This window comes from Schistocerca americana, chromosome 1, assembly GCF_021461395.2.
Source record: "Schistocerca americana isolate TAMUIC-IGC-003095 chromosome 1, iqSchAmer2.1, whole genome shotgun sequence".
NCBI classification, from domain to species: Eukaryota; Metazoa; Arthropoda; class Insecta; order Orthoptera; family Acrididae; genus Schistocerca; species Schistocerca americana.
Genome location: NC_060119.1, coordinates 350,148,897 through 350,293,075, shown reverse-complemented (window position 1 = coordinate 350,293,075; position 144,179 = coordinate 350,148,897). Strand labels below are relative to the sequence as shown.

At 42.8% G+C, this 144,179-nt stretch overlaps 1 protein-coding gene across 1 annotated transcript; it reads right to left on the bottom strand.

Annotated features, from left to right (window-relative positions):
* Positions 1 to 26,675: 26,675 nt before the first annotated feature.
* On the bottom strand, positions 26,676 to 88,391 carry LOC124622558. Its single transcript, XM_047148297.1, has 2 exons — positions 88,121 to 88,391; positions 26,676 to 27,056 (listed from the first exon to the last, which is right to left on the bottom strand). The coding sequence occupies exons 1-2, from the start codon at positions 88,334 to 88,336 to the stop codon at positions 26,871 to 26,873; spliced, it is 402 nt and encodes a 133-aa protein (XP_047004253.1). The 5' UTR covers positions 88,337 to 88,391; the 3' UTR covers positions 26,676 to 26,870.
* Positions 88,392 to 144,179: the final 55,788 nt, after the last annotated feature.

Genomic DNA, 144,179 nt, shown 5'->3' with positions numbered 1-144,179 from the left:
CCCAATTTAGTCTCAGGCACAAACGATTCAGTGTTGTGTATCACCGTTTATGTTACTCCACTTTAGCAACAACGGTGGGTACAATAGGCACCTAGAGTCCGTTCCCAAACTTTAGTTTGTTTTCAGAATCAGAAAAGGTTCACCATCAACGGCGAACTGTTCTCGCAAACACGCATTATCGTTCGACGTATCGAGAGTTCTGCAAATCACACTGCCTCACATGGTTGTGAAAGAGATACTGGTTGAATGACGGGTGACGTGTTTACCGCGTCATTATTAGCGTATTTCAGTATTATTTTTCGCTCTAATCTCAACGATATTCACACTAAAAAAAAAAAAAAAAAAGAATGAATTCACATCTTGATACCTGAGTCATGTAGTCGCTCTCTCACACATCAAAAGAATTATGTTTTAATAATAACTAACTGTAGATATCAAAAGTCATGCACATATACAGATGGTGGTGGTATCACGTGCACAAAGAATAAAAGGGCAGTGCACTGGCGGGGTTGTCATTTGTACATAGGTGCTTGATGCAAAATGGTTTCCGACCTGATAATGGCCGCACGACAGAATTAAACACACTTTTAACGCGGAATCGTAGCGAGAGTTAGACATCTGGAACATTTCCAGAATGAGATTTTCACTCTGCAGCGGAGTGTGCGCTGATATGAAACTTCCTGGCAGATTAAAACTGTGTGCCAGACCGAGACTCGAACTCGGGACCTTTGCCTTTCGGGGGCAAGAGCTCTTGCCCGTGAAAGGCAAAGGTCCCAAGTTCGAGTCTCGGTCCGGCACACAGTTTTAATCTGCCAGGAAGTTTCATTTGGAACATATGATTAGGAAAATCATTAGGGAATTCAATATTGTGAAATCCACAGTGTCAAGAGTGTGTCAAGAATACCGAATTTCAGACATTACCTTTCACCAAGGACAACGCAGTGGCCGACGGCCTTAATTTAACGGTCGAGAGCAGCGGTGTAGGGGTACAACTGTCAGTGCTGGCAGCGTGAAAGAACCGTAGAAATCAATGCGGCACATGCGACGAACGTATCCGTTAGGACAGTGCGGCGAAATTTGGCGTTTATGGACTATGACAGCAGATGAGTGACGCGAGGGTCTTTGCTAACAGCACGACATCGCCTGCAGTACTTCTTTCGGGCTTGTGACCATATCGGTTGGACTCTAGACGACTGGAAAACCGTGGCCTGCTCAGATCAGTCCCGATTTCAGTTTGTAAGCCGGCCGCTGTGGCCGAACGGTTCTAGGCGTTTCAGTCTGGAACCGCGCGACCGCTACGGACCCAGGTTTGAATCCTGCCTTGGGCATGGATGTGTGTGATATCCTTAGGTTAGTTAGGTTTAAGTAGTTCTAGGGGACTGATGACCTCAGATGCCAAGTCCCATAGTGCTCAGAGCCACTTGAACATCTGAATCAGTTTGTAAGAGCTGATGCTACTGTTCTAGTGTGACGCAGACCCCATGAAGCCATGGACCCAAGTTGTCAACAAATCATTGTGCAAGCTGGTGGTAGCTCCATAATGGTGTGGGCTGTGTTCACATTGAATGGACTGGGCCATCTGGTCCAACTGAACCGATAATTGACTGGAAATGGGTATCTTCCGCTACATGTAGACCATTTGCAGTCATTCATGGACCTCATGTTCCCAAACAACAATGGAATTCGCCATGTCACCGGGCTAAAATTGTTCGCAATTGGTTAGAAGGACAGTCTGGACAATTCGAGCGAATGATTTGGTCACCCAGATCGCTCGACATGAATGCCATAGACCATTTATGGAACATAATCGGGAGGTCAGTTCGTGCACAAAATCCTACTCCCACTACACTTTTGGAATTACCGACAGCTATATAGGCAGCGTGACTCAATACTTCTGCAGGGAACTTGTAACGAGTTTTTGAGCCCACGGCACAGAGAGTTGTTTCACTACGGCAAAAGTTGGCCTGACACAATATTAGCAGGGATCCCACAACCTTTGCCACCTCATTGTAGTATATTAATATATGCAATCTTGGTTTATTCCACTAATTTGGCATCGTAAGTCGTCTCTAGTGCTAACCGCAAAGAAAGGAAACTGATGATGTACTATTATTGCTTAAAAATAATTTGTGAGGCAACCATTAGAACTAGTGTGGCTTTCGACAGAACAGTACTCAAATTTTATGGCGTCGTGACTGTATTTTGATATAAGCTGTGAAAAAACTCAAACGACCCGGAGAGCTGTAAGGAGTCTCGGTTTTGAAAATTAAGAAAGGACACTAAATTCCGCCGTTCTGTCTCAAATATTTTTGTTTTGTGCAATAAGATAGGAAGCAAGAGTCATACAAAGAATTTTCTCTTCGGTTTCTACTGGCGTTTCAGACACCAACGTATTGATAATCTCATGGCAGACAAAGCACCCAGGACACGTCTCAGACGGTTACGTGCTGCTTTATGAACATCGCTGCAGAAGCGCATCTCCCACACACTTTCCTTGCGCTCCGACGACCGGTACATCGTCTGATGACGTCCCAGTGAAGATCCACTCAGCTGCGATGTATATATATTGGTGACAGTAGCGCTCTCTTTCCAACACGGGAGTTATCTCTCACTGAATTGCTCATGAGTGCATATATACTACAAACGGAGACTGTATACAAAAAGAGAAATGTGCTCTTTTATTATGACGCCCATTTTGTTTGGCGATATTTCTACGTCGAATACTAGACGCTTCGACATAACATAGCAAATAAAAAATAAGTATACACTAAAAAATAGGGAAACTGCGATATTTATTCTTATTTGTGTTTATATATAAATTAAATTGTTCAGTCACCCTCTTCGGCTGCTTTCAGAGTATAAAAACGTCTTCCTTGCAGTACACAGTCAAGTTCTTCTAGCGTCCATCTATCCTGGTAGTTACTCACAAAGACGTTTCATTGTTCCCAACTGTCCTTTGCTTATACTGTCTCTTATATACTTCACCTTACTGTCAGTAGTTAATATGTTGATAACACTATTATACCATTAGACGCTGAGCAACTGCAAATTACTACATTTCCTAACGTACACTTTGTTGGATGCATCAGAGATATCGTGTCCGAAATGAACACCGTTTTGGGTATGCAATCCTCCTTCGGGTGCGGCGAAATCTATGTTAATTACGCCAGTTAGAAGAAAAGACATATTTCTCCTGTCCTTTTAGACCTGGTCATCTCCTCTGTCTTTAAAGTTTCAAAATTTTTGCGAATAATCTTAACCCACTCCCACATTTGGCACTCTTCGGTTAACTGCAGTAACTCTCTAACGATTGCAAAAAGTAACATACCTGAAAAATTAGAAACATATCTCTACACTAGTATGCGTGTCGTCCAATGAGGCGGTTTGATCTTTCAAATATTGTTTTGTAAATAAAACCGCCTTTTCCTGCTGCCACTTGATTTATTTATCCCAGACGCATTTCGCCTTTTTCGCGAATCATCCCACTGATGATGCCTTAGAACAAGAAAAAGGCGAAAGGTGTCTGGGGTAAATAAATTAAGTGGTAGCAGGAAAAGGCGGTTTTATTAAACAAACTTGTTATTCCAAACAGTGATTTGTAGAAAACGTTAAAATGAGTGTTTTCTTATGTGTCACATCTGTCTGTTGTCGAAGTTATAAGAGCATCAGACCAGTTCAATAATAAGAAATAATGTCTATTTACTAATATGCTAATGTGTTGGATAAGGATTCCAAAGTCCGCAAGGCTTCTTTCAGTGGTAGAGAACCATTCATGGAGTAAAAATATATTTACTGCCTTTTAAATGCAGTCATTATTTTAATAGAGAAAAATAAATGTATTTCGGGATGTACTTCTGAATATTGGTTTTACGGGCTCGATGTCATCGTTACATTACTGGACACTCGGCGATACTCTCTTGTGGTGGTCGGGTATGGCCGACCGGAACCTCAACAGTGGGTATTCCTGCCCTCATGTTCCAATGCAGTCCAACATAGCGCCGCTGTCACATCCAAGTACCCCACAAATCTGGATATCACACGATTCGACCAGCCATCTAAATGGGGCCCACGATGAGCTCCCTTTCAAACTCTGTCAGGTAATGATTACCGTATCATCTCCATTGCCTTCACAATGATCACTTCAACATCTGATGCTGTTCAGCCCCCTTCTAGAACTTACCGGTAATGGTAACAATGCTAATCTCTAACAACTCTAATGCACTGTGGTGCCGTTCTGCCTGTCACAGACAACTGCAACCGTGCATATCCGCCGATGGTGAACACATTGACATCTGACTGTCTTTCGAGTGCTTCCTTTTTTTGCCAGGCAGTGTACATTTCTGTAATATTACAAAGAATAGTCATTAATTTACTCCATTCCTCAACAACCAAACTGTGGTCGGTTGTTTTCGGTGTTGAAAAAAGCAGCCTAATTAAATTTTGCCACCGTAATAATAGACATAGCTGAAGCTGTGACAAGAAAAATGGTTCAAATGGCTCTGAGCACTATGGGACTTAACAGCTGTGGTCATCAGTCCCCTAGAACGTAGAACTACTTAAACCTAACTAACCTAAGGACATCACACACATCCATGCCCGAGGCAGGATTCGAACCTGCGACCGTAGCAGTCGCACGGTTCCGGACTGCGCGCCTAGAACCGCGAGACCACCGCAGCCGGCGCTGTGACAAGAGGCAGCGTAATTATATTGTGGCAAATTTATGAAACACCACTACTCAATTTACTGCGATTACTTAATTAGTAGCATCTTAGGTATCGGAAAGTGTTTTCAGAGAATGACGGAGTTCTATAGACATATGGCGAAGTATGTGGGAATTGAGTGGGAGATTATCAAGGGAATTGACTGGGAGATTATCAATTTATTCACGTAAGAATTAAAAAATGTTGCTCTTAGACACATTCGTGTGATTTATGGTGCAATTGTTTTGTTACCATTTGGTGATTAAAGCACTGCGAAGTTCCTGAAGTTGTTTCACCCATTCCTCTGACTATGGTAGCGCATGAGTAAGACCTAACTTGTATATGCTATTATTAATACTCCACTGACGAGTTACAAGTTCCCGGAATTTCATTATATCCTCATGAAATAGTTTAGCTACCTTTCTAAGTAGGTCGACGTCACACATGCTGTAACTGGGATTACCGCGCACTGCTTATCCAACACGCGTAACGCTTGTGTTTGTTAACGCAGAAGGCGCTTCCTTATTCCAGCGAAAGTTTCAAGACGTCACACATGCCACCCAGTAGACCACTTTTTATCTTGACGACGTCTATATCAGTGAAGCTACGTCATACTAAGATCTTGACGCAACAGTGTAAGAGCTGGGGGATATGATTCACACGTGTATCACAGAAGAAGCTTTCGAATTTACTTGTGCTGAAAGGTTCTCGCTTAATTTCGCTCTTCTATGAGTCAGAAATTAGACCAATCGTGCTAACGTAAAAACTCAATCACGCAGCTGGTTCTCACTTGTCGATATCGATTATCAAAGCCCTGGCGCCATAAATGACTCTCCGTAAGTGAAGAACGGGCACTTCGGTGTGTTATCGCATATTTACCGATCATTCAGATAAATTTCCAAAACCTTTTAAAAGGTGCGTTATACGTATTATAGAGTTAGTCGCAGAACATATTACGAGGTTAGTCGCTAAACACTGCAAGTGGCGTCACATTAAAGAAGAAAGTTATCCAAAATATCCAGATTCCGGTGTGTGGAAGAGCGTCGGAATTGAAAGAAGATACAGTGTTCTCCGCCATTCTTCGATGAATTACCGTTCCCCACTCTCCTTCCGCTGTCAGAAAACACTATGCCGTCACGTGAATGTGTGGCTATGTCCCTCTGGAGGAGAGTTAGGGGCGTCAGCGTACTTAGAGGGACCACATCTTCTTCCATAGGCAGTGGCATTACGATCCCTTCAGCGGTTTTCATTTTGAAGTCCCCGATTCGTTTATTTCTGACTGCATCTTATACAAACAAATGTAGCTGTTGTGAATACTCTAAGGTGGAATTTTGGTCCCGTAAAAATCATCTGCCTTAAGAACAAGTAGATCACAGACAACATCCTCTTGCTGCGTTTTTCATTTGGCTTGCAGGTGCTCGTGGCCTTATAATAACGTCCGTAGGTAGTGCCGTGGTTCCTCAGCAGACAACTCTGGGAACAAAAGTTATTTACTGTTTATGAAATATGACATTCTGGATCTACAAGTACAGTACCGTGATGTTGGAATATATGCCCAGGAGTGTTCTAAAAGAGTGCTCTAAAAATCTGCTTTACAGTCGTAGGATGTACAATAGCCAGGACTGCGACAATATGAAAAAAACGGCTGTCATTCATCTTATTGAGCCTCAACACAACAGTCATCTAATGACTCTGTGGTCAACATTGTAAAAGTGGTGTCCCATTTTTTTTTAAGTCTTAGAGTCGAACACTTATTCACCGTCTGCATAGAACACGTTTTAGGGCGCTGTTCTAGCCATCTCAAAGGACCCATTTTGCGTCGATATATAGGGTGAGAGAAAAGTCCCTGTGTCTGTGTGTGTGTTTATCAGAGCTATTGACAAGGTGCTAGGTGAGATACTAACCAATGAAATCACGGTCTATGTAGATGATATACTAGTAGCGAGTGCAGAATGGTCCAAGCACTGTGAGATTCTGAATGAAGTACTGTAAGTATGAAGCTAAAATTAAGTGAATTTGTAAAGAAGGAAATTTCATTTTGGGTCACAGGATTAAAGAGGAAGGTATACAACCTGGTCCAGAAAAGCTTGCTGCTATTGCGGATTTCCCACCCCCAAAGAACAAGAAGGATCTTAAAGCTATGTTTGGCTTGTTTACCTTCTACCGAAAGGTCGTATCAGATCAGTCATTTAACCGCCCTTGCCTTGGTAATTTGGTGAAAAGAATGTTGTGAGGAATTCGACAGAGGAGTGTGGAGAGGCATTTCAGAGTTTGAAAAAAGAATTAGTAAGTAATAAGAAGTTAGGACATCCAAATTTTTCACTGCCTTTCTGTATGAGTACTGATGCAAGTTTTTGTGGTTTGGGGGCAAAAATTTTCCAATTCGTACCTATTGAGATGGGGGTTGAACGCAAAACTATTGCTTTTGCTAGTAGAACATTACAGTCACATGAAACGAACTATTACATATCAGAATTAGAGGCTTTGGAAATTATTTTTGGATTTCAAAAGTTTGAGTACGATTTGCTTGGACATAAGACCATAGTGTATACAGATCATGAGGCTTTAAAGCTACCTTCAGAAGTGCAGGCTGAAGCACGTTGGTTTAGCTAGGTGGGCTGTGTGTTTGCAACAATTTGATTTGGAGGTAAGGTAAACTGAAAACGAAGAGTGTCAGCATATGTGGAGGATAATCAGCTCAAAACTCTACCATCTGGTGAGCAAGATGTATGAAACAGGCGAAATACTGTCAGACTTCAAGAAGAATATAATAATTCCAATCCCAAAGAAAGCAGGTGTTGACAGATGTGAAAATTACCGAACTATCAGTTTAATAAGTCACAGCTGCAAAATACTAACACGAATTCTTTACAGACGAATGGAAAAACTAGTAGAAGCCGACCTCGGGGAAGATCAGTTTGGATTCCGTAGAAACACTGGAACACGGGAGGCAATACTGACCTTACGACTTATCTTAGAAGAAAAATTAAGGAAAGGCAAACTTACGTTTCTAGCATTTGTAGACTTAGAGAAAGCTTTTGACAATGTTGACTGGAATACTCTCTTTCAAATTCTAAAGGTGGCAGGGGTAAAATACAGGGAGCGAAAGGCTATTTACAATTTGTACAGAAACCAAATGGCAGTTATAAGAGTCGAGGGACATGAAAGGGAAGCAGTGGTTGGGAAGGGAGTAAGACAGGGTTGCACCCTCTCCCCGATGTTATTCAATCTGTATATTGAGAGAGCAGTAAAGGAAACAAAGGAAAAATTCGGAGTAGGTATTAAAATCCATGGAGAAGAAATAAAAACTTCGCCGATGACATTGTAATTCTGTCAGAGACAGCAAAGGACTTGGAAGAGCAGTTGAATGGAATGGACAGTGTCTTGAAAGGAGGATATAAGATGAACATCAACAAAAGCAAAACGAAGATAATGGAATGTAGTCGAATTAAGTCGGGTGATGCTGAGGGAATTAGATTCGGAAATGAGACACTTAAAGTAGTAAAGGAGTTTTGCTATTTGGGGAGCAAAATAACTGATGATGGTCGAAGTAGAGAGGATATAAAATGTAGACTGGCAATGGCAAGGAAAGCGTTTCTGAAGAAGAGAAATTTGTTAACATCGAGTACAGATTTAATTGTCAGGAAGTCATTTCTGAAAGTATTTGTATGGAGTGTAGCCATGTATGGAAGTGGAACATGGACGATAAATAGTTTGGACAAGAAGAGAATAGAAGCTTTCGAAATGTGGTGCTACAGAAGAATGCTGAAGATTAGATGGGTAGATCACATAACTAATGAGGAAGTATTGAATAGAATTGGGGAGAAGAGAAGTTTGTGGCACAACTTGACCAGAAGAAGGGATCGGTTGGTAGGACTTGTTCTGAGGCATCAAGGGATCACCAATTTAGTATTGGAGGCTAGCGTGGAGGGTAAAAATCGTAGAGGGAGACCAAGAGATGAATACACTAAGCAGATTCAGAAGGATGTAGGTTGAAGTAGGTACTGGGAGATGAAGAAGCTTGCACAGCATAGAGTAGTATGGAGAGCTGCATCAAACCAGTCTCAGGACTGAAGACCACAACAACAATCAGTTCATGAGTGCAGCAGCAGCGGCAATATGAAGTAAAAAAACATCTCAAATATGAGATCTTAATATTAATTGGGGTATAATAGAAGTGTTTGTGTTCAATGCAGTCAGTATATGGAGATAACTATCTATCTATAGTAGTGTCATGGTACAGCCTCTTCTAACATTAAGGAATTATAGCTTTAAACATAGTTGCCTGGAGTAATGGATGTGGAAAGAATAAGCAAGGTTTGTATGTATATCGCCCTTCAGGCTATAATATCAAGCAATTTAATGGAATGTCAAGCAAATAATAGTTTTTCTAAGCGATAATTTTGACTAATAGGTAGTGAGAGTTAAGATTTCCTTATCATAAGGATCTGTTACTGTGGAGTCTTTTTCTGTAAAGTCAATTTTGCATTAAATAAGCAGAGCAAGTGTTTGTTTATTAGTTAATGAAGCAATAATGAAATAATAAAATAGTGGATAATATTAGGTTCTTAATGGTTAGGGGGTCTGTCTCTGTAGTAGCGACATTTTTTGAGAATGCACTTCACTAGCTAACAAGGTAAGAAGAGTAAGTGTAATAATGGTGCTGACAGACATGATTAATGAAAAAGATAAATGCATACAAACAAATGTGGTGTAACTGTAATGATGATCTATTTTTGAACTAGGCAACATAGGGTACTGTTTATATTGTGAAATTCATGACAATGCTGCAGAGAATGAGAGTTTAACAGAAAGAGAAATGTTTTAGTGAGGTACAAGACATATAATGCTGCATCATTGGACTATACATTATCTGAAGAACTTCTATTTGTGCTCTGAGGAATTATGAGCTTAAAGTGGTAATACTGGGATGATGAAAAGAAATTTTGCTGATTAACTGATAAATGTGGTGCTAGACTGACGTGAATATTCTGACAGATCAACCGATTGGAAACATTTTGTGATTTTGTGAGGATTTAATTTTCTATTTGAATGAGAGTAGCACTCAGAGTGAAGAAATAGGGCAATGATTTGGTACAACTACGATCCCCTTAAATTTGATTTGAATTGCAACTAAGGGGACCACACCCTGCCTATCTAACCCATGTTAATTTAGGCAAGTATGTGACCCATTTCTGAAAAAACTATTTGATGCAGGACTTTAACATTTTTACTGTATGTTACATGATGCTAATAGAGTCAACTGCACTAAAATCTACTTTATCCATTTTATAGTTTTTAAGAAAAACTTTTCTAAATTTATTAACAAAAAATATTAACTATTTTCTGCAGAAAATATTTTTTTAACTTCCTAATGGGGGAATATTAATGAATGTAGTACCGGAGGTGGATGTTTTTGTTATGCTGAGTCTCTGAAAATTCCATTCATTTATCTATGATAGTTTCTGATATAATGGGGCATATGTACTGAAAATTTTAGTTTGTGGGAAATTGACTTTAAAGAAAAAACTTTTGAAATTTGTTACTTACAGTTAATTAAAACTGTCCTGCTGCATATGATGGCCCTTCTTTGGCATCTAGCAGGTCTTCCAGCTTCTTCTTCACCTTCTGGGATGTTTGTCTTGCTTTCTTGGCCACATTAGATGCAGATCTTGAAACGTCTCTGTGGAGTCGTTTCATAGACGCTTGTCTCACTGGATTCTGTGCATCCTATTCTCTCAACCGCCTGATTGCGGTTTAATTTATTAACTCTCCCAGAAAGACTGAGCAATCAAACTAAGGCTTATTAAACGATACCATGTTTGATTTTTTTGTGTTCCATAGGAAATCATGGCATGTATTTATTACGTTCTTCTCTTCACGCTACCCTATGTGTGAGTGAATGTGACTGAATGAGTGTTTTTACGAGTGGTTTCTGGTTTTTTATGTGGGGAACGCTGAGTTGGTTGTCGTCTGCTAGGAGCAGCTGATGTTTGCTTCTCGTTTGGAGGGTAGTACAGGATGACCAACTTAGGATCCCAATACCTGGACAGAGAGGTTTACGCCTTTTAGTCTGAGATTGGTTTGTCTGTCAGGTAGGTGGCGGAAGCCGACCCCTCTGGTAGCTTCTGTTGCACTGGTAGTTAGGTGATGCTTGGTAGAGAAAGGACATTCTGCAGCTAGCGGTTGGTGAGTATAGTTGGTAGCTCTTAGAGAGGATTTCTGCTGATAGGAAGTAAGTGGAATTAGAACTTCCCTGTGTTAAGTTCATGGCGTATTTAAGTACTTCAGCTTAACTGAAACGTGAGTAGTTACGTATGTTCGGAATGTGGCATAATTATTTTGTTAAAAATCGATGATGTGGAAGTTGCTTTGTTCCTTTCGGACAGTTGTGGGAATGTAAATGGAATGATTGAATTATTGTGTTCCACTTCCCTTTTGAGTGTTTTTCCATTTTAACTGCGCGATTCTACAAACTTTTGCGAATTATTTAGTTAAACATTTTTATTCAGGCACCAGTCATGTGTATTCATAGAATGTGCATCAAATTCAGTAATGAAATAAATGTGCTACGTAAGAGATAAACTCTGCGTCTTTTATCTTTCTCATTAATGCCAGTTTTCAAATAAGCTTGCTTGTGATGAACAAAAATGCAAGGAAAAAATCAATGGGAACGGTGTAGTGCCTCAAAATTAAAAATTTATCACATTTAATTAAACAAGCTCATTGATATACAACATACAATGCTGTTCGTCTAGTTAGTTTCTTTAAAAAAATTGCATTCTTATATTTAAATTCTTTATTCAATTAAACTGATAACTTCCAGTTCGGTCTTTTCTTAAATGTTGGGAAGGGCTTGGGCTGGTGGCGACCCCGAAATTTTTAAGTTTATGATTGTCCTTATGAGATGGCTTAACCAGAAATTGCGCACAAGGACTACATCTCCATTATTCTTGGTACATAACGTATGTCGAGCCTTGGCTAGGATCCGTTTACAGTTCTACGTACATACTTTACAACCTGTCTGTATCGGCTATCCTCATTTTATCGCAATGTAGCAGTCCAGTGATCATATTTTCACCAGGATTAATTCCCAGCTTTTTCAGTACCCAACACTTTCCAATATTACCACAACTGAATGTAATAACAGCATCATGAACTTCTAGTTTCATTGTACGCATGCCTACAAATACAGTTTAAGGAAGGCAGTTCCAAGCTATGTTGTTGAAACATTGATTTGGCTTCTGTGTCTGCCCATGCAGACATTTCCTTAGAAGGTCAGGATGAGCCAGGTCTCTGAAAATAGGTTTAATTGCTGTAATAACAGCAGCAGGAATAGAATGCTGGTGAGAATAAGATTCCCCAGTTGCCTGAGGCGTATTGTATTTGCACGATGAATTTTCTCCTTATGGGCACAATCCATGGCATGACTTATCATCAGTAGAGGACTTATGGAAGAATATGGCCCAAACATCTCTCTTCATTGCCTCCAGATTTTCTTTATTTCTCCTAATTGCCTGCCCATAGTATACCTGCAAGTTTTCTATTTCAGTTTTAGTTAACTGAGCCTGTCTAGTGAAAAATTTTCCATCTTCTAATTTTTTTCCTCTGTTATCAACAGTCAGTTTTCTCAGCCTTGTTACAAAACGTTTTTGACATGGCCTACACATTCTATTTTGCTAGTAATGGCATCTCCATATGGCTAAGAGTTCACCACATCGTTGTATGCCTTACTGTCACCATCGCCCAAATATTTGGTGTACCGTCCGCCTCTTGTTTATATGGAGCGATGAAATATTTGTTGTACTCCATGAACTTCCATACCACCACTTGTTCCTCTAAAATTAGCCACATAGATGTGTTCTTTATGTACATTGACATTACAACATCTGCAATATTTAGACACTATCTCCACATCTAACACTTCACTGGTCTCTACACTCGTGGCAGTCACTACTCCATTCAGAGAAGTATGTCCTCTTTTCTGCCAACTTCCATCAAGTGCAACTGCAATATCCAACATCCATCATTTTCTACCTCTGCTTCCCTAGCAGCCAGTTTCATGCTTTCCTCACTGACCTCGCATACAGCTTTCTCTAATATTGCAGTCAGTTTTTCAAATTTATTTGGTGGTTGATAGAAGTTCATCACTGAACAAAATGTTCTCCATGCAGCCACGCCCTTGTCAGCGGATCGTAAGGCATAAACTAATCTAGTATTGATTTCATAAGGGCCACTTGCATCTGGTTTTGAAGAACTCATAAATGAAATCACAGCTGAGCATTTAGTGCAAATTAAATTCAAAGCAATTGCTAGGCCTTTTCTCCCACTGGCACTCTCACAAATTTTCACACCCTGTGACTCACCACATTGTCTACTTTGTACAAATTTATATTAATGTTACTGCATCCCTTGTCAATTACAGTATATTCGTTGTAACTCTCTTGAAATGGTGAGAGCTTCTTTGATGATGAACTTGTTGGAGAATTACAATTAGAAACATCGTTGCCAGGCGACATAACCTCCTGCACAGAAAGCTTTCTAAACTTGTTCCCTTTAAGTTGTCGTTTCTTGAAAATGCATTTACGTTTCGTCATCTTCAATAAACACAACAATACACACGGAAACAAGCACTGCAAACGTAAGTATAACAACTACTTGCAATCACACTTGAACAAAACTAACCACGTGTTTGAAAGCGTGTTGTTTACAAACAGCAGAAACAAAAGAATACCGACCATTGCATTCAAAGGATATCCAACACACTCGGAAGTAAAAAAAAGAAAAAATCTCTAACGTGTAATGTAGGGGATATAAAGATCTAAAGTATATGCAGAAAAGTGGGTGACAGAAAAGTGGACGTGGCACTTAAACAGACGTGATAGGAAAATGCTCTTTAAATGCTCGAAAAAAAATTTTTTCAGCAAAATCCTTTTCAGAGTACTTAAATAAAACCTTAATCTATAGAAATATGATGAAAAGACGAAAATCGATCTTTTTTCGACCTGAACCACGGTGTGGTCCCCTTAAGTAACACGATGGTGACTCTTCTTTTTTCATAAAGTAATGATTAGTAAATCTATGCTATTGCCCATCTTGAGTTTTTGCTATTTTGCAAATGGGAAATAAACAAAACGTCTTTCAAGTTTAACCAGTTTCAGACAGTTATGACTTAGAGTAATGTTTTGTAGTGTAACGTGCACTTGATCTTAAAATTTTTTCTGGTCACCACCTTCTGTATTATAGTCAGTTTTGGTGCTAATTATTGTAATGTTGTGAGAACTATTTAATGTGTCTATTTATGATGTAGTGACTATCACTTGCCATTAGTGAAACTTTTTTTTAGACTTAAGTTAGAAGTAAAAGTAAGTGTACTAAAGTAGGATATTTTGTATCATTTTTTCATGTACTGTGGCGGGAGAGAACCAGCTCCAAGGGAACTGATAACAGTGCATTTCCTTGCTAACTGCCACTTGGACGTGTTGAAGGCGTGGACAATTTGGTGAGAAAATGTGAAAAAGCTCATTAAAAGTGTGAAAGTGCTTGTGAAAAATACTAAATATTGAGCAAATGAAATATTCTGCGAAAAAGAAAAAAAGAGAGAACTGCAATGCACAGTGTAATTTAACTTTTTTGCTACCCATGAGGATTAAATTTTTTTAAGCATGACAGGACTTGCTAATTATTGTAATGTTGTGAGAACTATGTAATGTGTCTATTTATGATGTAGTGACTATCACTTGCCATTAGTGAAACTTTTTTTTAGACTTAAGTTAGAAGTAAAAGTAAGTGTACTAAAGTAGGATATCTATCTTTAAATGTAATCTTCGCTTACTCAAAAAGGACGTCACTTATGATGAAGATGCCTAATTTTCTGTTAAAAGTATAACTTGTGGATATTTTGTGCAAATGTACAATGCACTGTATGTAAATATTTTAGATAGGGATTTTCATATGGCCAGCTCATGTAAGTATAAATTTGAAAAAAGCATCTGTACTGTAGTTTTGATAAGATTTCTTATGTAATATTTTTTGTGTGTAGAATTTTAACCTACTGTCTGCGGTAACTTGTGGTCACTGAATTGCCGAGTTAGCTATTTGCAATATCTACCTGTTCAAGCCAATGGGGGGAGGGGGGGGCGGGGGTGATGTGATGAAGCAATTTGGGACTTTTTACTTCCCCTCCTCTTTGGCCATCTGCCTACTTAAACTCGTTTTCTTTCAGTTTTCAAATAACTACCATTAACGTACGTGAGTACAATCTGCATTTTCATAAAAAGGAAAGGTTGGCCCTCAGTTTTAAAGAATATAACACCACATCTAATTTTGTACCTAGTTTTATGTATGCAACTGACTTTATAATTTATTTTGACTATTAATAGTTAGTATATTTCATTATAGGGTGAAATCGGGAATTGTTTCGTGACTTAAATTCTATTGTTAACATATAAACAAACATAAATTGTGTACTAATTATAAACATTTCGAAGACGGAATGCTAGTAATCTTATGTGTTTGGCTCTCTTCGAAAACATGTTAGCTTAATTAATTCCAATGTAATTAACAGTTCTGTCTAAAGTATTGTTTGCGTAACGATATATGTTAATTTCATCATTTAAACAAATAATTCGGCATAAACCATGTAGTAGAAGAAATTGTTAAAAAGAAACATTTTTTCGATGTATTCAGTTAATTTGGCGAGTTAAGTTTTAATTGTAATGTATGGAAATTTATCTTCGAACAATGTGTAGTTTCAACACTTATTATTGGAAGGATATATAAAGGCCCAATTTTGGTCCTGGGACAGTCAGTCCAAGACCGAGTTTCAGACGGGAAACCTGTGTTGGTTAGAACAACAACAATGTTTCAACCTAACTGTGAAATAAGTGTTACACAATTGGGCCGTGCGTTAAAACAATGACAGTGTCTGCTCCGTACGTACCTTTCTATTCTTCAAAAACTGTGAAATTTGTGGTTAGGTTTTTACTGCTCGTAGATATTCAATAGTAAACTATTGTAGCAGTATATGGAGGTTTTTGTTTTCCTGCAAACTATTAATGAGGCTTATCGAAAGTTAAACAATAGTGCACTGGCCATATAACTGTGTATTATAGTGGGGTTGTGAACAGTGAAATTAAAGTACTGTGACATGCAACTTTGCACCTGTCGGCTACATTATTTACAGTAGGCAGTGTCGGAATTACAAATCCCCTTTTTCAGCCAGCGTAGCAACGCAGTACGTCGACACCGAGAACAATCAACGAAAAAATAGAGCAGGGAACGTCGTCACACCCTTAGTCCTTAGTATCGACTGCCAATTGATTCGATTGGTTTTACACAAGTACTTACTTACATATTTTAGGCTCCAATAAATCGGTATGTTCCCCATCATGCTGTAAACGTCTTTTCGTACATTGCCATGTTCTTCTTTAGATATTTTTTGGCATGTCCGGTGTTATAGTGCGTAATGCATCCTCAACAGCATTGCACCTTTCTTCGTTTGTAGCATAACAACATGCAGATACATGCGCCCTAATGACTCCCCATAACGACTTGGCAGAAATGGTGAGGTCAGGATTTCTTGGTGATAATTTCAAGGAATTTGTGTTGCTGATGAGTCACAACTTATCCACTGTCGTGGGAAGCACTCATTTATGAACTCGTGCACTGCAAGAGCGTAGTGAGAATGCGCTCCGTCTTGCTGCAACCATATGCGTTCTGTGAAGTCCCTTTCCTCAAGCTCAGGTGTTAACAAAGTTTGTAATATCTGTAATCTGCGACATTCACAGTTGCTTCAAGAAAGTGGGAAACAAACAGCTCTTATGACGTCATCGCTGCCCATATCATTACATGAGGCGGTTTCGTCTCTAACTTGGCTGTGAAATGAGGATTCTCTTTGGCGGACAAGGCAAAATTTCTAGCACGTGAGCTGCGGTAAATGGCGCATTCATCTGAAAACATAACCTTGGCACGATTCACTGCATTTGGAAGTTCAGTTACCAAAACACTGCTTGCTAAAACGCACTCATTTCAGTCAGGGTCCGAAATCTCTTTACGAACTTCGGTCGACAAGGCGTGGCGTTAACGTCTTTTTCCGGGTGATTTCACGTAGTTGTTCTCGGCATACCGAATTCCGATGCATGGTTTACGTGTCTACATCGTAATACATTGTTCAGTCGAAGCAGAGACTCCGGCACATGTTTTTTCTCGTGTCTTCTTCCTTCCACAACCGGCCGGTGTGGACGTGCGGTTCTAGGCGCTACAGTTTGGAAACGCGTGACCGCTACGGTCGCAGGTTCGAATCCTGCCTCGGGCATGGATGTGTGTGATGTCCTTAGGTTAGTTAGGTTTAAGTAGTTCTAAGTTCTAGTGGACTGATGACCACAGATGTTAAGTCCCATAGTGCTCAGAGCCATTTGAACCATTTGAACCTTCCTTCCACTCCGCGGCCTGTTTTTATCACTGCCGAAAGCAAAACCTGTCTTTCCCAATCCAGGAGAGTTGCCTTTCGAGGTGGAGCCCTATGAAATCTTTCCTGGAGCGCTCCCATAACCTGTCTCATTGTCTGCCCTGTGTGTTGTTGTTCGTGCGCCGACACATTCTCCACTAAGCGCTCCTCAGTAGCGTAACTATGACCACCCACGTACTCCACGGCTACAAACTGAAACTCGACAGCAGTTGCAAATGCCGGAACACGTAACGATAAATTCCAACAATTGATAATAAGTAACAGAGCTACTAACCTGCATAATAAACAGTGGTGGCACGGTAACGGGAACTTCTCGCCCACCCTGTTCAGGGTATATCAAAACGGTACCGACAAAGTTTAAGGGGCCGGCCGCTGTAGCCGAGCGGTTCTAGGCGGTACAGTCTGGAAACGCGTGACCGCTACGGTCGCAGGTTCGAATCCTGCCTCGGGCATGGATGTGTGTGATGTCCTTAGGTTAGTTAGGTTTAAGTAGTTCTAAGTCTAGGGGACTGATGACCGCAGATGTCAAGTCCCATAGTGCTCAGAGCCATTTGAACCATTTCATTTTGAACAAACTGTAAGGGGCTGCTGCGAGTGCCTTGAGAAACAAATTGGGATAAAAACCTATGTCCGGGAAGGGCATCCAGCGACGCTACTGATTGTCGAAGATAACAATGGAAACGACTTCCGCTACGCCATCGCTTCTACAGGAAACGTGATATTCCACATTGACGGACTGCCAACAGTGGTGTGGCAGTCGTGGTCACGTTCTACTCCGCTAACGTGAATGCAGGAGGAGGAGGGGGAGATTAGTGTTTAACGTTCCGTCGACAACGAGATCATTAGAGCTGGAGAACAGGCTTGGATTGGGGGAGGATAGTGAAGGAAATCGTCAGTGCCCTTTCGAAAGAACTCTTCCGGATTTGCCTTAATCGATTTAGGGAAATCACGGAAAACCGAAATCAGGATGGCAAGACGAGGGGTTGAATTGCCATCCACCTGAGTGCGAGCCCAGTGTGCTAACCACAGCGCTACATCCCTCGGTAAACGGGAATGCAGTCAAGTTCAGGATCAGAATACCTCCACTGGTAAAATATTGTCAGGGAAGAAGTTTCTGAAAGTGTACATTTGGATTACGGCACTGTGAGGGCATTGGGAACGGTAGAAACAATAAAACTGGAGAGATTCTGTTTTACTGCAGAATTATTCTAATATTTAAGTGGAAAAATAAAACAAATAATCGGTGCGTATGCGACAGCATGCGCTACCTAATATGATCCAAAACGTTGCGCATAAAAACCGGAGTTTTCCTGGGCTCTTACTTCGAGTTCTATTTGTGATAGAAAGATAGGTCAAGTGTTCTGGATAACCTTAGGCTAGGGGCTATATGCGTACCCAAGAGAAGGATGGTCTTCCGCTAAGTATCCCACATTACAGGGTCAAAGGTTGAATATTACACACTTCCTCCTGCTTAGGTAATTGGAGCCAATTGGTTGTTTCTTTTTGCATTAGATTGGGTCCACGGAGAGCCTTAAAGGGCTTCTTTAAAGTCAGTATAGCCATTGGGCCATTTATAACACTTGTAAGTGAACATTACATATATGGATTGTTATACGGTTATAGCACTTGTTATGTTTATCACTGTTATTCCCAAACCTGCTTTCAGAAAACACTTCATAATGGCACTTTGAAGCCGAAATCACGATTGTATAAGTCTAAATATAATACTGTAAATAAACAACAGTCTAGTGGCGGTACTGACTTTAAAGAAATATATTATATCTGTGGCCCCGCGTTATGAAAAATTCTTAAAGGCCTTGTTTAGTTCATGGGTGGTTCCTGAGAAAACCTGAAAAAAGCGTTTTTCATCATTTTTTCTCCGTCACAACGGATATGTAAATAGGTAAATTGCTCATATTTTAGCTGTGTTTTCTGTAGGAGTTTATCTAGAAGTGACATCTTCCCGTCTTCAAAAATCTTTATTAGTTATCGAGAAACAGCCCAAAAATTTGTTTTTGGTGTCAAAACAGCCGCGATTTCCAAGAGGGCTATGCAATTTATCTCATTCTGTTTAGTTTCAACAGGATGAGACAAAGTGAACACAATAGTTACGACTGTAAAGCACATTTTTCTGCAAAATATCTACAACTAGTGACAGAAGACTAATAGTGCCCCACAGCAATTAGCGCAAACAATACCAAAACAGTGAAGAGAAAAGTTCATAACATGAAAATTTGCTAACGGATCGTAAGTGAAATTATAGTGCGAACTTCAACATGTGACCAGATGAGAGGAAACGCAAATGCCAACCAAAAACGTGAAAAACTGTTCCACTGACGATGCCGTAAAGCAAAAGGCGAAACTCGTCTGGAAGAAATACTGCGGCAAGAAAAAGTGGTTTTTATTTACAAAACGAATCTTATTGATATCTTCATCTGTTTCGGACATACAGAGGTTCGAAGTAACACTACTTGTACACGTAAAATACTCATGTAAAATCCTGTGTCAGTTGACAATGCAGATTATAAAGTGGCACAGCACAGAAAATTTTTCTATAAAGCGTCTCCGTTATCATCAGAACAATTGTTTGAACGACCTATTGTAGTACTGAAACACATGCAAAGTTATTGTACACATAAAATCCGGTCTGAGATGTAAAACCAATTTCGCGTTATTTCAGTTTCTAATAAGTAAGCTATCAAAATTGCACTGATCTATAAATCTCTTTTCATATGAATGACATGCCCTGCTTCAGCAGGAAAAAAAAGCGAACGAGCAGGGAAAAGCTCCTATCGGAGCACAGAAAGGGCGGATATACTCCTATTAAAGTACTCTCACTGAAAAGTTGGGTACAGCTGCCTCATTCTACTTTCCCCGGCACCTTTAAAAATTTGTCCAAAATTTTGATACGCGAACATATTCGGACTTTTTATCCTCAGAGAGAAGGAGACAGCGGCTGTGCGGAATAGGGGGCAACGTTATAAAAACTGGAAGATAGTAGACACTAGTTGCGGCATAGAAAGAGCGAAGGAGACAATGGTAGTGTAAGGGAAAGAAATGGACACAGTGGCAGCGACAGAGCAGTGCTAGGAAAAGAGTGAATGAGACAGCGCTAGTGGGAGAGGAATAAAGACAAGAACAAAATGGAAGTGGGTGAGAGACGAGTCTATGGCAGTGACTAAGAGGGAGGTAGAATAAGGCAGCCGGCACACCACTTTTCAGGCACTGTCTTAAACAGGAGCATGTTCGCTTGTTCGTGCTCAAATAGGACCATTCTGACGTTGGCGAAAAGTGATAAAAATGTCTATGGACTACCCTCATAAGAAGAAAAATCAGTACATGTTTTATCGTTTGGAATTAGTTAACTTAGTGGAGGAAGGGTCAAAGAGTTTCCTAAACAAAAAGTTTTTCTAACGGGCAGTGTACAAGATAATTCTAATTTGTGAAGTCACGTGTTGCCAGTTCTCTTTGCCCATTCATAAAAGATGTTGAGATAGTTACTACATTTACATTCAACTGCACGTGAGGAAGAGGTGGGAGATGTAATGCTGAGAGAAGATTGAAACACATCTCTGAACTAGGTTTATATAAGTCTTCTGGAGTATATAACATTTCGTCGGGAATGATTTTTCGGAGAACTGAACTTCAGAAAACTGCTGCGCAGAATATATGAGACAAACGAAATACCATGACTTCAAAAAGAATATAGTAATCCCATTTTCAAAGGGTGCTGACTTGTGAATATTACAGATCCATCAATATAATAAGTCATGGTTGAAAAATACAAACCAGAATCATTTACAAAATAATGGAATAACTCATAGAAGCCGATTTGGGGGAAGACTAAGTCATGGTTGAAAAATACAAACCAGAATCATTTACAAAATAGTGGAATAACTCATAGAAGCCGATTTGGGGGAAGAGCACTTTGGGTTCCAGAGAATTGTAGGAACACGCGAGGCAGTACTGACCCCAAGACTTACCTTAGAAGGAAGACTGAAGAAAGGAAACCTACGGTTACAGCATTTGTAGATTTGGAGAAAGCTTTAGACAGTGTTGACTGGAATAAATTTTTCGAAATTTTGAAGGCAGCGGCTAGTGAAAAGTTATACACAACCTGTACAGAAAGCAGACTGCAGTTATAACTCGAACGACATGATAGGGAAGCAGTAGTTGATAAGGGAGTGAGACACGGTTGTAGCCCATGCTCCATGTTATTCAATCGGTACACTGAGCAAGCTGTAAATAAAATCAGTGAAAAGTTTGGAAAGGGAATTTAAGTTCATGGAGATGAAAACGTAAAACTTTATTTAAAATTTTCTAGAAAGGCCGCACCATGATACACTTCAATTTCGTCTACATTTGACGTTTCTACCCCTCTACTGGGACCTGCTTCACGATCTACTGACTTTCACAGCTGGACATTGTCAAGGACCAGCGTCGCGTTCACTTTTAAAAGGGAGCTTTCCGGTGCTTATGCTAAAGAAGCGGAGTCACTGAACAGACGACATTTGTCAAACTATTATTGACATGCCAGAAGGTGACTTCCTGGTCGTTGTTTGTATTGCTCGCATAACCTGGGTGCATATTTACTTACTTTGTGGCGAGAAGCCACGAAGTTGAAAGCCCATATCTGTCTTCTCGATTGAAGCTACATTCACTATTGAAAATCTCAGTCGCTGTTTTCTGACTTTCTGCGTATAAATGTTGGTTTCCTTGGCCAGCGTACGGACGCTGTTGAAATAAACGACTTCGCTGCAGTTCTCCGTAATGGTCGAAACGTCGATCGTGGAGAGGATATTAAAGAGGAACATAAGGCTGTCTAACATTCTAGAAGATTTTACCTAACTTTCTGAAATATTTTTCCTTCAATGACCACGGCCATGTTAGCCTGCAGACTTCCATGCAGATTTAAGGTTTGCGGATGGCATTATAATTCTGCGAAAGACTGCAAAGGACTTGAAAGAAAACAGCTAATAAGATGGACGTCAACCAAATTAAGATAAAGGTAAATAAAATGTAGTCGAATCATATCTGCTGATTCTGACGGAATTACATTAGGAACTGAGAGAATTTAAGTAGCAGACAAGTTTGTTTTTTTTTTTTTAATTGGAGAAACATAGCAACTAACGATGGCAGACAAAAAGACAATATAAAGTGCTCACTCACAAAAAAACTTTTCTGAAAAAGAGAGCTGGCCACTGTGGCCGAGCGGTTCTAGACGCTTCAGTCCGGAACCGCTTTGCTACTACGGTCGCAGTTTCGAATCCTGCCTTGGACGTGGATGTGTGTGATGTCCTTAGGTTGGTTAGGTTTAAGTAGTTCTAAGTTCTAGGGGACTGATGACCTCAGATGTTAAGTCCCCTAGTGCTTAGAACCATTTGAACCATTTGTAAAAGAGAAATATTTAGTATCAGACATAAATTTTGCTGTTAGGAAGCTTGTTCTGAAAGTATTTGACTGCTTTGTAGTTTTAGTTGGAAGTGAAACATGGACGATAAACGCCACAGACGATTGAGAATAGAAGATTTTGAAATGTGGTGCCACAGAAGAATGATAAGACTGTTTCTGCGCCAACAAGGTATAGCTATGGAAAACGAGGACATAGGCTAAATGATAGGAAGCAGGTTAAAATCGATGTAGCATATAGTAGTTAAATACAGATAAAGAGTCTTGCACAGCATAGACTAGCAACGAAGGTTACATGAAACCAGTCTTCGGACTGAAGACCACAAGAATAAATAATTCAATTTCATATAATGCCAACTCAAGTCGCGCTATTTTTCTTGCCTGGAACGCTCGTAAGTAACCTCTAATCTTCCTAGAAATTCAGATTCTCCACCATGTATTTCATCTAAAGATCTTTTTAAGAATTCAATGTTCACTCCCATAAAGAAAGGCTGAAAAACGGTATTTTATAAAATTTTACCATACCTTCTGGTCCTATCTTATTTTTTAACTTGATGCTGATTGTGCCACAAATACCACGAAATGTATCAAGTTTAAAGTTCAGTTCCTTGTTACAGTCTAGCCCTACTTGTCATCCCTAGAATATTAATCGGATGTTTGTTCCAAATACCCTTGCTTCACCTTGTGCAACGTCTACAAGAACTCAGTGATAGTGATCTGCTCGTGAGTTGTGACGTACTGTCCCTTTTCACCGACGTACGATTGCATAGAATTGATAAGCGAGAAATCCGAGCCCATCCTAGCGAGACTCTTCGACTTAGTTCTCACTTCAACTTACTTTCTGTTCGATAGACATTATTACGACCAGACGGACGGCCTCGCAGTGGGGTATCCTCTGTCACTAGGTTGTGACGCATTTGTTCATGAAAGATTTCTAAGAGAAGCCTCTGAAGCAAGCCCAACCAAAACCAACTTGTTCCCACCGTTACGTGGATGATACGCTCGACCTTTGACCACGAGGACGGGACGCCTTAGGTAAACTTCTCTATCACCTCAACTCGCTTTAACCCAACATACAGTTTATTATGCATGTAGAACAGGATGGCGACCTCCCGTTTCTTCACGTCCTGGTGAAACAGAAACCATATTCCAATATGGGACACAGTACATACAGGAAGCCTACACACACTAATCTGTGTCTACAGTAATCTGTATCTTCAGTAATAACTCCCAGCGTGAAGCAGTTTCACGTACATTTGTCCACACTGCGAAATCCATCTGTCACCAAAACAGCCTTCCAGCTGAGTTTGAAACTCCTGGATATAACATTCCGAATAAATGGTTACAGCGACAATCAGAAAAGCGTACGTCTAGACAGGTTGTCCGTAGAGAACAGCCGGGAGAAAAAGAGGACAATAAATCATTTGTGTGCACACTGTTTGTGCCCGCAATAAACCAAGAAAAGTTGACAGAATCTTGTAGTGGAACAAAGTAAAATGAATGTGTGATATGTGTTTCGCGTTCGCCGCCCCCCGCCCCCCCCCCCCGCCCCCTCCCCGCGCGAGACCTTGAAACTACTGGGCTTAGTAAAGCATTATCTAGGCCTTCGCAAACCAGGGGTCCGCCAAATTCTCTGCCATTGGGGAAAAGTATATATTGGGGAAATTGTAAGCACGGTAGAACAGATGTGGCGTAAGCATAGACGCCACACTGAATTACGCCAGAGCACCAGATCAGCCATGGTCGATCATACTACAAAATCACGCCATACTATACATTACAAGAAAACCGAGACGCTTATGCATTCTTCCTCCTTCTGGGATTGCGTGAATAAAGAGGCAACTGAAACTAGGGTCCAAGACGATCTAATTGACCTAGACAGCCGCCCGCAACTGTCCGGCTTGGAGCCCTATACTGAGCCGAGAAAAAATAGGCGTTGCCATACAGTGAGGTCCGTACCAGATGACGATTGCACGGAGACCGGAGACCACAGTTCGCAAACGGATTTCGCCACACCCGCCACCACCACCACAATCACCACCACCACCCACAGCGGCGACAGCTCGTACAGCGACAAGAGTGGAATTATGGCTGGGTATCGGCCAATGTATATAGAAAAAGTGTAAAGCAGCGGTCATCAGGAATCACCTGAAGATGGCAATGAGTCTGTTTGAGTAAATATCATGGACAACTTATGACGTGACCCAGGTGCCTGAAAACAGCGAATCACATGTCTTCAAATGGAACTTGGCGAACAATGGTTTTATTTTGGGTTCTTCTTTAGATTTACCGTCAAGAATAAAGAGTACCACCAATTTCGGGCACTCCTCAACGGAGATATAGACGTCTAAAATATCCTTTTCTGTCACCAGACACAAGGCACTTTATTCCACTGAGTCAATACCAGACAAGGTACATATACTTGTTATGTCTTCTTCATAACACGAATTGTATTTTTTTAATCGTCATTTAATTTACCAAGAGCGTCTTAGACAATGTCAAGCTACTGGTCCTTCTGCATCTACCAAAATGGTCTCCCCCTTCAGTAAGTATCAACAAATTGTGCTCTTTGACCGAAGCCATTTACAAGCATTACCTCATAAAAGAAGGTGAATTTGATGGCATTTAACTTCCTGAAATGTTATCTCAGAGCTTGTTTAAGAACCCGGATCCGAAAGGATTTCTTTGTCCGACAACACGCCTTCGTCAAATCAGAGTATTTGTACCTTAGCTGAAAATGTTTGGTGTAGATGACTGCGAGGAGTACATCAATAGTGTACTGGCAGGTTTGGATTGCTGATGAAGACAGATAACGTCAAACATATCATACAACAGAATAGTAATAAATGGGCTGCTGAGAGTTTATCTAACTCCATGAAACCGAGAAGAAGGCTGGAAATCATCACAAGTCACTGAAAGTATTTCGTTGTGACGAAGGAATGTACTGTATTTCCACTGCTAAGAAAATATTGATGGAAAGAAATCGTAAACTCTCATGTTGCAGTATAACTGTCCTGTAACATTTAGTGTTGGTTGTAAGAATTTGAATCACCTAACGCGTAGTTTAACCATTTTGAATCTTTTACATGGGCGGGAGATTTAACCGTGAAACACTTACGGAAACTCTAATTTTTGCCGGTATTAATGGGTGATTACTTCGTTGATGATAGCGTAATATCGAATAGTATATGATCTGATTAAAATGCCTAATTTCTCCATTTTTCTATCCTTTGCTAATTTACTGACAGATTTCAGGTGGCATAGTCTGACCAACTGTTCTACTAAATGCGTGATTGTAGGTGCTCCTATTTTATGAGCATAATGACAGTTTTGGACATCCCTCCAACTTTCTTTTGACAATGTGCCACCAGAAGTTGTTCACTGTTGTCCTTCTCGGACTTTCCGATGATTGGCTACATTCATATCTGTATCGTATGTATGACTGAGGTGAGTGCATTGTCGTACTGTATTTGAAATGTTGCTACCAACAGTGTCATATGTTGCCACTCGAGACATAATATGGAAACATTTCCAGCTTTTCTCAGAGATACTGAACAGTCTCTGCTGATCAAAAATTGAACGTATCACTCCTTCTCCCATCGACGATTAAATTTCGGTGATGAAAAGTTCTTGCACCACCGAGATTTGAACCCGTTACGTATGGATCGAATGGTAACGCACTTACTCCCATTAGCGAATTGATACTTGTTAAATTTCAACAAAATTGTAAATTTCAACAATATGAAACAATCTGAATTTCATCTTTAATTTTTCCTAACGTTCGCCAAAGGTATTCTTCTGTTCCGTCAAAAAAATAATAAAAAGAAGATGCTCTAATTATAAAGTGTGCGTACTCAAATACCCTGTTTGCATCAGTACTGGAGTTTCCGCTCATGTGCGTGGTGCTAAAGAGAGTATTCCTTCTTCCCTGAGTCTTTCTGGAAAATGAACAATCAGCCTTACCTACTCTTATCAGTACAGAAACCTTCTGGAAAATAAATGGAGCGAAGAGAAAAAAATTGTGTTTTTAGATCTGTTCGGACACTTGGAAGCTTTGTCTTTACCTGGTGTAAAATCACTAACAATAATTTTATGTGTATTGTGCACAAACGAAATTTATTAAGTTCCGTTAAGGAACATGTCATGTATCAGAGCTAGAAAGACAACAAAATTTACAGTGGTCATCAAGAGAAGGGGAACAGTTTCCAGGCCTATTGTTCCTTGTCAGTCAATTTTAGGCCGCCTTGTACGCCTGCAGCCCATATGACACTGCTGCTGGGCAGGTAGCCTGACTACCAGGCTTCCCTGCAGATGCCTTGCGCGTCGCGGTACTGGCCGTCGGGACAAGGCCTGTCCGGTGCGTTGATGAAGCTGTATACCACCAGCTGCATGTCGTCTTCTACATCCGTCGCCGACTCTGCCTCCTCTGCATCTTCCGCTGCTGCTTGCTCTGCGTCAGCTGGTATTTCCACCGTCTCCTGCACAAAGAATGGTCCACATACTTAAGGCATAACGGCCATAATGTAGTATTGAATGACACATTATTGAAGTATACAGACATATTTTATGCGGTAAATGCAACAGTGATTGTTTTAATACTGTGGGAAACCGGAGTTAGGTAGCCGGTACTTCAGAACGTTGTCATCACAGAGATCACGAAATCAGAAGTATTGTAATGAAGTAAAAGGAAAATAAGCAGTAATCTCTTCACACATCTTCTAGGTGAATATAATTTTCTATAATTCATGTAAATAGAACTCAAGCTCTAAACCTGCATTGTTAGAAGATTTTTAGGTTGAAGTGCCAAAGAAACTGTTACAGACATGCGTATTCAAATGCAGAGATATGGCCGGCCGCGGTGGCCGAGCGGTTCTAGGCGCTTCAGTCCGGAACCGCGTGACTGCTACGGTCGCAGGTTCAAATCCTGTCTCGGGTAAGGATGTGTGTGATGTCCTTAGGTTAGTTAGGTTTAAGTAGTTCTAACTTCTAGGGGACTGATGACCTCAGATGTTAAGTCCCATAGTGGTCAGAGCCATTTGAACCAACAGAGATATGTAAACAGGCAGAACACGAAGCTGACGTCAGAAACTGCCTGGCGCAGTTGTTAGATCGGCTACTGCTGGTACAATGACAGGTTATCAAGATTTAAGTGAGTTTGAACGTGGTGTTATAATAGACCCACGAGCGATGGGACACAGCATCTCCGAAGTAGCGATGAAGTGAGGAATTTTCCGTACGACCATTTCATGAGTGTACCGTGAATATTAGGAAACCGGTAAAACATCAAATCTTTGAGATCGCAGCGGCCGGAAAAAGATCCGGTACCAACGACGACAGAAGAGAGTCGTTTAACATGACAGAAATACAACGCAACTTGCAGCAAAATTCAACGCTGGGCCATCAACAAGTGTCAGCGTGCGAAACATTCAACGAAACACATCGATATAGGATTTCGGAGCCGAAGGCCAACTCGTGTACCCTTGATGGCTGCACGACAGAAAGCTTTACGCCTCGCATGGGCCCCGTCAACACCGACATTGGACTGTTGATGACTGGAAACATGTTGCCTGGTCGGACACATTCAGCAGGGAACTGTTCAAGACGGGGGAGGCGTGTGCTATTGGAGTGATATGGGGCCCTGGTAAGTCTAAATACGACTCTGACAGGTGACACGTACGTAAGCATCCTGTCGGATAACCTGCACCTATTCATGTCCACTGTGCATTCCGACACATTTGGCCAATTCCAGCAGAACAGTGCGACACCCCACACGTCCAGAAATGCTTCAGAGTGCTTCCAAGAACACTCTTCTGAGTTTAAACACTTCGGCTGGCCACCAAACTCCCCAGACATGAACATTATTGAGCATATCTGGGATGCTTTGCAACGTGTTGTTCAGAAGAGTTCACCACCCTCTCGCAGTCTTACGGATTTATGGACAGCCCTGCAGCATTCATGGTGTCAGATCCCTCCAGCACTACTTCAGAACATTATTCGAGCCCATGACACGTCGTGTTGCGGCACTTCCGCGCGCTCTCGGGGGATCTACATGATATTAGGTAGGAGTACCAGCTTCTTTGGCTCTTCAGTGTATTTTCTTAGTTTATCATCAGAGAGGTGACAATACGTGGCTGCTAGCAAGGTAACTTGAACACAACGTAAAGAAACACGCCAAAAACAAGCTTAAGAGGCCGGTCGAAGTGGTCGAGCGGTTAAAGGCGCTACAGTCTGGAACCGCACGACCGCTACGGTCGCAGGTTCGAATCCTGCCTCGGGCATGGATGTGTGTGATGTCCTTAGGTTAGTTAGGTTTAAGTAGTTCTAAGTTCTAGGGGACTTATGACCACAGCAGTTGAGTTCCATAGAGCTCAGAGCCAGCCAAGCTTAAGACAATGATGCTCTAATTAAATTCTGCAGAGGAAATGGCAGATCGCGAATGTAGTGTGCACTAAATATAAGGTGGTAGAGTTCCACGGCTAGGTCAATACGAATACCGTAAAACCTTTCGGGTACTAGGCCGATCATTATGAAATACTAAAATGCCGACGATTCGACCGACATTCAGCCATACTTGTACATTTAAAAAGCAAATATCTACTGAGTGAAGTCTGTGGCGCTCTACACATGAACGGGCTTCTGGTCTGACAGCAGGTAGAGTGCAGTCTTCTGTTCGTCGTGACACTAGAAGGGTGGGGGTAGAAAGTCCATCGTTGTGGTAGTGGGATAAGTGGAACTGGAGGGACTGGAACGAGTAAGAATCCTGCTCGAAACCCGGAGTCTAGTACTCTACACGCTAGACCACAACGGGCTAAATATTTACTGAAAGTAACTAACTAAAGGTCAGAAACGTAGTCAAATGTCGTGTTCTCACACTTGCTAGTACATGTAACAATCATTTCCGTAAAATGATATAAGAAAATATAGTGCAACTTTTGTACGAAAAGAGTGTGAATTAATTGCACATATAATGAACTGGTATTTTAAAAGTAGTCATAGTAATGTAAAAATATTTCTTAAAGAACAAATGGGAAGAATATATGAAAAGAAATGTAAGTATGTGTCGGTGCCTTGTAATTTAATAAACTTATTTGTCTTTGCTTCAATATGGAACAGGTTCATCTACACGATTCACAAATTCTGAAATACCTTTATTTTTATCTTCCTCTCATAGATCTGAGGCCAAACAGGTTACGTGATCGGAAAGAATAAACTGGTGCCAAAACCGTGAATTCTACGGTTTATATGGATATCAATTTCTTATATTTTCTTCCAAGAAAGTGAGCTCGTTTTATGTCCATTTCTCACATAATATAGAATTGATCGGATGGGATTATGAAGTCGTGTCCAAGTATTAAATCTGCGAGCTCTTGTTTTATCTTATGGTTTCACTGGATATTCTGGTCATCAAAATTCCTATCATGCACAGTAAAATGGGGAGAGAGAGAGAGAGAGAGAGAGAGTAAGGAAATTGTTTATTACTTCAAAAGTCACAGCCGTTAACATATTTATCTCAACGTGAGAGAAGCTGCTCAACGCCTTCATGGAAAAATGTTTGCAGTTGCCTACGGAACCATATTTGTGTCCAGGCGTGCACCTCCTCGACTGAAACAAATCCACGGCCAGGAATCTCTTTCTTGAGGGCTCCAAAAATATGGAAATCGCGTAGGGAGAGATTGGAATTGTATGGAAGAAGAGTAAGGGCTCCGCACAGTAGTCGAAACAACCTTGACCACACGTGGGCGGGCAATTTGTTTCGACTACGCTGTAGAAATTTCGCTGGAAAGTCCTTACGCTTCTTCCATACAATCCCGACATTTCCCCATGCGATTTCTAATATTTGGAGCCCTGAAGAAGGACATTCCTGGCCGTGGATTTTCTTCGGACGAAGCGATGCACACTGGGTACAAAAATGGTTCTACAGGCACCTTTTTTCCAAGAAGGCACTGACCGTCTTGTCTCCCAGTGGAACAAATTTGACAGTTATGGCGTTTAAGTTTGAAATAATAAACAGTTTACTTACTTTTTTCCATCCATCCAGTTCGCATTTGTCTATTTCTTATAAATTTAATTTCGATTTCTGGTTTCTCATCTAGTTTGTTCCAGATTACAAAATCGTGTTTCTCAGACTTACTATTTATACAATTGAGTTATAGAGGAAATAGTCTAAATTCTCTAACAGAGTCCCATTTTATTTATAAGAAGTATGACTTAAGACATATGGTGTAGCGTTTGGTGTACGTAGGCGAGTTTTTCGGCCACGCAGAATTGATGCAAGGTGAGGTGAATTTGTTTGTGCAGCTGAAAGCTAGCCGGCCGCCCCAGCACCCAGGGTGCGCCGCGACCGGTCCAGCAAGACGGCCACACGGCCAAACCCGGGTACTAAGTGAGCCGTGTCGCCATGGAGTTTGTAGACTGTTCTGTCTGGCGCCACTGGCTCTGGTCTAGTATCGACTATCCCTCTTGCGACCCCATTGCCAATATCTATGAGGAAGAGTTGGTATCTGTGGGTTGTGTCGATAGAAGGTCTTTGCTGCCGATATATATACGGGATTCGCTGGCCCGAGAAGGAGGCATGAAGTTTGGGAATTGGCGGTAGCGTCGCGACAAGAGGTGGTCACGAGGTCCGAGCGGCCGAAGCCACGAGCTGCCCTGCGCAGAGCGAAGATACCGGAGTACTTCACCGGGGTCAGCGTCGACTAAAAGCAGCAGGCCGACGTCCCGTGGATTGGTTGGCAACATTTGTGTCGGACGACCGCTCGTGGCCTGGCTGCCCTCTTCTACCTGACTTTCATCGGCACCACTCAGTAACCGATGCGACGCGCCGTGGATTCAAGGAACTGGTTACTGATAAAGGGGAATAATAGTCTGTAATCCTCGTGGTGATTTGTTTCATTGTTTACCTGCCCTCCTTATTATTTTCTGCTTTGTACCCGACCCTCAGAGTTTTACTGGGTCGGCTCTTTGGTCGTAAATACGGGCAGTAGTAGTGTACTAAGACATTAGTTGTTGTTTGCAAATTTGTCCCGCTATTATATTGCCTTTTCTTTCTGGTTTCTAATTAATCAGCTCTTGGTCGTAAATATAGCCGGAACAATTGTGCTTAGGCACAGGTTGCCGTTAAACAAAAGATGGACCTTTTGGTTAGATTTAGCTGTTAACCGGTTGAATTCTTTGATTTTAATTGCATTTATCAGTTATTAGTTATAATCTGAACAACCTGTTGTACTAAGCTGTTCGTTTCTGTGTTTGAAAGACCGAGTCACTATTGGTGTATTTTAGCTGGATCTTGTGGTTCGGCAGGCCGGTGTGGCCGAGCGGTTCTAGGCGCTTCAGTCTGGAACCGCGCGACCGCTACGGTCGCAGCTTCGAATCCTGCCTCGGGCATGGATGTGTGTGATGTCTTTTGTTAGGTTTAAGTAGTTCTAAGTTCTAGGGGACCCATGACCCTAGATGTTACATCCCATAGTGCTCAGAGCCATCTGAACCATTTATTTTCTTGTGGTTCCATCGAATGAGTTCTCTTGTAATAAGTGTTCACAAGTGATGTTTTAAGACGTTCCTTCAGAGCATTCTTAATAACTGACATTTTGTCTAATCTTCAAAATATTAACAGCCAACTGTCAACAGGGATTTAGTCAATTGTCGGAAGGGACGGGTTGGGATCCAGTCGCACCACGGTTGCCGATTGAAATTAAAAGGTTGGCTGCTTTCAGGTATTGTCATACTTCAACTTACTAATCTGTTTAACCTTTAAGCACAGTTGCACATCTTAACCCCGAACCTTTCGACATAAAGCTTTCAACTTCAAAATTAAGTCATTTCTTTTGAGTAATTGAATCACTCTTGTCAACAGTGGTGCTTATATAGTTTTCATGTGTTGCAGAAGGGCATTTAATAAGCAGACTGTGTGGTGGGCGGTAGTAAACTCCACTGTTTGACCCGATAACTGGCGGGCTGCAGGTCCGGCCGTTCTGTAATCACTGTCATAATGTTTGCTGTTTTTCAATACAGCTCTTCAAATTTCTTTTGCAAAGATTAAAAGCTCAGTTAACTTCAGGCTGAAGGTCAAAAGAAATCTGCAAATTTGTTCATTTTGTTAAAGATAATTTTATGGTTAAATGCTTCGATTACCTGTAAAACACAGCTTATATATTGTTAAATAAAGAAGTATTATGGAAAGAAAGTTATATTGGTGGGTCCTCCCTTCCAGGTTTTCCTTAATTCCAGTAAGTACCACGTCTCACGAAGGCACTGAACGTGGCGGGAAATGAAAAAGTCCAAAGCAGAGAGAATCTCGACGGCAGCTGCTCGCTTAGCTGAAGAACAGACAACACGCCAAAAATGGAGGAGCGCCACACAGTCTGATGGCTGCTTACAGCTCTTAGATATTCCATAATAAAGCACAGTTACACAATGAAACGCATCTAATACACCAGCAATCTCAGAAAAGTCACAATAACATTTTTCAAAACCTTAAAAATTAAAGGAGGTCATACACTGAAGAGCCAAAGAAACTGTACACCTGCCTAACATCGAGTAAGGCCCCCGCGAGCCCGCAGAAGCACCGCAACACGACGTGGCGTGGACTCGACTAATGTCTGAAGTAGTGCTGGAGAGAACTGACACCATGAATCCTGCAGGGCTGTCCATAAGGCTACTAGGGGGTCGAGATCTCCTCTGAACAGCACGTTGATACTGCATCCCAGATATGCTCAATAATGTTCATGTCTGGAAACTTTGGTGGCCAGCGGAAGTATTTAAGCTCAGAAGATTGTTCCTGGAGTCACTCTGTAGCAATTCTGGGCATGATGGGTGTCGCTTTGTCCAACTGGAATTGCCCAAGTCCGTAGGAATGCACAATGGACATGAATTAATGCAGGTTCAAAAACGGTTCAAATGGCTCTGAGCACTATGGGACTCAACTGCTGAGGTCATTAGTCCCCTAGAACTTAGAACTAGTTAAACCTAACTAACCTAAGGACATCACACACATCCATGCCCGAGGCAGGATTCGAACCTGCGACCGTAGCGGTCTCGCGGTTCCAGACTGCAGCGCCAGAACCGCGCGGCCACTTCGGCCGGCATTAATGCAGGTGATCAGACAGGATGCTTACTACGTTCGTGTGACCTGTCACAGCCGTACCTATACATACCAGGGGTATGCACACACCCGACACCGTTACTGAGCCACCACCATCTTGAACAGTCCCCTGCAGACATGCAGGGTCCATGGATTCATGAAATTGTCCCCATACAAGTATACGCCCCTCCGCTCGATGCAGTTTGAAACTCGTCCGACCAGGCAACGTGTTTCCAGTCATCAACGGTCCAATGTCGGTGTTGGCGGGCTCAGGCGAGGCGTAAAGCTTTGTGCCGTGGAGTCATTAAGGGTACACGATTGGGCTTTCGCCTCCGAAAGCCCATCTCGATGGTGTTTCAGATGTTACCGCAAGTTTGCGGAAGGATTGCATTTGTGTCACGCTGAACGATTCTCTTCAGTCGACGTTGGTACCGTTCTTGCACGATCTTTTTCCAGCCACAGCGATGTCGGAGAGCTGGCCGTTGTGGGCGAGCGGTTCCAGGCGCTTCAGTCTGGAACCGCGCGACCGCTACGATCGCAGGTTCGAATCATGGCTCGGGCATGGATGTATGCGATGTCCTTAGGTTAGTTAGGTTTAAGTAGTTCTAAGTCCTAGGGGACTGCTGACCTCAGATCTCGGAGCTCAGAGCCATTTAAACCATTTGATGTCGGAGAATTGATGTTTTACCGGATTCCTGATATTCACGATTCATTCGTGAAATGGTTGTACGGGAAAATTCCCACTTCATCGCTACCTCGGAGATGCTCTGTCCCATCGCTCGTGCGCCGAATATAACACCACTTCAAACTCACTTAAATCTTCATAACCGGCCCATGTAGCAGCAGTAACAGACCTAACAGCTGCGCCAAACACGTTTTGTGTCATATAGGCGTATCCGAGGGCAGCGCCGTTTTCTGCCTGTATACATATGTCTGTATTTGAATACGCATTGCTATACCAGTTTCTTTGGCGCTTCGGTGTAATTTACGACTATTGTCGCAATGAACCTTAGAATTCACAACTTTTAGACACTTCAGGCAGTTTCACCAAATTATATCTCAGATGATAGCACTGCACTATAACTATCATCCCTAAAATCTATGTTTGTGAATATATGTTATTTATTAATGTATGACTTTTTACATTCTTTTCATTATGCAAACTATTATCAGAACATCGTATGCTCCTCAACAGAACAACTGTATGCAGCATGGATACCTCACACCATGTCATCCTTGGTTAATGTTTTAATAAATATTTTCCTATTTTATTTAAATGTTGATTATAACTGGGATTAAAAACCATGGCAACTTAAAAGTAGTCAATTCCATGTGTTAGGTGACACTGACATTGAAAAAGCAGCAAAATATGCTTCTATCAGACAGCCATAAATAATTGTTTAAACAATATTTAACGACAATTTGCTGTCAGTTAACATGATCGCACTTGCACATGAATGCTGGCTCGTTTATTTATGAGTAAACCTTTATATGTATTTATTGTGAATAGTCTGAGTGTAACCGACTGTTTATAACTTTTATTTTGTTATTATTATAATAAATTACTTTAACATAGAAAGCGGTCAAGTTGAGTGAAATCATTTGGTGGGGATGGTCTTCAGCCAACGAGAATCAGGCAGTGGCGGAAAGATGCAGGAGTCAAGTGGAGACATACTTTTTGAGCGGTGTGCTGCAAGGAGCGATTCTGGATTTCTACGCGAGTTCTTGAAGAATGCAGACCTGCCCGTGGTATAGTGAGATATTAGGTCGTGAATGTGATTGATTCTGTGTGGTGAACAGCCGCTAGAAAACATTAACTTTTGAAGTTACGCTAATTTTGTGAGGTCTGAATGTGCTCTAGTGCAGAACTCTTAACTTATCCGCTTGCATTCCGGAACTGAGAACAGAAAGAGTATGAGTTTCTAATAGTTATCTCCCGTGTGCTACTGTGCAAACTGTCATACTTAGCTTTTAATTATTTTGAGCTGGCGAATATTGGGTGTACTGGGATCACGAAACGGACTTAGTTGTTTGCGTGTCTTTCATGAATGTTTGGGGATTCTCATAACGCTCTCAACGCAACTTTACTGCATTTAATAAGGTTATTTTATGTCTTTTTTTATTTTCTATCGTATCATTACTTTCTTTATATTTGCGATATACTTTCTTGAATGAATGCTATTCAACAAAATTCTCTGATGACGTGTACGTCAAAAAATGGCTCTGAGTACTATGGGACTTAACTTCTGAGGTCATCAGTCCCCTAGAACTTAGAACTACTTAAACCTAACTAACCTAAGGACACCATACATATCCATGCCCGAGGCAGGATTCGAACCTGCGACCGTAGCGGTTGCGCTGTTCCAGACTGTAGCACCTAGAACCGCTCGGCCACCCCGGCCGACTGTAAATCAATTACTGACAATAAAACAGTACCCTTTTTTTAATTCTTCATTTGTCTTTTATTTGATATTTCTGTTTATTTTGTTAATTCGTTATCCTAGCTCATGTATAGACCATCTTACTGCTGAATCACAGGTACAGATTATTATCTACAGCGAGTTATATATTGGGTACGAAAGCAGACGACATTATCGAGCTATTCATTTTAAACAGAACCCTGCATAGCCCAGCTACCTACGGTGCGAACAACAACAGATGAAGTCGCAGTTGGTTTGCTCGTATTAAATGCTGGGTAGAGAAATTACTCCTGAGTGGATATACATTGGGTAACGTCAAATTTGATAGTGGCAGTTTTCGTGATGGTTTGCGGTCAATCTTATTATTTATTACAGACTGACTGGAAGTTACCGGTCGTTGGCATTTAGATTTCCTGTTCTACCCTACTTAGATTATTTACAAATATTCACTGTAATGTGTGGCGGTTAATATTGTAAATTAAAATGGAAATTAAAGCTATCACAAATCACAAACAAGTCATTATGCGTCGTAATTGAGAAGGACTTGCTCTTAGTGCCAATATTGTTCGCACCTGCACTTGCTACTGATGGAGAAGTGAGACATGTAACCTAATCTTTACACGTAAGTTAGAATTGCCCTCCACGTTACACTGTCTGTATATAAGGAGTTTTAATACAGTTTTCACTATTAGACAGAGTGACTCACGAATAAGGTTTGTGTGTGTAATTTATTAGCGATACCCAAGTCGCCCAGCAGTACATATTTATGTGTTACCTGGTCGGGTCGCTAATGTATATAAAGTATAGGTTTGTTAAGGACTGAACATTTCAAAAGCTCTTTTCAAAAAATCAACATCGTAAAATAAACATACGCACAACATCGTTTAACGATTAGTTGCGGACAGAAATGTAGTTATGTCGCGTCCAATTTCTAATATGCAATACAGGCAGTAGAACACCTACAGTGGTACAAAGGTTTATGTACTAATGGATCAAATGGTTCAAATGGCTCTGAGCACTATGGGACCTCTCGCTTCCCACGCCCGGGTTCCCGGGTTCGATTCCCGGCGGGGTCAGGGATTTTCTCTGCCTCGTGATGGCTGGGTGTTGTGTGCTGTCCTTAGGTTAGTTAGGTTTAATTAGTTCTAAGTTCTAGGGGACTGATGACCACAGATGTTAAGTCCCATAGTGCTCAGAGCCATTTGAACCATTTGAACCACTATGGGACTTAACTTCTGAGGTCATCAGTCGACTAGAACTTAGAACTAATTAAACCTAACTAACCTAAGGACATTACATACATTCATTCCCGATGCTGGATTCGAACATGCGACCGTAGCGGTCGCGCGGTTCCAAACTAAAGCGCCTAGAACCACTCGGCCACAACGGCCGGTCACTAACGGATCATTTCCAGAAATAAAATAGATAAATAAAATTATCTTTGTGCAACATATAGAAAATAAGCTGAGCAGTGAAAATCAAATATTCAATTGTAAGGACGAAGAAGTGGAGCACTAACTGATAAAATTGAAAATTATCGTTCAGTATGCCTTAGAAAAATATGTTCCGAGTAAGGTGTTAAGAGATGGGAAAGACCCACTGTGTTTTAATAGCCGCGTTAGAAAACTTCTATCTGAACAAAGATAGAAGAAAAATCAAAAAGTAGCTAACAAATAAAATCTGAACGATGTGAAAAAGAGCATAAGGAGGTCAATGAGAAAAGCGCTTCATGACTTTGAAAGCAAAATGTTATCAACCGGTCTCAGTAAAAACCCTAAGAAGCTTTGATCCTATGTAAAATCCTCAGTTCGAGATCCTCTATTCACTCACTCAGTGTCCACAGTAGCACCTAAATTGAAGATAAGAAAGAAAGCCGAAGCAATGAATTCGGTCTTTCGAAACCGTTTTTCCGTGGAAGGTCGTAACGCGGCCCCTCCTTTCAATCATCGTACGAACAGCGAAATGGCAGATGTTGAGATAACGGACCGTGGAACAGAAAAGCGACTACAGTCGCTCAGTAGTGGAAAGACTCGGGGCCAGTTGAGATAACCATAACTTTATGCAAACATTATGCGAACTAACTTGCTCCACTTCTAGCAGCAGTTTATCGTAAATCACTGAATCAACGAAGAGTACCCAACGACTGGAAAAAAGTGCTGGTCATTCCCGTTTCCAAGAACGCCGTAATAGATGCACATTATTATAGACCTATATTGCTGACGTCAGCCTGTTGTAGAATTAATGAACATGTTTTATACGGAAGAATTACAAAGCTTTTGGAGAACGAACATCTCCATAAAAATCAACATGTATTCTGCAAACAGAGACCTTGCGAAACTCAGCTTCCTCTGTTCCTCCGTGAAATGACTAGCGCCGTAGACAACGGCGCTCAGGTTGATACCGTGTTCCTTGACTTCAGGAAGGCATCTGACACCGTCCTGCCCTGGTGTCTAGTGGAAAAACGAGAGCTTGTCGACTATCGACCCAGAACTGCGACTGGATTCAAGACTTCCTTGCAGATCCCCTTAACGGAGAAAAACCGACAGATGTAAAAGCAACTTTCAGAGTGCCTCAAGGTACTGTAATGGAACCGTTACTGTTTACGATGTACTACAGTCTGGAACCGCGCGACCGCTACGATCGCAGGTTCGAATCCTGTCTCGGGCATGGATGTGTGTGATGTCCTTAGGTTAGTTAGGTTTAAGTTGTTCTAAGTTCTAGGGGACTGATGACCACTGCAGTTAAGTCCCGTAGTGCTCAGAGCCATTTGAACTTTTTTTTTACGATGTATACAAATGACACAGTAGAAAGCGTCGGATGCGCTTTGAGACTGTTCGGAGATGATGCAGTTGTCTATAGGAAAGTAGAAACGACGGAAGAAAGTCTCGGTTTGCAGAATGATCTACAGAGGATTAATAAATAGTACAGGCTCTGAATGTTGACTCGGAATGTAATTAAATGTAACATATTGCTTATACATAGGAAAAGAAATCCACTGCTACACAACTACACTATTGATCACAAACTGTTGAAAAGTATCTACCGTAAGATATGCATCGCAACCTTAAGTGGAATGACCACATAAAACAAATATGGTGAACGAAAAAAACATCGAAACACCAAAAAGTAGAAACGTAGAGTGATTAAATTTCGGGACTGCCTTTCTCTACGTAACAAATTTAATTGATAAACACTGCAAGGTCACAGGTTAATATAAGTACGAGACAAGCCATTGCAAATGTGAAATGCCGACACACCAAAAACCGATGCAGCGGCCAGAATGTTGAATGTAAGCATGCAAAGTGCACGCATTGTGTTGTACAGGTGCCGAATGTCAGTTTGGAGGATGGAGTTCCTTGCCTATTGTGTACTGTGAACCTGGGACCTAGAAACGATGGAGAGGCTTCGTCCCGCCGTAGCCCTCAGTGGTTCACAACCCCACAACAGGCTATAGCAGTTCGCCCACCTCACCGCCGCCCCACACCGAACCCAGGGTTATTGTGCGGTTCTGCCCCCAGTGAACCCCTCTCTCCCTCCCTTCCCCACCCCCTCCCGCCCCCGGGAACGTCTGATACCAGACGAGTGTAACCCCAATGTTTGCGTGGTAATGATGGTGTACACGTACGTGTAGACAGTGTTTGCGCAGCAATCGCCGAAATAGTGTAACTAAGGCGGAAGAAGGGGAACATTCGCCGAGGAAGATGGAAAACCGCCCTAAAAACCATCCACAGACTGGCCGGCACGCCTTCCCGCTCGGGGAGCAGCGCGTTAGACCGTGCGGTTAGCTGGTCGGGCTCCTTGCCTATTGGTCGGTCTATACGAGGATGATGCTGGAGTTGTCGGATGATATCCCATGTGTGCTCGATTGATGACAGACTCGTGATTGAGCAGGCCAAGGCAACATGTTGAGCCATGTTGGGCTACAACAGAGCTACGTGGGCGAGCGTTATCCTGTTGGAAAACACTTCTCAATCGCAACACAACAGATCGAGTCACCAGATTGGCGTACAGATTTGCACTCAGGTTGCGTAGGATAACCAAGAGAGTGCTCCTGCTATCATACGAAATTGCACCCCCGACCACAACTCCAGGTGTAGGTCCAGTGTGCCTAGTACGAAGCCAGATTTGTTACAGGTTCTCAAGTGACCTCTTTGTAACCATCACATGGCCATCATTGGCACCGAGGTAGAATGAGCGTCCATCACAAAACACAACGACCTCCGCCCTGCCCTCTTGGTTGACACCACTGAAGTCGCAAATGACCGTGTTTTCGGGTCAGTCGGCTCCCTAGCTGACCTGGAAGTAGCCGATTTTTAAAGTTCGTTGTGTCACTGTGGTGCGAACTGCTGCTCAAATTGCTGTTGCAGATGCAGCGCGATGCGCCAGAGCGATACGTCGAACACGATAGTCTGTCCATTAGGTCGTGCCACATGGGCGTCCGGAGACCGGTTTTCTTGCCACCGTATATCCTCGTGACCACCGCTGCCAGCAGTCACGTACAGTGGGTAGAATCCTGCCAAGTCTTTCTGCAATATCTCAGAAGGAACATCCAGTTTCTCGCAGTCCTGTTACATGACCTCGTTCAAACTCAGTGAGGTGTTGACAACTGCGTCTTTGGCATTTTAAAGGCATTCTTGACTAACATCGCCAGCCGCTGTGGCCGAGCGGTTCTTGGCGATTCAGTCCGGAACCGCGCGACTGCTATGTTCGCAGGTTCGAATCCTGCCTCGGGCATAGATGTGTGTGATGTCCTTAGGTTAGTTAGATTTAAGTAGTTCTAAGTTATAGGGGACTGATGACCTCAGATTTTAAGTCCCATAGTGCTCAGAGCCATTTGAACAATTTGACTAACATCAACTCAGCATGCCGAATCTCAAAGGTATTTAACGCCCACGACCGTTACAGCATGTATTTAAAGCAAACCTTATTTGCATCCTCACAAGGGCTCTACTAACGCCAATTTTATGCGACTGGTGAGAGATTTGAACAGACACCTACCAACTTTCGCTTATTTCGCACAACTCCTTCTTGGTGTTGCGATATTTTTCTGACAGTGTAGTAGGAAAAGCGAGTGCCTGACTGAGGTTCAGAAGAAGAACCTTAAAGAAGTGTATCGCATTCACGAAAGAAGTGGCTTATAAGGCGCTTATTTGACCGAGTACTGTTCATCAATATGGGATCCTTACCAGGTAGGACTGGTAGAAGAGACAGAGAACATAAAACGAAGAGCAGCGCTTTTCGTCACGGGATCTTGTAGTCGGCGCGAGAGCATGACAGAAAAGATCAACAAACTCCATTGGCAGACGTTACAATAGAAACGTTATGTATTGCAGATGTTTACTATTGAAATTTCAAGACAACACTTCCCTGCCACAAACATCTCGCGAAATGATCACGGCGAGAAAATTCGAGAAATTGAGCTAATACAGAGGCGTACCGACAATCATTCTAGCCACGCGCAACTCGCGTATGAAACAGGGAAGGGGGAGTTAAGTTAGTACTACCAGAAGTGCCCTTCGCTTCTCACCATTAGGTGTGTTGAAGATGTAGATGTTGACATGTTTCGCGTGAAATTAAAGATACATTACGTGGCTACGAATACTGCACAGCCGCTAATAATGATCATTTGAATGTCGAAGAAACACTGTTGGTGTTAGAAAAGTCTCAACATGAACTTTGTGAATATCCACATAATACCTTGTAGGTCTGCCTTTGACAACGAGAACAACAACAAGAAAAAAAAACCTGCAGTTCGTAGCACCCTGCATGCAATTCTATTCTTGATACCTACTCGAGGGAAATGACACTGTTATCCCAAGAAAGTTTCCTTCCAACCGTTCTCGAGGGAGAACATGTCTGGGAAAAATTATACCAATAGCAATAACAGTGAAACAATTAGAGATTTAAAAGGTTTCTTTTAGTGCGAGAGGCGGTTAGATAATCATAAACAGAGAAGGGATACTTCAGACGTAGAGGTTCAAAGGAACCCTCTGTCATAGAGTGCTTCGGTAGAGACGTGACTAACTGACTTTTGAAGCTGGAGATGTTATTCAGTTCTCAGATGTTGCGAGGAATATTATTTAAGAGTCGGGTCTCTGCTACTGAAAAGGACTTCGAGAAAGCGGCTGAGTGATGAACTCAGGCACCAAGGATTTTGCTCTGACGGAAACGCGTGTTTCTGCCATATTGTTCACACACAAGGGTTAAGGTCGAGGAGAGATATGAAGGACAGTGTACGTTGATAAGACAATAGAGGAGACAGAGTGTATGCAAATATCTGCGCTCGTCTGCACGTAGCGAGGACAGCTGCACACGAAATGGTGAAACACACATTATCAAAGAGTCGAAAATCACAAATATAACACAGGGGTTCGTAATGAGTTCCATGCACAGTTAGTTTTCCTGAACTCAGGATAACATCGCTATAACTAACAACTGGAAATATTAACGTTGGTGCAAGTTTCTTTGCAGGTCGAATGAGAAGAGCTCATTATATTTTCAAATGGCTCTGAGCACTATGGGACTTAATATCTATGGTCATCAGTCCCCTAGAACTTAGAACTACTTAAACCTAACTAACCTAAGGACAGCACACAACACCCAGCCATCACGAGGCAGAGAAAATCCCTGACCCCGCCGGGAATCGAACCCGGGAACCCGGGCGTGGGAAGCGAGAACGCTACCGCAAGACAACGAGATGCGGGCTCATTATATTTTAGTATGAACTAGAGAGATGCTGATGACTTCTTGCGCATTGCAGCTATGTACTCAGAGAAATTTAGATTTTCATGTATTATTACTCCTAGGCTCTTTGCTGAAGTATTTAGTATTAAACATGGTAAGGATTACCGATATTTCTGGTTAATAAGCCTAGAATGACCAATCAGGACAGCTGTGGTTGTGGATGGGTTGAGCTAAAACTCTCTAGTCTGTACAAGTTTTGGTAGTGCACACGGGTCAGTATTGAAATTCTCGACAGATGTCTTCGTGTTTACTGGTTATGCTGCTAGATGCAACTGGAGGTCATCAGCGTAAATGTGATACTTGCATTAGAACAAAACTAATGTGACATCATTAACACACAATGAAAATATTACAGGATTTAATATCGAACTCTGGGGACGACTGATACTACCTGTCTACATTACGACTTTGATGCTGGACGTGACGCATTCGTTGCGAGCCGACAGGCACGAACGAAACCATTGCACTACACCTGGCGAAACATTTAGGCTCATCAGTTTGGCAAGAAAATGTCGAAGTCGACAGTGTCAAAGACTATGCTCATCTCGGAGAAGCACATGACGCTTACTTCTTGTCTACCCAAGGGAGATATTGCGCCGCGATGTTTACGGAAACCTGATTTGTATGTCTAGTAGGCTGTTTGCTCGTTCTCTGGCTCTTTGTAGTTAAGTAGGTGATTAGCTGGTAGTGGACTATAGGCGGTGGAAGTATTTGCATCTAACATCCACGAATGACAGAGTACGTCATGAGGAACAACTTCTGTTAAAAACAAGATATTCGTTGATACTTCCCGGACACTCGGCGTCTTTTATTGTTGGGAATGCCCCTGTTAGCCTTCGTAGCTGTATGGTAAGCGCGGCTCTCTGTCATGCGAAAAAACACGGTTTCGATTCCCAGTAAAACCAAGGATTATTCTTTGCTGGAGGACTGACATGGAGCGCACTCAGCTTTGTAAGGCCAGTTGAGGAGCTAACTGACGGTAGCGGTTGCGAGGTCGAGAAACCGGACAACGCCCGGAAGAGCGATGTGCTGGCCTCGTGCCCTTTCATACCGTACCCAATGAAGCCACTGGCAGAGGATGACACGGCGGTCGGTCGGGCCAGACTGGCCCGCGGAATGCCAGAACGCGAAGCTTTACCTTTTACCTTTCTGTCCCTGAAAGCCGCCAGAGAGTAAGCGACGTGCACATACTGCGGGTCTTGTCTGCACCATAGGCATGTGCCCTGCGTGAAAGGGAGTAGGCTGAGCCAACTAATGTTCCTGATTCGCTCCCAAAATATCTTTCTCCACTTAGAGACACTCATTCTCAAGGTTTTCTTGTTGAAAATCACTGTATCTATTTACTGGTGTATATGGTATCCAACACACCTGGATAGTAGACCCTGCTAGTTCCGTGAAATCTCGTCTTCGCAGGGCCGCGAATACAAAACGACGCCTATCGTCGACGTAAGCGCCAGTGAACATTTCATCTCTAACTCAAGTTGTTCCTCATGTCATGATGTATAACACCTAGACATCTGAGTCAAAATCTTTGGAACAACCTGTATATTCTAAGGCCTTGATGGTGCCGGAAGAATGCAAGTAGGTCAGTAATCACAGGATGAGGTGGCACCGTCCTTTTTACGTAATGACTAGTTAGTCCATGATCCAGGTCTCGTGGAGAACACTTGTGGTGAAGGAATAGTTGAAGATATCTGCTATATTGGGCAGTAGTGGGTCAATAACAAGCTTCACCACTTGGACTGTGATATTGTGTCCAGTCGATCATGAGCTGAGAGAGCTGATGGTTTCTTTGACGGTATTGCAAGTAACATGCTTACGGCAGAAGTTTCGGTGGCTGCCGTCGTCTATCCACACGAAATAACCAATACATCTCTGTTCCATTTGCGGTTCAGTTGTGGTTGTAGGTAATGTGTAGTACCGGTTCATCTTCAGCTTGGACACTGGAATCAGTTGCAGCATTTACTTTGCCTATAGCAAGACCACGTGCGTGTCTCCATAGGACAGATAGCCTCTGTCTGTTGTCGGTAACGTACAAACACCTCTGAGTTTATTTCTCTCAGGTTGCCTGATTCTGTTTTGCCTCTGCTCGTAATCCATTTGAATTTTAAGACAAAAAGGAATTACAGACAATGACTGCGAGTGGGCATTGATTTAAATCAGTTGGGGAAGCTGAAATATTTGGCGGGACCAGTATTCGAAACCGGGTCTCCTGATTACTAGGATGATGCTCTGACCACTTCTTTTTTGTAAGATCTCATTTTCTTCGTTATTACTCGTTGCATTTGTTCGGGGCGGACGTCCCATGACACATGCTCAAGTTCATCGTTGATCCATTCACTCAGTTTTTTTTTTAATTTTTTTTATTTTTTTATATATATATAGAGTAAGTCCCCTAACATTACCATTGAATATATTTCGTAAACCACATCAAATACTTACGAATCGATTCCACAGACCGAACGTGAGGAGAGGGGCTAGTGTAATTGGTTACTACAAACCATAAAAAAATGCACGGAAGTATGTCTTTTTACACAAACCTACGTTTTTTTTAAATGGAACCCCGTTAGTTTTGTTAGCACATCTGAACATATAAACAAATACGTAATCAGTGCCGTTTGTTGCATTGTAAAATGTTAATTACATCCGGAGATATTGTAACCTAAAGTTGACGCTTGAGTACCACTCTTCCGCTGTTCGATCGTGTGTATCGCAGAGCACCGAATTACGTAGGGATCCAAAGGGAAGGGTGATGGTCCTTAGGTACAGAAGAGACTGGAAGAGCACACTACGTCCACATGCTAACACCTTTTTATTGGTCTTTTTCACTGACGCACATGTACATTACCATGATGAGTGAGATACACGTACACACGTGGTTTCCGTTTTCAATTACGGAGTGGAATAGAGTGTGTCACGACATGTCAGGCCAATAGATGTTCGATGTGGTGGACATCATTTGCTGCACACAATTGCAATCTCTGGCGTAATGAATGTCGTACACGCCGCAATACATCTGGTGTAATGTCGCCGCAGGCTGCCACAATACGTTGTTTCATATCCCCTGGGGTTGTAGGCACATCACGGTACACATTCTCCTTTAACATACCCCATAGAAAGAAGTCCAGAGGCGTAAGATTAGGAGAACGGGCTGGCCAATTTATGCGTCCTCCACGTCCTATGAAACGCCCGTCGAACATCCTGTCAAGGGTCAGCCTAGTGTTAGTTGCGGAATGTGCAGGTGCGCCACCATGCTGATACCACATACGTCGACGCGTTTCCAGTGGGACATCTTCGAGCAACGTTGGCAGATCATTCTGTAGAAACGCGATGTATGTTGCAGCAATGAAGTGAGGACAATGTTTCAAGCGTCAGCTTTAGGTTACAATATCTCCGGATGTAATTAACATTTTACAATGCAACAAACGGCACTGATTACGTATTTGTTTATATGTTCAGATGTGCTAGCAAACCTAACGTGGTTCCATTTAAAAAACGTAGGTTTGTGTTAAAAAACATACTTCCGTGCATTTTTGTATGGTTTGTATTAAACAATTACACTAGCCCCTCTCCTCACGTTCGGTCTGTGGAATCGGTTCGTCAGTATTTGATGTGTTTTACGAAATATATCCAGCGGTAACGTTAGGTGACTCACCCTGTATATTACAGAGGGCAGTTATCTCTCTGACCGAACATGCTGAGCTACCACGTCGGCGACCACTGAGCCATACGGACACAGTCGTAATGGGAGCTGCATGGACCGCCGTAGCATCTGTCTAGTAAGCAGAAGACCTGTGATCGAATTCCGGTCCGGCACAAATTTTGAACGTTCTTCCTGATTTAAATCAATGCCCGGTCGTAGCCAGTTTCTATAATTTCTTTGTGTCTTAATTCGAAGTGGCTTCCAGAGATAGATGGAAGAAAAGTAAGCAAACTGTTTACTATTTCAAAAGTAATCGATGTAACTGTTAACACATTTATCCCACTGTTAGACAAGACGGTCAGTGCCCTCATGGAGAATGTTCACAGTTGCCTGCGGAACCGTGACTGCCCCCAGGCATACACCTCTTCGTCCGAAGTAAATCGAAGGCCACGACTGGCTTTCTTCAGAGCTCTAAAAATATGGAAATCGCTTGGGCAGAGATCGAGACTGTATTGAAGACGTGTAACGGCGCCCCAGTGACACTTCCGCAGCGTAGTCGAAACAACCTTGGCAACATGTGGGCGGGCGTGTTGTTGCCAGGTTGTTTCGGCCGCGCTACCTACGTTCCACTGGGAGGCCTTTACACAACCTCCTAATATTTTCCCATGAAGTCATTGATCGTTTTGTCTCATAGTGGGATAAATTTACTAACCGCTATGAAGATTACTTTTGAAATAATAAACAGTGTACTAGTTTTCCCATCTATCACGTTTTCGTATGGCCGCCCATTATAGTCGAGCGAGTTTGTTAGAAAATCCATGAAGTTTTTCGTTTATGTCGGAGAAAGGAGTGAAAGTCGTCCCCCTAACAATTTATTGCACCTCAACTGCAAGTTCAGGTAAATTAAAGCGTTTAGAGTCTCCGTTTGCAGTCAGTTGTGGTTTCTTTCTGAGACATTCTAATGAGTACGTCATGTAAATTGTTGCAGACATAAGATGTGCGGATGTTTGACACATAAAAATGATTCTATTTGGAGTTTTCATTAGAAATTTTATATCAATGGGAGTGTCAGTGCTAGCGGTGTGATGCCTAGGAGTAATCTGAAATGGCGTCACATTGAAGAAGAAAGCGATACACTTGAATTTTATACTGTAGGGAGAGCTGTATAGAAAGTGGTATGGTTGTAATTACATTCTCGTATGTCGATTCGAGACAGTATCCCACTGTGAGATTGCAGTAACGTCGTCTACAGTCTGCCGCGCGGGATTAGCCGAGCGGTCTTAGGCGCTGCAGTCACGGACAGTACGGCTGGTCCCGGTGGAGGTTCGAGTCCTCCTTCGGGCATGGGCGTGTGGGTTTGTCCTTAGGATAATTTAGGTTAAGTAATGTGTAAGCTTAGGGACTGACGACCTTAGCAGTTAAGTCCCATAAGATTTCACAGACATTTGAACAACATCTACAGTCTCTATACATGGTGTTTCTGTAAGAGCGTGCAAATATTTAACAGGACATAGAGGATGTCCACTGAACAATTTGAGGTGCAGAATCTAGGGTCGGAAAAGCCAGCTGAAGGAGATAATAGGAATAAAATCACATTTTTTATTTACACTAGTTACAATTAACTGCAAATACCATCACTGTCACAACGAACGTACCACTTGTACTGCATCTTACAAAATGTGCAGAAACTGACGTCCATCTATCTCAATGCAAGCATGACAAGATTCTGACGCACCCTGATAAATATTCGTATTGTGTTTCGAATCACATCACAGGCAGCTACAATTCTGATAAATAATTCTACCTTCGTATCCACTGCGGTCTCAGACGCAAGTGACTTTAGATATTCCCGTAGGAAGTAATCAGGGGGATTCAGGTCAGGTCAGGTGACCTCACAGGCCATGGAACCGGACCTCCCCTTCCAGTCCAGCGATCAGTAAATACACCATCGAGATGGTTGCGGACACCCATACTGAAGTGAGGCGGTGCATCGTCATATTGTATTCATTTCGTCTCACGAACAGCCATGGGTACGTCCTCCAACAACTCAGGTAGAACTCTTTGCACGAACCTCAAGTACAAATGGTCATTCAGACGGGCAGGTGGATGATATGGCTCGTCCTCCTTGTTTCCTTGCAGGAAATAAAGAACGTACATGTAAACAAGTAGAACAGTACGTGTAAACTTGTACGCTTGTTAGTTGGAAATAAACTGGAAAACAATAATGCTAGACAAAGCGGTAGACAAGTTTACTTCCATATCTCCTTAAGCTGGCTTCTCCGACCCCAAGTTCCCTACCTCAAATTGTTCAGTGAGCATCCTCTATGTCCTGTTAAATTTTGGATGCTCTTACGGAATGAGTACGCAGTGACAGGTATTCCTTAGAAATTGAATTTAAATGTTGATTCTCTGCTAGAAATGGGCTTGTTAGCCAGTTTGTGCGAGAGACAATGCGACGACGTCTGCAGCACCACAGACCGTCAGGAAGGCAACCAGTGTTGCGGCAGTAGGCAGAGGTGCGCTGACAGTGGTGCACCCGACAGTAGCACAGGACGCGGGAGTGGCACCAAGCCGCCTTTTCAGAACGGTAATGGTTCTATGTACGGCATTACGACGGAAATATCTGTGTGTGAATGCTCCGAGAAGAACGAACATTGGTCGATTGAATTCATCGTAAATTAAATATTATATAGAACAATCTTGATAGCATAAAAACACTTTTATCCACAATTGGTGAACGGTTTCGATCTGAAGTGGACCATACTCGGACGGTGGAACAGAGCAGGAACTCTGCAAGTGTTGATACTATCCATTGATACCATTATCAACATCATCATGCGCACCGATCCTGTGGCATAATGGTATGGAGCGCGTAATTGGTTATTAGGACTACAGCTATTGTACGAGGGCAGTTCAATAAGTAATGCAACACATTTTTTTTCTCGACCAATTTTGGTTGAAAATACCGGAAATTGCTTGTGGAATATTTTCAAACATTCCCGCTTCGTCTCGTATAGTTTCATTGACTTCCGACAGGTGGCAGCGCTGTACGGAGCTGTTAAAATGGCGTCTGTAACGGATGTGCGTTGCAAACAACGGGCAGTGATCGAGTTTCTTTTGGCGGAAAACCAGGGCATCTCAGATATTCATAGGCGCTTGCAGAATGTCTACGGTGATCTGGCAGTGGACAAAAGCACGGTGAGTCGTTGGACAAAGCGTGTGTCATCATCGCCGCAAGGTCAAGCAAGACTGTGTGATCTCCTGCGTGCGGGCCGGCCGTGCACAGCTGTGACTCCTGCAATGGCGGAGCGTGCGAACACACTCGTTCGAGATGATCGACGGATCACCATCAAACAACTCAGTGCTCAACTTGACATCTCTGTTGGTAGTGCTGTCACAATTGTTCACCAGTTGGGATACTCAAAGGTTTGTTCCCGCTGGGTCCCTCGTTGTCTAACCGAACACCATAAAGAGCAAAGGAGAACCATCTGTGCGGAATTGCTTGCTCGTCATGTGGCTGAGGGTGACAATTTCTTGTCAAAGATTGTTACAGGCGATGAAACATGGGTTCATCACTTCGAACCTGAAACAAAACGGCAATCAATGGAGTGGCGCCACACCCACTCCCCTACCAAGAAAAAGTTTAAAGCCATACCCTCAGCCGGTGAAGTCATGGTTACAGTCTTCTGGGACGCTGAAGGGGTTATTCTGTTCGATGTCCTTCCCCATGGTCAAACGATCAACTCTGAAGTAGCGCCACACCCACTCCCCTACCAAGAAAAAGTTTAAAGCCATACCCTCAGCCGGTAAAGTCATGGTTACAGTCTTCTGGGACGCTGAAGGGGTTATTCTGTTCGATGTCCTTCCCCATGGTCAAACGATCAACTCTGAAGTGTATTGTGCTACTCTTCAGAAATTGAAGAAACGACTTCAGCGTGTTCGTAGGCACAAAAATCTGAACGAACTTCTCCTTCTTCATGACAACGCAAGACCTCACACAAGTCTTCGCACCCGAGGGAAGCTCACAAAACTTCAGTGGACTGTTCTTCCTCATGCACCCTACAGCCCCGATCTCGCACCGTCGGATTTCCATATGTTTGGCCCAATGAAGGACGCAATCCGTTGGAGGCACTACGCGGATGATGAAGAAGTTATTGATGCAGTACGACGTTGGCTCCGACATCGACCAGTGGAATGGTACCGTGCAGGCATACAGGCCCTCATTTCAAGGTGGCGTAAGGCCGTAGCATTGAATGGAGATTACGTTGAAAAATAGTGTTGTGTAGCTAAAAGATTGGGGAATAACCTGGTGTATTTCAATGCTGAATAAAACAACCCCTGTTTCAGAAAAAAATGTGTTGCATTACTTATTGAACTGCCCTCGTACTTCTTACGTGTTCAGGCTGCTGGCGGTACCTTATCTTCGAGCTGCCGTGACGTCATATTTGAACAAGATAACGCAATACCGGATGCTGCTCGTGCTGTTCTGACCTACCTCAGTAAGGACGGTGATCAACTATTGCCCTAGCCAGGAAATACTCGAAACCTCTCAGGGACTGAAAACATCTGGTCATGCGTTGCAGAGAGACTTTCAGGCCACTAACAAGTCACTACGACAGATGCACTCTTGCATAGAGCTGATGCAGCATGGAATGACGTGCGCTCATCTATCATCCAGGCGCAGTTCGGCTCAATCTCCAGCTGGGTTAGCGCTATTGCTGCTGCCAGAGACTGCAACTGTGTACACCATGTACATACTCAAATCACCCACAGATTTAATCACATATTCCTTGCACATACAGCGAAAATAAACGTAACCATTAATGTTTCGAACATTTGAAGCATTCTGCCGTCCAAATTAAGAAGGTGTTGTCCAACGGAGGACTCTGCAGGACAGGATGATCACACTCTCGCAATGTTTTTCGTGTATCTGATTCTTCTGAGACGTTAACATTCGTTTGATGTTCAACTGAAGTTGCATTGGATAGGACAGTGCATGAACAAAATGACATTGTGGACGATAATGCCGGCCGCGGTGGTCTCGCGGTTCTAGGCGCGCAGTCCGGAAACGCGCGACTGCTACGGTCGCAGGTTCGAATCCTGCCTCGGGCATGGATGTGTGTGATGTCCTTAGGTTAGTTAGGTTTAAGTAGTTCTAAGTTCTAGTGGACTGATGACCACAGCTGTTAAGTCCCATAGTGCTCAGAGCCATTTTGACGATAATGCGATAATGTAAATGTCGTGTGACTAGGCAATCCCGTCGGGTAGACCGTTCGCCGGGTGCTTAGTAGTGTTTAACATTGTAGTATTAGTGGCAGTGGCGAAAACAGTGCTCTTCAGAAACAAGCTAACGTTTTTGGTGACTATGAACCTTCACCAAAATATAAATCCAGTACTTTTAGTATTTTAACAAAATTTTCGGAAGAACGTTTTTAACGTACTTATGATAGTCATCAGACAATTCCACGGAATGTTGCAACCTACAGCTCGTTATTGATGAGAAATCCACTTACAAAAGGCACGTCGAACAACAAAGTAATATATATGTGAGAAAGAAAGGTGTAATAAAAACATCCATTTTGAGGAAATCAGGCAATCAAAGAACTGGCGATAAAACAACACATTCCATTCCAGTTTCACATAGCAAGGATTGGCACTTGAAAAGAGTAAGAGAAACTAGGCACACGAAGTTTAAATGTTCTGTAGGTTTCATACCACTTTTCAAGAAAGAATACAGAAAGGATACGGAACATGCCTTAGACCATTAGACGCATCAGTGCTTTCATGAACACCTTAGATATACAGGAACACCAAGATATCCGTCAGCCTGCGGCCCGTTTTGTGGAAGAAGTAAACCAGAAAACTGTAAGTATCCAGATACAGGCGCACTGCGTTTGGAGCGCTGATCAAAGTGGATTTAATTATGAACTAACTTCTGGTGGGAAAGGTATCTGAAAAAGGGGGAAAAAATCAACAGTTGCCTTGGTCCAATCTGCACACAATACAACCCACAGTAAAACAATAGATGCTGGACTTCGAATGAGCGGACATCTAATTAAAAAAAACTGTGTTTGTTTTCAGGAAAAACTTTCGGTCCGAATGTTAGAAAGACTATAAAAGACAATTATCCACCAAACATAGATTTGAGGGCTGGCTCTGTTATTCAGAATCAGATCTCTAAAAAATGGTTCAAATGGCTCTGAGCACTATGGGACTTAACATCTATGGTCATCAGTCCCCTAGAACTTAGAACTACTTAAACCTAACTAACCTAAGGACAGCACACAACACCCAGCCATCACGAGGCAGAGAAAATCCCTGACCCCACCGGGAATCGAACCCGGGAACCCGGGCGTGGGAAGCGAGAACGCTACCGCACGACCACGAGATGCGGGCATCAGATCTCTACTCATGTGTTTCTGCCCATGCTTCGATTATTCTGGCAAGCGGTTGGTTGCAATACTCACGCACACGTTGCTGAATTAAAGAATGTGATTCAAGTGGCATTTTATTTTCCGGCTCAAGAAAGTGATTCTGATGGCTGTCCAGATATTGCTTTCACGAAATGTGACTATTGTGCTTCTGCATATTGTTAAATACATTTTGTTCAGGAACCTCACGTACATTAATAAAGTCTGATAGCGGTGAAATGCAATCGAATGCTCTCACTATCGTAAACGAATCGGTATATATCTCTACAGAATAGAGTTGGAACACAGAATTCCTGTTGAAGTCGAAAGATTTCTCTTATCAGCTTGGAGCTAGGACGTGAGCACTCAGACTGAGCTTGGTCACCAGGAAAGCGCCGGCCGCTGTGGCGGAGTGGTTCTAGGCGCTTCAGTCCGGAATCGCGCTGCTGCTACGGTCGCAGGTTCGAATCCTGCCTCGGGCATGGATGTGTGTAATGTCCTTAGGTTAGTTAGGTTTAAGTAGTCTTAGGAGACTAATGACATCAGATTTTGAGTCCCATAGCGCTCAGAGCCATTTTTGAACCAACAAAGCGCCAGTCAGACAAGGGCTGAGGAGTGCCCCACTCAGCCTATCAGCGGCCTTCCGCACCGCCTCACTAGATGCACTGTGTGTGGTGTCAGACAGATATCACGATTAAATACACAGCTGAAAGGTGGAAGATATGCACAAAAACAGGTGTACCTATACAGACGATACGTCAGCTTATAAGTTGGCGTTTGGGTACGTGGCAAGGTGATAAGGGACTTAGACTGAACGACTTCCTCTCTGAAATAAGGCAGCGGTTGCGAATGAAATATGAGTATATCGATCCCAACCACGGTACGATGCATTTCTTAACTGGACACGGACCATATCCCATGCACTTCAGCCGCGTGAGTCTTAGACAGACACCCACATGCATTTGTGAGGAAGAAGTTCCTATAATACACTGTCTTCTGTGGGAATACTCGAACAACATACATACGCTGCACTTAGACGACACAGAAACAGATATACTTGTACACAGCGACAAGAGACTAAGAACAATGGGCACAATTAAATGCATTAACACACAGCTTATATGTAACGTCACAACGATCTCCAGAGGTTTGACAGGGACACCATCGGTGACAGTGACAATAGTGACACTGAAGTAGATTAGGAGCATGAGGAGGAAAATGAGATGTAACAATAAATGAGACGCCTAGAGTTATGACTAAGACATAACATGGCGAAGTGCATTGAAAAATTGTACGTATCAGTCAAATAATTGTTATGGATAGCGAATACTAGAGTAAATGTATTGTACGGTGCTGGCAATCTAGGCAAGATAGCAGCCAATGTTGTACATGGATGAATACATAATGTTACTGTATAGGAAAATCGATACCATTTCTCTACTGCTAACTATAAAGTTTTGTTGTGACCGGCGGTCAGCAAATTGAAGAATCTCTGAGCTATTCACTGTCAGTTACAGTCTGTGATGGCACTAACAAATCTTATCTCTATCCTATCATGTTTTTACATTCTTCTTACAACAAGTAAATTTTATTTATATGTAAACCTCAAATTATTTGTTATTTTAAAAAAAGTTTACCTTGCGACTCAAATGTTGCAGATAAAAACAAAGCAAAAACAATAAAAAGATGATAAACTAAGAACATAATATGTGCGACCTGTTTTCCTAAATATCAGCTACAAGTCTTTAAATTCGCACTAAATAAATAAAAAAAATCCGCTGTTAATTGTCTGAATCCCGGAGCCCGTCTAGCAAGTGATGGGGAAGGAGGAGGGGGAGGAGTAGCAACCTCGTTAAAAAATCTGGGTCCATCTGGCTCCGGATAGTAGACCCTGTGAGGGCCCCTGCTTGGGTTACAGATGAAACCCGGCCAACGATCTCAAAGGCAGAAGAGAAAGCCGATTTAATTCCCAACGGTGGAGAGAATGGAAGAGCCTAGTCGAGTGAAAAACGAAAAAAAATTAAATTTCGGACTAACAATCCGATCGTATTTCGGAATGCAATTCCTTACTTTTATGTAATACAACTTCTATTGCAGTGTCGGAAGTTCGCAAAATTAATGCACCACACCAGGTGGTAACTCGAGAGAGTGCATTGGGACCAAGGGTTCTGGGGACTGCTAACAACTGCAATCAAAAGGTTGAATCGGAGCAACCTTGGAATCCTTCTATAATGAAATTCAAAAAGAAATTCTTCTTAGGGGCTTTAAATATAAAGTCTTAAATCAAGACTGGTAAACAAAAATAGCTAGAAATACTTTTAGAGAACAAAAAACTCAGACTTCAGCAGTTCAAGAAACAAGGTTCCTCGATGAAAATATAGTAGATACTTGTAAATACAGAATCTTTAAAGGCAAACTAGCAATCAAAATTATGAATCAGATGTCATTATTGGGTACAGCATTGCATGTTCATAAAAGTATAATAGGAAATGTAACAGATTTTAAATCCACCTAAGAGAGGATATCTTTCCTACAGGGTGTTTAAAAAATGACCGGTGTATTTGAAACGGCAACAAAAACTAAACGAGCAGCGATAGAAATACACCGTTTGTTGCAATATGCTTGGGACAACAGTACATTTTCAGGCGGATAAACTTTCGAAATTACAGTAGTTACAATTTTCGACGACAGATGGCGCTGCAAGTGATGTGAAAGATATAGAAGACAACGCAGTCTGTGGGTGCGCCATTCTGTACGTCGTCTTTCTGCTGTAGGCGTGTGCTGTTCACAACGTGCAAGTGTGCTGTAGACAACATGGTTTATTCCTTAGAACAGAGGATTTTTCTGGTGTTGGAATTCCACCGCCTAGAACACAGTGTTGTTGCAACAAGACGAAGTTTTCAACGGAGGTTTAATGTAACCAAAGGACCGAAAAGCGATACAATAAAGGATCTGTTTGAAAACTTTCAACAGACTGGGAACGTGACGGATGAACGTGCTGGAAAGGTAGGGCGACTGCGTACGGCAACCACAGAGGGCAACGCGCAGCTAGTGCAGCAGGTGATCCAACAGCGGCCTTGGGTTTCCGTTCGCCATGTTCCAGCTGCGGTCCAAATGACGCCAACGTCCACGTATCGTCTCATGCGCCAGAGTTTACACCTCTATCCATACAAAATTCAAACACGGCAACCCCTCAGCGCCGCTACCATTGCTGCACGAGAGACATTCGCTAACGATATAGTGCACAGGATTGATGACGGCGATATGCATGTGGGCAGCATTTGGTTTACTGACGAAGCTTATTTTTACCTGGACGGCTTCGTCAATAAACAGAACTGGCGCATATGGGGAACCGAAAAGCCCCATGTTGCAGTCCCATCGTCCCTGCATCCTCAAAAAGTACTGGTCTGGGCCGCCATTTCTTCCAAAGGAATCATTGGCCCATTTTTCAGATCCAAAACGATTACTGCATCACGCTATCTGGACATTCTTCGTGAATTTGTGGCGGTACAAACTGCCTTAGACGACACTGCGAACACCTCGTGCGTTATGCAAGATGGTGCCCGGCCACATCGCACGGCCGACGTCTTTAATTTCCTGAATGAATATTTCTATGATCGTGTGATTGCTTTGGGCTATTCGAAACATACAGGAGGCGGCGTGGATTGGCCTCCCTATTCGCCAGACATGAACCCCTGTGACTTCTTTCTGTGGGGACACTTGAAAGACCAGGTGTACCGCCAGAATCCAGAAACAATTGAACAGCTGAAGCAGTACATCTCATCTGCATGTGAAGCCATTCCACCAGACACGTTGTCAAAGGTTTCGGGTAATTTCATTCAGAGACTACGCCATATTATTGCTACGCATGGTGGATATGTGGAAAATATCGTACTATAGAGTTTCCCAGACCGCAGCGCCATCTGTTGTTGAAAATTGTAACTACTGTAATTTCGAAAGTTTGTCTGCCTGAAAATGTACTGTTGTCCCAAGCATATTGCAACAAACGGTGTATTTCTATCGCTGCTCGTTTAGTTTTTATTGCCGTTTCAAATATACCGGTCATTTTTGAAACACCCTGTATCAGTTAAATGCAAAAACAAGATGTACACACTCGTTAACTGCCATGCACCAATAAATGAAGACAACACGAAAAATCCACAAAAGGCAGAGGAGTTCTGGGATCTTTTAGAAATGGAAATATCCAAAATTCCAAATACGAACACTATATTACTATCAGGAGACATCCATGCACAAATAGGCAGTGAAAAGAAATTTAGAAATGTAGTAAGACAATATCCATCTCATAGAAGAACCAACGCAAATGTTATCAGGCTAATCAGTTTATGTCAAAGCTCTCACCTGATACTAATATCAACCTTCTTTAGGAAACTCCCAAGAAAAGCTAAAACGTGTCTATCCCCCAATCCAATGTTAGGAGAATTTCAGGTAGATCATCTGGCTATTTTTCAAAAAAGTACAATGGAAATTATGAACGTGAATGTAGTAAGGAATGGTGAATCTGATTTTGATCATTACCTCCCTAAAATGAAAGGCAATAAAGGACAAAAAAAGTCACAAAGTCTAATAAAATATAATACAAACAGACTTAGTATAAAAAAGGATCAACTAAAACCACCAAGACGAAATTAAGGTGGCTAAGAATGGCAACTGACAAGAAATATCCAAAGCAATTAATAATGCTGCACAGAAAACATTTGAGTCAGTAGAAAATAAAAGGAAAATATTGTGAAATGAAATATGCGAAGAAGAAAATTGAATATTATGATCAATTTAAACAACAAAGAAAGGAAATAGCCAGTTTAATCAGAAATCCCAAACGAGGCTTTGTTGTTTCTGAAGGTTTTAATTACTTCTTCAGTTTCGTCTATAGTTGGTGGTAGATCATCTTCCAAAATTCCTGAAAATAGATATTGGCCAAATAGAGGGAGTAAAATATCTTGCGGAGATAATCCAAGAAAATGTTTTGGAAAAATGTGCAATAGAGAAAAGATTGCATACAATGGGGAGAGCATATGGTATCACCAAAGACCTCTACAATAAAAAGTGCCTCTCGAAAAATGTAAAAATAAGGCATTACAACACAGTAGTGAAGGCAATGTGCCCATATGCAAGCGAATGTCTGGCATTAAACTATAATTTAGATAAATTAGAAGTACTAGAAATGTGAATTAAAAAGAAAATATTAGGACTACAAAACACAGCAGAAGGTTGGAAATTACGAAGTAATGTTGACATGTAGCAAAATATAGAAAATAGTTCAAACGTAATGAGAAAAAGAAGATGCGGTTTTTTTTGGGGGGGGGGGGGGGCATGAAGCCCACAAGCTGGGTCAACGAAGCAAGAAAGGATTTAGAAAGAAACAATATAAAAACAGAAGATACACACAACAGAGAAGCTTTTCGGGAAAAACTATTGAAAATGCAAGAATTCCATGGCAGGGAAGCTAAAAAGACTGGTTCAAAAAGGTGTGATAACAGAAAGAAGAAACATGGTGAACAGATGAACGCATATTGCAAAAAAATAAAAGAACGAACAACCGAAATTGAAACTGGTACTGAGGTGGCCCATTAGCAGTGGAATGGAAATGAAGTCCCATGCTTCTTTACAGAGCGTAGGGGAACGATGCGGGAGACCCGCACCGCCTTACTAGGCAAGGTCCTAATGGAGGTGGTTTGCCGTTGCCTTCCTCCGACCGTAATGGGAGTGAATGATGATGATGAAGACGACACGACAACACCCAGTCATCTCGAGACAGGAAAAATTCCTTACCCCGCCGGGAATCGAACCCGGGACCCCGTGCTCGGGAAGCGACAACGCTACCGCGAGACCACGAGGGGCGGACCCATTAGTACTAAAAGAAGAACTCCTGCTACTATACTTTATACGCGCAATAAGTAAGCTTGCATCAAATCTGCATCTATATCTGTATTCTATGAGTCACCTTGCGGTGTGTGATGAAGGGTGCTTTGTGTGTCGCTGCCATTTTGCACTTTCTGTATCCCAGACGCGAATGGTCCACTGGAAAAACGATTGTTGGTATGCCTTTCTGTGAAATCGAATCTCTCTTATTTTACCTTAATAGTCTTTTCGCGAAATATGCATACGAGAAAGCAAAATATTAGTTGATTCTTCTAGGAATGTAAACTGTCGGAAGTGTAACAGCAAAAAACGTCGTAATACAGAACGCAACTTCCGCTGTTTCTGCCACTGGAGTTGGCTGAGCATATCCGTGACGTTTTTAGTGCTTACTAAACGAACTTGTAACGAAACGAGCGGCCTGTTTTCGCATCTTTTCTATCTGTGTATCATTCCTACCTGTTACCGCTCCCAGCCTGACGAGCAATATTGAGATATTGATCTAACGAGTGTTCTGTAACCTACCTCCTTCGGAGCTGGTCTGCACTTCCTGGAGATTCTTCTAATGAACCTGTCTGGCATGTGCCTTAGCTGCCATTATCTACATGTGGTCTTCCGACTTTAAATAAAACTCTCCGTAGGCATACTCTAGATACTTTGTGGAAGTAACTGCTTCCAGTAACTGCTCTGCAATCATCTAATCACACAGTCATTGATCTGCCTGCACATTTATATACAATACGTTACATTTACTCATTTTTAGTTAGCTGTCGATCTCTGCACCGAGCAGTGAACCTCTGTATACGTATAATCTTCCAGTATGCTTTCGTCTATTCATTATGTTTCTTCTTTCTCTATTCAGAACATTTTGAACCAGTCTCTTCAACTACACTACCTTGGAATCCTTCCAATTTCAATACTTTTTCCCGAAAAAGCTTCTCTGTTGTCAATATCTTCATTATTTTCCATTTGAAAATTAATTTTGCACAACATTCTCTTAGAGCACGCCCGAAGTTTCTTTTTACGTCTGAAGCCTTGTCTTCGTTGAGAATGACATGTTCTGTTTGCTAGAAGCTCTTCAATCCAGTTACGCAGCTCGTCCGTATGCTCGTACGTAGTTTGTTCATTAGGTAGCAAAATGGTTCAAATGGCTCTGAACACTATGGGACTTAACATCTGTGGTCATCAGTCCCCTAGAGCTTAGAACTACTTAAGCCTAACTAACCTAAGGGCATCACACACATCTATGCACGAGGCGGGATTCGAACCTGCGACCATAGCGGTCACGCGGTTCCAGACTGAAGCGCCTAGAACCGCACGACCACACCGGCCGGCATTAGGCAGCAGTGGGGACCTGTGTCGAATGCCTTTTGGAAGTCAAGGAACACGGCATCAACTTGGGCCTCGATACTTACTACTTTCTAGGCTGCATGGACGAAGAGAGTGAGCTGAGTTTTCACACTATCGTTTTGGAAACAAATGTTGATACCTATGGGAGATTTTTGGTCTCTAGAAACATTTTTCATGTTTGAAAACCCTACAACAGACAGAAATCAGATACATAAGTCTATAATTGTGTGCATTCGACAACTATTCTTGAAAACAGGAATAAACTGCACTTTTTTCCTACCAGAATGAATGTTTCGTTCCTCCAGTACACTGCTATTCTGCGTGGTTTTTCCATTTTAATGGGCGGCGGTGAAGTTGTGCGGCGGTCAGTTGAAAGTAAAACGTCGAGTGATGGCTTGGTATGATCTGGTAAGGCTGAAGACTGTTGGAGCTCGCTATATAAGAAGTGACGTGATCGTATGAGAACTGCAGCGCGAGACGTGGAGACATCCACCGCCGGCGCCAGTTCCCGACGTCACGGATTCTGGCACACATCGGCTACATGCGAGCTGGCAGGTCTGATATCCGCTAGCACGTCCGTCAGCAAATCACTCTGACCACTTCTGCAAAACGGTAACTGTTGTCGTGCGTTCAGTCCGAAGCCTAGTTCGACGCGGCTCTCCAAATTAATCTATCCTTTCCTGACCTCTTCATCTCTGCCTTACCGCTGAACCAACATCCACTTGAACATGCTTACTTTCCTGGCATTGGATCCCATCTAGTTTCTTACCCCCATCACTTTTACCAGTATGTATCCTATCAGCTGATCCCTTCTTCCAGGTAAATGCAATAAATTTTGTTTCTTCGCAATTCTATTCAGTACCTCTTCGTTAGTTGTCAAGCTACCCATCTACTCTTTAGGATTCTTATTAAATGTAAAGGTAATCCGAATCTGTGTCAGTACGGATCAAAGGGGTCGATAACTGTAAGAAAATAAAAACTGTAGGTGATCTCACACATTTTTAGGACAAATTTTAATTTTCTAACTAATGCAGTCACCAGGCATTGTCTTGGACAATAATTTGTACGACTGTTGCTGTTCTGAAATGTACAAATGTTTATAACTTCTACTGATTGCAATATGTATCGACATGTGCAGTATCGTATGACGTCTAGTTTATGCAGTCTGCGCAGTTTACAAGGATGTCGCTTATGAATATATAGCTGCCGTTCAATGGAATTCCAGATATAGGTCCGGTGACTGTTACGGATAGATGTCATGTCTCACATCACACACAATGATCACGAATACAAATTGCCAAAATTCCAACAATTGGTAGGTGCTATAATTCGCACTCTCCTCAATAAAGCTACAAAACGGACAGTACCAAAATTTTATAATGTGATGACAGTACCAGTTCTAACGTATGGTCAGAGACTTGGACTCTAACCGCCAGTCACAATAGGACGATAGAGGCAACAGAGATGAGAATCCTGAGACCTCTATCTGGTTACAAACCCTTAGATAGTAAAAAATACAGAAATAAGGAATTAACTGGGTGTCAGAAGCATCATTCAGAAAATAGAAGAAGACAGAAAGAAACGGAATGAACGCATTCAAGGTATCTAAGAAGAACGAATACTTAGTTTAATATACCAATACATATTTCAAGGAGAAAAGAATGTTGGGCGTCCTGAAAAGAGATAGAAAGACCGACGGCATTCTGCTTGAAATTGGAACAGGCAAGGACGGTTAAAACAAAATTGGATATGATGATTATTAAGAAGAGTAAGAGGGGAAGACAAACGTCAGTTGGATAGATAGGTGAAGATGAAACATTAGCACATCATTGGAACCGATGGAGTGCGGCATGAAACTGGTTGAGAGATCTCATTTCATCACACTCCCTGTATTCTGTACAGAGTTGTTCCAAAGGAACTATAATCATTTCATACCTTGAAATCATTTATAGGTTCTGCTTCACAGCTTTTATAAAAGACTGGAATGCTCTGAAATGTGCCAGATGACGACGTATATTGTCGAAACAAGTTGCAGCAACAAAAAAATTTTGAGCACCTTTGTGGTGGTGCACATATGAACATACAATAATTAATGTCAGTACTCGAGTCTCTCCCCTAATGCCGTTCTCAGTATACGTAACAGTTTATGAAATGTGGGCAGGAGCACCATCACACTGCTCGCTGACGATCATGTTGTCAACAGGTTCAACATCATCGTTGGGCGAGCGCAACCAAAAGAATAAGGATTTGCTACAAATTTTAACTTGGCGCAATGAATGGCAGTTTAGTACAACACTAAATAATTTCAAGATATGTTAATACCAAGAAGCAATATGATGCAGGATAGTAGAAACAATAGCACAATAGGTAAATTCAAAATATATTGCATAAAAGTTTTTGGGAACATGGAGGGCACATGGAAGTTTAAGCCTTAGACATATTATGACGTAGACAATACCGCAGTTTGGAACAGATTCAGCGGCCTACTGCTAGGGTCGTAACAGACTGGCAGAGCCCGTATAAAAGAGTAATGAGATGCTCGGCGAGTGTGAAAATTTGGAAAAAAGGTGACGTTATTCTTACGGAAGCCTACGGAGTAAATTTGCAAAATAGGCAATGGGATTTGGCATCCCGTCGACATCGTGGTCATTAGGGACGGAGCACAAGCATCGGATTGTGTCAAAAAAGACGAAATAAATTAGCTGTGCCCTTTAAAAGGAGCCATCCCGGCGTTTACCTGAAGCCACTTACGGAAATCACGGAAAACCTAAATCTAGATGGGCGGACGTGGGTTTGAAGCGTTGTCCTCCCGTATACGAATCCAATGTGCTAACTACAGCGCCCCCTTGCTCGGTCTTTACATCAGGTGTAGGGGCCATGAGAATAAGAGAGATTTTAGGTACTTACTGAAGCATGCAGTTTTCCGTTTCTCATCATACGAATGAACAAGAAATGTGTACGGAACATCCTCCGTCATGCTCTCTAAGGTGGCAGGCAGGGTGTACATGTAGACGCACATATAAGATCTCAGTGATTCCGTTGATTTATGATTACGCCCTATCATCTCTTTACTTCCGGAATATATCCGGTTAGTTTCTCTGCAGACTATACACTATTCATTTTTAGTGAGCGTGCACCACAAGAAAAAACACATTATACAAAACTAATTTTCAGTACAAAATCATGATTTTGTTTCTAATGGAGCACGAAAGGGCCTGTTATTTTTGCCGCAGGTGCTATTTATAAATTTCGCAGATTTATCGTCGGCTGATAAAGACGTAATGCGCTGCGGCAAGTTCCGTCGTCGGCCAGCCGCAGCGGCCTCGTCTAGCGTGCGGAACGCAACGCCCGCTATGGCGGCGACTGTCATACCACGGGCAACTGTTTCCTTGCGAAGTCAGAGGCCGCTTATCACTCCCAGAGTGATCTAAAGTTTTCTTATATGGGGGGAGAGGTTAACCTACCGCTCAGATCAGTGTCATTACGGGCGGCGACTAGCGCAGCTGTCATGTAGAATCATTCGACTAGTTTAGCAAATGTACGGCAAGTCACAGTATAAAATCAGTCCCTTACTATCGTGAGTAATCGTCGTTAGTGAAGTCCACGGGAAATAGAAAAACTGTAGACATGTGTACATACACTGACAAAAAATAATCGCAACACCAGAAATTAATTCAAAAAATGGTTCAAATCGCTCTGAGCACTACTTAAACCTAACTACCTAAGTACAGCACACACACCTATGCCCGAGGCAGGATTCGATCCTGCGACCGTTGCGGTCCGCGGTTCCAGACTGAAGGGCCTAGAACCGCTCGGCCACACCGGCCGGCAGAAATTAATTAATGTAGAGTAATGTAACTTCGGGAACACTTTTGTCTAGGTAACATATTTCAGTAATTAACTTTGCAAGATCACAGATTAACGTGAGTGAGATAAGCTACGGCAAATGTGAAATCCTGGTACATTAATAATAGGTGACAGCGCCAGTATGCAAATGCATACGCATTGAGTTTTACAGGTGCTGGACGTCAGTTTGTGTCCAGTTTTGTTCCAGGCCATAGTGCTCTTGGCCTGTCAATACAGGAACGTTCAAATGGTTCAAATGGCTCTAAGCACTATGGGACTCAACATCTGAGGTCATCAGTCCCCTAGACTTAGAACTACTTAAACCTAACTAAGCTAAGGACATCACACACATCCATGCCCGAGGCAGGATTCGAACCTGCGACTGGAGCCCCTAGAACCGCTCATCCACTGCGGCCGGCAATAGAGGAACGGTCAATGTTATTTGTGAATGAGGCTGGTGATGTCCCGTAAGTACTCGATTGATGACAGATTGGTAATCGAGCAGGCCAATGTAGCATGTCGACACTCTATAGAATATGTTCGCTTACGACAGCGGAATGTGGGCGAACGTTATCCTGTTCGAAAACACTCCCTGGACTGCTGTTCATGAATCGCGGCACAACAGATCGAGTCACCAGATGTACAGATCTGCAGTGAGTGTGCGTGGGATAACCAAGAGAGCACTCCTGCTATCATAAAAAATCGTACCACATACCATAACTTCTGTAGCCGAGCGGTTCTAGGTGCTTCAGTCCGGAACCGCGCGACTGATACGGTCGCAGGTTCGAATCCTGCCTCGGGCATGGATGTGTGTGATGTCCTCAGGTTAGTTAGGTTTAAGTAGTTCTAAGTTCTAGGGGACTGATGACCTCCGATGTTAAGTCCCATAGTGCTCAGAGCCATTTGAACCATAACTCCTGGTATAGGTCCAGTGCGTCTAGCGCGCAGACAGATTGGTTACAGGTCTTCAACTTGGCTTCTTCTACCCAACACACGGCCACTACTAGTACCGATGCAGAACCAGCTTTCATCAGCAAGCACCAGAGACCTCCACCCAGCTCTCGCTTGGCTCAAATGGCTCTGAGCACTATGGAACTTAATATCTGAGGTCATCAGTCCCCTAGAACTTAGAACTACTTAAACCTAATTAACCTAAGGACATCAAATGGTTCAAATGGCTCTGAGCACTATGCGACTCAACTTCTGAGGCCATCAGTCGCCTAGAACTTAGAACTAGTTAAACCTAACTAACCTAAGAACATCACACACATCCATGCCCGAGACAGGATTCGAACCTGCGACCGTAGCAGTCACGCGGTTCCAGACTGAAGCGCCTTAAACCGCACGGCCACACCGTCCGGCCTAAGGACATCACACACATCCATGCCCGAGGCAGGATTCGAACCTGCGACCGTAGCGGTCGCGCGCTTCCAGACTGAAGCGCCTAGAACCGCTCGACCACACCGGGCGGCAGCTCTTGCTTGACACCACTAGAGTCGCAAATGGCAGTGGTTTGGGGTCAAAGCAATGCAGGCTACAGAGCGTCTGGCTCGGAGCTGTCCTTAAGGTAACCGATTTGTAACAATTCTTTGTGCCACTAAGGTGCCAACTGGTGCTCAAATGCTGCTGCATATGCTGTATGATGCGCCGGTGACATACACCAAACCCTTTGGTCTTCCCTCTCGGTAATGTCACTCGGGCGTCCGGTACCCAGAATTCTTGCAGCTGTACTTTTCGGTGACCACCGCTGCCAGCAGTCACGTATAGTGGCTAGATGCCTGCCAAGTCTTTCTGCGGTATCGCAGAAGGAACATCCAACTTCTCGTAGCCCAATTACATGACCGCGTTCAAATTCAGTGAGCCATTGATAATAGCGTCTTTTTTGGCCTTAAAGGCATTCCTGACTAACGTCAACTCACCGTGTCCAGTCTCAAAGGCAACTAACACTGACAACCGTTACAGCCTACATCTGAATCAAACCTTATTTTCAACTTCATAGTGGCGCTATTAGCGCCACTATTACGCGACTGGACAGCAATTGGAATGGACATCATTTTCGAGATGTAGAAATACGCCCAAAGACTTTCGTTTAACTCCTTCTTTGTGTTGGAATTTTTTTCCAGTCAGAGTACTTCAGATATTTACGAAGAATGATATGAATGAAACTATTACTTTTAGACAGTAATGACTTTCAAATTTCTTAAGCGTTCTTGGAGAACTACGTGTCAACTTGAACAGCACTATCTAAATACAGCTTTAGAATATTCTATTAGAGCAGCTAAATTATAATTATGAGCCGGAACGTTGAATCTGAGCGTTAAAAAACACCGTTACTATTGTTGCGATTTTCAGTCCGAAGACTGGTTTGATGCAGCTCTCCTTGCTACTTTATCTTGTGCAAGCCTCATCATCTCCGAATAACAACTGGAACCTATATTATTTTGAACCTGCTTACTGTATTCATCGCTTGGTTTTCCTCTACAATTTTCTCCTTCTCTCCCCTAAACGTCCCTTCATCATGAAACTGGTAATCCATTGATGTTTCAGAATGTGTCATATAAGCAGATCCTTTCTTTTAGTCAAGTTATGCTACAAATTTCTTTTCTTCGCAGCTCTATTCACTATTTCCTCGTTAGTTGTACCATCTACCCAACTAATTTTCAGCATTCTTTCGTAAAACCACATTTCAAAGCCTTCTATTCTTTTCTTGTCTGAATTTCTTTTCGTTTACGTTTTGCTTCCTTTGCTTTCCTTCACTGCTTACTCAGCGTACAGATTGAATAACGTCGGGGATAGGCTACAACTCTCACTCCCTTCTCAGCTATTGCTCCCCTTTCCGCCCTTCGGCTTGTATAATTGCCGTCTAGATTTTGTGCAAGTTGTCTACAATCTTCCTCTCCCTGTATTTTATCCCTGCTACCTTGAGAATTCCAAAGAGTGTATTCCAGTCATTGACAAAAACTCCAGACAGATACCCCCATTTAAATCTATATTCGATGTTAACAAACTTCACTTCTTCCGAAATGCTTTTCTTACCGTTGCCAGTCTACATTTTATATCCACTCACATCGGCCACCATCAATTATTTAACTTCCCACATAAGAAAGCTCGTCTACTATTTTAAGTGTATCATTTCCTAATCTAATTCCCTCAGTACCGCCTGATATAATTTGATTAAATTCCGTTTCCATTGTTTTGATTTTGTTAGTATTCATCTGATATCCTATTTTCGTGACACTATCATTTCAGTTCATCTTCACTTCCAAATCCTTTGCTGTCTCTGACAGAATTACAATGTCATCGGCAAACTTCAAAGTTTTTCTTCCTTCTCCTTGAATTTCAATTCCTTCTCCAAATTTTTCTTTGATTTCCTTTACTGCTTTCTCAGTGCACAGATTGAATAACATCGCGGTTAAGCTACATCCCTGTCTTACTCCCTTCTCAACTATTCGTACCCTTTCACGCCCTTCGGCTCGTATAACTGCCATCTGGATTGTGCATAAGTTGCCTACAGTCTTTCTCTCCCTGTATTTTATCTCAGCTACCTTCATAATTCCAAAGAGTGTATTCCAGTCATTTCCAAAAGCTCTCTCTTAGTCTACAAATGCTGTAACTGTAGATTTACCTCACCTTAACCTATCTTCTGAGATGAGTCGTGGCGTCAATAGTCCTACAATTGTCCGAAGCCCAAAATGATCTTCTATGATGTCGGCTTCTGCTAGTTTTTCCATTCTTCTGTATATAACTCATGTTAGGATTTTGCAGCCATGGCTTTTGAAACTGATAGTTCGGTAATATTCACTCCTGCCAGCATCTGCTTTCTTTGGAATTGGGTGTATAACATTCTGCTTGAAGTCTGAGGGTATCTACCCCGCCTCAAACATCTTGCATACCAGATGGAATGTTTTTCTCATGGCTGGCTCTCCCAAGAATATCAGCAGTTCTGAGGGACTGGCGTCTACTGCAAGGACCTTGTATCGACTTAGGTCCTGCACTGTCAAATTCTTCTCAAAGTATCTTATCACCCATGTCCTCTTGCTTTTCTATAATATTGTCTTCAAGTTCATTTACCCTGTATAGTTCGTTTATACATTTTCCTTCCACGTTTGAACTTTCGTTTCTTTGCTTAGGACTGGTTTTCCTCCTGAACTCTCGATATTCATCCAGAGACTTCTCTTTCCTCCAAAGGTGTCTTAGATTTTCCTTTAGGCGGTATCTACCTTTCCCCTACTTACACATGGTTCTACAGACGTCAGTCTTGCTTAGCAATCGTGCACCCACTCTTAGTGTCATTTTTTAGACGTTTGTATTCCCTTTTGCCTGCATCATTCGCTGAGTTTTGATATTATCTTGTTTTATTTATAAAACCTAGTATCTACAGTGACATTCAGGTATTATTACTAGGCCTTATCTTTTTACATGTTTGATCCTCTGCTGCTCTCACTAATTCATCTCTCAAAGTCATCCATTTGTCTTCTACTGTATTCCTTTCTCCCGCTCCAGTGAAATGTTGCTTAATGCTCCCTTTGAAACTCCCAGCGACCTCTGGTTCTTTCAACTTATCTACTTCCCATATGCTTCAACATCACTGATTGCAAAATAATTGTGAAATAATAAATGTAGCGGACGTATTATATGTTAAACTGCAGTAACTATCATTTCCTTCTGTTTACAGTTCGTCAGTGACTTTGTTACTTTTAATGCTTTTGCAGTCTTCTTACAATTTGTTTATTATTGATACAGTGTAAGTATTTGGAACGAAACACTGGTATCCCAAAGGTACCACCTGACGATTGATACTTTGGGACGTGAATAGTCTCTTTCTCTCCTTAGCTCAGGGGTGGCTAAGACGTCGCCTGGCGGGCCATCCCCGGGCCCACTTGCCAAAGTGCTCAGCCTCACTGCACATTTTCCCCACCACCGCGCCACGCTGTCTGAGCACGAGATGTGGGAAGAGGGGAAAATCACGAAAGCGCCGCAAACGACATAGATCACAGACAAAATAAGTTTTCAGTATTACTTAATTATTTTAGGCGCGCTCAAAAAATAACGTAATTTTCCATGGAACTTTTACTTGATAAAAACTGTAGGCATACACCTACATCTACGTCTACATCTACGTGATTACTCTGCTATTCACAATAAAGTGCCTGGCGGAGGGTTCAATGAACCACCTTCAAGCTATCTCTCTACCGTTCAACTCTCGAACGGCAAGAGGGAACAACGAGCACTTAATTTTTTCTGTGCGAGCCTTGATTTCTCTTATTTTATCGTGACGATCATCTCTCCCTATGTAGGTGGGTGCCAACAGAAGATTTTCGCAATCGAAGGAGAAAACTGGTGATAGAAATTTCATGGAAATATCCCGTCGCAACGAAAAACGCTTTTGTTTTAATGATTACCACTCCAACTCGCGTATCATGTCTGTGACACTATCTCCCCTATTTCGCGATAATACAAAACGAGCTGCCCTTCTTTGTACTTTTCCGATGTTATCCGTCAGTCAGACCTGATGCTGATCCCACACCGCACAGCAATACTCCAGAATAGGGGGTACAAGCGTGGTATAAGGAGTCTCTTAAGTAGACCTGTTGCACCTTCTAAGTGCTCTGCCAATGAATCGCAGTCTTTGGTTTGCTATACCCACAATATTACCTATGTGATCGTTCCAATTTAGGTTATTTGTAACTGTAGTCCCTAAGTATTTAGTTGAATTTACAGCCCTCAGATTTGTGTGATTTATCGCGTAATCGAAATTTAGCTGCATTCTTTTAGTAATCATGTGACTAACGACACACTTTCCTTTATTCAGGCTCAATTGCCACTTTTCGCACCATACAGATATCTTATCTAAATCATTTTGCAAGTCGTTTTGATCATCTGATGACTTTACAAGACGGTGCATGACAGCATCATCTGAAAACAATTTAAGACGGCTACTCAGATTGTCTCCTATGTCGTTAATATAGATCAGGAACAATAGAGGACCTATAACACTTCCTTGGGGAACGCCGGATATTACCTTTGTTTTACTCGATGACTTTACGTCTGTTACGACGAACTGTGACCTTTCTGACAGGAAATCACGAATCCAGTCGCACAACTGAGGCGGTACTTAGTAGGCACGCAGTTTGGTTAGAAGACGCTTGTGAGGAACGGTGTCGAAAGCCTTCTGGAAATCTAAAAATATGGGATCAATTTGACATCCCCTGTCGATAGCACTTATTACTTCATGAGCATAAAGAGCTAGTTTTGTTTCACAAGAACGATATTTTCTGAATCCGTGCTAACTATGTGTCAATAAATCGTTTTCTTCGAAGTACTCCATAACGTTGGAATACAGTATATGTTCCAAATCCCTACTGCAAATCGACGTTAGTGATATAGGCCTGTAATTCAGCGGATTACTGCTATTTCCCTTTTTGGGTATTGGTGTGACTTGAGCAATTTTCCAGTCTTTAGGTATGGATCTTTCTGTGAGTGAGTGTTTGTATGTTGTTGTTGTTGTGGTCTTCAGTCCTGAGACTGGTTTGATGCAGCTCTCCATGCTACTCTATCTTGTGCAAGCTTCTTCATCTCCCAGTACCTACTGCGACCTACATCCTTCTGAATCTGCTTAGTGTATTCATCTCTTGGTCTCCCTCTACGATTTTTACCCTCCACGCTGCCCTCCAATGCTAAATTTGTGATCCCTTGATGCCTCAAAACATGTCCTACCAACCGATCCCTTCTTCTAGTCAAGTTGTGCCACAAACTTCTCTTCTCCCCAATCCTATTCAATACCTCCTCATTAGTTACGTGATCTACCCACCTTATCTTCAGCATTCTTCTGTAGCACCACATTTCGTTTGTATATATTTGCAAAATATGGAGCTATTTTGTCAGCATACTCTGAGAGGAACATGACTGGTGTACAATCTGGACCGGAGGCATTGCCTTTATTAAGTGATTTAAGCTGCTTTGTTACACCGAGGATATCTACTTCTATGTTTCTCATGTCGGCAGTTGTTATTAATTGGAATTCCGGAATATTTACTTCGTCTTCTTTGATGATTGAGTTTCGGAAAACCGTGTTTAATAACTCTGCTTTAGTGGCACTGTCATCAGTGACTTCACCGTTGTTATCACGCAGTGAAGGTATTGATTGTGTCTTGCCACTGGTGTGCTTTATGTATGACCAGAATCTCTTTGGGTTTTCTGCCGGATTTCGAGACAGAATTTCGTTGTGGAAATTATTAAAAGCATCTCTCATTGAAGTGCGTGCTATATTTCGAACTTCTGTAAAACTTTGCCAATCTTGAGGATTTTGCATTCTTTTAAATTTGGCATCCTTTTTTCGTTGTTTCTGAAACAACGGTTGGTTCAAATGGCTCTGAGCACTATGGGACTTAACATCTATGGTCATCAGTCCCCTAGAACTTAGAACTAATTAAACCTAACGAACCTAAGGACAGCACACAACACCCAGCCATCACGAGGCAGAGAAAATCCCTGACCCCGCCGGGAATCGAACCCGGTAACCCGGGCTTGGGAAGCGAGAACGCTACCGCACGACCACGAGATGCGGGCTCTGAAACAACGATCTGATCCGTTTTGTGTGCCATGGGGGATCAGTACCTTCACTTATTAATTTATGTGGTATATATCTCTCAATTGCTGTCGATACTATCTCTTTGAAAACATTCTACAACTTTTCTACACTTACATGATCAGATCGGAAGGAGTGAATACTGTCTCTTAAAAAGGCGTTAATAGCGTTTTTATCAGCTTTTTTAAATAGATATACTTTGCGTTTCTTTTTGATGGTTGTGGGTGTTACAGTATTCAACCTAGCAGGAACTGCCTTGTGGTCGCTAATCCCTGTATTCGTCACAATAGTATTTTGCAATGAAATGAACACCCTTAGCTGCTTACAGGCGTTGACATAAGTCAACGGGAACAGATGAAAATGTGTGCCCCGAGCGGGACTCGAACCCGGGATCTCCTGCTTACATGGCACACACTCTATCCATCTGAGCCACCGAGGACACAGAGGATAGCGCGACTGCAGGGATTTATCTCTGGCACGTCTCCCGCGAAATCCACATTCTCAACGTATTGTCCCGCACTACATTCATAGTGCTCCCGCCCATTATACTCATTACTCGCGGCGCGTTGCCGATTCCCGTAAGAGTTCGGGCGCTGTTTGTGCATTCGCACAGAAGACGAAGATGGTCAAGTGGCCGGTGAGCCTTAACTATATATTTACTAAGATAGTATCCGTTCTTTCGGGCATGTCCGAAAGAACAGATACCATCTTAGTAAATACACTCCTGGAAATTGAAATAAGAACACCGTGAATTCATTGTCCCAGGAAGGGGAAACTTTATTGACACATTCCTGGGGTCAGATACATCACATGATCACACTGACAGAACCACAGGCACATAGACACAGGCAACAGAGCATGCACAATGTCGGCACTAGTACAGTGTATATCCACCTTTCGCAGCAATGCAGGCTGCTATTCTCCCATGGAGACGATCGTAGAGATGCTGGATGTAGTCCTGTGGAACGGCTTGCCATGCCATTTCCACCTGGCGCCTCAGTTGGACCAGCGTTCGTGCTGGACGTGCAGACCGCGTGAGACGACGCTTCATCCAGTCCCAAACATGCTCAATGGGGGACAGATCCGGAGATCTTGCTGGCCAGGGTAGTTGACTTACACCTTCTAGAGCACGTTGGGTGGCACGGGATACATGCGGACGTGCATTGCCCTGTTGGAACAGCAAGTTCCCTTGCCGGTCTAGGAATGGTAGAACGATGGGTTCGATGACGGTTTGGATGTACCGTGCACTATTCAGTGTGCCCTCGACGATCACCAGTGGTGTACGGCCAGTGTAGGAGATCGCTCCCCACACCATGATGCCGGGTGTTGGCCCTGTGTGCCTCGGTCGTATGCAGTCCTGATTGTGGCGCTCACCTGCACGGCGCCAAACACGCATACGACCATTATTGGCACCAAGGCAGAAGCGACTCTCATAGCTGAAGACGACACGTCTCCATTCGTCCCACCATTCACGCCTGTCGCGACACCACTGGAGGCGGGCTGCACGATGTTGGGGCGTGAGCGGAAGACGGCCTAACGGTGTGCGGGACCGTAGCCCAGCTTCATGGAGACGGTTGCGAACGGTCCTCGCCGATACCCCAGGAGCAACAGTGTCCCTAATTTGCTGGGAAGTGGCGGTGCGGTCCCCTACGGCACTGTGTAGGATCCTACGGTCTTGGCGTGCATCCGTGCGTCGCTGCGGTCCGGTCCCAGGTCGACGGGCACGTGCACCTTCTGCCGACCACTGGCGACAACATCGATGTACTGTGGAGACCTCACGCCCCACGTGTTGAGCAATTCGGCGGTACGTCCACCCGGCCTCCCGCATGCCCACTATACGCCCTCGCTCAAAGTCCGTCAACTGCACATACGGTTCACGTCCACGCTGTCGCGGCATGCTACCAGTGTTAAAGACTGCGATGGAGCTCCGTATGCCACGGCAAACTGGCTGACACTGACGGCGGCGGTGCACAAATGCTGCGCAGCTAGCGCCATTCGACGGCCAACACCGCGGTTCCTGGTGTGTCCGCTGTGCCGTGCGTGTGATCATTGCTTGTACAGCCCTCTCGCAGTGTCCGGAGCAAGTATGGTGGGTCTGACACACCGGTGTCAATGTGTTCTTTTTTCCATTTCCAGGAGTGTATACAATACTATTTGTCCAGGATTATTTGTTGCCAAAAGATCAAGTATGCTTTCGCAACCATTTACGCTTCGAGTGGTCTCGTGAACTAATTGCTCAAAATAATTTTCTGAGAAAGCATTCAGTACAACTTCGGATGACGTTTTATACCAGCCGCCGGCTTTAAACGTATAATTTTTCCAGCATATCGAGGGTAGATTGAAGTCATCACCGACTATAGTTGCATGAGTGGGGTACCTATTTGAAATGAGACTCAAGTTTTATTTGAACTGTTCAGCAACTATATCTTCTGATTCGGGCGATCGGTAAAACGATCCAATTAATAGTTTAGTCCGATTGTCAGGTATAACCTGTACCCATAATATTTCACACAAACTATCCACTTCAATTTCGCAATAAGGCAAACTACCTCCTACAGCAATAAATACTCCACCACTAACTGTATTTAATCTATACTTTCTGAATGCTGTTAGATCGTTTTAAAAAATTTCGGCTTAACTTATTTCCGTCTTTAACCAGCTCTCTGTACCTACAACTATTTGATCTTCAGTGCTTTCTATTAGGGCTTGGAGCTCTGGTTCCTTCCCAACACAGCTACGACAATTTACAACTAAAATACCAATCGTTTCTACAATTGCCTTACTGTGTTTTGCCTGTCCACTTTTAGAGGGAAGTCCGTTCTGTAGTTCCGTGAGACCTTCTAACCTAAAAAACCGCCCAGTCCCTTCCTTACAGCCGTGTAGCCGCCTACTGTGTTTAGTGGACTCCTGACCTTTAAACAGAACCCGGAAACCCACCACCCGATGGCGCAAGTCAAGGAATCTGCAACCTACACGGTCACAGAACCGCCTGAGCTTCTGATTCAGACCCTCTACTCGGCTCTGCACCAAAGGACCACAGTCGGTTCTATCGACGATGCTGCAGATGGTGAGCTCCGCCTTAATCTCGGAGGCAAGACTGGCAGTCTTTACCATTTCCGGTAGCCGCCCAAAATCTGATAGAATCTGCACCGATCCAATACGACACACGTCATTGGTACAGACGTGAACCACCCCCTGCAGTTGGCTGCACCCTGTACTCTTCATGGCATCCGGAAACACCATTTCCACATTCGAAGTGACATTCCCCGGAATGCAAACGGGGTGCACACTGGCTTCCTTCCCCTACTTGACAGCCAAGTTCCTAAGGGCCCCCATTCTGCCCCTAACATTGGAGCTCCTAACAACCAGCAAGATAAAGTCGGAAGTTCCATGCGGCTTTTCGCGGATGATGCTGTAGTATACAGAGAAGTTGCAGCATTAGAAAATTGCAGCGAAATGCAGGAAGATCTGCAGCGGATAGGCACTTGGTGCAGTGAGTGGCAACTGACCCTTAACATAGACAAATGTAATGTATTGCGAATACATAGAAAGAAGGTTCCTTTATTGTATGATTATATGATAGCGGAACAAACACTGGTAGCAGTTACTTCTGTAAAATATCTGGGAGTATGCGTGCGGAACGATTTGAAGTGGAATGATCATATAAACTTAATTGTTGGTAAGGTGGGTGGCAGGTTGAGATTCATTGGGAGAGTCCTTAGAAAATGTAGTCCATCAACAAAGGAGGTGGCTTACAAAACACTCGTTCGGCCTATACTTGAGTATTGCTCATCAGTGTGGGATCCGTACCAGGTCGGGTTGACAGAGGAGATAGAGAAGATCCAAAGAAGAGTGGCGCGTTTCGTCACAGGGTTATTTGGTAAGCGTGATAGCGTTACGGACATGTTTAGCAAACTCAAGTGGCAGACTCTGAAAGAGAGGCGCGCTGCGTCGCGGTGTAGCTTGCTGTCCAGGTTTCGAGAGGGTGCGTTTCTGGATGAGGTATCGAATATATTTCTTCCCCCTGCTTATACCTCCCGAGGAGATCATGAATGTAAAATTAGAGAGATTCGAGAGCGCACGGAGGCTTTCCGGCAGTCGTTATTCCCGCGAACCATACGCGACTGGAACAGAAAAGGGAGGTAATATCAGTGGCACGTAAAGTGCCCTCCGCCACACACTGTTGAGTGGTTTACGGAATATAAATGTAGATGTAGATGTAGATACCCACCCTCTGTGAATGCCCAGACCTTGCGGGCCGAGAATCTTCCGCTGGAACAGGGTGGACGACTGCATCCGGCTCAGAGCCATCATCAGCCACAGATAACGCCCAAACTCAGTTTGTCAAATGAACCGGGCTGGCCCTACGATCGGCCCCTCGGAAAGATTTTCACTGCCTGCCAGACTTTCGAATGATCTCCCACTCGACCACGGGTGAGGGGTCAACCTCAGTGTAAGCTGTACCCGGGGCGGTCACAGCAGTAGACCGATCGGAAGACACATAGGATGTGCTCGACATCCTTCACATCCTCGTGTTCGACCTCCCACAGTGACGCCCCTTGGCAGCAGCCTCAAGCTGTGTGATGGAAGCCAAAGGAGCCTGGAGCTGTGAGCAAAGGGTCGCCAACTCGGCTCGCATCTGTACACAGCAATCACAGTTCCTATCCATTACTGCAGTCGCTCCTGTTTGAAGCTCGTAAAAATGTGCAACAAACGAACGGTGTACTCGCCTTATTAGCAGCGGGAAATCGACGTGCTCTCTCACTGACGATCTAACCGACACTGAGTTGTTCTAACCAAACAAATAAAAGTCTGTACGATACGAGAGTCGATAGCAACGGCGATACTGACAGTACACTGTTATTTAAATAGAACGTTGTGCCTAGTAAGCACTCGATCACGCAATAAATTACAAAAATAAACTAGTAACTACACATATAACTGAAAATAATTCGCTCCTGTTTGAAGCTCGTAAAAATATGTAACAAGTGAACGGTGTACTCACCTTATTAGTAGCAGGAACTCGCAGTGTACTCTCACTGACGGTCTAACTGACTCAGACAGACTAACCGATACAGACAGACGCAGACAGTTTTGCAGATTTTCGCATCCAGGTGCCATATAAGCGTGATTTGTTTAGTTTCATAATTTAAAAAGGGTCTTTCGCACAAATATTGTAGAAGTTTTGCAGCCTTATTATGGACACGTGCAGATGTAGACACTCTGGACAGTTTTAACGTAAAAAGTTTTGTCATTAAAACTGGAATTACCTTGCAGATCAATCAGTTAACATCTGCACATACACAGGGGCGCTTTCAACTGGTGCTTCTCACTTTGCAGTGTCTTACTATGGGTAGAGTGCAGTCTAGTTCACTTAAAATGTGAAGTCTGTAATCCATTCTGGATGTTCAAATTTTCACTTCTGCACTACTTTTCCCTTCATAAATTCCACAATAGCGAGTTTTAAATCGAAAAATCGTTCCAGCCAAGCAACCTACTCTACAGTAATGTATAAAGGCTCTATAATTTTCGGTCAGTTCCGTCGAAAACTGTTGCAAACAATAGTCGAATAATGCGTGTCACTTCATAAATTTTGCTATTAATACCTCCAGGTTTCTCACGTTCTTTATTGCCTGAAAATTAGGAACCAAGTGCTTCTTGTTGTACTGAACAACGAATCCCGTCTGTCAGTCATTGCCCTCGCGCCGGAAGTTCGACTCCTCCCTCGGGCATGGGTGTGTGTATTATTCTTAGCATAAGTTAGTTCAAGCAGTGTATAAGTCTAGGAACCGATGCCCTCAGCAGGTTGGTCCCTTAGGAATTCACACAAATTGCAATTTTTTGCCCTTTCATTGTCAACTACATTTTTAATTCTTTCTGTTTGGTATTGTTATATCGTTTCATAGTATATTTACAGTAGCTGTCACTTATGCGACTGCGTAACGGATATTGAGAATTCTCGTCCATCTCTTATGTCATTCCCATTCATTTTTAAAGGCTTGTGAGAATATATCGTTAGACTGCCTCTGTTTGTGCAGACATCCACTGAATCTATGAAAGTCCTTCATACCACAGACAAAGAGCGAAGGGTAAACAGTTCTGACACCAAAATTCTGTCGAAATGAAGTGAATTGTGCCGACCGAAAAATGCCGCACCATAATACTGAATGAAAAGTCTGGCACACTGTGGTCAGCCCTGCCTTAGCTACTTCGGCGTATATATCGTTGTGCCTAGGCTATGAACGGATTACAGCAAATGGGAGAGAGTGAAAATCAACTTTTTTAAAGCGGGTCACTCTGGCTGGGGGAGACAACCCTGACAGAAAAAAAGTACCTCAAGGAGGCCTAATGTGGTAACCCCACTTCCTGACTGCCGTGTTAGAGGCAGGTAAAATTTTGTGGGGAGATCTGAAATACAACGACCAGCCCAAACAAAAAATTAAATATCTAGAAATCCTGATTTGTTGAAAATCACCACACGCAATATATGAGGAATAGGGAAAAACAAAGAACTTAATAGGCTACTGAACAAAAGAAGGGTTAACTTGACAATTCTGAAACAGACAAAAAAAAACAGGATTATGTATTTCTATAATGAATTAATGTGGCGTAGACCTGTCAGAAGAACTCATTGCTGTGTTGCAATTCATGTGCGCGGTAAATGAGAAAACAAAACGTAATGTTACACGTACATCACAGAACGGACAATAACAATAACCAAATGGTCTTTAGCAGTAATAGGTGGTTATGCTTCAGAAGACAGAAAGACAGAAAAATTCTAGCAATGCATGAGAAATTTTCAAGAACAGAACAAAAGAGTCTACAGAGAAAGCGTCGACAACTCTGATAGCTTTCTGGCAGGTAAAACGATATGTCTCCTCTTCAGAGGGAAGAAACCTTTGATCGCCAGTTCCATATGCAGAATTCAAAAATTAAGTCTAGTCCAGGACTATAATGGAAACTGCGAATGATCTGCCTACAATGAACTTTCGAGAAGTCTAACAAAACACAAGATAACGAAATATAGTTTTTGATTAGTTTTCTCAAATATTTCTTAAATACTGCAGTATTCACACATATAATTTGTTGGAATATGATGCAATCAATTTCGAACTTAAAATATATAGGTGAGAGCAATGTTAATATTACAACTTGGGGCTCTGAATTGGTATATTTTATAATTTTGGTTCTTATTGGGCACTTTTTATATTTTTCAGCTAAAGAAATTGCCTAGGGGCACAAATATTTTGGAGAACAAAACAATTTGAATCTCAAAAATTTAAGTAGAAAATTTGGACTCCGTGTTGAAGACATCATGCTTCACCAGCTTACTTCAGACCAGGAAGACAGGTAGTGAAACTCACTTTTTTTAATACTGTGATGACTGAAGTCACCGTTGAAGAATCATTGCAAGTGACGTTTTTTATTTTCGATTTTATTTACTTTCAAATATGATAAAAACTTATTTTGCTCTGGGAACAAAAACAATGGGGAGAAACATTTTGGATTAAATCAAAGGGAAACATAACAGCCTATGAAAGAAAATTAATGACTGAATCAAAAATCTGTTTGCATAGTCAGTGAAAATAAATGAGTTGTGAACTGTGCAGCTATATACAGAAACTAATTATCACCTAAGTTCTGCATTAGTAGAAATTAAGAACGAATTAGAGAAAGACTGAATAACTGTAGGTGAAAAAATTAAATCAAGCAATATTTCAGAGAAACCAATGTTGGATCAAAATTGAAATTTGTGTGTCTAAACTTGACTGAATTGGAATTTGGTTTGAAACGTTAACTTAGTGCCTTTGATAACGCCACAAATTTTATGTGTATGTTTAAAATAGGACTGATACTGAGGAAGTTGTTTCATGTCGTTTTTGTGTGGAGAGTGACGATGCATTGATTGAAGTATATCGTGTACATGAGACTACAAAGTGCTTCTGCGTTCTGAACCAAGAGTTTTGTCAGAGGAAACTGAATGTTTAGTATTTTATGTTTTAAAGTGGTTAGAAGCAGATGAGTTTCCAAAACTGAGAGCAGAAAGTCATTCAGAACTTGTTAGGTGTAAAGAGTCAGTTTGTTAAAAGCTACCTAAGTGTTGCGGGCAGTTGCGGATTGACTAGTCGGAGAAGTATTTAAATAAATTTGGCGGACAGTTCAAGATTGATTGGAGAAGATTTATTGGACATGCAGTAAGAGGTACTGATTTATTTAAAATGTCTTATTCTTATGGAAAGACGCCTAGTCTTGGCTTGTCAATAACTTTAAAGGAAACAGAAATTAAAGCATGTGAAATTAAAGTTATTTTTGCTTGTGTTCTAATGTTAAAAAATTGCAATTTGACTGTTAGATTAAGGGAAAGACTGGCCTTAAAATGTAAAGTAAACTTATGTAGAATGATGGAACAGCGAAGAAACATACGTGATAGGATATTTTCACTAATATAATGACAAAACTACCATATAACGTAATGTGTGGCAAAAAAACAGCAAAAATGATGTACGCAATTTTAAAGATAAAATTCTTTGTTTTGTTGAATGAACCACTGAGTTTGCCATGTTCTGTTTGCATTGAATTTAAGTTGTACTACGCTGATTTGATGATACATTCATCTAGTTATGGTCTTTGTTATGCTAGGATTTATACTGTTTTATGCTGAATTTATAACTTACCTAGTATACTGTGTTCTATATTTGAAACGATTTGAACTGAAATATATTATGTTTATATTTTGGTTGCATATTTTTTATTTTGTGGTTTATTTGAGGATAAAAGACGATATGGCTACTTATGGAGAACTTGTCACAGCTATTAATTCGGTAAATTGGCATATGATGTTTTACCCATGATTTTCAGAGATAATTTATTGGAAGTGGAGTACTTTTTCACTTATTACAGCAATGTTGTAAAAACTTTCATGGGGGATCCATGCCTTATGAATTGTGTGTGTGTTGCAAGCAGATGACCGCAGGCCACAGAGGACTTCTATCTACCTTCATTCTTCTGGCTGTGTCATTTTTCCATCTGCATCTGTCACAGTTTTCTTCCGTCAACATTATTTTCTTTACTGTATGTTGTGATTATCATGTTAAATACTAGGTAATTAATTTATATTTGACACTAAATGCCATTTTCGATTTATCCATATGTGATATTTATTTGACAATTATTATGGCTAGATGTTTCTGAATATGGATACTGCATCCTTTATGTTAGGATGTGATTATGACATGAGAACTATACAGTTTTTATGAATTTTTTGTTGCTGGAGATTGATTTAAAAATGTTTTTTTCTTTTATACACATGTAATGCAAGACTAGATTGCAGGTAAAATGTTTTTTTTTTTTGATGTTCCCAATTATGTCATTATATAACTTCTTGATTACAAATCTGCAAGCTATGGTTTGCGTTAGGAATATGTTTATGGGCAACAACAGTATTGCATTTACACAGTTGAAAAGCTACTTGGAGTTGATACAGAAATAATTTGTCTATATTTATGTGTGGTTATTATTATTATTATTACTATTCTTTTTCGATGCTTACATTTACACATAAACAGTGTTAGTGTACTGTTATTGCATTGTGCTACACAGATTTGACCAAATGGTGAGTCTGATTTGTTCACCCAACGCTAGTTTTGTCACATCGGAAAAATACAACTCCTTTTTTTCCATGTGCGTGTTTGTAGTCCTAGTACAAATTGAAATCGCCGCGTCACAGTATCTTAGCACATCACAAAACAAAACGTGACAACGCACTGAAAAGTGATGACGGCCTGCGCTGTTTGCTGTCGGTTCCCCTAGAGGTGTGCAATAGTACATGTGCGCGAAGATTTCAATGTGTACCCGCTGTTTTCTTTTGGTTCCCCTAGGGGTGTGCAATGGTACAGGTGCGCGAAGATATCAATGTGTACCAGCACTGCAGACATTTACCTGCAAATAAACAAAAAATGATTATATAACTATTTTTGGAGGGTGTAAGTAAAATCTTATGGCTAAACCTGGTACTAGGTGTTTTATTCTTTGCCTGCGTTTGCCGGCACCGGGTGTAAGTAGGCTGTTTAGGTTTTTTTATTGGTATCGCCACGTAGCGCTCTGTATGAAAATCACTGGCTGTGCTGTGTGCAGTCTGTGGCTGGTTTGCATTGTTGTTTGCTATCGTAGTGTTGGGCAGCTGGATGTTAAAAGCACGTAGCGTTGCGCAGTTGGGAGTGAGCCGCCAGCAGTGGTGAATGTGGGGTGAGAGATGGCAGAATTTTGAGAGCGGACGATCTGGACGTGTGTCCATCAGAAAGAGTAAATTTGTAGTATTGGATATCATGGACTGATATATACATATTATGACTTTTGAACACTATTAAGGTAAAATATTGTTTGTTCTCTATCAAAATCTTTCATTTGCTAACTATGCCTATCAGTAGTTAGTGACTTCAGTAGTTAGAATCTTTTATTTAGCTGGCAGTATTGGCGCTCGCTGTATTGCAGTAGTTCGAGTAATGAAGATTCTTGTGAGGTAAGTGATTCATGAAAGGTATAGGTTATTGTTAGTCAGGGCCATTCTTTTGTAGGGATTATTAAAAGTCAGATTGCGTTGCGCTAAAAATATTGTGTGTCAGTTTAGTGTTGATCAGAATAAGTAAAAAGATTAATGTCTGAGTACGTTCAGTTTTGCTCAGCTGTTTGAAAAGCAAATAATGTAAGAGATTTATCAGCACAATCCTTCATTAATTTTTCTAAGCGAACGTTTCACAGGTAACGATCATAATTTAAGTTTTACAGACATTATTTCACGCGCCTACTTGTACAGGGAAGGACGGGTAATATACAATATGTAAAAGAACCAAGAGGAAACAATAAGAGTGGAAGAGCAAGAACGGAGGGCTCGGATTAATAAAGGGTGTAAAGGAGGGGTGTAGTCTTTCGCTCTTATTGTTCAATCTATACATCGAAAAATAACGAGGGAAATAAAAGAAAGCTTCAAGAGTGGTATTAAAAGTCAGGATGAAAGGATAGCAATGATAACATGTACTGACGATGTTGCTATCATCAGTGAAAGTGAAGAAGTATTACAGGATATGTTGAATGGAATGAAGAATCTAATGAGTACAGCATAAGGACTGAGAGAAAATGGAAGAACGGCACAAGAAATGAGAAATGGCAGAAATGAGAACAGCGAGAAACTTAACATCAGAAATTGGGCTCACGAAGAAGACGACATTAAGGAATTCTGATACTTGGCCAGCAAAATAACCCATGATATGCGGGACAATGAGTACATAAAAAACAGTCTAGCACTGGCGATAAGAGCATTCCTGGCCGAAAGAAGTTTGCTAGCATCAAACGTTGATCTTAATTTGAGGAAGAAACGTCTGAGAATGTACGTTTGGAGCACAGCATTGTATGGTAGTGAAACATGGACTGAGGGAAAACCAGAGTAGAAGACAATCGAAGCCTTTGAGACGTGATGCTAGAGAAGAATGTTGAAAATTAGGTGGACTGATAAGGTAAGGAATGAAGAGGTTCCCCATAGAATCGACGAGGAAAGGAACATATGGAAAACACTGACAAGAAGAAGGGACAGGATGATAAGACACCTGTTAAGACATCAGGGAACAGCCCTCATGGTACTAGAGTGAGCTGTAAAGGTTAAAAACTGTAGAGGATGACAAAGACTGGAGAATACCAACAGATAATTGAGTATGTAAATTACAATGGCAGCTCTGAGATGAAAAAATTGGCCCAGGTGAGCAATTCGTGGCGAACCGCGTCAAACCAGTAAGAACACTGATGACTCAAAAAAAGAAAGAAAAAACGTATTTTAGGAGGTGGTAGTACAGTATAAATAGCCCGACCGGTTAGCCGTGCGGTCTAACGCACTGCTTTCTGGGAGAGAAGGCGTGCCGGTCCCCGACACGAATCCGCCCGGAGGATTAGTGTCTAGGTCCGGTGTGCCGGCCAGTCTGTGGATGGTTTTTAAGGCGGTTTTCCATCTGCCTCGGCGAATACGGGCTAGTTCCCCTTATTCCGCCTCAGTTACACAATGTCGGCGATTGTTGCGCAAACACTTTCTCCATTTACGCGTACACCATAATTACTCTACCACGCAAAAACTGAGGTTACACTCGTGTGGTGTGAGACGTTCCCGGGGCGGTAGTCCACTGGGGGCCGAACCGTACAATGACCCTGGGTTCGGTGTTGGGCGGCGGTGGGGTGAGTGGACTGCTATAGCCTGTTGTGGGGTTGTGTACCACTGCGGGCTACGGCGGGGACGAAGCCTCTACGTCCCCAATTCTATACAATACAATACAATACGGTATAGGTTATTTCGGATGAAACATAGCCTATAAGAACATGAATTAAAGAGCTAGAGCTCTTAAGATATAATTCAAGCAAATACTCTCGGAAGGTAGTAACCAAAAGCAAAAGTTGATTTTCCATCTCCGACTGCAGTGTACTGTCGAGTTGTGCTGGAGCTCTTCTCAGGTTCTCTTGGCGTTCTTTAGTTGGAGCAGTTTTATTCAGAATAAGAAAGATGAATTTGTCCCTTGTGTTTACGTTTTCACCTTCATACATTCCCACAGGCAAAAATCTGAAGTATAAAGTCCGAAAACATTGATGGCCAAGAAACATGCCTATCCATCTTCCAGGGAATGTTAATGTTAGATGACTGTCACACGATGATTGGCAAGTGAAGGGACTCCTTCATGCCTGAAGAACATACTCATCCTTGTAGCCACAGAAACCTCGTTCAGTATTGATGAAAGCTGGTTTTCAAGAAAATCTGGACAAGGGAGCCTGTTAGACGATGCGGCAACACAACAGGTGCAATAAACTGATTGTTTATCATAATACAACAGACGTTTAAAGAGAAGCATCTCCACAAAGACATGGGATTTTCGTCGGACCATCAATGTGAGTTAAGAGTTAAGAGATACCGTCACGAGTGAAAATTACTTCATCAATAAACAGTATAACTGGAGACAGCGATCTGCAGTTAGCGAACAACAAAGTTCCACTCGTATACCTTACTAGCTCACACATCTACATCTACATGATTACTCCGAAATTCACAATTAAGTTCCTGGCAGAGGGTTCATCGAACCACCTTCAAGCCATTTCTCTACCGTTCCACTTTCAAAAGGCGCACGGGACAAATGAGCACTTAAATATTTCTGTGCAAGCTTTGATTCCTCTTATTTTACCATGATGACCATTTATCCCTGTGTAGGTGGTCGCCAATAGTATATTTTCGCAATCGGAGGAGAAAATCGGTGATTGAAATTTCACGAGAAGATCCTGCCGCAAAGAAAAACGCCTTTGTTTTAATGACTGCCACCCCAATTTACGTATCATATCCATGGCACTCCCTCCCATATTTTGCAATAACACAAAATAACCTGCATTTTTATTTATCTTTTGCGATGTCCTCCGTCAGTCCCACATGATACGGATCCCAAGCCACACAGCAATACTCCAGAAAAGGGCGGAAAGCGTGGTGTAAGCAATATCTTTAGTAGGTCTGTTGCACTTTCTAAGTGTTCTACCAATAAATAGCAGTCTTTGGTTTGCTTTATCCACAACATTATCTGTCTGTTCGTTCCAGTTTAAATTATTCGTAACTGCAATCCCTAAGTGTTAAGTTGATTTACGGCCTTCTGATTTGTGCGATTTATCGTGCAACCGAAATTTATCGGATTTCTTTAGTACTAATGCGGATGACCTCACACTTCCCGCTGTATAACAATGGTAGGGGCCGTGCAGATGTAATGTCCACCATATTGTTGTATGTTGAACACCAATCTGTGTAGAGATTTTATGTGTGCTTGTTGAAGAACAACTTTCTTCTAACTGAATAATGTCTTATACTTCTTCCATACTCAGTTTATTTGCATGCTCAGAGGCGATATGATTGTTCGGCGCTGCAGCAGCCTCAGGCAGTTTAGTGAAGACACGACTAAACACACTTTAATCAGGTACTTTACGGTTAGAAAGTTGTTCTGACAGCTTTATCCAAAATTCTTGAAAAAGTAATGTATTCAAGAGTACCATCACATATTTGTAGAAATGAAGTACTTACAAAATGTCAGTTTGGTTTTCAGAAAGGCTCTTCAACAGAAAATGCTATATATGCTTTCACTGATCAAATATTAAGTGCATTGAATAACCAAACATCACCCATTGCGATACTTTGTGATCTCTCAAAGGCTTTTGATTGTGTGAATCATGAAATTCTTCTAGATAAGCTTAAGTATTGTGGTATGAGTGGGACAGTGCACAAATTGTTTAATTCATACTTAACTGGAAGACTTCAGAAGGTTGAAATTACCAGCACAGATAGTTCGAAACTGGGAAGGTATCATCAATGGTGTCCCACAGGGTTCAGTCTTGGGTCCCTTATTGTTCTTAATATATGTTAACGACTTGCCTCTCTATATTCATGAAGACGCAAAGTTAGTTCTTTTTTCTGATGATACAAGTATATTAATCACACCCAAGAAGCAAAAATCAGCGGAGGAAATTGCAAATAATATCTTTCAGGAAATTATTAAGTGGTTCTCTGCAAATGGACTTTCACAAAATTTTGAGAAAACACAGTTTATACAATTCTGTGCAGTAAATGGCATAACACCATTGATAAATATAGACTATGAAAGGGGCTTGGTGTGTGCACCGGGGAGAAATTGAATTGGAAGAAACACATCGATGATCTGCTGAACCGGTTAGGTTCAGCTACTTATGCTATTAGGATTATTGCAAATTTTGGTGATAAACATATCAGTAAATTAGTCTACTATGCCTATTTTCATTCACTGTCTTCATATGGCATCATATTTTCTCGCAATTCGTCATTAAGAGAGAAAGTATTCGTTGAACAAAAGCGTGTAATCAGAATAATAGCTGGAGCCAACCCAAAATCACCTTGCACACATTTATTTAAGGAACTCGGGATATTCACAGTACCTTCGCAATACATATATTCACTTCTGAGATTTGTCATTAATAACCCACCCCAACTGAAAAATAATAGCGAAGTGCATGGATAAAACACTAGAAGGAAGGATGATATTCACTATACTGGATTACATCTCACTTTGTCACAGAATGGAGTGGATTACGCTGCCACAAAAATCTTTAGTCATTTGCCAAATAGTATTAAAAGTCTGACAGATTGTCAACCAACATTTAAAAGCAAAACAAAAGAATTTCTGAATGACAACTCCTTCTACTCACTAGATGTATTCTTAGATACGAAGTAGTTACTGTAAAAAATAATAATAGTAATTTATGAATTATTTTGTGTAAAGAAAACTTATGTTAAAGTGACACGTTCCATATCATTACGCCGGCCGGAGCGGCCGAGCGGTTAAAGGCGCTACAGTCTGGAACCGCACGACCACTACGGTCGCAGGTTCGAATCCTGCCTCGGGCATGGATGTGTGTGATGTCCTTAGGTTAGTTAGGTTTAAGTAGTTCTACGTTCTAGGGGACTTACGACCACAGCAGTTGAGTCCCATAGTGCTCAGAACCATTTGAACCATTTTGAACCATATCATTACGAAATGTCGTATTCATGATCTATGGAACAAGGATTAATGTATGTATGTTTATCGTATTCTGTACAAGCCCTAGTAGACGAGTTTCCATTACAAAACCTGTTCACAAACAGGATATCGGCAATGTAAATACGTGAGGCATGGTAAATCAAAGCAGCAGAATTGGTCAATCAGATTCACAATCGTCCGGGGCACGTGGTTTAATAGCTAGCGTTGCTGCCTCTGTATCACAAGGTCCCTTGTTCGATTCCCGACCGGGTTGGGGATTTTCTCTGCCTGGGGACTGGGTTTTCGTGACGTCCTCATCATTTCATCATCATCATTCGTGACAGTGACTAGATTGGATTGTGAAGAAATTGGACTGCGTCAAAAGTGGGACATCGTACGGGCGCTGATGATCGCGCAGTTGGGCGCCCTACAAACCAAACGTCATCATCACAATCACAGCTGAAAAAACTCCAATATGTGAACTGAAGCACAACTTCATCAAAAGAAAAATGACAATCGACGAATACACGCCTGGCAACTGGAGTCCCAAAGTCTAAATGGAAAGCTATTTTTTTTAACTAGGTGCATGCCTGCATCCAAGAAAAATTGCAAGTACGCCATATGGAAACTTTTCTTCTAATTAGTCTGTACCACCACCTCGTAAAATATTTATTGCTCCTCCTGAATCATTTCGTATCCCGGAAAACTTCTTCGGATTCGTACTTACCAGGAAAAATGGTAAAACGGAGATATTAAACTTATCTTGACATTAGGAGCAAACGCGACGAAGGGTAAGGGTAGCTCTGAGCACTATGGGACTTAACATCTATGGTCACCAGTCCCCTAGAACTTAGAACTACTTAAACCTAACTAACCTAAGGACAGCACACAACACCCAGTCATCACGAGGCAGAGAAAATCCCTGACCCCGCCGGGAATCGAACCCGGGAACCCGGGCGCAGGAAGCGAGAACGCTACCGCACGACCACAAGCTGCGGACTGTAAGGGTAGCGAAGACGGCGAATGCGCAGACCTGCTTGAGAGAGATGAGCTGCTGCTGCTGGTCGCTGTGGGGGTGGACGGACCACTTGTGTGAGGAGGCGAGGGCGACCCCGTAGACGGCGGGCGGCCGCGGCAGCGTGCCCCACAGGAAGTCGGTGGCGGGCAGCTGGTGCTGCACAGGCAGCGGCCAGCCCAGCGACAGCGACAGCGCGGCGGCCGACACCAGCAGAGTGCTCCCGAGAGACATGGCGGTCCCACTGAGCCACCGGCTGGCGCGCCGCGCTTATACCGCGCCGCCTCCTTCGTTGCGTCACGTCTCACCGTCGCAGCCACACTGCCTAAAGGAGCGCTCTTATCTGCCGGGCACCACACAGTTAGGTGCCTCTAACGTTTCCAAACTACTGTAGCTGTTCCACTGCTGCCTTTCCTCCTGGTAAGGTTTGCCGTACTCGACGTCGATTTTCAACGGTGACGCCATAAACACTATGAGCGAACGCTACCAAACTGATAGCACAATTATTCCACGCCAGTGGGGGTTTTGATTAAAATTTTATCATTATGTGAGCTTATTTTCAACACAGAAAAAAGCAATTCCTACAGGTGAAGAATGGTTTGAGTGTTTCCAATTACAAGATGCCAGTGTATTTGGTAATGTTAATTTCTGCCCCGGAATGACTTTCGACATAGAAGAAACACTTCTGAAACCTGTGCATGACCGACTATCTGAACACTTATTAATGTTTTCTGGTCCTAGTTGTGGAACCTAAGTTGTCAATTTGTGATAAAACAATATGTTATGTTAACCGGGGGCCTAGAAACGACGGAGAGGCTCCGTCCCCGCCGCAGCCACAGTGGTCCGCAACCCCACGACGACTACCGCAGTCCACTTCACCCCTCCGCCGCCCCACACCGAACCCAGGGTTATTGTGCGGTTCGGCCCCCGGTGGACCCCGCAGGGAACGCCTCACACCAGACGAGTGCAGCCCCTATGTTTGTGTGGTAGAGTAATGGTGGTGTACGCGTACGTGGAGAACTTGATTGCGCAGCAGTCGCCGACATAGTGTAGCTGAGGCAGAATAAGGGGAACCAGCCCGCATTCGCCGAGGCAGATGGAAAACCGCCTAAAAACCATCCACAGACCGGACCTCGATACAAATCCGCCAGGCGGATTCGAGCCGGGGACCGGCGCTCCTTCCCGCCCGGAACGCCGTGCGTTAGACCGCACGGCCGACCGGGCGGTCAATAAAACAACAACTAACATGTAAAGTCCCCAAAAAAAATCAAAACTAGTACAGGAACAGGTATATTCTATATTGAAATAAGGAAAGCTATTCGTTGAAATGACTAATTTATTACAACTGAATCGTGTATGAAATTTCTTGTTGAAACTGAATAGTAGAGAAAAAAGATCCTATAAAACACACGTAGACGACAATTATCTCGACTGTTATACTCGATTGGCAATGTCGCATAAGCGTATAGGGTTCTCGCCGCGACACCTCTCTTCTTGTGTAACAATGGTAAGGCTAGCTGACCCTGTCTGACATGACAGTGATTATGCACCAGGAAACATGAAAGGTATGCAACATAGATTAATTGAATAACTACAGCCAGAAGTGCTTTGCACTACTGACGGTTTAAAGCAACACGGAAAGTTCCCTGTGTGCAGCAGCCACAAAGATGCTCACCCTAGACAACTGTCTGTCGTCAGTCAATCCCGTGCTCAGCGCCGTCAATGATTTGCTCATCTGCACCCAGAACGCCCGTTCTCAGGCTTGAACGTCTGACTTCACCTCTACCACCACCTGTGGACTCAAGTCTGTGATGCGTACTGGACGCCGTCTCCAAACAAACTCCCCTCGAAGCATACACAGAGTCGTCTCTTTTTCGTCACTCCGAAATTAACTCTCTCGATCTCCCTCAACGGAAAGGCTTGCCGCCAAAAGCTCCCGACGCCATTAGTACATCTCTGGTGTTACCGTCTGATTGACAATCATGGCGCTTATTTTTTATCATGCGCGGGAAATCACTTCGCGCGGGAACCCAACATTACAAAAACTGCACCAGCCGCGTGGGTGACAGAATGTCGGACATGAAGTAGCGTGGGACTATGTCAGATTTTACCACATTAGTAGATATTATTCACTCAAATAAAGATTCCTCGGCTGTCCGGCCCGCTTATATCTGCAGATTCCGAAAAAAAATTACTCTTCCAACTGGGAACAATTTCGAGGGCGCCCGCCCCTCTTGCCTGGGAATCGTAAATGCACTTCGACCAGCATAAGGGGCGGTAGGGGCCATGCTGTGTCAGCAGGGTATAGTGCCGGTTGCTTGCCGACTCGCCGTACCATCTCTCCCTCACCTTGCGCAAACTCTCATCATGAAAGCAGCCACGAAACCCTATGTGCACTTCGCCAATCTATCTGCGGCTAGCCGCTTTAAGACTTCCTTGAATTCGACTCAGTAAGGTAGCCTTTGTGTAGGATTATGAATAGAGCGTTTCTATCTCTGTAACAGCAGCACAGACAGAACACAAAATCTTAGTCAAAAGATGGCAAGACCTGTTACGTATAACTACCCACTGCAGTTAGATGCCGAGGCACACCGCATGCAGTCACTGATATGCATCTCATTAACCGTCGTAACAGGAACAAAAATGAGAGGCAAACCCTCAGGACTTGCCATCTTTTAACTTTGCTGGGACTTTTCATGTGCAGATCGCAACTCAGCATGTAGGCCTACAAAGGATCTGAATGAGCAGCTTATCGGGAACTTCTGAACTTTGGGAAAGGTCGAATCATGGGCATGAGGGACACGGGAGTATCATACAGACAGATTGCATGGGCAGGTAGACGTAGTGCAATGACTGCAGAACGAATAACCAGAGGATCGAATCAGGATCACAGAAGACTAAGAATGGCTCCTTACATAATGACTGCTCAACAAGAGGATCGCAGGACTGTTAGACTGACTGTCAAACAGATGGATGGCAACAGCTGAAATACAGGCAGAGTGTCACCGCGGACTGTCAAGAAAATGTTGCTGGGAGCTGAGTTAAGATCTCGAATTGCAATGTGTTGTTTACCGCTGGCACTGCGCCACAGACAACAGAGACTTGCATGGTGTGGAGACAGAACCAAATGGAACATTTGAGAGGGCTTCAGTGGTTTTGCTTCTGTTTGTGGCTCCACGGTATCTGTAGACAGCCCTGTGAGAGGTCAAAGGAAGCTGCGATTATCGAGACCCTCACATTCCAAATCCTCGAAGCATGGTGTGGGGACCTATTAGATATGACAACAGGTCTGATTTCATAATTGTTGAAAGGAGAGACAAGAACGATTGACATTGCTGTCATACCTCTCATGACCAGTTATAATATGGCGTATCCCAGCAAGGTAATGCAAAATCCCACACTACACTTCACACAATAAACGCTTTGAGGAACATACGGATTCTTGACTGATGTGCCTTGTCCCCTGATTTATCACCCTTGGACAATATCTGGGATGCAATGCTAAAGCGCATATTGTCCAGCCAGCCTCCAGCGAGCATTCTTCACGAACCGATAGTTTCAAGAAAGTCTCCAAAAAGTTTTCTGACTATCGGACTGGTGCTGCATGATGCAAAACTTCGTATCTGCGTCAGTGTAGCTAATTGGTTCGTCCATCTGAATTTTTCAAACACTCCGTATGTATGTTATCCACACTGCATTTCGTGAACTCTATGACCGCTAAGGGTTGTTGAAGAAAAAAGCAGACAATCACAAATACTTTTTTAAAAGGTTTATTTCAATGCCATAAACCAGTTTCAGATTATCGTGCCCTGCTTCAGATGGCTGACGTTTCCGATTTTATTAACGTTTTAGTTAGCAGCATATCGTCTGGTCCACTGCACAAGAATATTTTAATATTTAGCGAATATAAAGTGGTACTATACATTCAAACGTTCTTGTGCAATTCAGGACCTGGTGACATGCTACTCATGAAAACTTTGATGTAATCGGAAACGTTAACCATCTTAAGACGGACGTAATACGCCGAAAAAACCGTTGTGGTATGAAATAAAAAGGTTTTTAAAAGAATTTGAGGCTGGTTGTGTTCTTCATACATATCCAATACTTTTTATCTCGGACTATATTTTCATAGTCTATTTACGCTGAGTCACACACACGTGTACACGCCACGTGTACACCACCGACATTTTTTCTCCATTTTATAGTCATTTATGTGTTTTATCCACATTTCTAGAAGCTAAGTGTACTTATATGCACTGAAATGGTTCATAGATGACACTATTACGTCTTCAGCAATTTTGGCGCTCGAAAAGCTGGCGTACTTTTGGCCACCAGCGAAAAAGTATACATTGCCTTTGAGGTGACCGTCTATTCTGCCGTGTAAAGACAAGTTTCTCTTCAAATTATAAGCTTCCGAAGGTGCACGGTTCTGGCCAATGGAGTACACTGTCAAAATAAGGTGTGCTCTGCTCTTGAATCCTTCTTCATAAATCCGTACTTGGTACCGGTGCTGATATGAAGCTACTGTGCATCTTTTTACCAGGCTAGAGATAAATTACAGACAGGAATGCGTGAGGACTAGCGGTGCGCGAAAGTGTGTCTGTGGCAATATTGTGTCACTGCCCTTGGAGCAAACAGTTGCGCCGGCAGCTCTGCCGCTGTTGGAACAGCTGCCAGCGAGCGGAAGCACCACCGCCAACTTAGCTTCGGGTAACACGCACATCTACACTGTACGTGCGTCTGCTCTCGTCAAATTAACTTTTGCAACGACGTAGTGAGTATCGTCCTTGTTGGTCCTAACAAACCAGAAAAATCGACACGTATGACGCAACATAGACCTCCATTGCGATTATCATCTACGCAAAAGTCACCCCTCTCTCTCACTCTCTCTCTCTCCCTCGCTCCCTCTCTTCCTTTTGTCCGTTCATTTCTCTCTCGCAGTCTCTCAAACCTCTCCCTTATGATTAACTTCCAAAACCGTTACTGAAACTGTTGATATTCAAATTCTTTTAGAGCTTCAGAACCATCAAGAAACAAGTGGCTACAGTCACCAGCAAAAGACGTAATCCAGGTAAACTGTTTTCGAAATATTTGTTTTCAGATGTCTAGTTCTTGTCGCCCTAAAGAGGTAACAAATCCTTCTGTTGCTGTGTAATAAGTCTCATTGCTGCTATTACAGTGTTTAATCTTACGGGAAGGCTTTGACGACAGTATCTGATGCACTGAAGGCCGAATTTCTATCAGTTTTTTCTAAGGTCTTGTGAAGAACTGTCGCGGAGTATTTGGGCGACGGGGTTAGCACACTACTGCCGCTCTGTTCATCCCAGTTATGTTCCATAGAAGCAGTTGCATCCATTAAGAACTGTGTTGGTATGACTGTCACTACTAATTAAAATGGATGAATTACAATTCTAGGCCAGTAACAAGTTTTTTTGTTTAATTCACTACTCGTTTCGACCAAATAACCATCATTCGTAAGCGAAAAACATCTGTTACGTCTCCGTTTTTAATAACGGGCATTGGCGATTTCTTGCACAAGTGATCCTGACTGTTTTGTGTATTTCATTGAATCAACACATGTGACACAGGGAAGTTTAAAGACGAAACGTATACTTTTAGTGCAAGTGGAACAGTTCGTGTTATTGTTATTGCACTGAGTATATATTACTCACAGAAGATGTAGGCATAACGTAACACAAACTTTGTTTTATTGTGGTCTCCAATCCAAAGGAGAATACACTGGTCGGAATATATTCAACAAATAACTATGGACGTTGGAAGTAAATGCTATTCTGAGATGAAGAGGTTCGCACGGGAGACATCACGATGTACCGCGTCAAACCAGTCATAGGACTGATGAACCAGAAAAAAGCAATACTGTTAAAAACCACAATGACTGCAGGCGCTTAAACTCAATACTTTACTCCTTTTATAGCATTTCGAGAGAGTGTCATACTGTAGTTGACTAATTGTTTTCACAGTCATGAATGAAGGGTGGCTGTACCCAATTACGACTGAACATTGTGATACACTTGCAATTATGCGGTTAGTTCGTGCATTTTAAACGCAGAAACTAAAGAAAATGTCAGATATAACACACACTATCGGCAACCGTGCCCATGCTAGTACTGTAACAAGACGCAGATAGCGATCTGCATAGAAGAGCTACGTGCTTAGTTAACTGATCTCTCGTACTGTACGCTATATGTTCACATACACTGGTGGGATTATCGCAACACCAAACAGGTACTGCTTGCTGGCAACGCGGAGAATGTACGGTAGCCAGAAGACCGGACACCGGCTAGCTAAGTGACACTGCCGAGAGGGACGACCATTGTGTTCGGCGTACGGGTCTGGCGCATCGTACAGCATTTGCAGCAGCAGTCTGAGCAGCAGTTGGCATGACAGTGACACGAAGACCTGTTACAAGTCGGTTGCTTCAAGGACAGCTCCGAACCAGACGTTCCGTAGCGTAGACCCAAAAGCACCGCCATTTGCGACTTCAGTGGCGTCATCGTGAGCTCAGTGGAGGGCAGGGCGGAGGTCTGTTGTGTTTTGTGATGAAGGCTGGTTCTGCCTCGGAGCCAGCGACGGCCGTTTGTTGGTCAAAAGGAGCCATGTTGAGGACCTGCAACCAACTTCTCTGCGTGTTAGACACACTGGACCTATACCTGATGTCATGGTCTGGGGTGCGATTTCGTATGACAGCAGGAGCACTCTCTTGGTTATCCCACACACCCTGACTTCAAATCTGTACGTTAGTCTGATGATTCGATCTGGTGTGGTGCTATTCATCAACAATATTCGAGGGGGGTTTGGGTTCGGGTTCCAACAGGATAACGCACGCGCACACACTGTTTGTTCAAAGTTCTCTACAAAGTGTGGACATGTTGTCTTTGCCTGCTAGATTACTAGATCTCTCTCTAATCGAGCACATATGGCACAACATCTGACGACAGCTCAAGCGTCAACCGCAAGCAGCATTAACCGTCACCGTACTGACCGATCAAGTGGAACAAGCATGGAACTCCATCTTGCAAACTGATATCTGTCACCTGGACAACACAATGCATGCACGTTTGCTTGCTTGCATGCAACATTCTGTTGGTTACACCAAATATTAATGTACCAACATTTCACATTTACAATGGTTTCTTTTCGCGATTACCCTAACATTTGATAATGCAATGTTAATCACTTAAGTATGTCACCTAGGCAAACGAATTCTCGAAATTTCATTACTCTACATAAATGATTTCTTGATGTTTCGTTTTCTTTCCGTCAGAGTAATTACATGAAGCAGTACAAGAAAAGCACATTTAAAGAAGAACCGGTTTCAGTTTGATACCAGCACAAGCTGCAAGCACCAACTTACTTTTGGGAGGTATTTGCCTTCTTTGAGTTTAAAATTTTAAATTTGGTGATATAACTATAGGAGACTAAGCTGCACTCGAAGGTCTGAAACAGACTTCAAATCTCTGTCAGCCGATGCGTCTTAACGGCCAACACAGGCTTCACTTTTGTTCCCAGATTATGGTGCTGCAAGAGGAACTAGTTGTTTCGTACTCCTCAATTCCTCGCTTCAGTGCGTTGTTTTTCAAAAGTGCCTCTAAGCACTATGGGACTTAACATCTGAGGTCATCAGTCCCCTAGACTTAGAACTACTTAAACATAACTAAACTAAGAACATCATACAAATCCATGCCCGAGGCAGGATTCGAACCTGCGACCGTAGCAGCAGCACGGTTCCGCACTCAAGCTCCTAGAACCGCTCAGCCACAGCGGCCGGCTTCATTGTTGTGGTCTTATGTTTGATGACTGGTTTGTCGCAGCTCTCCACGCTAATGTATCCTGTCCAAGCGTCTTCATCTCTGAGTAACTGTTGCTGCCTCCGTCTTCCTCAACCTGCTTGCTGTAGTCAAGTATTGTTCCCCTTCTATACTTCTTAGCCTCCACACTTCACACCTCAACCAAATTGACAATTTACTTGGTGTTAGCACCGATCCTTCCTCTTTGTCAAGTTTTGTCATAAAGGTGTTTTCTCCTTGATACGACTTAGAGCCTCTTCATTAGCTGGTCATTACGTCTCGAAAGTTTATATATTTTTCATGTCAGTACTGATTATAATCAACTTTTTCTTTCGTATAAGACTAAATTACACTTTCAGAAAAGACCCCTAATACTTAAATTTGTATTATGTTTAAATAGTTATCTTTTTCATAAAATATTTTCTTATATGCCTGTTTTTTCATACATCGTTTACTACTACTATTTACTGTTACCACTCTTCACAAATAACAAACTTGTCATTTAGTTTCAGCGTCTAATTTCTTAGTCTAATTTCCTCATCATCGCGTGATTTAATGCGACTAAATCCCTTTACTCTCTGTTTGCTTTTGTGTGATATTCATCTTAATACCTCTTTTCAAGGCATTATCCATTCTGTTAAACTGCTCTTTCAAATGCTTTGTCGCCTCTGACAGAATTACATTGTCATCAGTAAACCTCAAATGTTTCTATTTCTCATCTCTAAATTTTAATTGCCTTTTCTAATTACTCTTTCATTTATTTTGCTACTTGCTAAACGTACAATTTCAATAACATGAGAAATAGGCTACAATCCTGTCTCACTCCCTTCGCAACTGCTTCCTCCCTTTCATGCTTATCCATTCGTAGAACTGCAGTCCGGTCTCTGTAGCAGCTTTTGACAACTTTTTCTTCCTGCCAATTTTCAGAATTTCAAAGAGTGCCTTCTTGTCAAAATCGTTAAAATCTTTCTCTAAATCAACAAATGCTATAAATATAGGTCTGACCTCTTTCAATTCTCATTTTAAAATCAGTCGTAATTTCACTATCGCCTCAGATGTTCCTGTACTTCTAAGAAACCCAAATTTATCTTCCGCTTCATAGATAAGTCAGTTCTTTCTAACGCCTTACTGTATTTCTCCCATGGTCAGCTTCTATCAGTTTTTACAATTCAAGGTAGTATACTGGAATCATGATTTTTTAAACTGAGGTTTCGGTAATGTTCACACCTGTCAATAGCCTTCTTTGGAAATATGGTTATTACATTCTTCTTGAACTCAAAGGGAGCTTCGCTTGGATATCTTGTATACCTGGTTTGTCATGGTTGGTTCTCCTATGGATCTCAGTAATTCTGATGGAATAGCGGTTACTTGGGTGCCTTATTTCGACATATGTCTTGTAGTGCTGTGTGAAATTCCTCTTGTAGTATCATATCTCAGGTCTCATCTTTACCTGCTTCCTGTTTCCTTTCCATAGTATTGTCTTAATGTTTGTTTCCTTTGAATAGACGATTTACGTATTCTTTCTCTTATTTGCTTGGTAATGGTATCTCATCTGAGCTCTTGATGTATAACTACTCCACTTTCTTGCAAAGAATTCTTTAATTCTCCTGTAGGAGGCATTTATTTGTCACATATTATTATGTGCTTCTACGTCTATACTTCATCTGTTCTTGCACTGCAATTTTTTACTACTCGTCAGTGTCATTTTTAGATCTCTGTATTTCCTTTGACGCCTCATTTGCTGTATTTTTAAATTTTCTCCTTTTGTCATATAAACTGAGTATCACGTACGTTGTCCAAAATTTCTACTGGGATTTTTGTCTTTACTGACTTGATTCTACTGTTAGCTTCAACACTTCAGCTCTCAAAGCTGCCTATTCTTCCTCTATCGTATGCCCTTCTCCTTTTTCATATAATACATGTAGTTGCCTAAACTCCCAACAGCCTCTGGTTCCTTCAGGCCCCATGTCCTTATTTTACTATACTTTTGAAATTTATTCAGTTTTAATCTGCGGTTAATAGCCTACAAATTATGGCCACAACCCTCATGTTCTCTTGGATACTTCCTACAGTTTAAATTCTGGTCTTATCGGTACAGGGGTTGAGGTTGTTTTTGGGGGGAAGAGACCAAACAGCGAGGTCATCGGTCTCATCGGATTAGGGAAGGATGGGGAAGGAAGTCGGCCGTGCCCTTTGAAAGGAACCATCCCAGCATTTGCCTGGAGCGATTTAGGGAAATCACGGAAAACCTAAATCAGGATTGCCGGACGGGAGATTGAACCGTCGTCCTCCCGAATGCGAGTCCAGTGTGCTACCACTGCGTCACCTCGCTCGGTTTTATCGGTACATAACCCATTTCAACGATTTCTATGTCTCCAGGTCTCATTCATGCACATATCGTTCTTTAATGATTCTTACACCAGGTATTAGCGATGATTAAGCTGTGTTCTGTAAAAATTGTCCCAGGCGACATCCTCTTCCATTTCTTTCCCCGCAGTACATGTTCCCCCGCTAGTTATCGTTCTCACGATAGGATTTTTTTCACTCTTAACTAAGTGAATAATCTCATTCTATTGCCATATGTTTTCGGTCCTCTCATGATCTGGAGAACACATAGTTGAAAGGTACTAACACTACAAGAGGAACAGAATGAGTGCAATTCTTCTTATACTGAACCTTTTGGATGTTCAAACTATTTTCTATGTCACGGACACACAGATTCTATGACTAATTCAACTATTTATTACTAGTAAAAGACACAACACAATCTCACGACCGCCTCACACGCTGCTGCAAGAAACGGTCAATGTTTGTCACTAAAAACAGTTATGGAAAGGGCGCCTTCTACAGATGATGAAGGTTTAAACGCTAAAATGTGTAGCGGATGAAATAGAAACCTTGTAAATTATGGATATTTATAGTTTTTTTTTTTTTAATTGGGTAGTGTACGACCGCTACTTTCATCAGAACCAGCCCAACAGATGCATCACTTTTTCTTCGAAACTCTGTGCTGCTTTCCTTGCTTTGTGAATGAACATACCATCTGCATATAAATATGTGTTGTTACAAACAATAACCACAATGTGGATAGTATACTGTTGTCTAAAACAGTTTGAAAAAGATTTACTTCCATGCCGTCAGCGGCGAATGCTAGTTTTCTGAGTCTAAACCAATTAATATGTACCGCCCACCAGAGCACCGCCACTCAATTCCAGCGTAGCTCCAACAAACTCTGGTAAATATTATTTGGCAGGACTGCATAGTGCACCCTATGTGAACGCCACTCCTGGTACCACGAAACACAGTCCATACTTCCACTGTCCCAACGACCAACAGCGATGTTGACTGCACCACACAAACAGGCGTCGCGCCTTCGCTCATTCCAACTGCCTCGTTTGTCAGCAGTACGACCATGACCATCCTACTCTCAATGAATTGTTCTTTCTTCGAAATCTGCACCTTGGCCACAGAGGTTGTCCTCTGACTGCAGTAATACACAATGATGTCTGATGCCTGTTTACTTTGTCGACCTTTCTTAAACTTACAAGACCGATGATTTCCTTTAGCGCTTTCCTCTATTTTCAGTCGATTCAGGCCTCGTGTAATTCCTGTGAAAACTGCCTGATACTTCAGGCAGTTTTCACAGGAATTACACGAGGCCTGAATCGACTGAAAATAGAGGAAAGCGCTAAAGGAAATCATCGGTCTTGTAAGTTTAAGAAAGGTCGACAAAGTAAACAGGCATCAGACATCATTGTGTATTACTGCAGTCAGAGGACAACCTCTGTGGCCAAGGTGCAGATTTCGAAGAAAGAACAATTCATTGAGAGTAGGATGGTCATGGTCGTACTGCTGACAAACGAGGCAGTTGGAATGAGCGAAGGCGCGACGCCTGTTTGTGTGGTGCAGTCAACATCGCTGTTGGTCGTTGGGACAGTGGAAGTATGGACTGTGTTTCGTGGTACCAGGAGTGGCGTTCACATAGGGTGCACTATGCAGTCCTGCCAAATAATATTTACCAGAGTTTGTTGGAGCTACGCTGGAATTGAGTGGCGGTGCTCTGGTGGGCGGTACATATTAATTGTATCCTGTTCGGTGATTGTAGAATGGGTAGAATACAGCTTACGATCACTCGCACTGGTGATGATGCAGAGAATGGTGAAACAAACAGGCGGTTTTTGTTGTAGACAAAGTGAAACGCCTGCGCTAACAGGACAGAGCGGATTGAGTTGTGGGAAGGGGCCAAAATATGTTGCTGTCAGTTTCACTCAACGTACAAACTTTATTCATCAACACACAATATTACAACAAGGACTCCAAACACTCAGAACTTTAATCGATCTCCTTGATTAACTTTAGAGCGGCTGAAGGCCACATTGCCGGCCGGAGTGGCCGAGTGGTTCTAGGCGCTTCAGTGTGGTACCGCGCGACCGCTACGGTCGCAGGTTCGAATCCTGCTTCGGGCATGGGTGTGTGTGACCTCCTTAGATTAGTTAGGTTTAAGTAGTTTTACGTTCTAGGGGACTGATGACCTCAGATGTTAAGTCCCATAGTGCTCAGAGCCATACGAACCATTTTTTTGAAGGCCACATTGAAAAGACACAAGGCCTAAGCAAGAAATTAAAGTACAAGGTTTTTCTGGAGGTTTCACCTCTTAAGACCAAAATCTTCAATCTAAACAGGCTGAAGGCCTAAGCAATTTCATTTTAATGGAACTTGGCTGAAGGCCAGCTATTAATCAATAATTTAATGGCTTAGGCCTAGAAAGAAGAATTTAAATTTAAAGGGCAGAAGGCTTAATCTTAAAACCTTCAAGTAAAATTCTGCTGAAGACCCGATATGGAAAGATAACAATCGTAGGAACATCAATTTAAGAGAAGTCCACACATCAACAAAATAATTTAACGGCGTAAGGCCTTAAAACATTTTATTTGGCTGAAGGCCGCATATGAAGGAGTAACAATCTTATGCCTGAAGGGCAAAACAGGAACATTTTTAAGAAATATTAAAACTCAGCTGAAGGCGACATATCAACCAAATAACTAACTCTCAAACAGGGAAGCTACTATGTAACAGACATGGAACAGCGCTCAGAAGTTTTCAAGGGGCGGCCTCGGATTGTAACACTAGGTGAGACAGGCAGCCTGTCCAACGACTTCTTAACCTGGAGGTAACCCAACCGACAGGCAGCCGACAGAACAGTCAACCAAATCAGTTCTGCTCCATGCAGCCAGCAAAACGACCACAAGATTTAAATACACGACAGACAGAATATTGGCGCCCACACCGACCAACAACACCTCAGCTCTCGAACTACACGCCACGCTGGACAGTAACAACATGACGAGGAAAATACACTGCCTAAAATTACGTCAACGACCAGGGCAGGTAACCGGAACGTCAACGGCCACAGGGCAGAAGATACCGCTGGTCAACTTCCATAACAGGGTATAAATTAAGTTAAGTTAAATTTCACAGGAAGATGGCTGGAATCTTAGCCGACTTACACACCCGTTGTTGCTCGCCGGAATGTCCCAAAAGCGACAACCAGTATCAAACGAAGAATTGTAAACAGTTGAGGCTCGATAGTAAGTTAAATGAGGACTCGACTTTCATGTCAGGGATCGGTGGGCGACGAACTTCGTAGCACCCGCAAGCAGCACCTCACACTCCGACCGCGCGTGCAGGCCGCCAGCGGTTCCAGCCAACACCGACTCAAAGGAAGGCCTCAGCGCTAGACACGGCGAACGCCAGGTCTGTTGCAGGCATACTCATAATGGTGGTGTCTCCCTCTCTGACACAGGAAAATGTGAAACTATTGGCGGTAGTTGACCAACACACATTGTTCTGAGAGATTTTTGCAATCAATTAATTGTGCAATTAATTACACTTCTTAACAAATAGTGTACTTCTGAACTTAAATTTCCACCTGTTTTAAGGACTGACATACAAACAAACTCATGGTCCAGCAGCAACAGAATTCGTGCTTCTTTACCTTATTTGTAAATCTGAGGAAGCTACGTTTGTACTGGGTTGCTTTTACAAGAAACTGTGAACATATTGGTGCTCTTCTTTAGGTATCTTGGTTGACTATGGGATGAGGAGCACTGAATGTTAATGAAATACCTTGCCATTGTACACTTGGGGGGAGGGGGTGGGGGACAGAAGAAGAGGCAAAAGAGAGATACTTGTTTTATCAAATAAAATTTTTTTATCTTATAAAGTTTCTCCTTTCAGTTGCAGTAGGGGAACATTTATCTTTTCTAATGTGCATGTTTAAAAAAGTTTAAGCTCAGCAGTATTTTCGATGTATGACGCTATTTTGTTTCCTGTTTAGAATTCCTTTCGTTGAAAACGACTGTAATCTAATGATTTGGAATAGTTGGACATTTGCACATGTAAATTAGTTCACATTTCCAGTGACGATGTCAAACGAAAATAAATAAATAAAAGAAACGAGTTCATTGTAAGGGGGTTGGGGTAAGTTTCGATAGCAAAATGGATCAAGTAAATTAGTTACTTGACTGTAAAATTTCCGAAGCTTGCGATGAGGCAAAGCATCTTCTCATATTGATCTACGTTGTTTCGACAGGATTCAGTAATACACAACTATGATCTTCATTTGTAGCTTTACGATAGTAAGAAAATCTTTCATCTAAATAAAACTACATAATCCAAAACAATACCAAACATTTTGTCCAAAAATAAGAGATTTATAGTGATAAGCACGCCCAGGCGTTGCTGCCTGCAACAGACCTGGCGTTCGCCGTGCCTAGCTGACGTGACGTCACCAACAAGCGCCGAGGCCTTCCTTTGACTCGGTGTTGCTCCAGCCCGACTCTGCGCGACGGGGTCCTCCTTGCTGCTCCACGCCAACCTACCGACTGGACTGCTGGTCCGTCCGCGACTGCAGCTCCGCCGCGACTGCATTGCTGGTGCGTCTCCCACTCACTCGACTTCCTACGGACCGATGACGTCCAAAGACACTGGCTCGGCCCCAACCATGCAGAGAGAACACAACCGACATCTCTGCACAGGAAGGAACCGACCCAAATACATGTCGTCGATGAGGCAATCGACCGAACGAACGACGAACCAACGGTCGTCCCTGCTGGTACTGGCTGTGCGGACCCCACTGGGGCTCCGTCCCCGACTGCACTGCTGCTACATCCTGACTGCCCCCTTGGTCTCCAACTGACTGCCAGACACACGACGATGCGGAAATACTATCGGTCGCCCCAGAGATAAGCGCTGCTGCTGCCGCTCGCGGGCAAGTAAGGCAAAAAGTTACTGACGCCAGTAAATGGAATAAGAAAACGCGGTAGCAGTACCGTAATAGAAGATGACAAACAATAAATGGCGTGAACACGAGCCGTGCACGGCTCACAAAGTGAACGACTAGACAGAAGCATGTGCACACAGACCATGGAACGATTCGAATCGGAAAATGCAAACAGAGGCAAAGTCAATTACGCTACTATCAATGACTAATACAGTACATGTTCAGGGCCACAGTATTTAAGAATTCTGACGTATCAGTGGACGGATCCACGTGACGTTCCGGAGGCTTCAGCGTGTGATATGAAGCCGAAGTATCTCTGACTTTTTGTCCGTACTGATACTCGAGCTTGGCAAGGAATACGAGGTACTGTCGGCCCCCTTTCAATCGGCGCGTAGGGCCGGAAATGGGCGGCCTGTGTTGACTTAGTCGAGGGAGGGTAGAGAGAGGGTCTGGAATCCCCACCAAAGGCCTCCGCAACTACGTCGATTTGTTGACTGTAATAGTAAACTACAAACATAAAAAAACTCAAGGCACTAGAATCTGAGAGTGGCCGTAATTTTTAAACCACTTCATCCAGGTTTTTACCAGAAACACAGTAACATAGCACTGTACCGCTCAGAGTCAGTTATTCATGTGCCTTGCAGAAGAAATCAAAACAACGTGAACAAACCTCCCAACTCTCGTTCGCCTCGTCGAAGCTAGAGAACAGTAGAAGACGACGATGCTTCAGCTACAGACTGTTGTTGGTTTTGCAGAAGGAGTAACAGAAATTTCTTGTATTGCTGTTACTATTGTTGCTGCTGTTGGAATACCCGCCGTTTTCGTTGGTGTTTCTGTTGCTGCAGTTGTTGCCGTCACAGCTATAGAAACTCATGATCCTTTCTTCACTGTTATTAACCACACTGTGAGAAATTCTTCGTCGTTACTTTCCTGTGTCTCGTACTAGGTAGAGCACAGTTCACGGTCACCCGCACTCAGTGATGCAGAGACTGGTGGAACAAGCACAGTTCCTGTAGTCGATGGTGCCAGAGTTCACTAAATGAACGGTCAGCCAGAATCAAAATCCAAAAATAGTGAAAGTTATCATAAGCACATGCAGCACAGACCAGGGAGCGATTTGAATCGGAAAACGTAAATAGAGGCAAGGTCTGTCACTCCGCTATGAATGGAACACATCAAAGTCTTCAGAGAACAGCGAGGACTGCCAGAGAAGCGTGGAACCACGATATTTACGGCCAGTGTCATGTGTGTGTGTGGGGGGAGGGGGGGGGAGGATTGAGGGGGGCTGGGGGAGGGGGCACGTGACATACCGGCGGTGACGACGGCGCCTTCGGCAGGAACGAGCTGCATCCGTGGTATGAAGCCTGATGTACCTCTGACCTTGCCTCTCTATCGATAATCGGGCTGAGAGGGAATCGGAATTACTGTCTGATACTAAAACTCTCAAACCTGTTAAATCCTATATCGTTTTTCGTTCGAAATCAGTTCTGTCCACTGTCTCCTTTATACAGAAATCGTAAGATCTTGACACTTACTTCCTATTTTTATACACCCTCAGGTGCATAGTATGAAGTTCACAGAACGCACTCAGTGAGATGTGTAGAGACTTGGGGTATTATAATGTTGTGGATTCAGTAGAGAAACGTTGCAAGGGGCGTTCAAAAAGTTTTTCTGAAAGCATGTTGGTTTTATTCAGGATTCAAATACATGATTTTGTTCCCCACTCGTTTGGCTACAAAACCCTATTTTCGAACATAATCTCCGTTCAATGAGACGGCCTTACGCCTCCATACTGGGAGAGCCTGTATGCCCACATGCTACCACTCTACTGGTCAACGTTGGAGACAACGTCTTGCTGCATCAACCTCTACATCATCTCGTACTGCTTCCCGCGGAATGCCTCCTTCATTGGGCCAGACAGATGGAAATCGGAAAGTGCGAGATCTGTGCTCTAGGGTGGATGAGGAGCAAAAGTCCAATGAAGTTCAAATGGGTCAAATGGCTCTGAGCACTATGGGACTTAACTACTGAGGTCATTAGTCCCCTAGAACTTAGAACTACTTAAACCTACATCTACATCTACATTCACATTTATACTCCGCAAGCCACCGAACGGTGTGTGGCGGAGGGCACTTTACGTGCCACTGTCATTACCTCCCTTTCCTGTTCCAGTCGCGTATGGTTCGCGGGAAGAACGACTGTCTGAAAGCCTCCGTGCGCGCTCTGATCTCTCTAATTTTACATTCGTGATCTCCTCCGGAGGTATAAGTAGGGGGAAGCAATATATTCGATACCTCATCCAGAAACGCACCCTCTCCAAACCTGGCGAGCAATCTACACCGCAATGCAGAGCGCCTCTCTTGCAGAGTCTGCCACTTGAGTTTATTAAACATCTCCGTAACGCTATCACGGTTACCAAATAACCCTGTAACGAAACGCGCCGCTCTTCTTTGGATCTTCTCTATCTCCTCCGTCAAACCGATCTGGTACGGATCCCACACTGATGAGCAATACTCAAGTATAGGTCGAACGAGTGTTTTGTAAGCCACCTCCTTTGTTGATGGACTACATTTTCTAAGCACTCTCCCAATGAATCTCAACCTGGTACCCGCCTTACCAACAATTAATTTTATATGATCATTCCACTTCAAATCGTTCCGCACGCATACTCCCAGATATTTTACAGAAGTAACTGCTACCAGTGTTTGTTCCGCTATCATATAATCATACAATAAAGGATCCTTCTTTCTATGTATTCGCAATACATTACATTTGTCTATGTTAAGGGACAGTTGCCACTCCATGCACCAAGTGCCTATCCGCTGCAGATCTTCCTGCATTTCGCTACAATTTTCTAATGCTGCAACTTCTCTGTATACTACAACATCATCCGCGAAAAGCCGCATGGAACTTCCGACACTATCTATTAGGTCATTTATATATATTGTGAAAAGCAATGGTCCCATAACACTCCCCTGTGGCACGCCAGAGGTTACTTTAACGTCTGTAGACGTCTCTCCACTGATAACAACATGCTGTGTTCTGTTTGCTAAAAACTGTTCAATCCAGCCACACAGCTGGTCTGATATTCCGTAGGCTCTTACTTTGTTTATCAGGCGACAGTGCGGAACTGTATCGAACGCCTTCCGGAAGTCAAGAAAAATAGCATCTACCTGGGAGCCTGTATCTAATATTTTCTGGGTCTCATGAACAAATAAAGCGAGTTGGGTCTCACACGATCGCTGTTTCCGGAATCCATGTTGATTCCTACATAGTAGATTCTGGGTTTCCAAAAACGATATGATACTCGAGCAAAAAACGTGTTCTAAAATTCTACAACAGATCGATGTCAGAGATATAGGTCTATAGTTTTGCGCATCTGCTCGACGACCCTTCTTGAAGACGGGGACTACCTGTGCTCTTTTCCAATCATTTGGAACCCTGCGTTCCTCTAGAAACTTGCGGTACACGGCTGTTAGAAGGGGGGGCAAGTTCTTTCGCGTACTCTGTGTAGAATCGAATTGGTATACCGTCAGGTCCAGTGGACTTTCCTCTATTGAGTGATTCCAGTTGCTTTTCTATTCCTTGGACACTTATTTCGATGTCAGCCATTTTTTCGTTTGTGCGAGGATTTAGAGAAGGAACTGCAGTGCGGTCTTCCTCTGTGAAACAGCTTTGGAAAAAGGTGTTTAGTATTTCAGCTTTACGCGTGTCATCCTCTGTTTCAATGCCATCATCATCCCGGAGTGTCTGGATATGCTGTTTCGAGCCACTTACTGATTTAACGTAAGACCAGAACTTTCTAGGATTTTCTGTCAAGTCGGTACATAGAATTTTACTTTCGAATTCACTGAACGCTTCACGCATAGCCCTCCTTACGCTAACTTTGACATCGTTTAGCTTCTGTTTGTATGAGAGGTTTTGGCTGCGTTTAAACTTGGAGTGAAGCTCTCTTTGCTTTCGCAGTAGTTTCCTAACTTTGTTGTTGTACCACGGTGGGTTTTTCCCGTCCCTCACAGTTTTACTCGGCACGTACCTGCCTAAAACGCATTTTACGATTGCCTTGAACTTTTTCCATAAACACTCAACATTGTCAGTGTCGGAACAGAAATTTTCGTTTTTATCTGTTAGGTAGTCTGAAATCTGCCTTCTATTACTCTTGCTAAACAGATAAACCTTCCTCCCTTTTTTTATGTTCCTATTAACTTCCATATTCAGGGATGCTGCAACGGCCTTATGATCACTGATTCCCTGTTCTGCACTTAAAGAGTCGAAAAGTTCGGGTCTGTTTGTTATCAGTAGGTCCAAGATGTTATCTCCACGAGTCGGTTCTCTGTTTAATTGCTCGAGGTAATTTCGGATAGTGCACTCAGTATAATGTCACTCGATGCTCTGTCCCTACCACCCGTCCTAAACATCTGAGTGTCCCAGTCTATATCTGGTAAATTGAAATCTCCACCTAAGACTATAACATGCTGAGAAAATTTATGTGAAATGTATTCCAAATTTTCTCTCAGTTGTTCTGCCACTAATGCTGCTGAGTCGGGAGTTCGGTGAAAGGAGCCAATTATTAACCTAGCTCGGTTGTTGAGTGTAACTAACTAACTAACCTAAGGACATCACACACATCCATGTCCGAGGCAAGATTCGAACCTGCGACCGTAGCGCTCGGCCACCCCGGCCGGCTCCAATGAAATTTTGTGACCTCCTCACGAGGGCGCAAACTTGTGTGAATCCTTGCATTATCGCGGAGAAGTTCGTTTGCATTTTTGTGGTGACGAACACGCTATTGTTGTTTCTTCAATCTCTTGAGGGTACCAAAATACACTCAGGAGTGTCCAAATGTTCAAATGTTTGTGAATTCCTTAGGGACCAAACGGCTGAAGTCATCGCTCTCTAGACTTACGCACTACTTAATCTAACTTAAACTAGCTTATCCTAAGAACATCACACACATCCAGGCCCGAGGGAAGACTCAAACCTCCGGCGGGAGGGGCCGCGCAGTCCGTGTCATGGCGCCTCAAACGGCGCGGCCACTCCTCGCGGCTCAACAGTCCCAGAATTTCCGGCTGAAGGTGACCGTGAGTTAACCGGCTGAGGGCGCGGCTTTGTTCTTCGGAGGAGAGGTGCTGTGGCGCCGCTCCAAGGATTACCGTTTTGTTTCCTGTTCGAAGTGATGAACCAACGTTTCATCGCCTGCTACGATGTTTGACAAAGTCAAGATCAGCCTCGTAACGCGTAAGCAGTTCCGCACAGATGGCCCTTCGTTGCTCTTTTTGGTCTTCTGTTAGGCGGCGAGGAACGCAGCGGACACAAACCTTTGGGTACCCAAACTGGTGGACGAATATGTCAGTACTGTCAACAGAGACGCCAAGTTGTGCAGCGAGGTTGATTGTCATCCGTCGATCACCTCGAATAAGAGTTCCAACATTGCATGAGTCACAGCTGTGTGCGGCTGGCTGGGAAGCGTGAGATGGATTAGTTTTGCGCGACCTATTCGCGATGATGCCAGACGTCTCGCCCAACGATTCACCGCGCCTTTGTTCACTGTCAGGTCTCCGTGTACATTCTGCAGGTATTACGGTGCCATTCTGAAAGCTACATATAGCGCCGCCGTGTACCATAACCTCACAAAACTGTAGCGGCTGAAGTGGGAATATTCCCCGATGTTTCGCAGCAAGCTTCACATCTTTTCAACGAAATTTGGCAGAGAAAAAACGTGTTGCATTACTTATCGAATGCCCCTCGTATGTTTGACAGAGCAGTCGTAACACATTATTTACGACCAACATGTAGCAGCCACCATAACACATTATATTCGACCAACATGGAGCAACCACCGACGCTAAGAGGAACACACGGGCGAGAAAGTCAGCTCTGCATTATTACCTAAATTGTAGTTTCCAAGAATGTGGCAAGAATGTAGAAATTCCGCAAGCTCAAGTTTAAACTTAATGTGAGATGCATTCTCTCAGCGGAGAAAACGACGCAACACTTGAACAACACTGAATTGTATACGGTCTATAACGTCGTCTACTTTGAAGACTCAAGCGAGATTAGTATTCAACGTCTCGACTACACCTAATAAATGAAACTGACTGGATAGCAGAGGGTGTTAATGCGTGCTTCCATGATTAGGACAGATGAGCCTGCACTGGGTAGATTAACGACGGGTGTTGGGTAGTGCCTTAGCCTGGATGTGGTTTTCATGTGGTTTCCACATAAAACTAGATAACGGACTGGTGTGCAAGTGCCGCCTCTGATACACGTTTACAAAAACCTTCTCATATCTGACCATCTTATTTACTCTAGACGTAGACAATGGGATATACAAATTCCATCCTGGTGGCAAGCGGTGGCGACAAGAAGGGCATTCAGCCAAAAACTGTCATTAACATTCCGTCACCGCCCGTACCTGCAGTGAACAGAAACAGATAAGGAAGAAGAAGAAGGATGTACCTATCCGCACTGGGCAAGTCTGACGCAGGAAACCTCTTACAGTGGTTTCGACGGGATTACCCTGGCAATCACCTTAAATGATTTATGTTGTTGTGGTTGTGGTCTTCAGTCCTGAGACTGGTTTGATGCAGCTCTCCATGTTACTCTATCCTGTGTAAGCTTCATCTCCCAGTATCTACTGCAGCCTACAACCTTCTGAATCTGCTTAGTATATTCATCTCTTGGTCTCCCTCTATGATTTTTACCCTCGACGCTGCCCTCCAATACTAAAGTGGTGATCCCTCGATGTCACAGAACATGTCCTACCAACCGATCCCTTCTTCTAGTCAAGTTGTGCCACAAGCTCCTCTTCTCAATACCTCCTCATTAGTTATGTGATATACCCATCTAATCTTCAGCATTCTTCTGTAGCACCACATTTCGAAAGCTTGTAATCTCTTTCTGTCTAAACTATTTATCGTCCACGTTTCACTTCCATACATGGCTACACTTCATACAAATACTTTCAGAAACGACTTCCTGACACTTAAATCTACACTCGATGTTAACAAATTTTTCATCTTCAGAAACGCTTTCCTTGCCATTGCCAGTCTACATTTTATATCCTCTCTACTTCGGCCATCGTCAGTTATTTTGCTCCCCAAATAGCAAAACTCCTTTACTACTTTAAGTGCCTCATTTCCTAATCTAATTGCTCAGCATTACCCGACTTAATTCGACTACATTCCATTATCCTCGTTTTGTTTTTGTTGATGTTCATCTTATATCCTCCTTTCAAGACACTGTCCATTCCGTTCAACTGCTCTTGCAAGTCCTTTACTGTCTCTGACAGAATTACAATGTCATCGGCGAACCTCAAAGTTTTTATTCTTTCTCCATGGATTTTATTACCTACTCCGAACTTTTCTTTTGTTTCCTTTACTGCTTGCTCAATATACAGATTGAATTGCATCGGGGTGAGGCTACAACCCTGTCTCATTCCCTTCCCAACCACTGCTTCCCTTTCATACCCCTCGACTCTTATAACCGCCATCTAGTTTCTGTACAAATTGTAAATAGCCTTTCGTGCCATGTATTTTACCCCTGCCACCTTCAGAATTTGAAAAAAAGTATTCCAATCAACATTGTCAAAAGCTTTCGCTAAGTCTACAAATGCTAGAAACGTAGGTTTGCCTTTCTTTAATCTTTCTTCTAAGATAAGTCGTAGGGTCAGTATTGCCTCACGTGTTCCAACATTTCTACGGAATCCAAACTGAGCTTCCCGAGGTCGGCTTCTATCAGTTTTTCCATTCGTCTGTAAAGAATTCGCGTTAGTATTTTGCAGCTGTGACTTATTAAACTGATAGTTCGGTAATTTTCACATCTTTCAACACCTGCTTTCTTTGGGATTGGAATTATTATATTCTTCTTGAAGTCTGAGGGTATTTCGCCTGTCTCATACATCTTGCTCACCAGATGGTAGAGTTTTGTCAGGACTGGCTCTCCCAAGGCTGTCAGCAGTTCTAATGGAATGTTATTTACTCCCGGGGCCTTGTTTCGACTCTGGTCTTTCAGTGCTCTGTCAGACTCTTCACTCAGTATCATATCTTCCATTTCATCTTCATCTACATCCTCTTCCATTTCCATAATATTGTCTTCAAGTAAATCGCCCTCATATAGACCCTCTATATATTCCTTCCACCTTTCTGCTTTCCCTTCTTTGCTTAGAACTGGGTTTCCATCCGAGCTCTTGATATTCATACAAGTTGTTCTCTTTTCTCCAAAGGTCTCTTTAATTTTGCTGTAGGCAGTATCTATCTTACCCCTAGTGATGTATGCCTCTACATCCTTACATTTATCCTCTAGCCATCCCTGCTTAGCCATTTTGCACTTCCTGTCGATCTCATTTTTGAGACGTTTGTATTCCTTTTTGCCTGCTTCATTTACTGCATTTTAATATTTTCTCCTTTCATCAACTAAATTCAATATTTCTTCTGTTACCCAAGGGTTTCTACTAGCCCTCGTCTTTTTACCTATTTGATCCTCTGCTGCCTTCACTATTTCATCCCTCAAAGCTACCCGTTCTTCTTCTACTGTATTTCTTTCCCCCACTCCTGTCAATTGTTCCCTTATGCTCTCCCTGAAACTCTGTACAACTTCTGGTTCTTTCAGTTTATCCAGGTCCCATCTCCTTAAATTCCCACCTTTTTGCAGTTTCTTCAGTTTTAATCTACAGTTCATAACCAATAGATTGTGGTCAGAGTCCACATCTGCTCCTGGAAATGTCTTACAATTTAAAACCTGGTTCCTAAATCTCTGTCTTACCATTATATAACCTATCTGATAGCTTTTAGTATCTCCAGGGTTCTTCCATGTATACAACCTTCTTTCATGATTCTTGAACCAAGTGTTAGCTATGATCAAGTTATGCTCTGCGCAAAATTGTACCAGGCGGCTTCCTCTTTCATTTCTTAGCCCCAATCCATATTCACCTACTATGTTTCTTTATCTCCCTTTTTCTGCTCTTGAATTCCAGTCACCCATGACTATTAAATTTTCGTCCCCTTTACTACCTGAATAATTTCTTTTATCTCATCATACATTTCATCAATTTCTTCGCCATCTGTAGAGCTAGCTGGCATATAAACTTGTACTACTGTAGTAGGTGTGGGCTTCGTGTCTACCTTGGCCACAATAATGCGTTCACTATGCTGTTTGTAGTAGCTTACCCGTACTCCTATCTTTTTATTCATTATTAAACCTACTCCCGCATTACCCCTATTTGATTTTGTATTTATAACCCTGTGTTCACCTGACCAAAAGTCTTGTTCCTCCTGCCACCGAACTTCACCTATTCCCACTATATCTAACTTTAACCTTTCTATTTCCATTTTTAAATTTTCTAACCTACCTGCCCGATTAAGGGATCTGACATTCCACGCTCCGATCCGTAGAACGCCAGTTTTCTTTCTCCTGATAACAACGTCCTCTTGAGTAGTCCTCGCCCGGAGATCCGAATGGGGGACTATTTTACCTCCGGAATATTTTACCCAAGAGGACGCCATCATTTAATCATACAGTAAAGCTGCATGCCCTCGGGAAAAATTACGGCTGTAGTTTCCCCTTGCTTTCAGCCGTTCGCAGTACCAGAAGAGCAAGGCCATTTTGGTTAGTGTTACAAGGCCAGATCAGTGAATCATCCAGACTGTTGCCTCTGCAACTACTGAAAAGGCCGCTGCCCCTCTTCAGGAGCCACACGTTTGTCTGGCCTCTCAACTGATACCCCTCCGTTGTGGTTGCACCTACGGTACGGCTATCTGTATCGTTGAGGCACGCAAACCTCCCCACCAACGGCAAGGTCCATGGTTCATGGGGGGAGAGGTGATTTATAGTTTCTAGGTGATTTATAGACAACACAGAAAACAAATATGGAAGGATGTACACGGATTTGAAATGCGCTCTTCACGAACACGAGTCCAGTGCTTTAACGTCTGAGACACAGTGCTCGATCCCTGCCGTATACGTGGAGAATCGTTAGGAATGAGAGAGGATTTTGTAAAATTTGATTTTCCCCCAGTGACGTGGTGAGTTCTCTAATGCCGCGAACTGCCGGGCGCCACGGATTGCGCGGGCCTTCGGAACTTCTCGCCGTCACCGTGGTCTGCTGCTATTCGTCGCTGACTTGTCCCGGAGACCTGGACCCTCCCCACTTATAACTAATCTGAAAACCGTTGCCATAGCAGACAGCTGCGTTCTATGTGAATAGTCCCCACAATCCGCTTCGGTCATTTTAAAGAAGAGAACGGTGGAACGGATCCTCTAGACCCAAAAGCACAATCACCAGAAGGAAACCGTACGAAATGCACATCCAAAAGAAATCCACTTTTCTTGTCTTTATTTCATTTTTTTTTCTTTGCAAAAATGTGTGGACTATTAATGTAGTAATGAACTGTTTTAAGCAACTCAATAGCAGAAGCTAAAAATGTACCATCAACAACGATACGTATGGTGCCTTACATTTCAACATCATTAAAAACAAGATATACAGAACAAGGGACTGAAGTGGCTGCACGGCCTGCAGTCGAAAAGTAACGAGTTTTAAAATAAAAGAAACTGAAGAATTAGTATAACATATAATAGGAAAACCTAAGGGTCACAAAGTTTGGAGAAGTTTAGTAGGAACAGAGACGGCCACTGGAAAACATTGTTCTTTTGCTGTGGTCTTCTGTCCGAAAACGGTTTGATGCGGCTCTGCTCGCTAGTGTATCCTGTACATGGCTCTCGATCTCTGAATATCTATTTGAGTCTGCTTACTGTCTTCATGACTAGCTTTCCCTCTACAGCTCCTAGCCCCACACTTCCCTCCATCACCAGACTGCAAATCCCTTGACGTCTCAGGATAGCTCCTAACAACCGATCCCTTCTTGTATTGAAGTTGTGCCTTAAATTACGTTTTCCCCAGTTCCATTCAGTGCCCCCTCATTCGTTATTCGATCTATCCATCTAATCTTAACTGTTCTTCTGCAGCACCGTATTTCAAAAGCTTCAATTCTTCTCCTGTCTGAATTGCATATTGTCCATGTTTCACTTTCGTGCAGAAATACATTCCAGACAAATACGTACCTTCAAAAAGACTTTCTAACATTAAAATTTATATTCGATGTTAAAATATTTCTCTGTTTCAAAAATTCTCTTCTTGCTTGTGCCAGTCAGCATTTTATATCCTCTCCACTGCGGCCATCATCAGTTATTTTACTACCCAAATAGCAAGCCTCATTTACTAGTTTTAATGTCTCTTTTCCTAATCCGATTCCATCAGTATCGCCTGGTTTAATTCGACCACGTTCTATTCCTTTTGTTTTACAATTGTTGTTGTTCATACTATAATCTCTTTTAAAGACACTATCCATTCTGTTCAACTACTCTTCTACGTGCTTTACCGTCCCTGACAGTATCAGCAGAAATTCTCAGAGTTCCCCCCCCCCCCCCCCCCTCCCTCCCTGAACTTTAATTCCATTTCCAAATTTATCCTTTGTTTCCCTTACTGCTTGTTGATTGTACAAATTGAATAACATCGCCGATAGGCGCTCCATTCTCGAACTGCTTCTCCTTTAATGTCTTCAAGTCTCATAACTGCAGTCGGGTTTAAGTACCAGTTGTAATTATTCTTTGGCTCCCTGTCATCTTCAACATTTCAAAGGGTATAGTTGAATCAATATTGTCATAAGTTTTCTATAAATTTACAGAAGCTGTAAATGTAGGTTCACATTTCCTCAACCTGTCTTCTAATATAAGACATAGGGTCAGTATTGCCTCACGTGTTTCTTACATTTCCCCAGAACTGAAACGTGTCTTTTCCAAGGTAGGCTTATGTATGTTTTTTCGTTCTTCTGTAAATACCACAGACTGCGACATCGTAGCGAAAACGCAGTGACCCGTATATGTAATAAGTTTCCTTTAATTTACGTCTATGATCACAAACTTTTTGTTAACAGATTACCGGTTTCGGTCTTTAATGACCATCATCAGATCTGTTTCATAAAAACAAAGTCCTAATGTACTGTAGCCATAGAGGCATCGTCAAATATTGGTGCTGATTCCGCATTTAACATTTGACGATGCCACTATGGCAGCAGTACATTAGGACTTTGTTTTAATCAGTATTTTACAAAAACTGATGATTCGGTAGTATTCATACCTGTCAGTAACTACCTTCTTTGGAATCGGAATTATTACATTATTCCTGGAGTCCGAGGCTATCTGCAGTGTCTCATACATGTTGTACACCAATATTGTGACATTGATGGATCTCTCAAGAATCTCAGTAATTCTGAGGGAATGACACTTACTCTAAGGGCCTTGTTTCTACTTCGATATTTTAGTTCTCTGTCAAGTTCTTTTGGCAGTATCACATCTTGTCTTTCTATGACGCTGTCCTCAAATTATTTTCCCCTATCGAGATCCTCTACACATTCCTTCCACTTTTCAGCTTTCCATTTTTTGCTTAGAAATGACTTGCCATCTGAGCTCTTGATATTCAGGCAGCTGCTTCTCTTTTCTCCAAAGGTCTCTTCAGTTTTCCTATAGGTGGGATCTAGCTTTTCCCTAGTAATATAGGTTTCTTCAGCTTTGCATCTGCGCTCTAGGCATTCTTGCTTAGACATATTGCATTATTTGTCACTCTCATATTTAGAAGTCTTTATTCTCTTTCGTGTGCTTCGTTTGTCGCATTGTTATATCTTCTCCTCTCGTCAGTTAAATTCAGTATCTGCTGTTACCTAGGATTTCTTCTAAGCCTTGTCATTTTAACTATACTTTCCTCTGCTGTCTTCACTACTTCACCTCTCAAAGCTATCCATGCAATTTCCTTTCCCCTGTGTCAGTCCTTGAATTCCTACCTTCCTGTAATTTCTTCAGTGTCAATCTGCAGGTCGAAGCCAATAAATTGTGGTCATTGTCCATATCTACTCCTGGAAATGTCTTACAGTTAAAAAATCTTGTTTCAAAATCTGTCTTGCCATTGTATAATCAATCTGGAACCTCTCAGGGTCTTCAGGTCTCTTACACATATACAGTATTCTTTCATGATTCTTCAATCAAATTTTAGCTGTCATTAAATTTCTATCAGGTGGCTTCCTCTTTCAGTTCACTTCCCTAGTCCATGTTCTCCTAGTGCTTCTCTTCCTTCTCATACCATTGAATAGTCAAGTGAAAACGAATGTTGCATAGGAAATATAGCCCTAAGGATAAATATATGGAAACACCAAGAAGACAACACATTACCATGCCTGATACGGTGTAGGAAAATCATTGGTATTCTAATTAGCTTCCAGTCTTCGTGGAATAGGTAAGTACCATTCCTCCTGCAAAATAGTGACAAGCTCAGATGACGATGATGGAGGTGGACAGCCATCATGCACGCTTCTCTTCAAAGTAGACCACAAAGGCTCAATAATAATGAGAACTGGCGACTGTGGGGGACGGGAGAGATGCGACAATTCATCATCGTGCTCAGAAAACCAGTCGTGGATACTGACAGCTGGATGAACTCGAGCCCCGTCGTCTTGGATCACAGCATCACCATTGACGATCAGGCATTGTATCATGGGATGGACATGATCAGCCAAAATACACGAACTCGTAATCCTTGGCAATAATGCGACCTTACAGGGTAAACCTGGGACCCATGGAATACCACGATATGGCTGCCCAATTCATCGCCGAACCCAAGATGTTTCACTCTTGAGACATAAACTTGGCCAGAAGTTGGAAACAGCGTGCAGCAAAGTTCATCCGAAAACGTGACATTCTTCCTTTGCCCGGTAGTCGACGTTTTATAGCTTCGGCACCTAGTTTTCCTGTTAGGGACATTTGCGTCACTGGTTTTGGAATCCCAGCTCTAGGTTTGGCGAATGTGACACTCAGTTCTGCAGTGACTTTTGCATTTGTCGTTCTCTTAGTTTTCGTCTCAATCCTCTTCAATGACCTTCCGTCACGATCACTCAACGTACTACATCGTCGCGGTTGTGACTTAGCGGATGTTGTTTTTCCGCTTTCCCTGTATGTGGTATGAATCTTCAAGACGGTACCCCTTAGACACCAAACACTGCTGCTACCCTGGTCTGTTTAAATGTGGCATGTTTGTTTCGTTGTTTCTGCAACAGTGTTCTAACCCGTTTCGTGTACCAAGGAGGATCAGCTGCGTCGTTTGTTAATTTACTTGGAATAAATCTCTCAACTGTTGCCGATACCGTTTCTTTGAATTCAAGTCACAACTGGTCTACACTTACATTATTAATCTGGAAGGAGTGGAGATTGTCTCTCAGGAAGGCGTCAAGTGAATTTTTATCTGCTTTTTGAATTGGTATATTTTTTGTTTATTTTTGGAGGAGTTGAGGGTTAAAATATTCAATCTGGCTACGATAACACTGTGTTTACTAATCCCTATATCCGTTTTGATGCTTGTTATTAACTCAGGATTGTTTGTTGCTAAGAGGTAAAGTGTGTTTTCTCACCCGTTTACTATTCGCGTGGCCTCATGAACTAACTGCTTGTTATTAACTCAGGATTATTTGTTGCTAAGAGGTAAAGTGTGTTTTCACAACCGTTTACTATTCGCGTGGCCTCGTGAACTAACTGCTCGAAATAGTTTTCAGAGAACGCGTTTAGCACAATTTTGGATGATGTTTTATGAGTATCTCCGGAATTAAACATGTATTTTCGCCAACATATCGAGGGCAAATTAAAGTCACCACCAACTATAATCGTATGAGTCGGGTACGTGTTTGAAATCAAACTCAAATTTTCTTTGAACCTTTCAGCAACTGTATCACCTGAATCGGAAGGTCGATAAAAGGATCCAATTATTATTTTATTCCGGTTTGCTAACAATGACCTCTGCCCATATTAACTCACAGGAACTATCTACTTCAATTTCGCGACAAGATAAACTACTTGTAACAGCAACAAACACACCAACGCCAACCGTGTTTAGCCTGTCCTTTCGGAACAATGTTAGGTTCTTCGCAAAAATTTTGGCTGAGCTTGTCTCCGGCTTCAGCCAGCTTTCAGTGCCTATAACGATTTGTGCATCAGTGCTTTCTATTAGCGCTTGGAGCTCTGGTACTTTCCCAACACAGCTACGACAATTTACAACTGTAATACCGATTGCTATTTGCTGCTATATTCCCGTTACCTATGTTATGTAAGGAATGACACCTGATGAAAGTTTCATGATAATTTCTATAAAAGAACTTACAAAATGACGAGATACTACTTGTTTTTTCATGCAGTATTGGTCACCCGATTGTCTTTCTGCATCGCCCAGAAGTAATTTCAATTTTTAAATTACGTTTTCTTCTTCTTAGTTCTTTTCAGTTTGAAATCGCGGAAAAAGATAGAAAAAATAAGAGGAAAATGGAGTGAAGATTCCATGAAAATGGCTATGAGTGACGTTATGGTTAACAAAATGACCGCGATGGAGGCAGCTGGAGTGTTTTCAACAATTAGAGAAGAAAAGGCTCGTTTCGAAAGAGGAAAAATTCAAAGCAGGAAAAATAAAGTCTCAAAATGAATTGAAGAAAGCTGAACGTAAATTGGATTTTCCAAAATCATACACTCCTGGAAATGGAAAAAAGAACACATTGACACCGGTGTGTCAGACCCACCATACTTGCTCCGGACACTGCGAGAGGGCTGTACAAGCAATGATTACACGCACGTCACAGCGGACACACCAGGAACCGCGGTGTTGGCCGTCGAATGGCGCTAGCTGCGCAGCATTTGTGCACCGCCGCCGTCAGTGTCAGCCAGTTTGCCGTGGCATACGGAGCTCAATCGCAGTCTTTAACACTGGTAGCATGCCGCGACAGCGTGGACGTGTACCGTATGTGCAGTTGACGGACTTTGAGCGAGGGCGTATAGTGGGCATGCCGGAGGCCGGGTGGACGTACCGCCGAATTGCTCAACACGTGGGGCATGAGGTCTCCACAGTACATCGATGTTGTCGCCAGTGGTCGGCGGAAGGTGCACGTGCCCGTCGACCTGGAACCGGACCGCAGCGACGCACGGATGCACGCCAAGACCGTAGGATCCTACGCAGTGCCGTAGGGGACCGCACCGCCACTTCCCAGCAAATTAGGGACACTGTTGCTCCTGGGGTATCGGCGAGGACCATTCGCAACCGTCTACATGAAGCTGGGCTACGGTCCCGCACACCGTTAGGCCGTCTTCCGCTGACGCCCCAACATCGTGCAGCCCGCCTCCAGTGGTGTCGCGACAGGCGTGAATGGAGGGACGTATGGAGACGTGTCGTCTTCAGCGATGAGAGTCGCTTCTGCCTTGGTGCCAATGATGGTCGTATGCGTGTTTGGCGCCGTGCAGGTGAGCGCCACAATCAGAACTGCATACGACCGAGGCACACAGGGCCAACACCCGGCATCATGGTGTGGGGAGCGATCTCCTACACTGGCCGTACACCACTGGTGATCGTCGAGGGGACACTGAATAGTGCACGGTACATCCAAACCGTCATCGAACCCATCGTTCTACCATTCCTAGACCGGCAAGGGAACTTGCTGTTCCAACAGGACAACGCACGTCCGCATGTATCCCGTGCCACCCAACGTGCTCTAGAAGGTGTAAGTCAACTACCCTGGCCAGCAAGATCTCCGGATCTGTCCCCCATTGAGCATGTTTGGGACTGGATGAAGCGTCGTCTCACGCGGTCTGCACGTCCAGCACGAACGCTGGTCCAACTGAGGCGCCAGGTGGAAATGGCATGGCAAGCCGTTCCACAGGACTACATCCAGCATCTCTACGATCGTCTCCATGGGAGAATAGCAGCCTGCATTGCTGCGAAAGGTGGATATACACTGTACTAGTGCCGACATTGTGCATGCTCTGTTGCCTGTGTCTATGTGCCTGTGGTTCTGTCAGTGTGATCATGTGATGTATCTGACCCCAGGAATGTGTCAATAAAGTTTCCCCTTCCTGGGACAATGAATTCACGGTGTTCTTATTTCAATTTCCAGGAGTGTATATATACAAAAAGAGTGGCCACGGAAAGCAAACTTGAATTTACTGGAAGAGACTGAAAAGTGCATTATGTGTCTGGAGTTATTTGAAGAAGACTGGGGTGTAGAGGCTGGGCACATGTTGAGGAGAATATTTTGTATTTTATTTGCGACCTCTGTAATACAATGAGATAAACATTGGTTAATAAATGAGATGAAATAGCAACAATAAGTTACCACACTTACGTGTTCTATTATTATTCAATAAGTATCAATGCAGTGTATCATTAACAACCGATATTATCACAGAAAAGACAAAGGCCAATACTGCAAAACACTTTCTCCAAAGTTACAATTAGAGCTCTTTCGCTTTCGATGTAATTTAGTACCATAAAATAAAAATAAAGATCATTACACTGTGCTATTCGTAGAACATGTCTTGAGGTAACAAAATAATACATTAATATTCCGACCTCCAGAGTTGCACATTAAATTCAAGAAACCTAAGCTGGCCAATAGTGCACGACTCACCCTTATTAGTGCTAGTAAAACTTACTTCTGTTTGTATTTAAAGCAATTCCTTCTTTCAATAAATAAAAATTAGAAGAAATGGGTTGAGGATGTTGGTTACCTCATCCTATACTACAAGCATGTGAGAGTGTCTGTAACTCTAGCATTCTTTGACGTAGCACGCATTAGCCTGTGAGCTTTACCTCCTACATTAGATTTCAGTATTCTTACTCTTCTTTTGTGACAGGCGACAGTGCTATCGAGCAGTGTTGCCAAATCAGCTTTCTTAGAGCTAATACTAGCTTCTTTTTAATACGATTTAGCCGGCAAATGAGTGATTTAGTTGGGGTCCGGAAGTATGGATTTTTTTTTACAATCATTTGGCTTCTTTTCTAACTGTCTTTCCTTGTCAGTAGAATAGCATTAAAATCCATGTTGATAAAAATAAATATTTACATTGAACTAAGATTTCAAAACTCACTTCAGTATTCGATGAAAATGTATTATTAGTTGAATTAAAAAGCACAACAAAGCAAAACTGTGTTTGTGTTTGTTCTGTGTCCTTTAGCATACACATACACGAGACCAAAAACGCAACCACGAAAAACAAAGAGGTGAGAGCTTTACCGGAAACGCTGTTGCAGCACAGCTGATATAAACAAAGTAACATAACTACTCAATAATGAAGAATGCTGTTATAAGCAGACATTGATCGATGCAGGATGAATCAGAAGCCATATGCTTCACAGTTGCAATAAATAATGTGCCAGCGACTGAACTGAGGAGAGGACAAGCGAATTTCTATTCAGTTTGCTAACTGTATGAAATAATGTAGTATTACAGTGCACATATTCTGAAATCTGTCCTAGTAAATACCTAGCAGAAATATTTGCGTCAGAATATTAGGGTCTTAAAAATAGGCTGAAATTTTGTATGCAGATCATTGAAATAAAATTTCAAATTTTTAAACCTGCATTCAGTGTACTAGTCCATTCACAAATCATTTCTCTAATGAGAAGTGCAAGGCACACCTCTAAATTTTTATTCTTTTGCTCTTTTCTCTTCAGCTATTAAAGCCATTAAAATGAAAATTCGTGCACGCATTTATGGTATGATGCAACTCCAATGGAACAATTATCTCTCGAATTTGTTTCAACTGAGTTGCACTGAAGCGCCAAAGAAACTGGTATAGGCATACGTATTCAAATACAGAGATATGTAAACTGGCAGAACATGGTACTGCGGTCGGCAACGTCTATAAAAGACAACAAATGTCTGGTGCACTTTTTAGATCGGTTACTGCTGGTACAATAGCAGGTTATCAAGATTTAAGTGACTTTTACGTGGTGTTGTAATCGGCGCACGAGCGAAGGGACACAGCATCTCCGAGGTACCGATGAAGTGTCGATTTTCCCGTACTCATTTCAAAAGTGTACCGTGAATATCAGGAATCCCATAAAACATCAAATCTCCGCCATCGCTGCGGCCGGAAAAAGATGCTGCAAGAACGGGACCAACGACGACTGAAGAGAATTCTTCAATGTGACAGAAGCGCAACCCTTCCGCAAATTGCTGCAAATTTCAATGCTGGACCACCAACGAGTGTCAGCGTGCGAACCACTCAACGAAACATCATCGATATGGGCTTTCGGAGCCGAAGACCCACTCATGTACCCTTGATGACTGCACGATAGAAAGCTTTACGCTTCTCCTGGGCCCGTCAATACGCCGACATTGGACTGCTGATGACAGGAAACATGTTGCCTGGTCGCGAACGGACAGACGTGTACGGGTACGGCTACCCCGCGCGGTCTGGGGCGCCTTGTCACGGTCCGCGCTGCTCTGCCCGTCGGAGGTTCGAGTCCTCCCTCGGGTATGGGTGTGTGTGTTGTCCTTAGCGAAAATTAGTTTAAGTTAGATTAAATAGTGTGTAAGTTTAGGGACCGATGACCTCAGCAGTTTGGTCCCTTAAGACATTACCACAAATTTCCACGGGTACAGAGACAAGCCCATGAAACCATGGATCCTGCATATCAGCAGGGGACTGCTCAAGCTGGTGGAGGCTCTGTAATGGTGTGGGGCGTGTGCAGTTGGAATTATATGGGAGCCCTGATAAGTCTAGATACGACTCTGACAGGTGACACGATCCTGTCTGATCAGCTACATCCATTCATGCCCATTGTGCATTACGACGGACTTGGGCAGTTCGAGTAGGAAAATGCGACACCCCACATCTCCACAATTGCTACAGAGTTGCTCTAGCAACACTCTTCTGAGTTCAAATATTTCCGTTGGTCACCAAACTCCCCAGACACGAACGTTATTGAGCATATCTGGCATGCTTTGCAAGGTGCTGTTTGGAAAAGATCTCCACCCGCTTGTACTCTTACGGACCTTTGGACAGCCCTGCAGGATTCACGATGTCAGTTCCCTCCAGCAATACTTCAGACATTATTCGAGTCCATGCCACGTCACGTCGCGGTACTTCGGTGTGTTCGCGGGTGGCCCTACACGATATTAGGCAGGTGTACCAGTTTCTTTGGCTCTTCAGTGTATATATCTAATATGACTAAATTATTTTTCAAGAACTTGAATGTAAAACAAAAGAAAATAAAGAAAATACATCGTAATAATATCAGCGTAGATTACAGTTTGGCTTTCCTGTGTAAAAATTTGATCAAACTGTTTTTTATGCAATATGAGTTATCTAACAATGAGTACTTTACTGAATTTTCGTATGTGTCCCTGCCCACTTAAGTACTTCTCGCAGTGTAATTATTGCTAAAGTTGAGCTGCACATTAATACAACTTGTTTTATTACATCTTTTTGGTACAGACATTTAGCTTATTTCGCTTAGAGAGAGGGCAACACGTGTAGAGTTAGAATTTGAGGTCGGCTGCGTTAACATCTGGTCACAGAATTGCGATTAATGGACATGCGAAAGTTAACCTGAGAAGCGTTTACATCAAGGTGTATATTGTGTGACATGTATAAAAGCTAATTAGAAGATGTAAACTGAATAGTCCTTCACGTTGAGCAGAAATAATTTTACGGGATCAAAAGTCTACTTGCGCAATTGATGTGAATGCTAATTGTTAGTAAGGGTACCGGCACGCGGAATAACTTATGGCCTACCTTAGATATTTGTAATCAGATTCACACTGAACCAACTTGAACGGTGGCTTCTCTGCAATAAATGAACTTTTATATATGAATTATATCAATGGGAAGGTTAACAAACTGAATTAATGGTCGTCATGCTTTACTGTAGAGGATCCTTGTCAACTCTAATTATTTATTTTGTGTGACAGGTAGTTACAGCCACGTCACTGGCAGTAGACACACGGTTTCATCAATCTGCTGGGAGTGGTCTGTTTATAAGTTGTTTCCCTTCAAATGATCTGACTGCCATCAAACTAAATTTAGTGTGGAATTGAGAGAAAAATGGAACCTTTTGATATTCCGAAGACATTCTGTAAACGTTCTTATCTTCTGATTTCATACCCACACAGAAGAAATGAGTGCAATACTTTCCAGAAGTTTAATTTACCAATGTTCCCTGTGAAAGCACATTGGATACCGTATATTAAATTATTTTACATTATTTAGCACACACATGTCGTTCAACGGAAATTGACACAAACCACTCCGAAACTAGTTTTATACGTGGACAAAATAAATATTTTGTGTTTATGGTAACTCATACTGTGATTTATGGGGCTGTAAAATATTAAATACACCATCTTTCCTGGTAAGAGTCTGTATTTAACGCTCTGCAAAGAGTTTAGCCAGTGTACAGCGAACTTTATTTCCAATACGTGGCGGGTCGGGAATGGCATCAACCTGAAACCGAACGACTGGCGTTGCTGTTTAGCAGAACTGGGAAAAATGTAAATCAGTACGAATGAAAGGGAATTTGATATCTGCTTCTTTCATGTACCACCACTCCCGTTAAGCGGTGGTGTATACAGTATGCGGTCGGTCCTCAGAAATGGTTGCAATGTGTCGTATACGTAGAATTTTGTGTGAGAAGGGACTGCTCTTCCCCTGGTTGAATTCTCACTGTGATTAGGCCAACAGGTAGACCTCTCTTTACATAGGAATCCATTACGTAAGGCTGCAGTTGAGTGAACTAAGATACTGCACTATCTACACCGCCTACGCTCATATTGCGATACGCAGACAGAAGCGTGGGCGCCACATTTACGGAAACAAACAGGGAGCGTACCTGTCGGCGGTACAGAGCAGTTTCTTGGCAGGTTCCGCAGCTGTTCGACGACGAACGCCGTGGCAGCAGGCGGCGGCGTATTGCGTCTGTTTGCTGGCAGGTGGGCAGTTGATTAGAGAGGTGAAGAGCTTAATTTGCGTCGTATACAGCAAATATTGCCAAACAGGCTGTCCTTGAGTTACCAGGCGAATGTAGCTCAGCGCTTACTGAAGGGGCCCCAACTGTGGAAGAGGGCGTGCAGTGAAACGTGTGCCTTACAAAAGGTGGATCCTACATTGACGTGCTCAACATCACAACATCTGTTACATCACTTTATTATTAGTACACTCACGTTCTATTACTGCAGATACCATTGTGAACTGGTTATGACAGAAAACAAGTCCACCATTCCACGACCGAGGTACCTGTACTGATCAGATTCTCTCATTGGTAGAGAGTCGTAATTCGTAAATAGATTATGTCGTCCTTGTTGGTCTAACACCCAGTTTCAACAGGTCAGTTTATTTACGGAAGTGATCATTGCGCCCAATAGTACGTATCACGAAGCAAAACAATTTTTAGTGTCCGTCACTTCTCATTTACTATCTACCACCATTCACTGCCCATTCATCGGGAGACTATTTATATTCGTGTATCTCATGTCACAGTTGGCATTGTTTTACAGTACAAGTCGCATCACAAATGTGCTGTTGACATTATTGTTTTATGTTTTTAATTCGTAGCCGCGTACACCAGAACACTGGATTCGACAGACTTCTAGTGGCTAGTACACGGTGTCATGACATAAATGACACAGCGCGAGCGAGGGCGCAGTCGCCGTCCCCCTCCTCCCCCCCCCCCCCCCCCACGGACCACACATCTCTTCACCCTCCACCCCCCCCCCCCCCCGCCCTTCCATCCCACACACGCGAGCACACATTTTTATCGTCTGTCTTGGACAGTACAATGCATTATCCCAGAATAAAACTAAAAATAGTCAAAATATCCACGAGTGTGCTGCCGGTCTATAGTGTCCAACGGGCACAATATTTCGGCGATCATACATGTCGCCATCATCAGGTGAACTGACGGACTGAGCTCCTGTGAACGTGCCGGCACGGAGATCCGTACGCTATGGCTGCTCAGAGGGAACTGGGTTCGGTCGCGGCGGCGGCCGATTTAAATACCCTCCGCCCGCGGCGCGCTCCCTCCGCCGTCCGCGCCCTGCGCCACGGTCGCGCGGTGGAACAGCTAGACTTGGGAACCAGCGATCGAGTTAATCAAGAGTAAATCGAGCAAACGTATAGTTGTGACGACCACGGCGGACAGAGCCATCACTCCGACGTCATCTCAGACGCCGTCGCAATCTGTTCCACCGCGCGACCGTGGCGCGGGGCGCGGACGGCGGAGGGAGCGCGCCGCGGGCGGAGGGTATTTAAATCGGCCGCCGCCGCGACCGAACCCAGTTCCCTCTGAGCAGCCATAGCGTACGGATCTCCGTGCCGGCACGTTCACAGGAGCTCAGTCCGTCAGTTCACCTGATGATGGCGACATGTATGATCGCCGAAATATTGTGCCCGTTGGACACTATAGACCGGCAGCACACCCGTGGATATTTTGACTATCAAATACGCCGGGAGAAACTCAAGAATCACATCAAACTAAAAATAGTTCCAACTCCTCGATATCGACCTAAGTCTTTGGTGGGTTTTCTTTCGTTGATGGACGAATACCGGAAAGGGAAATCCCTTCCGAAACATTTCCAATACGGAACCACTTTTACCTCTCCCAATTCTTTTTTAAGATTTGGCTGAAAATGTATCAGCAGCTTATATCACACTGTTCTCACGAATGAAGAATGAAAGTTGTATAGAACCAAAAAGAACCCGATACAAAGAATAACGTCTCAGGATAGCTCAATCAGTAAGAACACTGCCTACGAAATGCAGGATTCCTTGTTTGACGCCCCTCTGAAACACGCTTTCAGTCTACCAAGAATCTTCCTGGCGCACTCCCTTCTAGAGTATAAGATTCATTCTGGAAGATGTCGTATTTACCAAATACCACGGGCTTCACGTTCAATATAAATGTGGCAGGAAGAGAACGGCCTACCATCGACGCTAGTTGTTGGCTTGGTTGCATGCAGCAGCTACACAGCCTCGTCGCAGGGTCAAGGAGGTTTAGACAAGCCCCGGTAAAAATGAAGACAACACGAATTAGCAACAAATTACTGTAGCTTTTTAAGAGAATATATAAACTCTTAAGTGAAGAAACGACACGTTACGAAGGAAATATCCGAATGGGACGGAACTCGGTAGATTTGATGCACTGACAGACAGACAAATAATCACAATTTCATAAAAACTGGATGATGTATTCAGGAGAAAAAGCTCCACAAATTGAGCAAGTCGGTAACGCGTTGTTCCATCTCTGGTCCTTATCCAAGCAGTTATTCGTATCGGCATTGATAGATAGTTATTGGAGGTCCTCCTGATGGCTATAGGAACACGTTCTGTCCAATTGGGGCACTGGATCATCAAAATGCGAGTTGGTTGGAGGGCTAGGTCCATGATTCTCTCAATGTTCTCAACTCTGGGAGAGATCTGACGATCTTGGTGGCCAAGGTAGGGTTTGGGAAGCACGAAGACAAGCAGTAGACACTCTCCCAGTGTGCAGGCGGACATTATCTTGCTTAACTGTAAGCCCAAGATGGTCTGCCATGATGGGCAAGAAAGTGGGGCGTACAGTATCATCGACGTACCGCTAGGCCGTAAGGGTGCCCCGAATAACAACCCAAGGGGTCCTGCTACGAAATGAAATGGTACCCTAGACCATCGCTCTTGGTTGTACAGAACATGGCGGGCAACAATCAGCTTGGTATCCCATTACTGTCCGGGGCATCTCCAGACACGTCTTGGCTGATCATCAGAGCTGAATGCGAAGCGTGATCGTCACTGAAAACAATTCTACTCCAGTCAATGAGATTCCAGGCCTAAGATATGTCTGGAGACTCCGCTGACAGCTGTTGGATACCAACGCGGCTGGCAAGGTCTCTAGATCTTGAGAGCGTTTGGGGCAGTACGGGCAGCGCCATCCAACCAGCTCAGAATTTTTACGGTCTAATGCGCCAGTTGGATAGCTACGATATCTCTCAGAAGGAGACTTCCAACAACTCTATCAATCAATGCCAATCCGAATAACTGCTTGCATAGGGGCCAGAGCTGGACCAATTTGTTTCTTTGTACATGTACATCACATCTGTCTATTTCTGTCCCATTCGCATAACTCCTTCGTGATGCCGTGGTTTTTTTTATGCCTTAGATTGTACATTATGTTTGTTAGATGTGAATATGGTCCATGGCACTTTTTTGTTTATTTATTTACAACATTCTCCGTACAATATTTGTAATACTTCAAGTGTGTGTGTGTGTGTGTGTGTGTGTGTGTGTGTGTGTGTGTGTGTGTGTGTGTGTGTGTATGTTGTATGATGATGATGATGATGATGAGAAGCGAGAGAGTGATTCCCAGCGCCGGCACATAACCAACTCCTTGCGAATAGAACCAAGGGGTTGCCAAGCTTAACGTGCCCATCCAAGTAACGGATCACCATCAACAGCATCATATGCCCTCGCTTCATGAGACACCAAGGAAACACCGTCCGAACAGGACCTGAAGTCCAACGGTACAGATCGGCTGCCCTGTCATCTTCAGCCCTTAGGCATCACCGGATGCAGATATGGAGGGGCACGTCGTCAGCACACCACTCTCCCAGCTGTTGTCAGTTTTCGTGACCAGTGTCGCTACTTCTCAGTTGAGTAGCTCCACAGCTGGCCTCACAAGGGCTCAGTGCACCCGCTTGCAACAACACTCCGCAGACCCGGACGTTGCCCCATTTAAGTGCTAGCCAAGCCCGACAGTGCCTAACTTCGGTGACCTGACGGGAACCGGTGTTACCACTGCAGCAAGGCTGTTGGCTCATGAGACACTACAGTTTTGGTATTTAAATCAGGACATTGGCGCAATGTCTGGTGATAGGAACTTCAATACACCGCCTCTCTTCCATTGCCGGCCAATTACTGGCAGTGAAAATTTTTTCCACCTCCAGGATTGGAGCCGGCTTGCCCCTAGGTCATGGGCCATTGTCGCGCGGGATTAGCCGAGCGGTCTGAGGCGCTGCAGTCATGGACTGTGCGGCTGGTCCCGGCGGAGGTTCGAGTCCTCCCTCGGGCATGGGTGTGTGTGTTTGTCCTTAGGATAATTTAGGTTTAGTAGTGCGTAAGCTTAGGGACTGATGACCTTAGCAGTTAAGTCCCATAAGATTTCACACACATTTGAACATTTGAACATGCGCCATTGCACAAACGTGCGCTAGTGATGTTAATGAGTGCATTATTGTTGGCAAAAGATTTGCTTTAATCTAACATTGAACTCTGGTCCATCCCTAAATCGAGTCAACAATGACTAATATGATTAGTACAATTGGTGTCGACAGTACATACGTCCTGATTGTGTCTTGGGGCATTGCGGTGATACTATCGAACTAACTATTGGTGCTGATACTTGGTCATGAAACTGACTTACTTCAGCTTATAACCGGCTTGTAGCACACATATGTCCATTTGGGAACTATCTGTGTGACGTACTGCGGAAACATAACATAGCCTGTGTTGTGTGCGCCGTCTATAGAGTCTGACCGTAACTACGTTGCGACCCTCTAGAGGCTTGCCATTTGACGCTCTCTCAGTATACGGCTGCGAATCGTATGTTCTGGCCGACAAAGCAGAAACAATCCCCCTAACCTGTGGCTAAGCCATTTCCCTTTCATATCATTTCTTCCAGGAGTGCTAGTCCCACAAAGTGTGCAGGAGAACTTCTAAAAAGTTTGAAGAGTAGGAGATGTGTGCGGTCAGAAGTAAAGTGTCTAGTGTTAAGTCGTCGGTGACGCCTGGATAAATTCAGAAATCGTGTTCCTGGCACTCGTCTAGTGCAGACGGCTGCAGCAGCGGAGGAGCGAGAGTCGAGTCAAGAGAGACACTGGGACTAATTACACTGGCAACGCTAAATCACCAACTGCAATCTGGTACACGCCACATAAGGAAGAGAGGTCTTCTATGACCATCGGCTGCAGACAGAAAAGGGTAAGACACTGCAATGACACACTCGGAAGAAAAGAGACAGAGCCCAATGAAAAAGCTTTATGACAAGTTCGTCGAAAGATCGTCCTATATTAAATTTACAAATGACATTTTGAAAGGTGACACTAATAAATGAACAAATATATGGAATTCAGCTAGATTCATTTCAGAATTGACGTTTTGTGTAAGCGGGCGCTTTGTAGTACTGTGACAAAATAATCGAAAATCGAATTGATAAATTAAAGTTTAACAATAGTGCCGGCACTTCAAGTGAATTAATTGCCACAAAAGCAGGCAAGGCAAGTAAAATGTCCGAAATGTGAATACACCATTCGATGTTAGAAATGAATCAGTCAAGACATCCCTGAAACCACTCGGTACCGTAGTTACAAATCAAAAATGAGAAACGGGGTGTGAGTTTCACGAAAAACAGAAACATCAGTGTACGAACATGAAAATGTAAATCGCTAGACATGCATATTAATAATTAACTTTAACCGAATATTAATTCTTGGTGATATACAGTGGGCAACAACGCACTTAGTAAAACGGTGGATCGGAAGAGCGAACTGTCCCAGTAAACGAACCGCAGTGCTGCCATTAACGTACTTTTCTCATTAGGAGATTATCACAATCGATCCTGTCAGTCTCTACCAGGGTAATGAATCCCCTTCCCACCACTCAGAACCAGGACACAGCAAGTAAAGAATGTCACTACAGTAATTCCTGAAAACATAGCGAATGAAACTGCAAAAATACCAAGAACATCGAAGGTAAATCAAGCACACCGTAAACATTTGACGAAAGCCGAGACACGCACGGTGATGCGGAAAAAACCTTGAGTAACAGGATAAATCCTCATATAAAATCAAGTGAGCAATGATAAAAAGATAAAAGATTTATCTGACAATGATGTGAGTATGAGAAGGGAAAGAGAGGAAAACGTATGGCCAAGATTGGTGGAAATCCCAGAGAAAGTGAGACACACCAAAATGACTCTCAAACGTATCGATAACAAACACGAAGCAGAATAAGTTAAAAAGCAAACAGAAAGCTACCAGAGCAAGACCCATTGAGTACAAGACTGAAAGCGGTAACAACGCTTATAACATGGAAGAGCTAGAAAGTAACAAGACAAACCCCACACGTAGTGTAAATGGAACAAAAAAGAAGAAGGAACAAACACATATTCGTCAGGCACACTTGAATCATTACAAGATAGAGAGCAAAGCAAATACAGCATTGTGGAAATATGAAAAAGACTGTGCGCAAGGAGAGGAGAAGAAGAAGGCTAAGCAGAAAATGTTGTACACGAAACTAGGAAGCTTCGGAAACGTAGTAAGCAAGATTGGTAGGTCGCGAAACGGGAACTAAAATAGGACCAATGCCGAGATTACGTAACATTTAACAACGTAATAGCGGTTCGCAGACGACAGGCGATTAGACCGACAAAAGACTACAAAATGAATAAAGCAACGCAGTTTCATAATACAACACATACAAACAAAAAGTATCAACGTCATACAAATGCCGAGGTCACACCCGTTTAAAGAAGCGCAATGCCGGATCACACTGCCATACCGTGCACCCATATGCTCTGCTTGATGTAATTCAAGAGGTTTTTCGGAGTTCTGTCATCGATTGTTCTGAGAATTTACGTACCCTGACAAATGCAGCCAGAAAAAAAGCATCTCAGGATCAACTTCCTCAACGCGCACAAACTGTAACAGCCAGTTGCAATAACGACGTCGAGCAACATATCTGAGTTCCTCAGTTGATGCACTATCGTTGTTTCGTTTGGTTTCAGTTTCAGTTTGTGCTCACCTCTGTCAGCAGATGCTCTTGACACATCAGTCTGTAGTGCTAAAAGGCACAGACATTTTCTCGCACTTCTTTCCAAAGACTTCCGTGTCTCGTCTAATTTATTTTCGGATAAAACACTATGCTCTCCAGGCCTTCGTTTCTGTAACGCAGATCCAGTTTCTTGAAATTTCTTTACAAATTTACATATCGTCGAATCATTGGGAAGATGCACATCGGCAAATTTTCGTGTGAATTAAAGCCGACATTCTACATACGATTCTGTTTTTGGGTAGTCCAACACAAGAAACATTCGTTGATCATCCGTGCATACCATTGTATTGTATGTATTGTATGTTAACCGGGGACCTAGAAACGACGGAGAGGCTCCGTGGTCCACAACCCCACGACGACTACCGCAGTCCGCTTCACCCGGGTGCATCCCCGAACTTTCCAGAAAGCAGGTAGGTAAGCAGCTAACAGGACCGAATCCTCCCAAACTGACACACTGCGACAGAGCATTGTGTGCGCTGATGACCACAGCTGCCTGCGGCCACTTCGCAGTTCGCGGCGACAAGAAAACTTCGTCGTATCAGTGTGTAGTTCAAAGCGTTGTTGATAAACGTAGTGATATAGATTTGAACTTTTCGCCATCAACAATGTTTTCTGACTTTGAAGAGACCGTAACGAAAGCTGCAAGTGAGGTCTGGCCTGATATTCGCATTCAAGGATGAAAATTTCATTTGACACAGATCTGGTGGCGAAAAATACAAACATTGGGGCTTGCACATGACTACTACGCAAAAAATGAAATTGGGAGGTTTCTGTCGTACATATTTCGTTTGCCCATGCTGGTTGCTGATATGGTTGGCTACTGTTTTGTTGACGATTTCGTGGTAGAGATACCTGCATCGAAAAATTTCCAAGCCTTTTGTGACTATTTAGTAGAAAGTTACACAGAAGAGAATGCACTCTTTCCTCCATCCATGTGGGCAGAACTACGTCGTAACAGACAGCGAACAACTAATGCTTGCGAAAGTTTCCATAGCAAATATAATAGTCATTTCCACTCCTCCAGTCCTGACATTTACCGATATATTCAGACATCGGACACTTATCAATTTGTTGTATGTTTAGATTTCCTGGAAATGTAGCCATAATTCATAAAATGAACACTGAGATAGAATATGTGTTGCGAAATCATGACTTGCTATTTTAATAAATGAATTATGAAGAAATCAAGGCTATAAATGATTCCAATTTCTAAAAATAAATATCTAAATAAGATAAAAGATAAAACTTTTAAACATACAATACACGCGAAAAATTTTTACATCTTCTACTGTAACTTCATATGCATCCCTTTGCCTGTTTGAAGCATTCATAACGTTTAGAACTGCTACCTGGTTCAAACGGGAGTATTCTGTCCCATCGTTTTTCAGACCCTTGTGGGCTTGGGAAGATTCGGTACCATTTTTCTGACCGCGGGAGGATTCGGGACTGCGCCCCTTCACCCCTCCGCCATCCCACATCGAACCACTGTTTCAGGGTTCCCCCCCTCCCAGGGAACGTCTTACGAGTGTAACCCCAATGTTTGCGTGGTAGAGTATCGGTGGTGTACGCGTACGTGGAAAACTTGTTTGCGCAGCAATCGCCGACATAGTGTAGCTGAGGCAGAATAAGGGGAACCAGTCCGCATTCGCCGAGGGAGATGGAAAACCGCCTAAAAGCCATCCACAGACTGGCCGGCTCACCGGACCTCGACACAAGTCCGCCGGGCGGATTCGCGCCGGGGACCAGGCGCTCCTTCCCAATCCGGAAAGCCGTGGGTTAGAGCGCACAGCTAACTGGGTGGGCGTGTATACCATACCGAATGGATTCTCGACAGAAAACTCAAAACGATACAACCGAACACTCAGTCGCACATTATAGAAGAGATGCGCACGGTGTTTCTGTCTGAACATCGGGCCTCCCGGCATGCGGCAGGCAAAGCACCGGACTCGGTGCATTTTCGGTAATAACGTGTAGCAACAATATTTGAAGTGATTAAACTTGACAAAAAATTCGTAAGAAAACGCCAGTACATTCAGTCGCACAGTGTAGGGGGCACGCGTCAAGTATTGGCGTCCGAGAGACAGCGGCAACAGCCGGCAAACACGTCGGGCTACCCGCGAACGTCTTTCATGAGACACCCTGTACTTAGTTGATAGTTCAGTCGTTATGTACCCTCTACATTCTCATACTTATGTAAAACAGTACACGACGAGAACACAAGTGCAACCACCGTGTTACTTACCCTCGGAAACTTTGCCTTGTTTGAGCTTTAAAAATCTTGAATTTGGAGATAGAACTACACGAGGGTAAGCTATACTCAAATGTCTTAATCATAACTCAAACCCCGTGTAGACGAAGGGCCTCAGCCGTCACCACAGACTTGACGTGCCCTCCAATTTTGCAAAACTGCAAGGGAAACTAACGTAATAGTGCTGCTTTTCACGACACAATCCTCACACGAGTTGCAATCAAGACTGTTTAAGTAGATCCTTGATAGCTCGCGGCGCTTTTTCCAGCTTTCAACTGCGGAGCACTAACGGCTGCAGGCCCAAACAGCAACCATCTACAGAGACGTGACAACACTGAGGCGTTGCCACACAGAGGTTGTGGTAGGCCCCCGAAGCTGCCGTGCCCAGCATCTGTCAGGGATCAAGTCAACGCCGCTTTAGCCATATATAATTTCCCCTTTCTAAGTTTCCTCTTCCTTAATTTCTCATTTCAGCGTATTGTTGTTGTTATTGTCGTTGTAGTCTTAAATTAGAAGACTCGCTTGATCCCGCAGCTCTCCACAGCGGTCGGCCCTGTGCAGGCCTCTTCATGTCTACACACTAACCTACACCCATTTAAACTTGCTTGTGGCAATCAAGTCACGCTTTTCCCCTAGAATCTTTACCCCAACACTTCCCTCCATTAACAAATTGATGATACCTTGATGCCTCAGGATGTGTCCTATCAACCGATCACTTCCTTTAGTCTGAGTGTACCAACCAATCACTTCTTTTTCTCCAGTTCATTTCAACACCTCTCTTCGTAAGTTCCTCGACTTACACATCTAAACTTCGGCATCCTTCTGTAGCACCACATTTACAGAACTACCCTGCTTGCCTGAACTGTTAGCCGTATTGTGCTACGCTCCAGATAAATACTTACTAATACTTACTAATGTATAAAAGAAATGTTAACAGACTTCTTGCTACTACTAATGTGCATTTTACATTTTCTCGACTTTAGCTTCCAAAACAGCGAAGCTCATCTGCTACTTTTAGAGTCTTCTCGTTTCTTACTCCTTTACAGTTTTCTCAGTTTATACATTACTGGCCATTAAAATTGCTACACCACGAAAATGACGTGCTACAGACGCGAAATTTAACCGACAGGAAGAAGATGCTGTGGTATGCAAATGATTAGCTTTTCAGAGCATTCACACAAGGTTGGCACCGGTGGCGACACCTACAACGTCCTGACGTGAGGAAAGTTTCCAACCGATTACTCATACACAAACAGCAATTGGCCGGCGCTGCCTGGTGAAATGCTGTTATGATGCCTCGTGTACGGAGGAGAAATACGTACCATCACGTTTCCGACTTTGATAAAGGTCGGATTGTAGTCTAACGCGATTGCGGTTTATCGTATCGCGACATTGCTGCTTGCGCTGGTCCAGATTCAATGACTGTTAGCAGAATATGTAATCGGTGGCTTCAGGAGGGTAATACGGAACGTCGTGCTGGATCCAAACGGCCTCGTATCACTAGCAGTCGAGATGACAGGTATTTTATCCGCATGGCTGTAACGGGTCGTGCAGCCACGTCTCGATTCATGAGTCAACAGATGGGGACATTTGCAAGACAACAACCATCTGCACGAACAGTTCGACGACGTTTGCAGCAGCATGGACTATCAGCTCGGTGACCATGGCTGCGGTTACCCTTGACGCTGCATCAGAGACAGGACCCCCTGCGATGGTGTACTCAACGACGAACCTGGGTGCACGAATGGCAAAACGTCATTTTTTCGGATGAATCCAGGTTCTGTTTACAGCATCACGATGGTCGCATCCGTGTTTGGCGACATCGCGGTGAATTCACATTGGAAGTGTGTATTCGTCATCACCATACTGGCGTATCACCCGGAGTGATGGTATGGGGTGCCATTGGTTACACGTCTCGGTCACCTCTTGTTCGCATTGACGGCACTTTGAACAGTGGACGTTACATTTCAGAGGCGTGTTACGACCCGTGGCTCTACCCTTCATTCGATCCCTGCAAAACCCTACATTTCAGCAGGATAATGCACGACCGCATGTTGCAGGTCCTGTACGGGCCTTTCTGGATACAGAAAATGTTGGACTGCTGCCCTGGCCAGCACATTCTCCAGAGCTCTCACCAATTGAAAACGTCTGGTCAATGGTGGCCGAGCAACTGGCTCGTCACAATACGCCAGTCACTACTCTTGATGAACTGTGGTATCGTGTTGAAGCGGCATAGGCAGCTGTACCTGTACACGCCACCCAAGCGCAGTTTGACTCAATGCCCTTGCGTATCAAGGCCGTTATTACGGCCAGAGTTGGTTATTCTGGGTACTGATTTCTGAGGATCTATGCACCCAGACTGAGTGAAAATGTAATCCCATGCCAGTTCTAGTATAATATATTTGTCCAATGAATACCCGTTTATCATCTGCATTTCTTCTTGGTGTAGCAATTTTAATGGCCAGTGGTGTAGATTAAATAACATCAGGGGTTGGCTACAACTCTGTTCATTCATGTGTCAACTATTGTTTCCCTTTCATGTTCTTCGACGTTAATATCTACAGTACGGCTCCTGTAGGAGTTGTGAATGACGTTCCGCTCCCATTATTTTATTCCTGCTACTTTGAGAATTCGAAGAGTGTATTCCAGTCAGTATAGTCAAAAGCATTCTCTAAATCTATAAATATAATTTGCCTCTCCTAAATTTCTCTTTCCGAAGCCGGTTTCTACTCATTTTCTTACTATTCTGTAAATTAATCTCATCAGTATTTCTCAACCATGAATATTTAAACTGATAGTTCGGTAATACTCACACCCTTCCCGAGTTATCTTCTTTGGAATTGGAATTACTACATTCCTCTTGAAGCCTGAAGGTACTTCACCTGTCTCATTTACGTTGCACGCCGAGTGAAATAGTTTTGTAGCTGGTGGCTCTTCCAAGACCTCATAATTTTGAGGAAATGTGTCTACTCCAAGGTCTTTGTTTCGACTTCTCACAGAATCGTATCTTCCATCTCACCTTCACTTACTTTCTATAACACTATTCATCTCCCTTGAATAGACCTTTTCTACGTTCCTTCCACCTCTCAGCTTTCCCTTGTTTGCTTTGTGCTGACTTTCCATCTGAGTTGTTTGTATTCTTGCAGCTGCTTACTGTTTTTCCAAAGGCGTCTATAATTGGCCTATAGACGGCTTCTATCCCTCCCTAGTCACGTGCACTTTTACAGCCTTGTATTTGTCCTCTTACCATGCCAGCTTAACCATTTTGCGCTTTCTGTCAGTCTCGTTTGCAAAGATCTGTATTTCCTTTTTCATTCTTCATTTGCTAGATTTTTACATGTTCTCCTTTCGTCAATTAAATTCTGTATCTCACGTGCTATCCAAGATTTTATACAGGGCCTTGTCTTTTTGTCTGATTGATACTGTGTTGCCTTCACTGTTTCATCTCTTAAAGCTATCCATTCAGCTTCTATTATTTTTCTCTCCCGTTTACCTACAATAGCTGCCTAACGCTTCCGCTGAAGCTCTCAATAAACTCTGGTCCTTTCAGTTTTTCCAGGACCCATCTCTTTAATTTCTTACCTTTCTGTAATTTCTTCCGTTTTAAGCAACCGTTCACAATCAATAATTTTTGGTCATAGTCCACGATTGTCCCTGGAAATATTTATAATCAGGTTTCTAAATCTTTCTAACAATTAAGTAATCTATGTGAAGGCTCTCATTGTCTTACAAGTACACAGTCTTCTCTCATGATTTTCAAGCCAAGTGTTTAAATGATCAAATTATGCTGTGTGCAAAATTTTATGAGGCAGGCAACCCTTTCATTTCCTTCTTTAAATTCATGTTTCCTTTGATTCATTTTCTTAATATAGAATTCCAGTTCCTCATAACAATTAAATTTTCGTCTCCCTTAACAATCTAAATAATTTCTACTGGCACATCATCGCTGCTTTCAATCTAGCTCTAAAGAGCTAGAGCAATCTAGCTCTAAGGAGCTAGTAGGCACCTAAACTTGCACTGGTGTCGTTATTATTGGGTTCGTGTCTATCTCGTTTATGATAAAGTGACCACTGTGCTGTTCATAGTATGTTAGCTGCATTCCTGCTTTAGCTGACCGACTCCTACATTAACCCTGTTTGATTTAGGATTTATAACCACGTACACACCTGCTCAAAAGTCCTGTTCTTCCTGCCACTGCACATCACTAATTCCCACCAATATAACTTCATCCTATCCATTTAAGTTCTCTAACCTTTTTACTCGATTGAGACGGATCTAACATTCCACTCCCCGACATGTAGAACTCGTTTTTTTTTCCTGATTGTAACATCTTCCTGATTATTCAATGCTCGGAGATACGAATAGGAGACTACTTTACCTCCGGAACATCTTATCCACGAGAATTACACCATCATTCAGTTATACAGTAGATAGACAAACAGTGGAAAAAAATAACGGGTGTAGTTTCCCCTTGCTTTCTGACGTTCACAGTGCCAGAACAGTAAGGCCATGTTGGCTTGTGTTGGAAGAATGAACCAGTCAGTCATTAAAACTTTTGGCGCTGCAACAACCGTAAAGGCTATGGTCCCACTCCACGAAGCACAGGTTTGTCTCGCCGGCCAAAGTGGCCGTGCTGTTAAAGGCGCTGCAGTCTGGAACCCCAAGACCGCTACGGTCGCAGGTTCGAATCCTGCCTCGGGCATGGGTGTTTGTGATGTCCTTACATTAGTTAGGTTTAACTAGTTCTAAGTTCTAGGGGACTAATGACCTCCGCAGTTGAGTCCCATAGTGCTCAGAGCCATGTTTTGAACAGGTTTGTCTCGACTCTCCACCGGTCCCCCTCCATCGTGGCTCCTTTTTAAAAAGAGGACAAAGGAAATTAAAACAAATGAAGAACCAATAGGGCCAACATTGCTTCAGATTCAGGAAATACTCTGTCTTTGGCTAACATTAAACTTTCTTTCCGTCATACGTATTTAATAATTTCAAAACTGAATGAACGTAACAGTATCGGCTGTGCCTTTAGAAAAAAAATATAATTAATTAAAAGCATGGCGATAATATTTGAAGCTTTTTATCCGTCCAACAGTAACAAAATTTAACCTATACACTGTCAAGATCTGTAATCGTAGCTTTAAATCCTTCGCCTTCAAAATCGCCACGAGCACAGAATAAGACTGTTTCCTTTCTCATCGCCAACGCAGAATGCTGAAGTTAGAGGCTCGTGCCAACGAGTGCTGCCATCTCTTGGCAGCAGTGCAGGACTCGTAGCATCTGTTCAAATTGCAGATGGGCTACGCGCCGCGAACTAATGGTTAAAACATTGAAGAACCTCTCGGGTGTGCAAACCCATTATGTCTTCCATGCACAAAGCCAGAAAAAAGTGCTTACAATACACAACATCTGTCATGTAACATCTGAATTATTCATGATAGTCTAACTTGTTTCTTACTCTATTTCTACTTTTTCTAAGCGATAATGCAAAGGCAGAACATTTCTGTTCTCTGCGGAAATATTACTTACATAATTCAGGATGGGCGTTAATAATGTTTCATAAACGGTTGAGTGATGAATATGAGTACGCAATAGGAAGAGTCTTTTGTTGCGTGGTTAATATTTTACTTTTCTATAATTAAATAATGAAGCGGCTACCGTGCTTTAAACGGGACGCTATCCTATTTTTAATGACCTACGAGAGGTTCTGTAAAGAGAAGTAAAATGAGACATAAACCTTACAGTGAAACTTTTCACAAAAATATGGAAAACGTTTGAGCACGTTGATGCAGGTCTTATGGAACCATGAGTTGTGGAAGCGAGATTTTGTTGAACAGACAGACTTGGGAAACTCATTCCGCACGTTTTCCGCCCTCTTTCCGAAAAGTGTCACTACTCTCCTTTTTAAGAGGTCTCCACGTGGGTTGAAAACGATACCATTACAGTTAATACGATCATTACTACTTTCCTGTGCTGGTAGTTAAAACATAATAATATTAATCTCATTTAAGTCAATTTACATGATCCATTGAAAACCTGTTTTCGGTATAATGAACCATTTATATACCATTTTTATCTGCATCCCGTGGGACACTACACTGGGTTTCCGAGAGGTGTAGCGTTGCCTTATCTCGCCGGGTCCTCGGCGAGACACTCTGAGATGGGGGTATAGAAATGAAATAAAAATTTATTTCAAATAATTACTTTTTATTTGGAACACAATTCATGGAATTTGTTGCAGCAGAAGTAGTCGGTACACAATATATTTCGAAAGATTTCACATTTTTGAGCTATTCTTTTTTTCCCATTTACGTATTTATAAGACTCAACGCAAATCAGCTTGTAGTTAAACTAGCACTGTAATACTGACTCCACAGCCGCTCGCAGCAGTCGATTTCTTTCTTCAGTACAATGGGCCGATTGTTGTTGTTGTGGTCTTCAGTCCTGAGACTAGTTTGATGCAGCTCTCCATGCTCCTCTATCCTGCGCAAGCTTCTTCATCTCCCAGTACCTACTGCAACCCACATCCTTCTGAATCTGCTTGGTGTAGTCATCTCTTGGTCTCCCTCTACGATTTTTACCCTCCACGCTGCCCTCCAATACTAAATTGGTGATCCCTTGATGCATCAGAACATGTCCTACCAACTGATCCCTTCTTCTAGTCAAGTTGTGCCACAAACTTCTCCCCAATCCTCTTCAGATCAGCGAGAATACTCTTTCCACAATAGCACTGTGTGCGGGAATAGAAAACAAACACATAATTTTAGCAGCTGGCATATGCGTCCAGGATTTAGGGTTTCCTTAGGAAAGTAAATCCATCTTTCTTCCACGGAGCGTTTAGACTTTCATCTTTCCGAGTCACGCTTAGTTTCTAAAGAGCTCTTCAGATACATGAATTCCTGAAAACAACCGTCGCCTGAAATCTTCACACCATTTTTAGTCGGGTCTGTAATAGTGTTTCCAGTCATCACCCAGTCCTGGGTTTCAGATAGCGTCATCCAGTGAAATACTTGATATTCATTGAAAGAATTAGCCCATTTCTCTAAGTAATCAAATGCTACGGTATAGAAAGTCATTGTCTCTTCCTTGAATTTCGTAATCAAATTGATTATTTCTTGATTAGGGTTCTCATTCTTTAATTTGTTCAAACTCATCTTGGTTTGCATGCCAATAAAACCGGCAGACTTCCTTTCACTGAGACATCTTTGAGTGTCGATTAATATATTTCTTATTTCAATTATCGAGAGTTCATTCTTCTTCACGCTTTTGTATCTTCTCCAAACAGCCGCAAGTTTGCCTGCAGAAAGATGAAGTAAATTTCGCTGATCGGACAGCTGAAAAGATATTAAATTATTGTAGGTGGCCTGTCTTCGGCGTCAAAACATCGTGTTAATGGTATCCAAAGCTTAAGAATTCTCCCAGCTACGAGCATTAACGATAACCATCATTTTTTAGTAAGACAGAGGAGTATGAGCATTGACATCAACGTATAAGCAGAAATCTTATAGCTTCTCTGTCCTTAACGTGTATACTGAAATATAGTTAAATATTTTCATGGCGATTATTTCTATGCCGAGAATTTAGACTCTAGCAGCGCATGATATAGTATTGTGGAGAACATGAACAGGGCCTCCAATTCCTTCTACATATTGCCTAGTTCTTCTTTAAGTTGGTGAAACACATTCCGTTAACCACGTCGATGAAGCGCTCCGAAGTTTATATTGGTATTGTCTCCGCAAAAAGCGACTAATTTATCTAATGGAATTTGTGGTTGCCTTAAAGTGCCTAGACGAAACTCTTCAATTGTCTCCGATGTAACATTATTCAGTGAACCAAATTTCAACTACTTCTGTTGGATTCCGTCAGTTTCAGTAAGGTACTGAACAACTAAAGGAAAAATCTTTTCAGTCTTGTGATTCGATGCCTCGGCTCCTATGCCGTAAAATGAAACTTTTTGCAAATGATGTATGTATTCGGACACGGAGTGTGGTGCGGGAATATTTTTAACAGTCCCTGTAGCTTTAGTCCCGGCTGTAGACTGCTCTGTGGCGGCTTTGGAGTGAGGATACACTGCTGCACTCAGTCTTACGGGACAGCCAGGAGAACTGAACGATTGATGATGCCTGACAACTTTGTAAGTTGTTGTTAGTTCTGCAGCAGCAATGAGCAGTTCTTCCTGGGTTCCTGGGTATCTTCTTTAATGTAGAAATAGACTTTGATGTCGATGCTACCGCGAATTTTTTGTATGATTCTTCGTAGAAATGTGATAGCTCACATCTGCCTTACCTCCGTGAGTTACTGAGACCAAACAGCTACAAATCTCACACAACGCTTCCTAATCCGTACGTCCTTTCTTGACAAAAGATCATCTTTCGTGTAACCATTCGAAAAGTGACACTCTCTCTTACCATCCTTCGGCATTTTCGTAAGGTTTGATAAGTTTATTAGACGGGAAACTGTCAGCAATAATGCAATTTTGTCACATATAGACGTGATTGGAGACTGTAGCTGTTACATAAAATAAATTGTTGATGGTGTACAGCACTATTGTCATCGAAATATACGTCACTATACAGTTCACGCCCTATATACCCGCAGTAAGCACTTCAAAAATTACTCATTTGCACTCGTTGTTCGTATTATGGTTACAAAGAATCGTCTTATCAGGTCGCTATTCGAATGAAACTGCCCGATTCTTCCGCGTGGCGCTGTTTAAATAGTTCCAGCCACACACTACTGGAGGAGTCTGGTATTTTCTCGAATGACGGCGCTAGATCTGGAAGGTGCTTGCATCGTAGGTACAGGATAGGCATGCAAGGCCATATGTGAGATAACCTTGTCAGCATAAACTTGTTGACACAAATAAAACTGAGGCTTCATTTATATATTGCGCTAACAGACGGCGTTACTTCAGTACTTGAACCAAACTAGTAACAATATTTTGCAAAATCGGGGCAAAATTGCGTCTTGTCGGGATGTCAGAACAAGAAGGTACGCGGCGCGGTTCGCGCGGCTCCCCTCGTCGGAGGTTCGAGTCCTCCCTCGGACATGGATGTGTGTGTTGTCTTTAGCGTAAGTTAGTTTAAGTTAGATTAAGTAGTGTGCAAGCCTAGGGACCGATGACCTCAGCAGTTTGGTCCCACAGGAACTTACCACAAATTTCCAAAAATTTCCAAGAAGGTCCATAAAAGTGGCGGTCTCGATGTGTTGGGACGCATGGCAACCTGACAGAGGAGGGGATGGGGTGGAGGTTGTCATTTGAAACAAAAGAATTTCATGAAGAAACATATGATTTATTCCAAATGGTCTCCGAGAGAGAACACATTTCTTGTAACTGTTATCCTATACCTTTTACGCCAAATCGTTATATTTTATTTCATGTGTTGTATTCACACATTGCTTAAAGCGAAAGACTGCCAAGTGTAAAAATTTCTACTGAACGAGGTTTTCGATAAAATATATAGTAACAACACACAATTAATATCGTGAGTTATAATAGTTTGTTATCGATTGGTGTGGGACTAACCACATGTTATAGTGGATACAAATCCTACGATCGTTTCTACATAATGTGTAGTGTGGCGCGATCCTTACGATCCCAGGCACTGCTATTTTTGGGGATGTTTGACGGAGCATAATTAATCGCGTTTTTATATACATTGGTTGAGAAGTACAGAATGCCTTATACGTCCATTATGATGAGACCCTCCACAATCCATCATTTGTGAGAGGCCACTTTTCGGACGCAGAGCCTAGTGCATCGATTTGTCGTGGAAGTGTCATTGGCGACTATCACTATCTGTCGACCTAAAATCATCAGATTTTTGTTTGTGGGAGTGGATGAATACAGAGAGATACAGTCTACAGAAGAAAGGAGAAATGTAGATATGCAATGTAAACTGTTAAGTTACTTTTTGGGTACTGCAGCAGTAAAAAATAAACGCAGTTGTTCACGAAGACAAAGACAAGTGCATTCATCACGAACTGCCATAAATTAACTGCGAGCTATTGTAAATTTAATGTACATTTATGCTAACAAATAATAACTAAATCATACAAACATATAACAAACGCAAGCGTTTTGTA

What these genes read in the sequence shown, in the direction of transcription:
- LOC124622558 (XM_047148297.1), bottom strand. Translation starts at nt 88,336, where the DNA reads ATGTCTCTCGGGAGCACTCTGCTGGTGTCGGCCGCCGCGCTGTCGCTG. An exon ending in AGCTCATCTCTCTCAAGCAG is followed by an intron (nt 27,057 to 88,120) that starts GTCTGCGCATTC and finishes TTCTTTGTGCAG; the next exon opens with GAGACGGTGGAAATACCAGC.